General features: G+C 54.7%; 29 protein-coding genes and 1 non-coding gene across 30 annotated transcripts in view; 17 read left to right on the top strand and 13 right to left on the bottom strand.

The window, feature by feature from the left end:
• The window catches only part of COL26b_004743 (uncharacterized protein), a gene marked incomplete at both ends in the record, with an annotated part of 2,014 nt that extends 412 nt beyond the window's left edge, over positions 1-1,602 (bottom strand). The window contains 7 exons of the mRNA XM_053177611.1: positions 54-158; positions 210-525; positions 577-804; positions 862-911; positions 959-1,030; positions 1,082-1,157; positions 1,213-1,602. Coding sequence (XP_053038504.1) covers positions 54-158; positions 210-525; positions 577-804; positions 862-911; positions 959-1,030; positions 1,082-1,157; positions 1,213-1,602 — 1,237 coding nt within the window. The remainder of the gene's footprint in view (positions 1-53; positions 159-209; positions 526-576; positions 805-861; positions 912-958; positions 1,031-1,081; positions 1,158-1,212) is intronic.
• A 3,076-nt stretch (positions 1,603-4,678) lies between these two features.
• On the bottom strand, positions 4,679-9,549 carry COL26b_004742 (uncharacterized protein; the record flags this gene model as incomplete). Its single annotated transcript, XM_053177610.1, has 2 exons — positions 4,679-9,023; positions 9,263-9,549. 2 exons carry the CDS (start codon positions 9,547-9,549, stop codon positions 4,679-4,681), a joined length of 4,632 nt encoding a protein of 1,543 aa, XP_053038503.1.
• Positions 9,550-10,157: 608 nt separating this feature from the next.
• COL26b_004741 (uncharacterized protein) lies at positions 10,158-11,207 on the top strand (the record flags this gene model as incomplete). The annotated part of the gene is made up of 1 exon (XM_053177609.1): positions 10,158-11,207. One exon carries the CDS (start codon positions 10,158-10,160, stop codon positions 11,205-11,207), a length of 1,050 nt encoding a protein of 349 aa, XP_053038502.1.
• A 478-nt stretch (positions 11,208-11,685) lies between these two features.
• COL26b_004740 (uncharacterized protein) lies at positions 11,686-13,167 on the bottom strand (the record flags this gene model as incomplete). Its single annotated transcript, XM_053177608.1, has 2 exons — positions 11,686-12,814; positions 12,875-13,167. 2 exons carry the CDS (start codon positions 13,165-13,167, stop codon positions 11,686-11,688), a joined length of 1,422 nt encoding a protein of 473 aa, XP_053038501.1.
• An 8,406-nt stretch (positions 13,168-21,573) lies between these two features.
• Positions 21,574-23,094, top strand: COL26b_004739 (uncharacterized protein; the record flags this gene model as incomplete). Its single annotated transcript, XM_053177607.1, has 6 exons — positions 21,574-21,739; positions 21,918-22,072; positions 22,132-22,169; positions 22,236-22,373; positions 22,434-22,853; positions 23,055-23,094. 6 exons carry the CDS (start codon positions 21,574-21,576, stop codon positions 23,092-23,094), a joined length of 957 nt encoding a protein of 318 aa, XP_053038500.1.
• A 559-nt stretch (positions 23,095-23,653) lies between these two features.
• Positions 23,654-25,230, top strand: CYP3 (Peptidyl-prolyl cis-trans isomerase H; the record flags this gene model as incomplete). Its single annotated transcript, XM_053177606.1, has 5 exons — positions 23,654-23,691; positions 24,030-24,055; positions 24,501-24,646; positions 24,736-24,873; positions 25,030-25,230. 5 exons carry the CDS (start codon positions 23,654-23,656, stop codon positions 25,228-25,230), a joined length of 549 nt encoding a protein of 182 aa, XP_053038499.1.
• Positions 25,231-26,812: 1,582 nt separating this feature from the next.
• Positions 26,813-28,099, bottom strand: COL26b_004737 (uncharacterized protein; the record flags this gene model as incomplete). Its single annotated transcript, XM_053177605.1, has 1 exon — positions 26,813-28,099. One exon carries the CDS (start codon positions 28,097-28,099, stop codon positions 26,813-26,815), a length of 1,287 nt encoding a protein of 428 aa, XP_053038498.1.
• Positions 28,100-32,752: 4,653 nt separating this feature from the next.
• COL26b_004736 (uncharacterized protein) lies at positions 32,753-35,652 on the bottom strand (the record flags this gene model as incomplete). Its single annotated transcript, XM_053177604.1, has 3 exons — positions 32,753-34,917; positions 34,967-35,170; positions 35,223-35,652. 3 exons carry the CDS (start codon positions 35,650-35,652, stop codon positions 32,753-32,755), a joined length of 2,799 nt encoding a protein of 932 aa, XP_053038497.1.
• A 2,580-nt stretch (positions 35,653-38,232) lies between these two features.
• COL26b_004735 (uncharacterized protein) lies at positions 38,233-41,112 on the bottom strand (the record flags this gene model as incomplete). Its single annotated transcript, XM_053177603.1, has 3 exons — positions 38,233-39,732; positions 39,945-40,784; positions 40,852-41,112. 3 exons carry the CDS (start codon positions 41,110-41,112, stop codon positions 38,233-38,235), a joined length of 2,601 nt encoding a protein of 866 aa, XP_053038496.1.
• A 661-nt stretch (positions 41,113-41,773) lies between these two features.
• Positions 41,774-42,527, top strand: COL26b_004734 (uncharacterized protein; the record flags this gene model as incomplete). Its single annotated transcript, XM_053177602.1, has 7 exons — positions 41,774-41,822; positions 41,896-41,918; positions 41,976-42,009; positions 42,076-42,110; positions 42,181-42,207; positions 42,269-42,338; positions 42,463-42,527. 7 exons carry the CDS (start codon positions 41,774-41,776, stop codon positions 42,525-42,527), a joined length of 303 nt encoding a protein of 100 aa, XP_053038495.1.
• A 13,057-nt stretch (positions 42,528-55,584) lies between these two features.
• On the top strand, positions 55,585-57,976 carry COL26b_004733 (uncharacterized protein; the record flags this gene model as incomplete). The annotated part of the gene is made up of 3 exons (XM_053177601.1): positions 55,585-55,758; positions 56,100-56,257; positions 56,314-57,976. The coding sequence occupies 3 exons, from the start codon at positions 55,585-55,587 to the stop codon at positions 57,974-57,976; spliced, it is 1,995 nt and encodes a 664-aa protein (XP_053038494.1).
• A 2,609-nt stretch (positions 57,977-60,585) lies between these two features.
• COL26b_004732 (uncharacterized protein) lies at positions 60,586-61,464 on the top strand (the record flags this gene model as incomplete). Its single annotated transcript, XM_053177600.1, has 1 exon — positions 60,586-61,464. The coding sequence occupies one exon, from the start codon at positions 60,586-60,588 to the stop codon at positions 61,462-61,464; it is 879 nt and encodes a 292-aa protein (XP_053038493.1).
• Positions 61,465-62,659: 1,195 nt separating this feature from the next.
• COL26b_004731 (uncharacterized protein) lies at positions 62,660-63,797 on the top strand (the record flags this gene model as incomplete). The annotated part of the gene is made up of 3 exons (XM_053177599.1): positions 62,660-62,948; positions 62,996-63,471; positions 63,501-63,797. 3 exons carry the CDS (start codon positions 62,660-62,662, stop codon positions 63,795-63,797), a joined length of 1,062 nt encoding a protein of 353 aa, XP_053038492.1.
• Positions 63,798-64,267: 470 nt separating this feature from the next.
• On the top strand, positions 64,268-65,919 carry COL26b_004730 (uncharacterized protein; the record flags this gene model as incomplete). The annotated part of the gene is made up of 3 exons (XM_053177598.1): positions 64,268-64,443; positions 64,552-64,629; positions 64,680-65,919. The coding sequence occupies 3 exons, from the start codon at positions 64,268-64,270 to the stop codon at positions 65,917-65,919; spliced, it is 1,494 nt and encodes a 497-aa protein (XP_053038491.1).
• Positions 65,920-66,557: 638 nt separating this feature from the next.
• Positions 66,558-68,849, bottom strand: COL26b_004729 (uncharacterized protein; the record flags this gene model as incomplete). The annotated part of the gene is made up of 6 exons (XM_053177597.1): positions 66,558-67,605; positions 67,661-68,060; positions 68,112-68,268; positions 68,322-68,492; positions 68,543-68,599; positions 68,697-68,849. 6 exons carry the CDS (start codon positions 68,847-68,849, stop codon positions 66,558-66,560), a joined length of 1,986 nt encoding a protein of 661 aa, XP_053038490.1.
• A 5,992-nt stretch (positions 68,850-74,841) lies between these two features.
• Positions 74,842-75,245, bottom strand: RPB10 (DNA-directed RNA polymerase II subunit L; the record flags this gene model as incomplete). The annotated part of the gene is made up of 4 exons (XM_053177596.1): positions 74,842-74,890; positions 74,948-75,034; positions 75,096-75,154; positions 75,210-75,245. 4 exons carry the CDS (start codon positions 75,243-75,245, stop codon positions 74,842-74,844), a joined length of 231 nt encoding a protein of 76 aa, XP_053038489.1.
• A 457-nt stretch (positions 75,246-75,702) lies between these two features.
• COL26b_004727 (uncharacterized protein) lies at positions 75,703-78,678 on the top strand (the record flags this gene model as incomplete). Its single annotated transcript, XM_053177595.1, has 3 exons — positions 75,703-76,022; positions 76,073-76,860; positions 76,919-78,678. 3 exons carry the CDS (start codon positions 75,703-75,705, stop codon positions 78,676-78,678), a joined length of 2,868 nt encoding a protein of 955 aa, XP_053038488.1.
• Positions 78,679-79,118: 440 nt separating this feature from the next.
• COL26b_004726 (uncharacterized protein) lies at positions 79,119-80,321 on the top strand (the record flags this gene model as incomplete). The annotated part of the gene is made up of 2 exons (XM_053177594.1): positions 79,119-79,318; positions 79,391-80,321. 2 exons carry the CDS (start codon positions 79,119-79,121, stop codon positions 80,319-80,321), a joined length of 1,131 nt encoding a protein of 376 aa, XP_053038487.1.
• Positions 80,322-80,570: 249 nt separating this feature from the next.
• On the bottom strand, positions 80,571-81,045 carry COL26b_004725 (uncharacterized protein; the record flags this gene model as incomplete). The annotated part of the gene is made up of 4 exons (XM_053177593.1): positions 80,571-80,643; positions 80,727-80,797; positions 80,866-80,937; positions 81,037-81,045. The coding sequence occupies 4 exons, from the start codon at positions 81,043-81,045 to the stop codon at positions 80,571-80,573; spliced, it is 225 nt and encodes a 74-aa protein (XP_053038486.1).
• A 1,071-nt stretch (positions 81,046-82,116) lies between these two features.
• On the top strand, positions 82,117-83,113 carry COL26b_004724 (uncharacterized protein; the record flags this gene model as incomplete). The annotated part of the gene is made up of 3 exons (XM_053177592.1): positions 82,117-82,225; positions 82,303-82,435; positions 82,570-83,113. 3 exons carry the CDS (start codon positions 82,117-82,119, stop codon positions 83,111-83,113), a joined length of 786 nt encoding a protein of 261 aa, XP_053038485.1.
• A 706-nt stretch (positions 83,114-83,819) lies between these two features.
• Positions 83,820-85,250, top strand: COL26b_004723 (uncharacterized protein; the record flags this gene model as incomplete). The annotated part of the gene is made up of 1 exon (XM_053177591.1): positions 83,820-85,250. One exon carries the CDS (start codon positions 83,820-83,822, stop codon positions 85,248-85,250), a length of 1,431 nt encoding a protein of 476 aa, XP_053038484.1.
• Positions 85,251-88,503: 3,253 nt separating this feature from the next.
• COL26b_004722 lies at positions 88,504-88,590 on the bottom strand. The gene has a single exon. It is a non-coding gene; the product is annotated as a tRNA-Glu (tRNA).
• Positions 88,591-90,853: 2,263 nt separating this feature from the next.
• Positions 90,854-91,567, bottom strand: COL26b_004721 (uncharacterized protein; the record flags this gene model as incomplete). Its single annotated transcript, XM_053177590.1, has 1 exon — positions 90,854-91,567. One exon carries the CDS (start codon positions 91,565-91,567, stop codon positions 90,854-90,856), a length of 714 nt encoding a protein of 237 aa, XP_053038483.1.
• Positions 91,568-92,926: 1,359 nt separating this feature from the next.
• Positions 92,927-94,564, top strand: COL26b_004720 (uncharacterized protein; the record flags this gene model as incomplete). The annotated part of the gene is made up of 1 exon (XM_053177589.1): positions 92,927-94,564. One exon carries the CDS (start codon positions 92,927-92,929, stop codon positions 94,562-94,564), a length of 1,638 nt encoding a protein of 545 aa, XP_053038482.1.
• A 1,620-nt stretch (positions 94,565-96,184) lies between these two features.
• COL26b_004719 (uncharacterized protein) lies at positions 96,185-96,961 on the bottom strand (the record flags this gene model as incomplete). The annotated part of the gene is made up of 2 exons (XM_053177588.1): positions 96,185-96,243; positions 96,325-96,961. The coding sequence occupies 2 exons, from the start codon at positions 96,959-96,961 to the stop codon at positions 96,185-96,187; spliced, it is 696 nt and encodes a 231-aa protein (XP_053038481.1).
• Positions 96,962-106,302: 9,341 nt separating this feature from the next.
• COL26b_004718 (uncharacterized protein) lies at positions 106,303-108,597 on the top strand (the record flags this gene model as incomplete). The annotated part of the gene is made up of 4 exons (XM_053177587.1): positions 106,303-106,955; positions 107,092-108,165; positions 108,223-108,403; positions 108,460-108,597. The coding sequence occupies 4 exons, from the start codon at positions 106,303-106,305 to the stop codon at positions 108,595-108,597; spliced, it is 2,046 nt and encodes a 681-aa protein (XP_053038480.1).
• Positions 108,598-109,779: 1,182 nt separating this feature from the next.
• On the bottom strand, positions 109,780-112,172 carry COL26b_004717 (uncharacterized protein; the record flags this gene model as incomplete). The annotated part of the gene is made up of 3 exons (XM_053177586.1): positions 109,780-110,698; positions 110,749-111,682; positions 111,740-112,172. The coding sequence occupies 3 exons, from the start codon at positions 112,170-112,172 to the stop codon at positions 109,780-109,782; spliced, it is 2,286 nt and encodes a 761-aa protein (XP_053038479.1).
• A 1,218-nt stretch (positions 112,173-113,390) lies between these two features.
• Positions 113,391-115,196, top strand: COL26b_004716 (uncharacterized protein; the record flags this gene model as incomplete). The annotated part of the gene is made up of 1 exon (XM_053177585.1): positions 113,391-115,196. The coding sequence occupies one exon, from the start codon at positions 113,391-113,393 to the stop codon at positions 115,194-115,196; it is 1,806 nt and encodes a 601-aa protein (XP_053038478.1).
• Positions 115,197-116,322: 1,126 nt separating this feature from the next.
• On the top strand, positions 116,323-117,426 carry COL26b_004715 (uncharacterized protein; the record flags this gene model as incomplete). The annotated part of the gene is made up of 1 exon (XM_053177584.1): positions 116,323-117,426. The coding sequence occupies one exon, from the start codon at positions 116,323-116,325 to the stop codon at positions 117,424-117,426; it is 1,104 nt and encodes a 367-aa protein (XP_053038477.1).
• A 15,062-nt stretch (positions 117,427-132,488) lies between these two features.
• Positions 132,489-133,642, top strand: COL26b_004714 (uncharacterized protein; the record flags this gene model as incomplete). Its single annotated transcript, XM_053177583.1, has 4 exons — positions 132,489-132,502; positions 132,582-132,672; positions 132,727-132,872; positions 133,042-133,642. The coding sequence occupies 4 exons, from the start codon at positions 132,489-132,491 to the stop codon at positions 133,640-133,642; spliced, it is 852 nt and encodes a 283-aa protein (XP_053038476.1).
• Between the last annotated feature and the right edge of the window lie 3,170 nt (positions 133,643-136,812).

Below are 136,812 nucleotides of genomic sequence, written 5' to 3'. Positions count from 1 at the left end.
TTGCGGAATTAGATTCCATACTCAAGAGTGATTGCTGGACCTAGAAGACTCACCAATGAAGTTTCCAGCGTTCCAAGTTGAAATGCGGGTGTCGGAGGGATGCATGTATGTAAGCTTTACCGGGGTATCCTCAAAGTTGAGGAAGCCCTTGGGGGTTCCTGTTGTAGATAGTCAGACAGGAACCCACACTTTCTAGTGCCAAAACTTACCGTCCCACTCGCCGATACGCCAGATAGTAGCATCATCTTCAGGGTCAACACAAGTGATTGTGTTCACAGCGGTGCCCTTGCCAGCAGTAATGGTCACAGATGAAGTGGCGACCTCGAGCTCGTCCTTGTAAACGGTCAAGGTGTAGGTGCCAGGAATGACCTTTGTGATAGACCAGGCGCCACCAGAATCGGCTGTGCCCCAGTATTGAGCGTTGGAGTTGCTAAGGCCAACGACGTACGTCTTGCCGCTCTTCATGTTGGCCAGGCCAACACCACTGGCATAACCACGGCCGGAAGCCGGGACCCAACCGTCCAGCTAAACAAACATCAGCTATTGATCATGGATCAGGCCTGATTTCGTACTCACACCGAGGTCATCGAACCAGGACCAGTCGGCCTTGCGGGCGAAGAGATTGCTATTGGGGGCCTCGCCGTTGGTGAAAGAGATAACGGAGGGTCCCTGGAGACCAGTGCGCATGGGGTCGGTGTGACCCATGTTATAGTAATAGATGTCGTACAGGTCCTCTCCAGTGGGATCGGCGCGGCGAACGAGGGATCGGAAGAAGGGACCGCCGGAGGCCTTCTCGTGGTTGCTCTAGGTTTCAGATGTTAGCGGTGACACATGAAGGCAAATCTGCACCGCAACACTTACTCTGATCATGAACAAACCGACATCGCTCTTCGTGCGGCCGACGTAATCGTCTTCAAACAGTCAGTATGTGCCAAGAAAGTCTCGAAACAAATCTTACAGTCGATGGTTCGGCCATAGTTGGAGCCTTGGTAGTGCTTGCTCTTGGTCAGACCCGCGCTGTTCACATTGACTTTGAAAAGTTAGCACAACCTGACCATCTCCATGTTTAGAAACTACGAACTGTCTTGGGCTTCGATGATGGTGCTATCGGCATCGTAGAAGTCGCTCTCGGTCGAGGCATGGCTGAAGATTCCGCCCTGTCATTTCCGTTAAATTCAGACTCCCGACGAACATTCTCGACCCGTCACAGACCTTGATTCTAACAATGTAACGCATGGCGGACACAGAGTCGTCCGCCTTGTTGGTGAAGAGGTAGACATTGTTGTTGCCGTAGCGGACAAAGATCCAATGCTTCAGAGTACCGTGGACGACGGAGACCTTAATCACGTTGGAGTAAGTGGTAATGCTGACCGTGCTGGTACCCAACCCAGACTCGACGTGAGAGTTCTTGCCGCCCCAGCCGTTGTACTCGACGCCCTTGTAGTTGAGCGAGGAGATGTCACCGCAGCACTTGGTGACCTTGATAACCAGGTCGGAGCCGGAGTCGATCACATATTCGCTGCCGTTGTCAGTCCAGCCCCAGGCCGCGAAGACGGCGGAGGGCAGGAAGAACAAGGAGAAGAACAGGGAGAGAAACAACATGGTTGTTGCTGTTGTTGTTGACAGAATTCCAGGTAATGAGTGAAGAAAGAACCACAGCTGCAGTGTGGTCCTACTGGTGTAAGGGAACGACAGAGGGCTACGAGAGCAACAGCAACGAAGGAGATCCCTCCCCTTCGAGAGAGAGCGGGAGCGCAGCGGTGTCCCATTATATTAGCTTCTCATATCCCTAGGAGGCCCTGTTCACCAACTCTTCAGCAAGTGCCCGCCTGTCCGCCCATCCGCTCCGCCCGCTCCCAAGACCATATCTTTTGCCGTACCGGCCGATAGCGTGCTTGGGAACCCCCCTTAGGCTTGATCACTTGATGAGACGTCTTTGGTGGAATAGATTGGGTGTTACACTGGAAGAGGATGTGGTGCGTGCTTAAGCTGCCCTGCCGGCCATGGGTTCTCGGAGGCAGTAGCCCTACCGGGCCTCAAGTCCGCGGTCCTTCACCCCACTTGTCATATCCGGTCTACACCCATCACCCCGGCTCCGAGATTCCAGAGTGCTTTTTCTGCCCATTTCACAATCACCCCCTTTGAATCCTCTAGGATCCTTTTTGTCATTCGAAAGAAGAATCGTGGAACAATAGCGTCCGTGAAGTGCCAGCGGGTTGGTGGAATTCGAAGAAGCTCTCCGCTCTCCCAACGCACCACCAACGTTTATTGTGCATTGTACTCGTCATCCCCCATCCTTGACTCGTTTAAGGTAGTATTCAAGCATATTGTTTATTGGAACTAGGCAGTTCATCGTTGTCCCGCAATCTTCTTACACTTCGTGGATGTTTCCACCGAGGTCTCGGTCTGACTGCCGACGAGTCCTTGGCCTGAGGGTTACACCCGCCCGAAGATCCAAGGCTTGATTTTGCTCCTCAGATGCTTCGTTGGCAAGCGGCCTCCAGCACATGCCGATCATTGTCCCTGAACCCTTCCGCCTGGCGGCACTCAACTAGGTCGGGGCTAATCCTCCGTTCAGTACCGAGTGCCTGCGTTCCGTCCCCACTCAGCCCACTGAATACAGCTCCGCTACCACGCGTCGAGCTACCGAGGAGATGGGCCACGATGCATGTTATTCACATCTCATTTGAGGACTCCAGCATTTACCTTCCACCTTTCAAGCCTAGCTATTTCCAATTTATAGAAGCTTACGCTATACTATAAAAATTCTACTTATACTTTAATAGATATTTACTATATATTATAATACTATTTATAATAACTAGGAAAACTTTAATCTAAGTTTATAAAAGTATTATTAATAACTTTAATAGTTTATAATTAATTTATTATATAAGATTATATAAAAAGAAGAATATAAGTTTATTCTTCTTCTATTTATTAACTATTTTTAATAAAATTAACTTATTATATCTAAACCTATAGTTATTAACTAAAATACTAATTATAAGAATAACTAATAACTAAATAGAAGTAAAGTATTACCCTATCTAAATAGTATATATATAGTTAAATATATATATATAAGTTTAAATAGTTTATTAATAATATTTTCTTTAATATTATAGCTAAAGATAATTATAAAAATTACTATAAATATTTTATTTATATCCTATAAGTTATTATATATCTCTTATATCTATAAAATAATAAACTAAATATAAATTATACTTATTTATAATTTTAGTAGATATATTAATAAATAAGAACTTAATAAAAACTTAATAATAAAGAACTTAAAGAGGATATTAATAAGCTAGAGGAAATTTTATAATGTAAAGATTATATAAACGAAATAAGTATAGTAATAGCTATAGTCCTTCTTAACTATTAAAAATAGGAAGGGAGAAGTAAAGAAGGAAAAGGGGTAGCTATAAAAATAGCCTATATACTAGTAGAGTTTCTAAAAAGTATACTTTAATATACTATATCACTTTATAGTGAAACTGCAAGAGGACTCCAGCATTTCTAGCTGGGACACTCGCTAGTTGCGCCTGTCTCGACATGGCATTCCAAACTACGCTATGCGACGAGCGGGCCTTTTTGAAGTTTGAGGTCCACTAAGCACTCTTTTCCGGTGACTGAGTTTGAAATTCGGCTCTTGTCGTCTTCTTTCGGAAGAGTTCATATAACCGTTGCCTCCCAAGTCAATAGACCGACCCACTGAACAGACTCGGCATTCTCAGGGACCACCTCACCCTTCGAGTCATGCGGATTTTTCCATCATATGGAGATTAGTACCACTCATCAGCCCGATAGTCCGAAGCCATCATTACAGCGACATCATGGCGAATGGCGATGAGAACGGCGAATCAATTGAAGTTCCAGGGGAACCACTACAACACAATCTCAAGAAACACCGTCTAGGACCGCTCTTATCTTTGCAATGGGTCCCATGCAGTGCCGGGATCAACAGACGGCCGTAGCCCCAGGCCCGATCTTCCCGGAGTCCACTCCGACCCCGCCCGCCGATCCCCGGGCGCCCTCCGGAACATCGTTCGAAGTCTTCGGGTCCCGTATCTCCTATTCTTCCCTGTGTCACGTCTTCAGTCTCACACTAAAGAGCTGACAGGGCTGAGCATCCGTCTAAGCCCGACTACCCAGAGAAATTGTTTCTGATTGACACATTGACCGACAAAGCCAAGACATGTCATCAGTCAACGATACGACAGACTGCAACGCCCGAGTACTTAGTCAAGACTTGGCGTCTGCAATATGACACATAGACCATCTCTATATCGACGTCTTGTTCGCCTGTCGCATCTTCTGTGTTGTTCTAAATACCGTGGAACCAAGATTGATGCATTCGTTCGTCCACTACACCTTCTACTTGCGCTCGTGACCATCTGATATCCTACGTGGCAGCCGTCCGGAAATGTATTCGGGCAAAAACCGTGGGGTAGGGCAACGCGTAGCTTTCAGGTGCAGGCGGCACTTGCAGCCCGTTACACAGAACAAGGGCAGTCAGAAGACAACATCGGAGTAGCACGACTTGAACGGTGAGATGCCGGCCAATTTCCCAAGGATGCCAACCAACTTTAAAGAAATCGTAGACACGATTAAGTGTCATTCGTGAATTCATGAAATTTGTACATTGTACACAGAAGATACAACTCATCTATCCATCAATCGGACATCTGTACTCCCTCGCGTGGCTATCAATTCTGCGGGTCTCTCCCTCAACCTCCGGCCGGGCCTGATACGCATCCAGGCAGGTTTGGTGGTAGATGTGCCTGCAAGCCAGCACAACGAGCGGCCCGAGGGGCTGCTCTTTGGGCCTTCCGATCGCATCTTTCTGCGCATCCACACCCTCCTCTGCCGCGGCAGCTTCAACGCCCGCTGGTGCAGAAACACCCGCTGCGGCTTTCCCCTTTCCCTTCGAACTGTATGCAGCCTGAGATGCCTCACCGGCGGCAGGGGCTGCTTTGCCCTTACCGCGCTCGTCAGCGGCGGTCTTTCTTTCGGCCTTGTGTTGCTCGTCGCGGGCCTGCTTTTCTTCCCAGGCCTCAAAAACATTACCAGAGACACCTGGGCCCCATATACGACGGCCGCACGCCTCACACGTGGAACCCCTGGGTCGCCAACCGCGTTGTCGGAGGTCGACGGCTTGCTTGACGTTCACGAACAAGCTTCGTTCCAACAGACGGTTTGAAAGTCGCAAGATGGACTCTTCATAGGCGTACGCGGAAAAGATGGATGCCAGCACCGAGCGCAGATCTGCGAGATTGGGGGACGATGCAGCGGCTCGTGTCAGAAAGGCACGCAGAATTCGAAGAAATGACAGGTTGTTCCCTGCGTTGGAAAGGAGTCGGCCACCAGCCTGGGCTCCTGCGGGACTTGAAGTCGTCGTCAGGAGAGCCGTGAAAGTATGCTGCACCAAAGATCGAAGCAGTGTCAAGAGCTTCTCTTTGTCTAAGCTGTCCATAGCGCTTGCCTTCTCCGAAACGCCGTTCTGGGTGGTTTTCGACGACTCGATGGTGGACGAGATTGATCGCGTGGTCTGCACTGCCGCATCGATGAGACTGAGCCAAAGCTCCTCATCTGGAGAGAGAACTTCTGACGTGTTTTTTGACTTTCGTTGTTGGACGCCGTTCGCCTTCTTCGATGACTTGGTCTGGCCCTGGCAAAGCCAAATGCCCACGTGAACATATTTTTGCAACGCTCGCAAAGTCTCCTCGGCTCCTGATTGCAAGTCATTTGAACTCTCCTGTTGAGCGCCAGACAAGATACCTTGCAAGGCCGATTCAAGGGTACCGAGATGCTTCACAAGCCTGTCCATGGCATCCTTGACTTGGCCTTCTCGAGCCATGAGTACGACCGCAGCGTCAATCACGCCGGTCTCCTCCATGGCAGGCAGCAAGACATCCAACCTGAGGTTGACGGATTGAACCAGGCCGATGTAATCCGACACATGTGCGGAATCATACTTGCACATGAGCTGGACGTAGCGCTCGATGAGGACTCGGTCTGGATTCAATGGGGTCTCGACGTCTCGCTTTTCGGGCTCGAGCAACGTCCGCAGGTAAAAGAACTGCAGCTCGGGTGCGTCTTCGGCAGAATCCAGGATGTGTTGGTGAACGTCCACAGACTGAGCTGCCAAGACTCTCGCCGCTTCGACGGGGTTAATTCCGAGGAGTTCCCTGGCGTTGTTCTTGACTGCTTCGAGGACTTCTTGCACCTGTCGGCGATTCAGACCACTGTGTGGCCGAAGACAGTCCCCGAGGCATTCAAAGACGGCATCCCGGTCAGCGGGGTCTTCGAAGTACGTCTGGACAAGCTTGTCATACTGTTTGTCAACCTTGTATTGCCTCTTCAATATCCGATAGAAGCCCGCTTTCTTGAACATGGGAATCAGCGTGGTAACATCGGGAGGCTGGTAGATCGAGAGCAGGTATTCGGCACTTAGTTGGGCGTCTTCGGCTAGGTCAGCTCCAGGGTAATTGCAAAGCCCGGTCAAGACCTTCGTAAGCGTCGAGCCCGGGAAGAGCAAGTATTGAGGAAATTTGGGAAGGTTGCGAGCGATGAACATATCGAGGTAAATGGTGTCCTCCGATGCGAAGTCTGCTGGGTTCATAATCTCCAACAAGATAGAGACAATGTACTGACGATCGACCGTGAGCCCGAATATCTGCTCTTCAGGGACGTCGCCCCTAATGCCGCCGTTAACTTGCTTCTCAGGAGAGTCGTTCAAGAATGAATCTTCAAAGGCTTCGTTTATAGCACTAAGGAAGCTTGGGGCATCGAACTTCAGGATCAACCTGAGGTATGGGAACGACGGCTCAGTGTGCTGATCTGGCCGTGTGAGAAACCGCCGAGTGCTGCCCTTGGGCCACGTGACGCTATTTCCTGAGAATAGAAACCAGTAAATCTCAGCCTTGGCTTTGGAGGCAACGGCGGTGTCCATGGCCTCCCCGGTGGGGTATACTCTGCCCGTCAACGTGTATGAGAGGTAGGGGAACATCTTCAAGGCGTTAACGCCGTAAATCTCGTCATCCATGTTCCCTGAAGACATGTAGTCGCCGTTGCTCATAAGTGGCACAAGCAAGGTTAGTAGGTCGATCAATGGTGTAATGTAATCGTTCAAGGCCTGGTTCCAGACATAAATCAAGGCGTCGTAAAGACTGTGCTGCTTGCACAGAAGAGTAATCTGGTCCAAATCTAGGGTCATTGTGTCCATGTGGACAATCATCTCCTCAAGGCGACTCTCCCAACCCTTGGTGACGTAGTGGTTAACTGTGGCCTTGACAATGGTTGGCGGCACAACCGCGATGTTCTTTCCCAGAATGTAAGGCTCCATGGTCTCGAGAAAAATGCCTTCCACGCCGGCGTCTTCATACCATTCGCACATTTCATCGAAGAGGAAGTCGACGTCGCCGACGCTGTGGCAGGCCGTGAAACAAGTCTCAGCCAACTCTCGAAGGTGGGCGTCGTCCGCTGCAGCTCGGTCTTTTTGCCGCTGGGTGAAGGCATATTTGAGAGAAGCTCGCATGATCTCCATGAGCTTGTCTCGCACCATCGAGTGGCGCAACTCGGTATCTTCGGGTAGGCCAATTGTGAGTTTATCGGCGTCACCTGTGTAGTATGATGTTCCAAGCTGAATAGCACCAACGTAATCACCATTTTCCATCAGAGCAATAATGCGATCAGCCCAGTTCGAAAGCGATCCAATTGAAACATCGTTGAAACCGAGCAGGAAAATTTTGCCCTTGTAGGTTTTGAAGCTCATGTAGAAAGCGTCGGCCACAACACCATGCATCGATGTGTCGTCCTCGTCGAGCTGCTCGACCAATGTATGTAACTGTTTAGAGAACAGGTCGGAGTGGTAAATGAACTTATTGATGAGATCAAAACCCTCGGTCATTCGCATACTGCGATCCTCAACGACGATTAGGCGCTGAGTAATGGTCAAAACTGTGAGAACAGAACGGCTTAGCCACTGGACCGCAACAATGGCTTCTTCACACTTCCACCGACTCCGGGCCTTGAACTTGAGCGTGGGCGGCTTGTCCTTGTTCTCTGCTGGTATCTCGTCTACGTCCAGAACGGTCAGGACGTTTGACCAGCAGTACACCAATTTGACTTTGGAGATGTCGCTGCCTGTAACGGGATCTGGAACCTTAAGCCTCACCGCAGGAAACCACGCAAGGCAGCCGGTCATCGCACTGTGATGGGCGACATCTTTTGGTCTGGCCGATTTGTGTTGTGTCTGGGCGACGGGTGTGGTAGAAACGATAACCAACAGATATGGTGTAAGCATTGCCGTCAGGCCGAGGGTATCCGTGGCGCGTTCGGTATTACCCAAAGGACATGGACTAAATGCCAGTACAGTACTGGGCTTGAGAGGCTTTCCGGCAGGAGGCGCCGCGTTCGGGTACCGTCCGAGTATCCTCGTTGTCTTTACAGTTCGGCCGAGAGAGCCAGTGCCTCTAGTTGCCAGATGGGAGAAGGCCATGCCACGATCATCCGCTGACACAAGCGCAGTGTGCCTGGTCCCCAGAAATCCAAGATGGGTGACCGCGACACCAGGGAGATGGCCATCCATGGTCCGGTTCTCTAGTTGCGACTGGTCTAGGTGCGGAATGGACAGGAACGGCCTGGACGCTCGGTTCGTCTCCCACGTAAAGATGCTTCCATTCGCATGGCCCCCAGCAATGGTGGTGTGATCTGCCGACACAGCGATTGCCGTGATGGCGCCCGACTCGACGGCCTTGGTCCCGGGCCCTATGATGGTCTTCAAGACCTGGTTGTAATCAAACATTAGTATTATTCCCTTGTTCGTCCCCAACACAATCGAGGCGGAGACGGCGATGCAGGTCGGAGCGCCGAAGTTGCGCTTGCCGGCCTCGGAGAAGGCCTGGCCGTTAAGTTTCTTCAATCTCGTCCATCGAACAACTTCCCACGGCGGCGAGGGGGTATCGGTATCTTCGCGGTCGAGCAGTCCTGAGCTCAGGGAAGCGGAACGGCTATGGCCGGCGAGAAAAGCAGGTGAGGAGGATCGCGAGCTACTGATGAAGCTGGCGGAGGAGATACGGGATTGGAATCGACGATCGAAAGGACGGAATGACGGGGTTGGACTGCTGAGGCCTGGTCGAGAAGCAACGGATGGGAGGACACTGCTGCTTGGAGAGGAGATCACGGAGCCCTGAGGTTTGTGGTTAGCTAGTGCAGCCTGAAGCTGATAGGGCTACTTGCCTGAACAGACGGGGAATCGTCGGGCAGAGACATCAGGGAATCGATGGGACTTCCCACGCGCTTCGGCGCCGCATCCACGGATCCCTCCTCAGACGCATCGTCAGCTTGGTCTCGTAATATTTGCCGATACCGATTTGATATAATGCCGTTCTCAATTGCTGGAGAGGCATCGGAGGCCTCTCTTTCTTCATCGTCCAGAAGGCCGACGATGCCGTCCTCCTCCCCCTCGGCCTTTACCATCCCTCCATCGCTGGGAGCTTGTACGTCCGCGGAGGACCGGTCGTCTGGATCTGCCATTGTGTCTCCAGGTCCATCATCTCTCTCCGTCGGTGGTGGGGTCATCAATGGCGGTTCATCAAGCACATGTCTTCGGTCGGGCCAGAGTTCGGTTTGGGTTCAGAAGCTAGGCCAGTGCTCTCAGCAGGGAGGGAGAGCGAGAGGGCCTGACTCGATCGGAAACAGCAGCTGGAGGATGATAGAAGCTGGCCAAATGAGGCGAGGACCCTTTCGAAACGTGATTCTGCTTTTCAAGCTCCTATCAGACGAGGAGAAGCTGACTTGTCAATGGATGATCAGTTGCACTTGGTAGGAGCGCATTACGCAGTTGGACGCGCACAGCCCACACATCAAGTTCCGGGTTCCAGGTTCCAGCCACCCAGAGCTCTACGACGGACCGCGGTTTCTCCGGCGGGCCCGACAGCGCCTAGCAACGTCGCAGTGACCTCTGATCGTCACGGCGCAAGCCCGGTGGAGCTTTCCTTTAGCACTTACATCACCTTACAGCGCTGGTCACACTCTTTAATGCGACCAATCTCCACACGCGTCGCGAGTTGTCAGATCAACATATCCCGAATTCAAACTGAACACCACCGCTCCACCACCCGGCTAACATCGCAGCATTCACTATGTCTTCCATTGGGCCCCAGCTGCCACCTCATCTCACCAAGAGGAAGCGCAACCCAGACGACGTCAGCGCCGACTCACCGCCAACAAAGCAGACTCGAAACACCGACGAGATCGATCTCGACGACAGTTCCGATGACGATGGTTTTGGACCTAGTGTGCCTGGCGCATCAGTCAAGGAACCTGCGCCGACCGTTAATCCTGCCGTTGGTCCAACAATGCCTCCTTCCAGCACAACAAATACAAATGAGATAACTCTCGACGGCTCTGATTCAGAAGACGGCTACGGCCCATCCGCTCCTCGCGCGGCATCACCGAATGCTTCCAAGTCCAAGCCTTCAATAGGTCCTACTCTGCCTCCGAAACAGCCTATAGGACCCACGCTCCCCCCAGCGGCTCACCAGGGCGGGAACGACGACTCTTCGTCAGATTCGGAGGATGACTACGGTCCTGCTCTTCCCTCGTCAACAACCTCCGCTCAACGAGCACAAGCTGCCGCAGTAGCAGCAGCCGCGGCGGCAGCCTCGGGCCCTGCCGCACCTCAGCGCGATGACTGGATGCTCGCACCACCGACACAATCTGGTTACCAAGAGCGCGACCCGACCAAGCTCAAGAATCGCAAATTCGCCAGCGGCAAATCGTCATCGGCTGCGGGCGGCAGCGGTGGGGGTATCAGCAGCATCTGGACAGAGACACCAGAACAGAAGCGTAAGCGACTCGAAGATGCTGTGCTAGGTCGTGGAGGGGAAGTCGGCGGAGCAGAGCAGCAGAAACCGCGTCGTACTAGAGAAGAAGAGGAACGGGATAGGCGCATCAGCGAGAACATCGCAGCAACCCGGGGGAAGAGTATGTATGATGAGCATCAGACAGACAAGAAGAGTGGCGCAAAGGTTGGAAAGGACGGCGAAGAGGAGGATGACCCTAGCAAGAGGGCATTTGATAGAGAAAAGGATATGGCATTGGGCGGCAAGATCGGTACAGCTCAGCGCAGGGAGTTGCTCAACCGTGCCAAAGATTTTGGTGGCCGATTCCAAAAGGGGTCATATCTTTGACGAACGTAAAGGGCCGCATAGGCGGCAGCAGGTGGGGATAATCAAGTTAAACCAACCACAGATTTTCACATCAGAAGCACAAAGCCAACAAAAGGATTTTTTTGTGAACATTGTCAATTGTCATTATTCCATGTCGAGTGATGCCTATGTCGCCGCAACTCCGCCGCTCTCCTCAGAATTCAGAGGATACAAACCAAGCCAAATCAGTCCGCCCTGACTGTAATGCAACTCCCTTCTGCCACATGTTGCGGCAGCCAAACCTTCTTTCCCCTTTTACTCCTTGGGGCTATTCCTCGGAACACACGTTATATGTAAAGGTGGGTATGAAAAGCGGTGTCGTGAGCGTGTATAGATGCGGTCACATCGCAGTCTATGTTGAGATCTGCAAATTGGTCTCGGGGGTATGATGTACAAGAGTAGCACAACGGAAAAAGATCAAAGTCGCTTTTTTCGGGCGACTTTTGTCGCTCATGAGTAATCACCGCGCCTCCGTAGTCGTGGCGGTGGCATTTTGAGTACCAGCTTCGAGCTGAGACGGGGTAACGTTCGCACCAGACGCGGTGGGAGAGCTGCCCTGCTGCTGATCCCCTCGTCTGAGAGGATTGCGGAATACGGGCATGCGGAAGCTGGAGAGCAGACCGCGGGATTCTTGGTTCTCTGCCACAGGAGGTGACTGAGGGGGGTTAGGACTGGGATTCGTCGCAGTCTGCTGGCGAGCACGTCGACGGCGGTTGGCGCGGTCATTGTTCTGTCGATTGCCTCTGTTGCGACCACCAAATCCTAGGCGCGAGCCGCTGAGGTTATACCAGGCAGCAGGAGGAGCATTGGGCATGTTCGTGCGAGATGCGGTGCGAGCCATGTCGCCGTTAGCGTTGACGTCACCCTCGGGAGCAGGACGAGGCTTCGGGGTGTAGTAATCGGCCTTGCAAAGAGGGCAGCAGGCACGGCGGCTTGTGAGCCAGGGGTCGACGCAGACAGCGTGGAACGCATGACCGCAAGTAAGACCACGGATGTCGTCATCGTCCTCCAAGGTGTCGATGCAAATGGCACAAGTATCACCGCTCGTGGCCATCAGTTCAGGAGGCAGAGCAGCGTTGATGTGCTCATCATCCTCCTCGTCATCCTCACTATGGACACGCTGGAGGAGAGTAGCAGAAGTCGGAGACTGCACAGGGGCACCAGTAGCGTCAGCAGTCGCGGTCGAGTTATCGCCTTCTTTTTTGGTCGCATCCTCAGATTGCTTCTCGGACATGGTTGCCTTGTTACCGGTACTGGTAGCAGGGCGTTCTTCAGTCGAATCCCTCTCCTTTGAAGGCAACTCGGGAACAATGCCATCGACGGAACGCAAACTATTTGCGCGACTCGGCGGGGCGGAGACGCCGCCGGCCGTAGGGAGACCCTCTCTGGCACGTTCGGAAACCCATGCCTTGTACTTCATCATGGGGAACTTGTCGTTCACCTCATCCATCGTCATTAACTTCTTCTCACGGCGGCGACGGTGCGGGCGAGGCATGTTCTCCAGGTTGATGGGCTCTCCGTCCTCGTTCAGACGCATAGCGCGGTTGCGAGCGTTGTAGCGGAAGCAGTACTTGACACCAACGATGATCCTGAAGCAGATGTTAGATACTGATGACCCCGGTAGGAAGCCAAAGTGGCAGAGGGCTCACCAGAGGTTAGTGAATACGACGCCGAAACCGAGAGCCACGAAGAAGAGTAGAGGCGAGCTCGTGGAGCCACCACCACCTCCCCCTCCGTTTCCTCCATTGCCGCCAGCGGGGGTTGTTGACTGAGGGTCACTTGATGTAGTCGGGGTGATGGAAGAGGGATCGAGTGAAGTCGTCGAGGGTGCGGCAGAGGAGGCTGCAGATGACGGGAGGGTAGAAGTCGGAGTGTCCGACGAAACTGCCTGCCGCACTACAAAGCGCGAGACCTCGACGAGGACTTGATTGATGACTGCCATGATGACGGATAAAATTGATCGGTTCGAAATCGAGAGGCGGAGTCGTCAAGAAGAGCGATCGCACACCAGCGGATGGTGATGTCGGAAAATAATCACGGTCGGAGGAAAGACGAGGGCATCGATTAATTGATTGATTGACTGTTGCGGGAAGGCAAGAGCCTAGAGGTGAAACGCGGAATCCGAAAACAGCGTCTCGTGACGGAAATGGTCGACCTGAACCCTCGATCGCATGCGGCCTGCAATCAACGCAAGTCACAGTGAAAAAAAGGGAAAAACCCTCGGGCAGAGGGTATGGCAGTGATTCGATATCCCAATCCACTCAAGCCGTGTTGCACAGCGGTCGCGGTGAGCAGAGGGAAATTGAAACGAGAGAAAACTCACGACTCAAAGTCGGATGGGGGAGGTTGAGAGTTGACAGAGGCAGGCAGGAAGAGTGCGGAGGGTGGGAAAGTGCAGGTGGAGTGGGATAAGTATGGAACGGTACTGTGGGACGCTCACTCTCTGACGGACAGGACAGTAACACAGCCCCCCGGTCGGGTCGACGTAGGAAAAATAAAAGTGGAAATGCGAGGCGGCGGGCGGGTAAAGAGCGTCGTGAGTGTGAGGGAGGAGCGACGCCGACGGGCAAGGGGAGTGAGTGCGAGGAGCAGGAAGGACCCCCCGGACACCCGGACACCCAGACACCACACACACGCTCTCTCACACACACCTTCACTGAGGGGGACACCCCCCGGTACACCACCTAGACCGGAAAGAGCAAGCCAACACACTGCGGGCTCTTTTTGGTTCCTTCTTGTGTTTTTCCCCGGGGCTGGCTTCCGTTTGCCTTCTCGGCCAAGCGGGAGGAATGCTGCGAGGGAATTGCATTCAGTTGTTGTCTTCGCACTATCGTAACAGATACTTAAATTCCTGACTGAGTCGAGGATGAGAAGGAAGAAGATGACGGGGAAGAGCGAAGAGGAGACTGGGCATTGCCTGCACTGGACTTGGTGCTGCAAGGAGGTGGAGGGGGAGCTGGGAAGGCAGGAGTGGAGACCTGGGGCCTCTTTCCCGCAAAATGCAGGCCGGGCGAGCGAGGTTGCGGGCGACCCGTGTTAGCTGCACTGTGCTACTGCGATCCCTCAGACAATTGAACAATTAACATTTCAATTTGCGCACCAGTGCACCACCACTACACTATGTACCACCATTGCTTGCACCTCCCATCTCACCTCTCGCACCTTGTTGCCGCGCACCCTGCCACAGCTGAGAGCCTGAATGTGAGAGAGCTGAGGCCAGAGGAGGGTGCCATGAACACCGTACGGTATCACTGCCTCGAGAGAGAGTACGTCGCAAGTCCCCTCCTCCCCTTCCCTTCCGCTGGGACCTGCAATTTGCAATTTGCAATTTGCGAATCACAATGCCGTGGTCTGGATGATTTGACAGCCTTATTGATTTGATTAGCTGACCTCTCCAGCGTGAGTACAGACGCTGAGCGACCAACAATTCTCTCAAACCCCAAGCGACCTGACATGGGCTCAACTCCAGAGTCCGGGCGCCAGTCAGGCAAGTCAAGCACTTGGACCCAAGCCCCCGTCAATCACTTCGTTTCCAGTCCACGGGATAGCCGAACTAGTCTTGTTTGGGAAAGATAACGGCACGCTAGGCACATTATGAGTGGTGGGACGGGCTCTCGAGCAGGCCACCATCCCCCTTCAAGCTTAGCATCAAGACTGCTAAAGTGTTCACGTTGTCGATTGGGTAGCTTGCTTCCAAGTTCCAGCAGGCATCGGGCCCTTGGCTGGGGAACCAAGAAAGAGAGGCGGGGGAACCACACAACAGGACTCAGAACGCAGTGGAGGGCCTTGCAGCCGCTGAGAGCAGGGGTTCACCATCGAGCTGACTGCTATTTCTACCGATACTACGCCTTAGCGGCAGCCAACACCTGTTCGCTGGAAAGGAAGGCTGGCCTGGTCTTCTCACCATGCTGCTTTTTGCATGGCCATCTCACATCTCAACGTCTTCTGAATGGCATCACAACTGCATCCTTTTTCCACTTGCCTTCTCCTTAAACCTCTAGCAAGGGCACTCTAGCTCTTCAACCGTTCTCGGGCTGACCGTTTTCCCTTTGTCGTCATATTCCCGCTTCAGAGGCTGATACCGCCAGGAATCAAGGGGTTTCCATGTTACGACCCCTATCCCAGAGGAGATATCACCAGGGGCCAACTTGATACAAAGTCTCCCAAGCAAGGTACGCTCGTCGCCCGGAGCGCCTGAGATTCCAAAAGAGACGTTCGCCCGCACGATTTACATCCCGGCCGAGAGGTCTTTCCATGCCGATATAATGGGCCGCATATGGTATCCGTGCCATCGCGCGCCGCCCAGTCTACGGCCGAGCATTCACATTCCATATTTCCGTCTTGCAATCTCAATCAGTGGCCAAGTATCGAATTCCCAGAGATTGCGGTAAACAGATTTGTGTGTTCACTCGAACAAAGGCCTTTGTTCTTCGCCCTTGCCGTCCGCCTTCGCCCCCGAACTAAGCACGGCAGTCAGCCACTCAAACTTGGTCCTTACCGTCACCGCCCACCGCCAACCGCCCCGGCGCCCCAGTCCGACACTTTGGTGATCCCCAAACCCCAAAGAACGAGGTAAAGGGTGGGGTTGCGGCGGCTGATGGAAGAGGCCGCGACACCATGCAGTAGCATCCAGTCCGAGAAGCGAAGAAGCAACTTCAACACCCGCGTTCGCCAGAAAGAAAAACGGCTGGAGTCTAGTGCGTCGAACGAGAATCTGAACGGTTCGGTGTTTCATCATTCGCGACTTGCCCGCCCAAAATCACCGCGTGTACGCCGCGCTGATTGCTTTCCGAAGATCATGCCGCATGGAACCGCTTTCTAGGGAGTATCACGATAGGCAGGGCCTGGAATCAAAATGGCACGTTGGCGACTTGCTCTCATCCTCCGCCGCCATCAACGAAACCCCTGCTGGCTGGCACAGGCTTCTCTGCGTAGGGAGGAAGCTTACAAACACGGCCTGTATTAATCAGACTGATTTTCTTTCTTTCTTTTTTTTTGCTTCTTCCAGCCGTGGCAGTTTGTTTTGACTCTACCTCCCGGTCTTCACAAGCAAAAGCAATTCTTCAGCTCGGTGTCTCTGGATTATTTCCGTGTCGGACAAGCTCCGCAAGAACACTGCCGTCGAGTCAAACACTGTCAGGAAACCCGTCAGACTCAGAAGCCTCGGATGGCGAATGGCCAGAACATGCTTCCCGGCGGAGGACGGTGAGCCATCTCAAGAAAACCATGTCGGTTCGATTACTTCGTCGGCAGCGCTTCGGCGAGCCGACACTAGGCTCTCCCGGCCCGGCCAGGCCAACACGGTAATTCGAGGCCCTTGTCGCTGTCTTCACCCAACCCAGGATGGCGGCTCGTCTTCCCGCATGAACGGGAGAAGAGTACCTACATCACGCACGTATCCGCGCAATACGAAAAGGAGAAAAACGCACCCCGCCTCGCACGGAATACGACGTCCTGAATTGCGCCTCGTTGGGAGGCAGGCATCTGAACACCTCAGACACGTTCGATATGGAACCTGCATCTCAGTGTTGCGATCTAACGCACGATCAGTCAGCTCAAATCTTACAAGAGCAATTAATAGCTCTTGACTTCTGCCCATGACGAACAACGCGCGTGTCGTATACCGCTGCAGCCAGTGGGAAGTTCAGATGGTCCTGACCGGAACGCTTAGACCGACGGGCAACTGATTTCACCCCAAGTTTTCCAATGTTTCAGCATCACAGACAAAGACGACGCTTTTCGCCACGATGTAATCTTCAGCGGTGTGCTCTGCATCGCACTTGATTCAGGCACCGTCAATGCATCCTCCTTTGTACGTGTCGCCTCAACTCCTCGCGCCCGACCGTCGGCACTCCCAAAAGGCGCATCTGCAACTTCCGTCTGGCGCCTCTTCGTTGACTTATCAGTGCCACTCACCTAGTCGAGGAATCGAGTGTTCTCTTGAAAGTCAGTGTCCCTTAGGCCCGACCAAAGGTGTCAGACGTAAGAAAAGCATAATAGCGCAACGCTGGCAATGCAGCACATGCGTGTCTCGAACGTCTTATCAGATGTCAAACGGCGAGTTCTTTCACCTCACTGGCGAGTCCCTTCAAGACACTGTTGTCCGTCTCAAGCCTTCTACCCCCTGTGAGGAGCCCAGACGCCTTCTTAGTAAAGCTTGGCCGACGCCAGGACCACTGCAGTCTCTGGGGGCGCCCAGCTAATGCGATTGAAAACCAAAAAACGCTCCTTGCTTTACCAATTTTCACCGGTCGAGAGAAGATAGCTTGCAGAGAACGCTGCGCTGGCTTCCATAGCTCAAAGACGCGGTTCGTTCCATCGTCTGGAAGGGTTCCAGACGTGCAACAAGCTACTGTAAGAAGACGTAGGAACCGGTGTCACTTGTAAGATACGTGTAAAGGAAGCAAGGCCGATTGATCCGTCGCTAACAGCCCGACAGTATGAGAATTTAGTCTTTTCACGGTGCGTCTGGGGATTTGATGGCCAGCGCCCAGGGAGGCTGATTCGACAGATGACGCTGACCGAAGGTGAGTGCCGCAAACTCCGGACACACACCACCAATCCCCCGTCGATGACGGCGACGAGAACGGCTTGGCTCCCGTTAATTCGGCCATAGTTAGTATGGCCTTGCCCCCTATTCTCGGGACTATGGCTATTGTCCAGACCTGCGCCTCCGTGTCAATCATCATCACAACCGGCACTTGTTTGTTCTTCTCGCCCGTACGCCTTGAGAGTTCGGCGCGTCGGCTGGGGTGGTGGTCGATTTGGCAAACTACTCGTCATGCAAAATCCTCATGTGCTGGCAGGCGACCCACCTACGTTGAAGCAGCAAGCTCGAAATGCTAGAGAAAAAAAGGAATGTTGCGAAGGCTGGATGATTATTAAGAAGGACCCTGTAACAGCCAGGATCATGCCATCATCATCCTCACCGCAGCATGCGTTCTTTCGGGTGCTGGGGGACCCTGAACGGCCTTAAACAAACCAGCCGACCTTCTTATCGTCGTTGGAGGGGATCGTCGCCAGATCTCAGTGGCTGGCGCCGAACAAACACCACGAGTCTCCCAGCGGGAATGCCGGGAACTCGTGGTCAGCTATCGCAACATGCCGACACCCGCAAGCTTAATCTTTTGCACACCATCTGACCATTCCCGTGCGCTGCGGGTAAAAAGAGACAAAACCCGTTTTCTGCCCACAGGTCCCTGAGGATGAAATGATACGACCCAAGCTTCGATCCCGAAGAAAGTGATGTCAGGCCACGAGTCGTTTGGAGGCTTCCGAGCTTCTCCTTCGTCGCGGGTTCATCGGGGGAATGCAGATTCCATCATATGCGGTGTTGGTTGTCTCTCGCGGGGCACGACTGGCGCGAGGGGCTATGCAGGCCATTTGTGATAATATTCACGGACGACCTACATGTCCCGATGTCGAATTGCAAATCATGCCTCCAAAATCGCAAATCATAGATCTTGGCTACTCCCACTGCCGAACACCGGCGTCCAATAGACTTCGCCGTGTCTTGCCCTTCTCGCCGCCGGCACTCTGTCTTGACGCAACCGTGATCACTTCGCAAAACGGATACAACTGGCGCGCGCGAGAGCGAGAGCGCGCAGGCGACCTGTCAACCCGGCCATGCGTGGGTTATGTGGGGGAACCGCGTTCGAAACATAACAGCACCCCCGGTCGTGTGAGGGCGACGGGGTCTCACGATGCCATTATTACGGGTTGTTTTGCTGCTCTTGCAGTCTGCAGCAAGAAAGAACTGGACTGGTTCAAGACTTGCCATGAGCCAATTGGTCGTCGGCAGGAATGGATGAGATCATTTTCGATGGAACCCCCAATTCCTTTGTGCACACTGCGGGCCCCCCTCGTCCCCTCCGCACACCCTGGCTGGTGCTGTCGATCTTCGACGCCGCGCCATCCGGGGAGCGGGCTGGACTTGCTGGAATCAAGCTTCCCAGCGCAAGCCCCTGCGATAACGGCGGCGGCGGGCAACACGGCAAAGGGCGAGGATGGTCTACGCCCGGACGGTCAGATTTTGGAACTCCGCGCCGCCCGACGGAGACGGTTCAGTTTCGTTGTCAGAATGGGACACTTGCTGCTGTCAACTCAGGAACTTTGATGCGAGAAATAGGGTCAAGAATTCTTTCCGGTCCTTCCAGATTGCACGACATGGCGCAGTTCTTTTTGTCCACATCTCTGGTCGTGTGCGACGACGGAGACGATGGTTGGTACGGAGGTGTGGAGCGATGAGGAGGTCCTCTTGGCCCCGTTCCCAGCCTCTCTTGGCCGAGGGCTGGGCGGGCCAGTCATTCAATCAACCCGAAGTCCGGTTACGCGTCCGAATCCTGGGCCTCCGCTTCCGTGCCTGTCTCCTTCCTTTGCGTTCCTTTCCCCACCGGCCAGTGGTTAAACAAGCCGCGGGAGGGTTGTGCTTCTGGGCGTCCGGAGAGAAGTGCGGCAGCAAAGATACTTCATGGGCGGCTACGACGAAAGGAAGAGGGGCGGAAAAAGGCCATGCTACGCGTGGGGCGACTGGCACGCGAGACTGCGTATTACTTTCTTCCTATGTGGCATCCTTGCCAATAACGTGTCTGAGAAGAGCGGGAAGACCTCGCAGGGCTCATTTACGGAAAGTCTTCATGGTCCGCAGGGAGGGAGGCCCCTGGGATAAGAAGTTCGTTCGCGAGAACCTCTCAGCCTGTGTCGTGCAATTTAAAATCTGCCCAGACAGACTTTGGGTTTGTCTCGAAAGACACGAGCTACAGACATGCACGTCTAGCTCGTGTGGCTGATCTATTGTTTCAACTGCGACACCAAGCTTTTTTCAGGTGAAGAAGCTTATGTACAACGGCGGCCCTCCCTTGGGTTCAAAGTCATGGGGGACCCTCCGACATCAGAGAAGATGGTTTTTTTACTCGGGTTATCAGGGGGTCAGTGCTGTTCAATTACTCGAGTCCGGAAGGGCCAAGCATTCCTGTCAAGTGTCATAGTTATTGAGGTGGCCTGCGCGGACGCGGCCGGCTCCGGAACGGAGGGTGTCCCGTGCTAGGGAGGCCCGACGGAAGAGGACCCTTCCGCGAGCTGCGCCGGATGGGGCCCCGTCGATCCTTAGTCTCTTCTGTATTGTTGGATTTCAGATATATTCGGTGATCATGCCTCCTGAAGTTGGCAACGACACCCTCGCCGCGGGGGTCTCTGGACGTCTCGATCGTAATTTCGAGTGGTCGCAAGCTACTGGGGTTGAACTCAGACGAGCTCTTTGCGACTTATACGGCCCATTCAGGAGTATAAGGGGGTCAAGCATGATGCGACATAGGCTGTCTTGTGCGCAATGGATTGACTGTGTATAGACAGACTGCGGCATGCAGTTCTAGTCAGGTTGCGGAGCGGCAACTGGAGACGAGAGCCGGCTTCGCTTCGACTGATACTACTCCGCGATCCAGAACTTGGGGAGTTGAGAATTCGTTCTCCAAATGCCATGTTCCAGCAACGAAACCGGAATGACAGTTATCAACCAGTCTTAGACCTACTTCGTTGTTTGCTAATTAAACGCCGAAACTGTATGTACTTTGAAATGTCAACCCGCGGCTACCCAGGCACACACGAAGTTGTGTACAATTATCATGGTGGATTCGTGTCTAGTCACCGGGCTCGCGCGGACATTCGACAACCACGGCGAAAACGTATGTCGAGTTTATACAAGCATTACAAGCATTCAAAGGGCCATAATCAAACTCACTACCCAGCTAGATGGTGCTTGTCCTATCCCCAAATGGCCGCCGTGTTTGAGAACGGATACCAGCCTCAAGCCAACAAAACTGCCAAAAAGACATACAACACCAGGCATTCGCCGGTCGTCACCGACCCGACTACTACTCCGGCTCTCATCGGCTTGTCTCTGGGAGAGCGGACGGGATCCCGAATTTTCCGATGGATATGGTCGTATGTGGTGGTTCCGCAGTAGGAGACAGATCATGAAGCCATCATGGACAAGACGTGTTTTTGAGGTCGCGGATACCGCCAGACATTGCTGCGCCGCACGCCTGTTATCAATCTTGGCGGATGCTCCCCTATGAGCAGGGGTTGCTCTACAGACTGATGGTTGGTAGCAGAAATAATGCGGAACCGGTCCCCAGCAGAGACGAGAGGGGCCTTCCAGTGATTGTTGGAACCAACATAGGAGAACCAACAGCCCAGAAGTCCAAAATGGGATAATTTGCCGCGCAGCTTGTTTGCTTTGGCGCCAACCGCGAGGCTGCACATTTCTGCCCGCAGACCGAGACTCATTTGAACCCAACAGTTGCCTGCGCTGCATCATAACATTGTTGTTCTCGCTCTCATCGCTCGAAAGATGTCGGATGATAACGCCACGGTCCACAGCTCCTCTTCAATGGACGTCGATCCGCCCGGCGCCGGCCCCAAGGACGGTCGGCCGCCGTCAACCCGGAGCGTCACCGACTCCATTCTCGAATACCGGCGGGAAAATGGACGAACGTACCATAGATACAAGGAAGGGAGTATGTGCTCCAAATTGTTTCTGCCTGCGAAAAATCGTGAGACCTGGCTAACAGACCCAGAATACTGGGCGCCCAACGACGAGGTAGAGCTAGACAGACTTGGTGCGCCTATCCATATGCAAAACACAGGCCACGACCTTGTGATTCTGGGCTAATGTGGCTATTGCGGCAAATATAGATTTGGTTCACAACCTCTACATGCTGACGTTCGACGATCGTCTCGCAACAGCTCCGCCCAGCGCGCCGGGATCGACCGTGAGGCGGGTCCTCGACGTTGGCACTGGCACCGGCATTTGGGCCATCGATTTCGGAGAAGAGCATCCAGAAGCTGATGTAAGTGGGGCCTAGAGTCCCCGGTTGCTCTTCCGGGAACTCTACTGACATGCTGATAGGTTGTTGGCATCGATCTATCTGCCTCCCAACCTGAGTAGTAAGATGCTCAGGCAAATCCAAACCTGTGGCATGGTGTATGTGATGATACTGATGGTTCTCATAGCGTTCCTCCCAATGTCAGGTTTGAGATCGATGACATTGAGGAGCCGTGGACTTTCTCGCAGCCCTTTGACTATATCCACAGCCGGATGATGATGGGCAGTATCCGCGACTGGCGGACATACCTCCAAAGATGTTTCGAGTTAGTTATATCTAAATTCTGAATCTCGGTCCCATCAGTTACTAATCGCTGAACTATTAGTAACCTCAGCCCAGGAGGCTATCTTGAGCTCAACGATGTCGATTTCTTCCCCATCTCAGACGATGGAAGCCTCACGGAGGAGCACAGTCTGTGGAAGGCTTTCGTGCTGTGCCATGAAGCGCTCGCAGCTCTCGGGTCTCCTTTTCAGGAGTTCAGCCGGTTCGGGAGCCTTATGACCGAGATTGGTTTTCAAGATATCCGCGTCCAGTGTTTCAAATGGCCTACGAACGCATGGCCTCTTGACCCTAAGCTCCGAGAGCTTGGGCTCTGGAACTATGAGAACCTGGCTCCGAATCTCGACGGTCTCCTGATGGCCCCGTTGACGCGAGGGCTGCAGTGGAAAAAGGCGGAGGTTCATGTACTTGCGATGCATGCTCGTAAAGATCTTGCGAATCGAGACATCCACGCTTACTTTAACATGTAAGACCCCCCCCTCCCCCCCTTGCGCCCCTATTAATCCCGTAAATGTGCAGTTTCTCCCCCTTCAAGACTTTGTTCCTGACTTTTACAGCTTGTCTATCTATGGACAGAAACCTACAGGGACCCCGACCACACAGTTCCAAAACTTCTCGTTCAATGATGCATGATTCGGAATGGTTGGCTCGGCTGACTACTTTGAAGTTTGATTTACGCAGTGTTCTGGGATTTCTACGAGATTTAGTTCGCAATAATCGATATTATCTTTGCTTTTCGTTGTCACATGTCCACACTCATGTCTGCTCATTCCCATTTTCGAATACGCGTGCAATTCATGGAGACGATCTCTGAAACCCTCGGTTTCTAGTTGAGGCATTTCTGAAGGAATTTCAAAAGATAAAAAGGTTGACCCATTTGGGCAGGTCATATTGTGCACTCACCGCACCTCCGCCCGGACATGCAAACGGCTGTGCCCCGGCGGAAGAGGTACCCACTCTTTACCAGCCGTTCCGACAACTCGGCTCCAGTCCCCTCCAAGGTCCCCCTCACAACTCTGTTCCCACTTCTCACCAGCCAACGAATCGTTTGTCCAACCAACTCAAATTCAGGCGAGTTCTCGACCGCCTTCCCACCAGTTCCGAACACAGCCCCATTCCCGGGTGCGCGGAAAACGACCAGACGACCAGGACCACGGAGGAAGCAGCAGCAGCAGAAGACGCGCCATTTGATTTCTTTGGCTCAAACCACCCGCAGGCACACTCACACTCACACACGCACGTATCGCGCGACCGACTCTACTAGCCATGCCTCCCACAAAGCTCCCGGAATCCGGCAACCCGCTGTAAGTTGTTCAACCGCCGTCTCTCTTTCTTTTGATGTTACACCCCGCAAGATTTTGGGTTGCAACTACCTTTGGCTGTATTGAGCTCCGCCGCACACCCGCCTTATCTCACTCTTGCTCTCACACTCACCACCACTTCCACAACCGGGGACTGCTCGTCCAGCGCAAGCATGGGCTGCAGGTATCGCGGTGGCTGAGCTCCACGCGTCCAACGTAGCCCAACCTCCAAAGGAGGGGAAGCGAAAAAGAAGGGTCTTGAGTTTACCCCGACCTTGCCCATTATTGTCGCGCGCCCACGCCTCGGCAGCACCCAAGAGACTAACACATCGCGTCAACAGGGTGTTTTTTGATATCACGCTTGGCGGTATGTGAAGGCCTTTCCTCATTGGGGACCACCAGCTCGGCGGTGCGGGGACGCGAAGGAGGGGAAACGGGCTCGGCGCCGGACGGACTGGTGAAGCCGTCGGCCAGACACTATGTCTTGGAAGTCGTGAAGTCATGAAGCCATTCGAACATCTCGGGCACGTGGGCAACCCGCCGAGACGGACGGCCTGGGCTCGAAGGTTCTGTGCTGCATGCACTACCCGCTGCCACCGATCAGGCGGTTCGACAGGGGAGGGTTCCTTCTTATCTTGACTGCTGTCATCGCCGACGAGATCGTGGCGTTGACATTCTCAGCCCCGGCTTGGCTCTTTTTGACTTTCCAGTCTCCGGCGCCCGCTCCTCTTTTCTTCCCTCCCGACCCCGGTCATCCCGAGCCCGCGGGCCCACGTTTCCCGGCGGTGTTCGCTGACGTTTGTGCTGCGTAGGTGAGCCTCTGGGCCGCATCACGTTCGAGCTCTTCAACGATGTTGTGCCAAAGACGGCTGAGAACTTCCGCCAGTTCTGCACCGGCGAGTCAAAGAACGCCCAAGGCCGGCCGCAGGGCTACAAGGGCTCCAAGTTCCACCGTATAGTCAGTTACTCCCCGCAGTCGTGCATGTCGAAACAGAAGCGCGATGAAGTTTGGGAATACAGAGGTGCTAACGGATTCATGACGTGTAGATCCAGGGATTCATGTGCCAGGGCGGCGATTTCCTGAACGGCGACGGGACGGGGAGCACATGCATCTACGGCACGACCAAGTTCGCCGACGAGAACTTCAACCTGAAGCACGACCAACCCGGTCTGCTTTCCATGGCGGTAAGTTCCCCCCTCCGGTCTTCCGTGGCGTGATTTTCTCATGTTTTTCTTCTGTACCCAACTTTTCCTAATTTGCGACCCGTCTATTCTGGCTCAGCCCGGGGGGTCCGCGGCGACGGCTTCTCGCGACCAAGTTTCACTAACACCGAAATCCAGAACGCCGGCCCCAACACCAACGGCTCCCAGTTCTTCATCACCACGGTCCCGACGCCCTTCCTCGACAACAAGCACGTCGTCTTCGGCAAGGTCGTCGACGGCATGGATGTCGTCAAGATGATGGAAGCCACCAAGACGGGCTACCGCGGCAAGGACCAGCCCAACCAGGATGTGGTCATCGCCCAGTGCGGCGAGATGTAAGCCTTGCAGAGAATGAACGGATCTTGCAGGAGTCGAGACGAGCTGAGGGCTTTCAGGGACGCCTCGGAGGAGGAAGCAATCGACTGGAGTCACATGTTTCCCAGGGATATGCCCAATCCCATCATCCCGGTTTAGTGGGAGCACAAGGCTGGTTTCAGATGTATTGGAGCTTTTCTAGACCTCCCACCATGTATTATTCCTGGACTGGAATTACCAAAAGAGCCGCGGTAGTCGTCTGATGACAGAACATGATAGTCACTTTCGCGCCGTTGCCGACGTGATGGTTCTCTCCGTCCTGAAGCTGAGAAGCTAGACAGGCCTAGGTAGCATCCAACTTTCCACGGAGCAAAAACACGCTCCCAGGTACAACTTTTTGTCTTCGTCGTCATGGAGGCAAGCAATAACGGCTCGCGGATTCGTCCAAGTCCTTGATGTTACGTGGAATAATATTGCTCTGCGAGCTCTAGCCATGGCCATCAGCCGACCATCCAAGCAAACAAGTCCCCGTGAGAGAGTATTGTCATCCAAACCTTGGCCCATTTCGCATTGATGTCAGCTTTGAGTCATCCCATCTCCATGGATCCAACTCCTGGGTTCATTCAGGTGTGAGCTTAGAAAGCACCCAGTCAGCTTGGAGCATGTCAAAGAGGCCAAGGTCAAGCTCACTTCAACTTCCTGGACACTCACATTACTGCACCCCGCTGAGGCACAGGTGCGCGAGGATTGATTCACGGTACGTCATCACTGATATGTTAGTCACGGTAACCTTGACGTGTCACGAGGCAACAAAGAAGTGATTGTACTTGATTCCATTTGACTACCTACTGGAGCATCTAGCCCAGTGTACTAGCTTCCATCCATGAGTCCCCCGTTCATCCGAAGCCATCCTCCAAGTTTCATCCCACGTCCCTTAAGTGTCGCGTCGAGCCACACAACCTGGAAGGGGGACACCCAAATCTGGAAAGGATCTAGAAAACAAGAAAAGATGAGGCCTCGTGGGAGACCCATATGGCCAGAAACATGATAGAATCCTTGAAGAGAGACCTGAAAAGTAAAGAAAAAAAAGGAAAGAGAGAGGTGGTATCATCCGAAAAGGTCAATCCCCCTTTGAACGCCCCAGCACATGCCAGTACCATTTGTATGCCCCTCCAGTTGTGATGAAAAAACCTGAACCCTTTTCCGTCCCCACCCCATTCCGCCTGGGGTGTATCCTGTAAAATTCAAATGCCCTTCATACTCCGTTGACCTCATGACTGCTGTCCAATTCCGTAACCGTGAATCCGGAGAGGGGGGTTGAAAGAGAAACAATGCCCTGTATCCTTTGTATGTACTGTTTGGCCGAAGAAAAATGAAAGAATGCCCAAAAGTGGTATTGCGGCAAGGGTGTTCATGGAATGCGTGGGGTCATAAGCGTCAATGAGTCGTAATGACGAGAAAGGAAAGAAAAGAAACCGGTCGAACCAGGACCGCAATGTGAGAAGAGAAACATTCAAGCAGGGAAGTTGTTGCTGTGAGTGAAGTCTGTTGGTGAGACTGCTGAAAGGATAATGTGGCCCTTCCTCAAGCAAGTAACCTCCGTGGCTTAGATGCGAGGGTTGAAGTTCCAGGAGTCCTTGCCGCGGACGTGGCGACCCTTCAGGAAGGGAGTAGGGCTGACCGAAGCGGGAGCAGCGCCGTCGACGAACTTGGCAGGGTTGGCAGGGTTCTGCGAAGGAGTCGGGGTCGCCTGAGGAGCGATGGTGACGGTGAGCATCGAGTACAGAGTCACAGGAGCGGCCGTGACGGTGACGGTGCGGACCTTGTCGCCAGTGGGCGTGGGAGTGGTCGGGGCAGAGGAAGAGACAACCTTCTCAGAGCCGTTACCGGGAATGGTCGAGTTGCTGGGGGTATCGTCGCCCTTGACGTCAACCTGGAACTGGTTCTGGATCTGGTCCTTGACGGCGATGGCGTTGTAGTTGGGCTTCTCAGGGAAGTTGAAGGCGGCCAGCGCGTTAGCTTGCTGCTTGTTGGAGGTAGAGGCAGAGGCAGCGTTGGCGCTCTTGACGAGGGCCTCTCCCTGGACCTTGATGGTGGAGCAGCTGGAGTAGATCTCAGCGGTCGTGACATCATCAGAGGTGACGGCACGCTTGTCGCCCTTGAAGCCGGAGGGGAAGTCGGCGAACTGGCCATTCTTGGAGTTGGCGACGGCAGAGGCCTTCAGAGTAGGCCAGGACCAGACCCAGTAGAGAGTGTACTCGGAGTTCTGGGCAACATCCTCAGGGAGCTGGACAGCCGACTGGCACCAGATATCGGCTCCCATGGGCTGGGCAGCTGCGTGGGGGAACTTCGACTGGCGGTCGGTGGAGATGGACTCGCCGTTGACCTGGTAGCACTGGCCATCGTCGTAGTTGCGGGTAGCCAAGAGCTTGCCACGGGCATCACCACCCTTGCCATCAGCAGTCCACTGGCGATGAACGTCGAAGAGGGTGTCGTTGGCTCGGGGGTTAGTGGTGCCATAGACGAAGACAGTACCGCGGTTCAGAGGCTTGTTGGGGGGGTTCTCAGGCTTGGTGACGTGACCGTTCTCCTGGTAGCGGAGGGAAACATAGTCGCCGGGAGCAGCGGTCAGGTGAGGGAACTGAGCGTTCTGGGTGCCCTGAAGGTTCTGCTTGCAAAGGTTGAAGCCCTCGTTGGGGATGCGGTTGGTGAAGGCCTCGTCGTTGAAGGAGGCATCACGACCGTGCCAGCCGTTGGAAAAGCCAGCAGGGCCGACAAGAGTGCCATTGGCAGCGACGCGGTTGAGCTGCTCAACCCAGGTGTGGGAGCTGGCAAGCTGAGGCGCGCCCAGCAGGCAGGCAACGACGAAAGCAAGAGTGTTACTGCGCGCCATTGTGAAATTCGTGATGTGGGTGTGAGTGGTGTGAGAAGGAAAGTGAGGGGATAAGGGTATTTGTGTTGATGCTGAGAATCAAAAGATGATTCTTGTGATGGGCCTGATTCTGGAAATGTGAATCAGGGAAGTGTTTTGTGAAGATCACAAAAAAGTGAGTGATGGGCTGGAAAAAATAAATATTAGGGCTGGTTGTTGTGAACAACGGGGAGGTAGGTGAACAAACCAAGAGAGGCAGGGTCTAGCGCGGGAAAGAGCGTCTGCTGGTCGAGTCTTCCAGAAGAATCGAAGTTGGGTTGGCTGGTTGTTTTTTTTTCCTGCAGGTTTTTGAAAAGAAGATAAAACTTTTTCCAGAAGTTGTAAGGAAGAGGTCTAGGCCAGAAATACTGAGTTGAGGTGGCCGAGACTGAGAAGTGAACAGAGCAAGTCTGAATGGAAGGTTGTGTGAGAGAAGGGTTGTGTGAGTGGTGGCCGAGGCGTAAATTTGTTGTTGTGATTAAGACGTCCGGCGCAGTCAGATACCAGCTGAGTCAAGAACTGAAGAGGGCTGCGAAAACAGGAAATGGGCGGCCGGCTTTGTGTACTACATGCGGTCGAGGCCAGCAGTCGATTCTATCTCTTTCTTTCGGTCGAAGTGGGGCGGCGGTAGAGGTGAATTCGAGCGTCGAGGTCAGGTGAGAGGTGAGAGGTGAGGCGAGCGAACAGTCGAGTTGATCCGAGGAAGGAACAATGGAGGGTTAAAGGCAGGAGGCCTGGCTTCCTCAAGCGCGTACGACAAAGAAGCGACGGAGATTAAGGTAGGGCGGTCTCGATAACAGGCCTCAAGGGAAAAGGGAAACAATGCGATTGTTTCTGCCTTGTTCGTCCCGAATTAGCGAGGCGAGGCGGTGGCCAGCACAAGAAGAAAGAGGCGTTGATGGCGGGTGGGTGAGGAGGTGAGGTCAAGACCGTTTTGGGATGCGAGGCCCAGGTTGGGTTTAATATCACGAGCGTGTCACCACACCAGGCACCAGACACCTCACGACGAGCTGCCGCCTTACCCATGCCATCCCTACCGTCACTCATCTGCCTAGACTCATGGTTTTTTCTGCACTCTACATCTCTCGGCCGCTGCAGGGTGGGCGAGCGAGCCATGATCGACGGAGAAGGGACCCGAACGACAGGCAAAGACCCATGCGGCGCATCTTGGAAGTCGCGATCCAAAACGACAGCAATGGAGGCACGCGGGCGGGATGGCACTCGGACAGGGGGATTCTGGCCAAAGAGCGTGCAAAAGCACTCGAATGCCGGGGGGCCGGCCATAGGGTCGGACGGGTCTCGTTATGGGACGAAGAGCCAGGGAAAAGAGGGCGTGTTTCTGATGGGGAGTGCTGGGCGCCAGTCGACGTCGTTGCGAACAAGAGCCCCGGGTTGGTGTTTGACAGGGAAGGGTTGAGGTTGAAGTGCGAGTCTTGGCACCGATACTTTGCGAGTGCAGCTGCAGCAGCAACAACGTTGACTGACGGGAGATGGCCTGCGCTACACGCTTGTGTGGGTAGAGTACGTACTGATGTGGGTGGGTGGGTGGGTCGGGGTACCTGGCACTAGGCCCAAGTGGGGACGTTGGCTCGTAAGTACCGTTCTGCGCTGCTCTCCCGCCGCAAGGTACCGGTTCTCGTGGAGTTGCAGCGATCTTGACTCTTGGGTAGCCGCCACGCTTGCCTTGGAAACCAGGGGTCGCCAGCGAACGCCGAAACATGTAGCCTCCCCGCACAAATCGTATGGCTGCGGTACCTCGGTCGCGATGCTTCACAGCAAAATCTGGAACAAGGGGCTCGCGCTGCTCTGAGGATCGATGCACCTCATCCAGTCAACCAGGTCCATGCGGCCCCTGCCCGAATTAAGCGAGCTCCAGACGCAAGGGTCCGCAACCACCTCGACTGGCAGGCGCTGCCTGCACCTTGCGGCGCCTGCCAAAATTGGCATCCCAAGAAATGAAAGTCTGGACTCCTCAGTCAGTCAGTCACTCACTCAAGCCGTCGGGTTGAGATGCATCGCTGCAGGCCGCTCTTTCCCTGGGCAGCCACTCGACGCCATTCCCGCCCGCTTCTTCACCATTTTTCTTCTTCCCCTCGCTACCTGTTCTCAGTAACGTACCTTAAGGTACCGTAATGGGTCCCCGAGCTCTTGACCCAGCCACCGCTTCTTTCCATCTTTACCGCGCAGCCAGAGATCATGGGTCTGCCCGTGTGCTCGATTGGCTGCCGTTGGCGCACACTGCCGCCGGAAGTGACGGCGAGGTCTAAAACGGAATTTGAAAAAGAAAGGACCGAAATCTCTCTGCCAAGACCCGAACCCACAGGCTGTTTTTTCGTCGTCTCTTGTCCGGGCGACCAGAGTACAGCGTCTCGTGCCGGCACTCCCAATGGCAATTGCCAAATGCCTTGTTTGAAGCCAAGAATCCCAGTCTTTCTTGCCGCGGATGGAGTCGCGGATATACAAGAATTCAACCCACCTCGGAGCTTCGACCAACTCCAAATTCCCACCCATCATCCGTCACCATCCATGACCCGACCAACTCGACGGACGCTAGCGTCGCCGCATCCCAGCAACATCATCCTAGCAACATCTTGCTCACTCGATAACCTTACGTCTCCTATCTTGCGCGATTCTTCGCACCTTGGTCGTGTCAGATGGACCGAGTACGGCCACCAACGATATCTGCTGTCAGTCGACTTCATATACTCTCTTGGTACATGCTGCAGAAAGCTTGGGCCTGGATCTGTAAGCTAACGTCAGACGGCGTCTAGAAGCAGAACCCAAAGACGAGAAGCAGGAGGGGAAAAAGACTTCAAGTTGACGCGAAACACGGGCCCACGACCCCTACCTTAGCACCCAAACACCAAGCCAACGATACCCAGTCTTGTCTTGTCTGGAGATTGTCACCTTCGCCTCCGTGCTCAATGCTCTAGAACCCAAATCTTTCGCCCGCCCATCCTCAAACCCCCAGTCTGCGATCCCTGGCGAGCGTCCATGATCTTCCTCCCCAACCCTCAAGGGCAGGAAAGTGCTCGTCTACCCTCGCTCTCGTGGGCCCCCGGTGGTGGTCGTGGTGGGAATTTTGCAAATCCTCCCACACGTCTCATCGTCTGTGCGCATCCCCCGTTCACTGCAACCACTTGGGCGTTGGGGCTATTCTTCGCCGGCTCCACAGCCACTAAAGCCCGCCCGCCGCCCGCTCCCCGGCGCGCCATCTCCGGATCACGGCTCCTTTCAAAATCGTGGCTGTGAGGCCTAGTCTTGACAGCGCTTGTCGTTGCCGCCGCAATCTCACCTCATGCCATCCATTGGACATCACAATCTCTTGGGAAAAGAAACATCGTCAACGGACCGTTGCGCGATATCTCTGGAGACATACCGAAAGACTCACTGGCCAATATGGCCCCTATTTTGCCACCACCGTTCTCGCGATATCACACACCTCGGTCGCCAGTGTTCAGACATGCAGCGTTTCATCTCGCCTGCCGTCCATGTTGTTCAGACCACACACTCAACACACTGCACACGCACTCGCACTCAGTCCAATGCCCCCTGTGTGTCCGTCCCAACCCCCAAGTCAGAAAGAAAAACCCTGCGAACATCTTTTCTGGTTCCCACTGATCATCTTTTCGCTTCCAAAGCACGTCGACTCCTCCTCCCCGCCCCGCCCACTTCTCGAGATGGTCCTTTCGCCTGCTGCTGCAGTATCCACGCGTGCACACTCCGCATATTTCGTGCTTCGAGTGAAACATTTCCAACTCCACGAATCTCCGTCCCACCGTCCAACCGTCAGAGCGATTGATCCTCCCAGGAGATCATTATCCACCGTCCCGCGACTAAACGCCCCGGCGGCCCCCGGGCGGCAGCGCGTGAGCATTACGACTGTGGTCTCCAATTAGCGACAGCAAAGTAACGTGAGCGAAACGGAGGAACCACAGCTACGCAAAACGCAAAACATCAGGTCTTGGCAGCCCATCGAGGATCGTCTGATCTTTAAGCTTCCATCACCTCAAACGCTGATGAGGACAAGAAAAGAGACAGACAGAGAGAGAGAGATGACCCCACAGAGATTGTAATCCAATCCCCCCCGACTGACTGACGAGACGACGGACCAGGGAACGTCCCTTTGGCTGAACCACGTTCTCTGCGTTTCATCTCATCACCTGCAGAAGCTCTCTGAACCACTCGCTCGTCCGGACAATAGGCATGACAGGAGAAACAAGACATTTGTCGGGCCAATGCAACTGCGAGGTAGAAACCGAGTCAATTCTTTTTTTTGTTACCCGCTTGTTTTTGCGTGGTGGTGGTGTGTGTGTGTGTGGTGCGCAGCAAACACATGCCATAACTCTCTCTCTCTCTCTCTGCCTGCTTCTCTCCCACCTACATTATGGTATCAAAGGGTTCTTCTTTTCTATACGTCAAAACACATTTCCGTCCCTTCCCAAGATACCTTTCTTGAGCGTTTCACACATGAGTCGGCCGTCAATCATCCCACCCCCATCAACCTTCCCAACCCCCTTTTCTTTGCTCTCATCCTTTGCGCCTCAGATAGCCTGCCGCGCAGTCCACACGCGCATGTTTCCCGAGGTGATGTTACATCCTTCGTCTGCCGCCGTCGGCCGACCATGAGATGTTTCAGTCCCAACTCCGATGTCCGTGACTACCCTCGTCCATGACGGCTGCCGGCGCTCGGTGATGCACCAGCTTCTGAATGGCGGTCGCGGGGAAGTTCTCCCGGCTCTCCATGTCCAGGCTGTTGGAGCGTGCCCTCTTCCTGCTGCCGGTGAGGGACTTGAGCGGGCTGATCGAGTCCAGGGAGGGCAGCCCATCCGCAGGTGACCATCCGGACCTGCCGTCCGTGCCGGCCACGGCAGCGACTGCCGAGACGGCCTGGGCCCACGGCTGCTGGTTCCAAGCCTGGTGTTGGTGGTGGTGGTGGTGGTCTTTGCTGCTATCTCCTGCCCACAGGTTGGAGTTGGCCGCCGTGGCGCGTTGGTTCTCGTTCTGCCACTGCTGCGTCTTTGCGTCCGATGCTGCCTCGCTCCATCCGTTCCACTGGGGCAGGCTGTGGAAGGAGGGCGCGGTGTCCCACTCGGAGATCCCCTCGCAGTCCGCGTCATCGTACACGCCGACGCCCACGCCATTTGAAACCTGGATGCCCGCCGTCGCTGACAGGAACGGGTCGGCCGGGGTCGGCGCCATGTCGGTGATCAAGGTGCTCTGGCTGTCCATGGACGTCGTGCAAGTCCCGGCCAGGAAGTCGAGTTGATGGTGCGACCCGCCAGCCAGCTCGTGGCTGCCGTCGTAGCTGCTTGCGTAAGACGAGTGGATGGATGCCGTCGGGGGAGGTGTGGCCAGTCCGTGTGAGAAGCTGTCCATGAGGCCGAGGGTGCCGGTTGATGCGAGGCTCGGCAGCTGGCCAGGCATGGTGACGGACTCCCAGGCAGAGCTCATATTGTCGTTCATGACGGCGGCGAGGTGGTGGGAGTAGGGGGGTGTGGGGGCCATGAGCATGTCGCGGCTCGGAGCGGCGGCGGGGTTGACGCAGACGTTCTGTTGATGGGCTTGCGAGACTGGGTCGAGCGCCGTCAGGAAGCGCCAGGTCGTGCCGGGGGGGTTGAAGACCCGCTTGGGTCGGCCTCCTCCTCCGCGACGAGAGGAGCCAGTGTGCTCGTCGCCTTCCTCGTCCGCCGGGCGCTTACCCTTCTGCGCAGCCGGCTTCTCGAAGATGGGGTTCCACTTGTCGTCGAAGGCGTGGATGGTGCGGAACTTCCAGAGGATGATGCCGCGGCGAGTCCAGACACGACGGTCGGCGTTGTTGTCCGGTGGAGCAGACCAGAGCTCTTGGAACATGCCGACCTGCTGGATCAGCTCTGCCGTGGTGCGCTCTGCCTCGAGGGCGGCCTCTTCGGCGGCCTTGACCCTCTCGTCGTCATCCTCAATCTTGGTCTTGTTCTCGACCGGCTCGAGGTATCCCGCGCAGGTGCTGAGGATGCTCGCCCACTCGGCTGCGGGGAACGGGACTCGCACATCTTGTCTGGGGCGGGAGCGGCAGTCGCAGTCGAACTTGTTGTCTTGGCATCCGGGCCTGTGTGTGTACTGCACACCGACCTCGCTCGTCTGCTCGACTACGCAGGGCTCGTTCTCGCCACGGCGGAGTTCCTCCGGTCGCGCGAGCTTGGTGACGCACTTCCACCTGTGGTTTTGGAGCGCAGGCTGGGAGATGCTAAGCTCGACGAAGCCGTTGAGCTCGGAGCCAGCGGGAAAGTTGCTGCGGGGATGGATCTCGAGAGTCACATTCATCTCCAGGATGTCAAGCCATTTGTTGTCGGCGATGGCGTACTCGAGCGACTTGTGCAGAGGGGTGAACTTGGCTTCCCATTCCTGAGACAGCTCTGTCACCGCGGCAGATTCCTTTTGCGCAAGCTCGCGGTTGTACTCGTGCAGAAGAACGCTGCCGTTGAGGCCGCGAGAAAGGCCGTCTTCCTTGTGCAGGTTCTTCTCCAAGTGGGGGTAGTACTCGTGGTCGAGGAGTTTGCCGTTCTGGTCGTAGGCGTCGCCGTTTTCCTCGATCCTCACGCCGGACGAGGCAACGAAGATCCAGGCCGTCTTGGGGCGCATGACAACAAGAGAGTCCATGGCCAGAATCTGGGCAAAGTACTCGTAGTTGGGTCGGACGTCCGGGAGACGGCTCTCGGAAAGGGCAATCAGGACTGGGTTGTCTTTGAAGGAGGCCATTTCCAGGTTGTCCTTAAGACGGGCCTCGCTCTTGTCGGGATCCTTGACGAAAAAAAAGTGATCTACATGATGTGAGTTCGTGGTCGACTTGGCCCAGTAAAATTGACTTACAGCATCTGTGCTTCTCAAACATTTTCTTTACAACTTGAATGTGGCTGGATACTTGCTTTCGTTTTCTCTCCTCAGCCTTCTGCCCGGGCTGCAAGCTGCAACAGTAGGCAATCCAGAGGTACTCGCTGATGAGCATGTTGCGTCCAAATTGCTTTCCTTGCATGCTATACTTCTTCCTTCCCATGTGGGGAATGATAAGCAGTGCTGGAAGCCTGGGTTAGAGATACGTTGGGTTCTTCAGTGGAAGGAGACTTACAGTCAAGGAACGCATCCTCCAGTACACGAGGCCAAATTTGCTTTTCATTGGGGTCTTTCTGGTCCTGCTTGTCCCGGTAAGGGCGAAACTCGGGAGCATAGTAGATGGGGTTGATGTCATGTCGTCCTCGTCTCGCAGCTAGGTGCAGAGCATCTGGCCTCCGAAGGCTACCACTGCTCCGGTAGCTTGCCCCAGCTTGCGAAGGCACGACAGGAGGAGTAGGGATGTTGGTAAGCCCCGGAGAGAAGAGGCCCAAAGGGCTGTTGCGGCACGACGAGGCCAGACTCCCCAGGTGAGATCCAGTCTGGGCGTTGCCCGTTGACTCCCTCAGTGGCTGCCTGCCGGTTGGTGTGCATCGTCTGCTATCGTAGCTGTAGACAGGCGAAGGGGAGTAACGCTGAGATGGGAGCACGGGGCGCGGATGCTCCATATTGAATCTCGTTACGCTTCTTCTTGCAGCGTAACGTTCGTTACTGGGTATGTCGATGACGGATTCCGGCGATGTGGTAAGGTTCGTTTCCGTTCTTTCTCAGTATCGTCCCCCACTGGAGTCTGGGGAACGGTTTGCGTTGGCGAGGTCGACTGAAATGTAAACGGATTCCTTGAGAAGAACGGAACCCCTGAGAGAAAGAATGGAGGATGGGAGGCAAGAAAGAAAAGGAATGACTCTTCAGGAATTTCGCGGGGCTGGACAGGGTTTTGTTTGTGTTAAGAGAAGGGCAGGGACATGTGCAAGCTCGTTTTTTTGTGTCTTCGTCCAATTTCGCCCCGGGGCAAGATTCCTCGGGAAGCTATACAAAATACGGAAAAGAGTGGAATGAAGCGGAATGATGGGAAAGTGAGAGTGAGTATGGTGTTTTGCCGATAGGCGAAACGAAAGGAGTGTGAGGGTTTGAATTCCGCAGCTCCCAGCTGGTTGTTGTGATGGTTCCCGTGCTCTTGCTTTGTATGACCAGAGCCAAGGGTGAGCAGGCGTGGAAGAACGCTGGTCGACAGAAGAGACAGATTGGTGGTGCTTGAAAGGAATGGCACTGGCATGGGATGTACGTCAATATAAGTTCCTGAAGTCAGGTACACCCGCTCGAGGTCTGACAGAGGGGAGGCGAGGGAACGGGTGAGATCGTTGAAGGCCAGTACCAAAACACACCAGCAGCTTGCCGAAAGAGCAGAAGGCCTGAGAGAGAGATTGTCACCGTTTGGTCGAACACGCCGGGGTCCAGATCGATGTCAACACACCCCTCATCTTAGCCCTCTGCTTCATCGTCCTCCTCTTCCATTCCCCAAGCATGCCACGTCTGGGGCCTTGGGCCCAGCCCTGTTCCCTTCAGGGCAGAAAATAGAGCTTGTGGTCCACGGTCTCCCCACATGAATTGCCAGTGCTCTCGGAGGGGGAGAGGAGATCCCACTTTTCCCGTACTTGAGAGGCCTGGATCAGCTGATAGAAGGGAGGTACCTGGTGGGGGAAACAGAGAGAAGTATGCACAGAACGACAGCGAACAGGTGAGGCGTTGGGGCGCAGAGGGTAAGCTATCCGCCAGTATGGTCGGAACGAGGCTCCGGAGGGGAGCTGGACAGGATGCGAGGGGAAGGATAGAGGGCGGGGCTCATTTTGGTAAGAGGATGGAGCACAGGCAGGGCTGGAGACATGCCTGGTCGAGGAGAGAGAGAGCGAGGAGAGAAAGAATTCAATCGGGCAAGTTAGGGAGAAGGGTGCGAATAGCGTGGTGGTAGACTCGATTCAACACCGTCAGAACCTGACTGACATGACTTGACAGCTTCATCGAGGTCGGTGGGAAAAGGCCGTTGGTTCCCTTCGCCCTGGGACGGACCCAAAAGTGTGTGTGCATGTACGTACGTCGACTTCGACAAGGGTAACCCCACATGGAAAATCGTGAAGCTAGTTGAGCTGGAGGGGTGGCCGAATCGAGGCAATGGCATGCAAGGGGGTTGGTCGAGGAACGTTTGCTCATGGGAACAGATCAACTTGGGTCTTGAAGTGCGATTTGGTAGATCTGCACGTACCACCCACCTACCACCATATGCACCAGTACGACTTGCCGGCCACATCTGTCTATCAGCCGTTGCCATTTTGAATTAGAGAGAAGCTCATCCATAGAGGAAAGGCAAGACCACACGCATGGCTGGAGAGAGCGTGTGGCTGTTTCGTGGTGACCACCCAGAACTCCCCGGAGCCTTGCGCGGGATCAGAGAGCAACGGAGAGAGGGCTGGAAAATCAGCACGTGGAGGTAAAAACAGACAGAAATAAACGGCATAGCGCACCGGGCTCTGGCATGCTGCCATGATTGGAAAGAGACAAAGCTCAAGAAAGGGGAGAGACGCATTCCTGCCAGCGGGGCAAAGGAGGCGAGGGTGGCCAGAGGTCGATGATGAGGAACCTAAAGCTTTGGATAGCGTTTTGTTTTATTTTGCCCCTTCATCATACTCGCCAGTGTTGATGATCTTGATCATGACCGTGATGGGGGATGGCAATGAACCTCGCACTTGAAGCTATTGCCAGTGCTGTTTGGGTGCACGGAGGCAGCTAGGAGCATATTGAACAGTAAGCCGCCCTCTGCAACCCCACCGTTGGCCGTCTCCTTGGTTCCCGTCTCTGCATGATATGGGGAAAGCCAATAGCGGGACGGATTATTTCTTGCAGGAGGGAGGTAAAATTGGTCAGAAGGGAACAAGGGCGAAAAGGGCAGGGCGGGGTGCGATCGGGCAGATCAAGTCTCGGAACTAGGGATGACCAAGACAGACGTGCGTACCGAATCACAAATCTGGGTAGACACTGGACTTAAAGAAAATGTATGACCTTCCAAGGGGCAAAAGCAAAACCTAAGAATTTGAGTTCAATGTTACTCGGGTTCACTGCGTGGGAAAACTTGGAATAACACAACACATGATACCATCGATGAGGAGCAGACTGGCGCGAAGCGTTGGGTGCCGTAACAGAGGCGCAGATGGACTCTCTTTTAGATTTATTTAGTTCTCGAATCATTTCTCTTTTCACATATCCATCTCGTCGGCATTTTCGCCGATGTTGACCTTCTTCCTGCCCTGGCCCATGAGCTGCGAAAGGGCGACCTTGCTGACCTGGCCACCGATCTTGCGCTGCATCTTGGCAATCTCCTCCTCGGCATCGACTGCCTCCGCCTCGGCGTAGTCGAGAACAAGCTTGCGGCCCAGCAAATGGGTGTCTCGCAAAGCGTTGAGCGCGTTTTCCGCCTCCCGAGGGGTGACAAACTCCGCAAAAGCAAAACCTCTGGTTGAGTTGCCGAACTTCTTGGGCAGGCGTACAGCTCTGAGCTGGCCGTAAGTGCTGAACAGCGTGCGAATGTCCTTTTTGGTTGCCTCGAAGGGCAAGTTTTTGATGACGATCTTGGTACGCTGGCCCGCCGCCTTGCGAGCCTTGTCTTCCCGGCGGCGCTCTTCCGCCGCATCCTGGCCCTTGTGGGAGGCCTTGACGGCGAGGGTGTGACCGTCGAGGACAAACCCATCCATTAACTTGAGAGCCGTTGAAGCCTGTTCCTTTGTCTTGAAGACAACAAAGCCGAATCCCATACTGAGCACCTGCCCTGGCTTCTTGGGGTCCATCTTTGTCTTCACCCTAGCGGACACAAAACCGTCCAACGGTTTAAACGTCTCGGCCAGCTTCTCCGTCGTGGTGGAAAAGTTCAGGTTTCTGACAAACAGCGACGTTGTCTGAATGTCTGCCTCGCCCTGCTCACCACGCTCCAGAAGCTCAGTAACGCTGAGCTTCTGCACGCCTACGGGCCGATCTTCCTTGCCCTGCATAATGTTTACTGAGGCATCATTCTTGAAAAGGTCCTTAGGCCCCTTCTCCAAGAACAGGACGGTGTCCTTGATCCGCCTGTAAGCGAGCTTGGCAAACGCTGCTTTAGCGTGTGCGGCCTGGGCGAACTCGACGATGGCAATGGTACCACTGGGTGGCATCAGCACTCTCAGGACAGTGCCGTGCTCCTCAAACATGGTCCTCAGCTCCTCCATCGTCGTCCCGAAGGGGAAATTCTTGACCAGAATGGTCGTGTCGCCCCGCTTTTGTGACTTGAAGGCATCGAGATCTACGCCATTCGATGCAAAGTATGCCTTAGTTTCCTGGATGATCGACGTCTCGGCGATGGCCTGCTTGACACCGGCGTCCGCCGACGTGGGATCCAGCAGTTCTGATTTAGACACACCCAGGCGGCTGGCGACCGAGGCGTTGACAGCGTCCTGGTTCATGTACAGTGAATTCCAGTTGAAGGAGCTAGACGCAGCCTCCGCCTTCTTTCGGATCAGGTTTTGCTGTTTCAAGGGCAGCTTGGAGATTGCAAACTCGTCCAGCCCTGTGTTGCGCTTTTCCGCAGCGGGCAAGATGTGTAGAAGTCGCCCTTGAAAAGTCTGACCATCCGAGGACTGGAATGCGGTGACAGCAGAGTCGGCATTCGTGAACTGGACCATGGCATAGCCCTTGCTTGCGCCAGTAGCAGTCACCGGCAGATGTACCTGTCCAGAAGATTAGCAATCAAGTCTTGTCATGAAATGTCCATGAAAAGCCGAGAGAGTAAATCATTTTTCAGAAAGTCAATGCATCTACTAAAATACTGATCCAAGGTTCGCATCAAACATCATTCGATGTCAGCTGTCCCTATCTGGATTCATCACATGATTGTCGGGCACAGTGGCGGTTCCAAATGTAAAAAAGTATTGCTGCTTACCTCTTGAAGCTCTCCGAATTGCTCGAAGTGCGCCCGCAGGTCCTCTTCGTTGACACTGTAGGCTAGGTTACGCGCAAAAAGTCTGGAGGTTCGCTTGATGGTGGCAAGGGTGTCGTCCTCGTCTTCCGCAGCCTTCTTCTCAGAGGGGGCCGGGGCGTCGCCGGCTCCAGCTGGACTTTCTGTCTCGGCTTTCTCGGAGGGCTCCACAGGTTCCTCGTGGTTGACCGCGGATGCGCTTCCGACTGTCTCTTGATTGTCTCGTTGAGCTGAGGGCTGGGGTACCGGCTGGGGTACCTCGTCGTCATCCACGAGGTCCAACAGACGGTTCGTCCTCGAACGGAGCCAATCATCGTCTGTAGTTGCCGCGTTGTTATTGACACCAGCAGCGGGGACAGCACCCTCCTCCTGAGTCGCGTCTGGCTCAGGGTCGGCGACAGAGGCAGCGTCCGGCATGGGCTCGTCCTTTTCAGGCAAAGGCTCCGCGGGGCGCTGGTCTCCCTTCTGTGCCTCCCTCATCTGCCGTTTCTCAGGCCGAGCCGGGATGGCCTCATATTCATCGTCACTCTCGCCATCTTCAAGCAACTTCTTCTGCTCTTTAACAGCAGCAGGGGCCATCATATCCGCCATCTCATCGGCAGCAGACTTCTTCCCAGGCTGAAAGACTGACAAGTACTCGCGCAGCTTGGGATTGGATTCATCCACCTCCTCGCGCTTGCGCTTCTTCTTCGAGCCATCATCCTGCTCGGCGCTGGGTGGTAGAGGGGCTGCTGAATCTGACATCTTCGCCACAAATGACGGCCCGCTCACCCCCCTCGTCTTCTGAAGGGCGGGATCTGCAATCTGAAATGGCAAAGACGTAAGCATATAGGGGTCATAGTGTGTTTACCTGGAGGTTTCTCCAACGTACCGGCCTTGCAAGTTCAACATTGATTCTCGACATGCGGACGTAAGACTTGTTGAAGTACTTGACCGCCTTGGCAGCAACGTCCGGAGTCTTGTATCCAACATAGCCGATCCTCCTCTGTGGGATGACTCTGACATCGGTCACTTCGCGACCACCAGCCGAGAAGTGCTTTCGAAACTCGGCATCGGTGATCTTGGGTGGCAGCCCTCTGACGAAGATGCGGGAGGTCTCCAATGCAGGAGTGGCAGCGTCGATGCTAGCCATGGTGTAAAAGAAAAGGGTATCTCAGAAACAAAGAACACGTTGATAAGAAAGAGGAAGAGATATTATGAGCGTAGACTGCTCTGGGATGTTGCTGCTATAAACCCAAGGCCATGCTGTCGAGAGTGTGAAGAAGAGTGTAGAAGGATTTGTTGACATCCAAGATGCGAACGGGACTTGTCTCGAAGTTTTTTTTTTTCGTCCCCAGTTGCTCTTATCGCTATCGACATGTGACCTGCCCCGCAGTGCCCACATAGACCGTGGCTGTCAACCGTTTAGCGCATGACTGAGGTGCCGGGAAGGACGCATGGCCCGTGCCCATGGCAACCCGACTCGACCAAATGGGACCCTTCCCGTCGCGGGCAGTTTGTCAGGTTGGCCAAAACACGCGACGATACTTGCTTTTGACAACATTCAACGAACCCAATTCTCCGTATCAAGCCCGTCAGTGTAAGCGAGATCTCTGCTACTGCTTCAGGCAACTGCTGGCAGCTTCGCGAAGTCGACTTCTGATCTAGTGAGTACCTTGCCGACTGCATGGCGCAGCAATCGACGACGAACGAGAAAAGGGGCCCAGGCCCAACTACGCACGATGGACATTCCGTATCGATGCTGACAGCAGCATCGCAACCTTAGGAACCTCCTCAATCTCTCCGACTTCGAAATGGCCGACGCTAAGAGCACCTCGCCCGCTCCCCGGGAAAAGTTGGAAGGTGAGTCTGCCGATCCGGAGCGGTCTACGATGTTGGCTATGGGCCCGGCGAGGCTGACATATGAGGAATCTAGCTCAGGTCAAGAGCGCTGATATGGTGAGGCTCACATACCGTTCAAGCGCCTCCGTACAGCACTGACGCGGATCATCCTAGACCGAGGACATGCAGCAAGAGTGCATCGAAGTCGGTACGTAACGTCATCTCCGGAAGCCCCTCCTGGATCCCCGCTGCGGTACTGACCACCCCTCTATAGCCCAGGAGGCCATGGCCAAGTTCACCATTGAGAAGGTGCGCATCGTTAACTGGAGACGTTCAACCAGACAACTCTTTCAAGGCCTTGCATTGACACAAATCGCAGGATATTGCCCAGCACATCAAGCGCACTGTAAGTTCACATCGCCTTGCCATCGCGCGTCCTGCCTAAGCTCACCTGGGAATACTTATAGTTCGACGAGCGCAAGGGTCCTACATGGCACTGTATTGTCGGCCGCAACTTCGGTAGCTTTGTGACGCACGGTACGTTTACTTGCACAAGCAAGGCTCGGAGAAGGAACCTCAGCCACCCTATTGGGCAGATCGAGACTTCCAGCATGACGGAAGATATTCTGATGGCATATGCTGACCTTTCACTCGAATGCAGAGACTAAGCACTTCATCTACTTCTACCTCGGTCACTGCGCCATCCTCCTTTTCAAGACTCAATGAACGAAGCGAGACGAGCCGAGAACCAACTGTTTAAATACGAACCCCCTGAGACGATGCGTTGCAAATATAGTGTACAGGATAGGGGCCAACTTTCTCCGACTACCGGCTTGATATGGGTTAATGGGACATGATATTTGTGCGAAGGCGCATATGTGGGTTGCTTGGCTGTCGAGAGAGACTCAAAAAAGGGAGTTGAAATGCCGTCAGTCGAGCATCTCAACATCGCCATCTTTTCGGGAGGGCAAGGAAGCCCGTTTATCCACCGTCACAATACAGATGTTTATTGCGTATGCCCTGTCCTGATCAGCCAGTGAAAACACATTGACCTGCACTTTGCATGGATGCGAACCCGTCCAGTTGAGAAGCGGAGGGACGGGCTGTCGTCACAACCCTTTCGGAACAGGTGGAAGCGATAATGGACAACAAGAAGTTGATGCTCAATGCGGACTCAGAGACCAAGGTGGGCGCGGGCTTGCGAGCTTCGGTGTGCATAGCAAGCGGAAAGTTAACGGTTAACAGGACTTGAATAGAGAACTTCTTATGAAAACCATCACGACGAGTTTCGACGGGTTGTCAGAAGCGCACAGCCAACCAAAGCCATCCGTCGTTAACGCCCATCGCAAACACAAGCCAATCGCGCCCACTCTCCTCGGCATCTCTATAGGCCATTAGGTATTGTCCATGGCGAGGAAGGGCATCGCGGCCAAGTCATCGTTTCAGATGAGCTCTGCGTCGAATCGACTTAGCCACACCCATCATCCCTCTCACAGATCCGGCGCCGAAGCCGATACGACCGAGAGCAAAAAAAAGAAGGCATGTCCCTCCCACCCTCATTATTCAAACCGAAAGGGACCTGTCAACATCTGCTTTGCACCTGGGCAGGTAGGACCTGGATCGTCGAAAGAGGGTCATCCGCTGCGGGAACCCCAAACAGGTCCAAACCAACACAATTTAACCCTCACCAATAGCAGCACCAATGGTTCAGATTCCGATTTAATGCAGGCACGCGGGCGAGGTTGAGAGGGAGACAAAGAGAGAGATGGAGCAAAGCAGCCGAAACCGAGGCCTGTGCTCTGTGTGTGTGTGTTTTTTCGTCTCAAGTTTTGCTCGCATCCTCTCCGCCGTTTGATCATCCTTCCCTCACCCTTGAATCATGTAAAATGACGACCCGACACGTTGGAAACCCGGTTTTCCTCGGCCGACAGAACCGTCTTTGTACTATTAAGTAGTAAAGGAGCGATCAACTAGAGAGGGAGAAAGGAGGCACTGGTTGAGCCTGGACCATGAACCTATGGTGCCTGCTTCTGTGGCATATCGTCTTCACAGATGCATCATGATCCTACGAAACGCGTAACTGTCTACATTCTTTTTCTACTGCAGATGGACACTGACGCAGCGGTCTCGGGCCCGCGGAACATGGTCCGAAAGCTGTTGGTAGTTTGGAGCAGCGGGCGAAGCGCGGGAGGGCAGTTTGCGTCGCAGCAAAGGTAGAGCTGATCAATCATCATCATGCTCCACCCCGGGTTGAATTGAGGTCGCATTGGATGTGGCTTTGAGGAGAGAGAGAGAGGCTGTTGACTGTTATTCAGGCACCCAGCATCAGCTTCGTTGCTGTGAGGTAGTCGCAGGTACCTCTGAGCTAAGATACGTACTGGAGGACGGAGCACACGGGACAAGGGGGGGTCGGGTCGGCCGGGGTCTCCTCTGAAGAGTGGTCGATGATCTTGGCACTCGGGTGGCAGGTCTCGGAGGCCCGTCCATTTCCTCGGCGGCTTCACTCATCTGACGCCAGAAGCGGCTGGCTGGCTGGCTGGCTGGCTGGCTGGCTGGCTGGCTGGCTGGACCCCCATGTCCCAGGTATGTCCCTTCTTGTAGAGTCTGACTCTCAGCCTTCAACTACATGCTACACATTTCCTTCTGCATCCGCGTCCGGCGCCGAACTGTTTAAACTCTTGAGGCCTGGTCAAGACTTCAAGAGGGATGCGCTATGAAGCCAAGATGGCGCTGTGCTCACGCACCAAATGCCCATAACCACGCTAATAATGCGACTACCAAGACGCTCCCGAGGAAAGAAGCAACCACGGAAGGGCTGCTGCTGCTCTACAATTCAGCCAGCGAGCGACCGCATGGCTGTCTGCTGCCGGATCGACATGACGGGGGCGGATGGGATGGGCAGCCAGCCGGCGAAATGCGACGGGAGTGGTTCGTCGAAAACGTGGTGGAGAGCGGCGGGCGGGATGTTTCTCCAAAATGATCTGCGACGCGTCGACGATGGGACTCGTTTCTCTACAATGGTCCTCGGGGCCACTTTGGATGTCAAGGAGTTGTTTCTTCTTTTCTTTCCAGGAGTCGGCGAGTTTAATGACCTCCAGGTGCGATTGTCGCAGACATTGACGGGTGACGGCCGAGGAGAGTCTTTTTCCCGTCTCTCATTCGCGCCAAGGATGTTGCGAGGTCGGGGGTTGCTCTCGACGACCTTTCGGATATTCTCTTCTTGCGGGCACGTTAGCATCCTCATCGATAGGCCATTCCATAAAGCGTTAACACTGATGTGGTCTGAGGGTGGTGGTGGTGATGGTCGTATTTAGTGTAGTAGACGTTCTGCCCGTCTCTCGCCGTTGTGCCCCTCTCCACAAAACTCAAATGGGCCAGGCCGTACACTACTCGCGAGGTACCCTCGTGGTGAGCTGGAAGGGGCAGGGCCAATGGTGCCTCCGGAGCATTCAATCCACCGCTTTATTTCTCCCATGTCTTTTTGTGCGGATACAGAAACATCTGATGGACTGTCAATCTGTTGACAACCTCGCTGCGGACGTTTTGATGTGCACCACTGGGCGGGGGAAGGGGCACCGAGCAACGTGGTGCGTTCCGTGAGGGTTCAGGGACAGTCAATTCAGGGTCCGGTGCAGGGGATGATCTGGAAGATCAGGGCCCGAATCGAGCACCCGGAACGGAGGGACATCAAGCGAAAAGGATCAAGTGCGAATGAATCCCATCTCGCACCCCTCACCACCACCACCATCACCACGTTGCTTGCGTTGCGTATTACCCGACAGTAGGCGGGCATGCTTGCTGCTTGCCGAATTGCGTTGAATCCCTCGAGTCCTTCATCAGAAAAGAGACCGTTCTCATTGGGTTCACAGGATGTGGTGGTGGTGTACGGAGCGGAAGCAGCCCGGCTGGCTTTCACGAGTCGGTTGATCCGCCTCTCTTCCCATCAAAAAGGTTCGATGCGCACGGGACAGTTGCCGGTCTTGCTTATCCGAACTCTGGGCCCCCGTCCTCATCTTGTCTCTGCCCTCGAGGAAGGCACTCAAGGTTTCTTCTCTGCGTCTTGGGTGCTGCCCTCCAACACCTTACGCTAGTTCCTGTATGTAGCCGTCGTGCCGTCCAGGTCGTCCGCCATCTTCGGATGGAGTAACCCGTTCCAGCGGTTTGTCCTACCGGTCTGTCTTGCAATGTCTCACACATTCTGGCTCCGACCGGCTTGACTCCAGATCTTCCAGCTTGGAAAACGAAGTTGATTCCCTGGGACGGACAAGAGCCGGCTCGAAGCAGGGAGTAACGGCAGATCAGCGTTACTTGAGAGCATCATTCTTTTCTTCCTCGATTCTGCCGCTCTGCGCAAGATAATTCCCTCTTCTTCCTGCGAGCCGAGGGGCAGCCGTCAATCGGAGGTTGGGGGTGGTGTCCTGCAACGCACGAGTCTATTGACCGTGCTACGGCATCTAGGCCCCAAGTCGGCAACGAGGCGGGGGAACGAGGCATGTATTTCGCGTGTACCTACACCCATTCGGTCGGGCCTGCATCCTCCATCTTGAGGCGGGAATGTACTCTGGTTTTCTCCCAGGCCAGTTTACAGGCTGCCAGAACGCAGCTAGAATTACAAGTCTCGCCCAAGTCCGGAGAGGAGAAGGAGGAGACGGGTACTGGGGTCGGGAGAACGGATGTACTGTGGTGCAGGGCGAAGGCTGCCTGACTTGCATCGAATCCACAGGTTTGGGAAGGAGGGGGCTTGACGGAGAAAATACCGATGCATATCTGCCCAGCACTGGCTTGGAGCTCACTAGGAGGGCATAAGACGAAGAGATTCAACGCTGAAGCATGCGGTCGACCCGTGGCGCGTGAGTGAGACATTGCTCGATGTCAAAAGGGGTCCAAGTCATTGCCATCGCCTTTCAAGCAACCACGCAACCTCGCGGCGCCTCAGCTGGGGCCGACCGCATGCATCGGATGGAATACCAGTTAGACCTCGTTGAAGATTTGATCCTTCAGTGCAGGGTACTATGCACCCAGCCAAAGGTCGGAGGCAGAAACCATCGATATGTTTCTTTGGCTGGGGGGTCGGGGGTCGGTGGTATCTCGGGCCCCCAGTAAGCTGATGGCATGCAGCGAGCGGCTTTGTCAACCAAGTGTGACTGGGAGGGCTTGATGTGATTGTTCTGTGATATCTCGAAAGACGGCGCTTGACCCCACGCTGTTGCCGGCAAGCGTGGCTTGAGCAACGTCTGATCGTGGGCTCGTCGCGGGGGAGACACATTGGCCCTCATCAGAGCATATCCCGCACTCGCGCGTGTGGTCGGATCAGATTGACAGACGCTGGCTCAACGATTCCCTGTCGTGCCGTTGACGGAGGGTTTCTGCTCTTGCTCCATCATCCGCCAGCCAGCAAGGGATCCGCAGGATATATTTGGGTGCAGAAGATCCCGACCCCTGCAATAGGCAAGATCAGAGAGAGCGAGAGAGGCTCAGAGAACCCAGCCAGCATCCGCCAACCGCCTGGGCGCGTTTCTGTTTTCCCGTTACAGGACATGGACAGGCGTGGCAACGGCCATCAATCGCCATGGCTCAAGCTTGGGCGACAGCATCAAACGTGCAATTGACGGCAGATATATTAAAACGTCTGAGGGACAGAGTGCTGCCGGCAAATATCATAAATTGGATGTTTATGCTGGCTTCCTGGACGCTGCCCTTTTGGGCTGTTCCATTGACGTCTGAACTTTGACTACGTCCAATGCTTATTGCAGTGGGGCTCAGCAGGCCTGTCGTTGTTGTCTTCTTATTAATGGCCCGAGCCGTGGGAGGATAGCATGAGTACAACGACGTGCACAACTGAGTGTGGCATTCGTGGTCCCAGACCAGGGCAGCTTTAAGGTGCTCAAAGTAAGGTTATCTGTACCTGTTGCTGGCAGACGTCTCGCGTGATGGAAACCCCGTATTAAGGTTCCTTGCCGAGACAGCGCCGTGAAGAAAGGATCCGACGATGCTCACGGGGTTTTTCTCTCTCTTTCGCAGCCCCCGAGAGACCTTTCGGCGTCGACCCGACTTGACTGCCTTCAAAGGCTGAATCATCCCGCCGTGAAATAGGGTTGCGTCGGTTGTGGCGAATGAAGGTGAGTCTCGACAAAAGGGACGGGTCAGACCCCATCCCGGGCAGCCAGGGAGGACAGGTCCGGCGGGTGATTGGAGGGCGGGGAGGCCAGGGGCGGGACCGCCAGGGAAGGCTGATTGAGGCTGGCTGGCTGGCTGAAATGGGGGCAGTCTCCCACGGCATTGCAGTGAAGACGGCAGCAAAAGTAGAGACATCTGGCGACGGTCGGGCAACTGGAATGAATCTGGGCGATCGAGAGTCGTTGGTTGCTTCTTGCCTGGGCGCGGAGGATCGTCGATGCGTCCGTCGTTCTGTATCTGGATCGTGCAGGAGAGGCGAACTGTGTGCTAACGCATAGTCCGGCTGAAGCCATGCCGTCCGTGCTGGTAAATGCCCTGGGCTTTGGGTTTTGGGGGTTTGCAGTTCGCAGCTTGCAGTTCGTCGGCAGCCTCCAATAGCCTCATCGACTGCATCGTCTCAAACACCACTCGCTTGGTTCTTCCGGGACGTTATTCAAGCAGGCAAGCGCGGCTGGTGGAAGAAAGTTTGGTCAACAAGAGACTGCAGATGACGGCATGAGGCCAGTAAAGTGGTGAATTCCTTCTTTGGTGGCGCCGAGACAATGTGAGGTACCTGACATGAACTTGGTCGTGGCACCGGTGACGGATGGATGGTGTACCGCCACAACAGCCTCTTGAAATGCACCTCAGGTCTGCTCACAGGCTACCCTGTCACACCGGTAACGAGGCAGTGGTGGGAATATTGGCCAGTATTTTGAGTTGGTCTTCCTGGACTGTTTACTCTTACCTCGTCGAGCCATTACCCCAGAGGCCCATTATGCCAACTGTCACCTGCTACCTCTTGCCAGCGAGGACTCCATCTCGTGACAGGAGCAGGTGGGGAGGCCACTACTGACGGTTTAACTGAGAAAGACGTTATTCCTTGGATGAAAGCAGGAAGATGCCGTTGCTCAATTCGGCCCAAGTCTCAAACAGGAACAGAACAGAAACAGGGTCCCCGCTCGTGTCTCTACCGTCAGTCACTAGGGAAAACAGCAAAAGAACGACCACAAGACACAAGGAAGAAGAAAAAAACAAGGCCGCGATAGAAAAGTGTTTCAGTGGCATTTGGGACGAGGACATGCACCTCCCCAAGGCCAATGCACTCGCCGAACGGCTTTGGGTGTGTTTGGCAGGCGATCCAGACGTGCAGCACCTTCCGCCGGGGCCGAATCTCCAGCTGCCATCAGCCGTCATCCTGGCAGAGACGAGTTTGGGTCGGACAAGGCAACCCAGCTCATCTCAATTCACTTCTGCATGTGGCAGTGTGCAGCCAACTCGTGTGCGTGTGCCTGTCACCGGGATTGCTGCCAGACGTCGTCAACCAAGATCGATCGGCAGCCTCTAGGCTACGGCAGCCCCCAGTCATCATGGACGGGCTCGCCTTGCGCCGTGCTTTATACCGAAGCTGGACTGGATAGACGCACCAACGGGCCAAGGTGATTGGGTGTGCTGCCTCGTCATCTGGACAAGGCTCGGTCGCTGAGAGGTTGCCCATCATCCGCGACCAAGCTCTCAGTCAGGACCGGCACGCAACTTGGGTCTGAGGCATCCAATCCCAGCCATGATAATGTCCCGTGTGACGTCCGCGGATGGGCGCAGGCTGGCCATACGGGCGATTCTGACCAGGAGCGCCTGGGCATCGACACATTGCTCTGTATCGGCTGTGTTGGCCGAACTCAGTGTTCATTGAGTGGTTTGATGGGGAAACAAGACGGGTGGTTCACTGCGCACGCCGTAAGAGCAGAGCGCAGAAAGTGAGAGGACGAACCAGCGGACCCCTAATTCAGGCATCACCCATCATCGCGCACCATGCTCCTAAGCCCCGAGGAAGCTATTACGGAGACGAGAACGGGTCTTTCTTTCAATTTGGCAGCACGGGGACCCGAATGGCTTATTAGTCGCAGCTCTTCCGAACCCCGGCTCCCTACCTCCGGTACGCAGCAGCAACGCGGCAAGGCAAGGTGCTTGGACTCCAGACAGGTTCTCAACTCTTGATTTCAAAACCGTCCGAGGAGGGAGGGGGCAGCAACGTGGGAAAAGAAGAAAGGTCTTCGCGACCGAGTACGTCAAGAGTTGATTGTCTGCTGCGTGTATACGGATCCATTCCGTGCTGCACAGAAGAAATGGACGGGCGGCAGGTACCCCTCGCGGGGCAGCTCAGTTGTTGGGTCTTGCTGCATCGATTTGGAGTTTTCTTTTTCGTCATTCCGGGGAAACACACCGTCGGCTCATGGAGTCTTTGAGGCGTTGTCAAGCCAAGAGCTCACTGGACCAAGGGTTTGCCAGCCGACGAGTGTGGCTGCCACTCAAGTGAGTGCCTGCTAAGGTACCTTAGTAAGTACAGTAGGTACGTACCTGCGCTGGATCCACATATGCAATTGCAGTCTCCATCGAGAGGTACTGCAGCGGTACATGACCTCGTGGCTGCAACCAAAGCGGTCCTCCCGTGCCCCCGGCACATCATCGCCGTTACCTTACCTTCTCTGTAGCCTGTACGGATAGGCGAGAGGGAGATACTTGGGTGCTTGGGCACTGAGAGCGGGAAGCCCAGCAGCGGCAGCGGCAGCGGCGCCGGTACCAGCAATAGCGAAGCGAACTGCGACGGTGACAGCGACTACGGCAAAAGTATCCTCGACCACCTCGTCAGGGAGAACTCATGCGGTCGACAATTCAACCGCCATTGGTGCCTCGAGTATTCCCGGGAGCGAATAGCAGATGGCAGCCGCGAGAGCGAGAGAGAGCATTGCTCTATCGACCGCCTCATTAATATTGTCTTGTGTCGAAGGCCACCGAACTTCACCCCATGCGATTTGCATTTCTCCCAGTCAGCCATCTTGTCTCCTTTTTTTCTAATTGGTTTCTTTTGGGCATCTCAAGCGAAAATTCGTACTGACCCCTAACACAGCTTCAGACCGCTCTTGCCTCCCTTTGCAGACCGCCCGAATTCTCATCTCACCGAAATTTGCGTGGCTCTAGTACTAGTCACCCATCTCGACCTCTTCATCACGAATGAGCGCATGCTGCACCTTGCCAATCGCTGTCGTCAGTGACTCAGGATCCAGGAACAACACAGCATGCAACCGCCGCTCGACGCAGAAGCTCCGAGGCCATGTGTGCATACATGCGAATACATCTACACGCTCAACAATGTACTCCCGCAGCGGGGAATCAAGTGACAGAGCAAGCGAGGCTAGACCCAACGGACCCTCATGAGGTCCGCTCTCCTGCAGCCGTCGCTGCGGAAGCCAGAGAAGAGGGAACTTGGAAACCCCAGTTACATACCGCAGTACCTACAACCGCCCTTTCGTCACTCCAGTTTCCGTTTAACAAGAGACGACCTCGACGACGTAGCTTAGTTGCTTCCGTGTGCTGCCCCCTCACATCACCTCACCTTGCCTCACTTTGACTTTGTCTTTACCTTTAAGGTACGGACGGACGGACGACGGATGCCACGCCTCGCTTTCCGCCCCTGCGCCGAGCAAGAGCCGGGACCATCTACAAGAGACAAACCTCGATCCCGTTCGGTCCCTCGAGGTCGTGCTTCCGTCCCGCCCGCCGTAGGCCCTATTGAACCGTACAGTTCTGCCAGCCGCACTAACAGCGGCGACCAAACACAGATGACTCTCAGCATTTCCCGACAATCAGTCGAACGAATGCGTTCTGCGTGGCATGGATATGGCGTGGGTGGTGTCGTGGCGAGCGGCCTTGGGTAGGTACACCAGAACCGGGTACAGCACATACTGACGCAGACGTACCCTCCGCAAAATGGGGCTCGTCAGGCACGCATCGGAGCACCAGTGACAACATGCGGCGTGTAGCACGACGCAGTACTGCGTACCATCTGCCAAGTCAACGTTACGCGCGACAAAATCCCATCAGTCGCCGGCCACCGACCGAAGAGTCAACCCAGGCCAAGGGGCACAGCGCAGGGCCACATGAGGTCAGCAACAGCACCATGGTCAGCCTGTCACGCCCTGCTAGGCTCTGCCAACAGCAGCATGGGCAAAGCGAAAGTGAAGGGGTAGAAAACACTTCTAGAAGGACCTGTCATCGCCGTCCACGATTTACCCCTGACTCGACCCAAGAGTGCTGCTGTTCGTTTCAATCTGCGCCATTGCCAGAAAATGCCCCAAGGTACGCCGGCCAACTGCCCTATCGGTGACCAGTTTGGCGGGATAGTTCCCCCGGTATCAAAAGTCAGCAATCATTGCCAATCATCAAACCAGCGACATTTGCCTCTGTTCGAGGCCCAGCAGGGTGGGCACTAGCCGCTCCTAGTCCAGTGCACCCACTATGCAACTTGGAACCTTCGCCGCGGGTATCCGTCTGGTAGGGGCCAGCGGTATTTTGCAGTCAAGGTACGTCCTGGGTACTCAGCCCACTCGGGAGGAGGGCAGCACTGCACTGCAGCACCAGGCCAAGACAGGAGACGGCCGTCTCTCACCTGAGGATAGCGCTGCACAGTAGCATGCAAGTGGATCGCCGTCGTCCCTACGAATACAATCGTGGGACTGTCAAGAGTGCGAGGACTCTGCCGCAGCAGACAGCCAACGGTCGGGGAGCGAGGCCAAAAATGGGCCGTTGATACTCCAATCAATGCGTTCTCACTACGCACGCCGAGTGGTCTCTACCATTTCATCTTATGTGCACCGCGTGCCTACGGAAGCACGTATATCCGCGGATTACCAGATGACGAGGTGGTCTATGTATGCTCAAGCATATGCTGTGCGCATGCTGCAGAATGGCAAAGGCCGGCGAGAGAAAGCGAGGGATTGGAGGGAGGTTTGTAACGATGTTACAGTTGAGACGGCGAGAGCCACGTTCGGGTGGCAGATCCGCTAGCTACGGTCGACCTGGGACTGGGCTGAGCCGGACAAAGCGGTTCTGCCCTTGACTGCTCCAGTTCAGTTCCCATTAAGGTTCGCGGCCGTGTGTCAAGTTTGGACGGATAGCCCGTCGTTCAAACATTTTGAGGCAAAGAAGCAACAATAAAAAGACCCGAATGGCGCTGTAGAAGCGCTTCACGTTGCTGTATGGCTGGCCTGCCGTTCTCAAGGGAAGATGCCCATCTTACCCAAGCCGGCGGACGGTTGCACCGTGTTTCTGTCCCTCCCCACAGGACCAGAAACATCGGCCAAAGATATTGGAACGATGGCAGCGGTCCATGGAAACAGCGAGACAAAGACAAATAGCGCAGCGGTTTTGGTTTGCCACGTCCCTTCCTGTCTGGTGTGCCGTTTTCGTTAACCGCTGTATCTTTCGAGCGACTGCTCGTCCCGACCTGAATTTTTTTTTACTTCCCTTTTGGAATCTCGTCACAAATGAGCGGGCGTAGTGAGGGAGCGCGAGGAAATCGGAGGTCAATAACGACAGGGGATCAAGGAACTTTTCCATATGGTGGGAACAGGACCAGGCAGCGGGACGACAGATCCAATCAATCCCAGCCTCTCAGGGACCTGTCTGGAGTTCAAGGGAAAGGAGGAAGGTGAGGCCCAAAATACATACAAATTCAAATACCACCTACCCTGCGCAAGCCAGTCTGGTTAGTTTGTGTGTATTTTGTTTTCCCGTAAATGCGATGCAGCAGGTTTGATGTGTCTCCGGTGTCTCTCCCGCTCAAGACCGGGAGCAATTACATTGCCCGGAAAGGCATGTTTTACAGTTTCTTCTTCATCTATTACGGTTTTATTTTCACATCTTCAATATCGTCCTGTCAAGTGTGGACCCTTAGGAGGACATGGAGGTCGGGGAGACGGGCAGAAATAAAGAGACGCAATGAATACGGTAAATGAATGGGCATGGGACGAGGTTCGCGGGATTCGACGGCCGCTGTCGGATGGCTTTGCCCAGTTGCCGCGGCGGACGTTTTGATGCATGCCATTAGCCACTCTCGCCCGCGGACTGCCCACTTGGTCCGTTGTGTCATTGCGGCGGTGGTGTTGTTGCTGTTATTGTTGCCAGGGCCAGTCTTTCTCCATCTGTCTCTGTCTTTTCTCTCTCTGATCTTGCGGTCACGGCTCCATGATCCATCACCATCTCCATCTCCATATCCAGGGCCGACTTGCCTTGGGGGGGGGGGGCCATGATGTGTTCTGCCCATGTGGCACCATGAGTGCGTGACTGGCTCTGAGTGATCCAACTCACCACCTCGTCATGGCCCATCAGTCATCACCCTCAGCGGCACCCAAACCAAACCGTGCCGTCTTGTAGTACAATGACAGCCCAGCCAAGCCCAGCCCAGCCCACGCGCTCTATCCCGAATTTTGCCTCACGTTCCCCCGTCTAGGCTGGTCGGAAGTTATTATTGTCTGCAAAGCCAGAATACCATGCCCTTGCCTTCCTTGCCTTACCTTACCTCAGGTGCACTGCGGATTGCTTTACTTGGGCTGGCTGGGGAGCATTCGCAGCAGAAAGGTACCTGAGGGAGGTATCGCCCATAGGCTGCCCCCCTTGTCGTAGGTATCCCCGATCCCCCTGTCGTTCTGCCAAAAAGGTAGGAGGTACCTGAGGTACAAGCCGCCGGTGACCAGCAGAGCGACCAGACCCCCCGACCGCGACCGGCTGCTCAGCCAGTCACAGACGCTGGTTGCCCATGAGATCGCACGCAGAGTGGGTCTATTCTTCCTCATTCTGCCCCCCCATCCCCCCCTCCCTCCTTCACTCTCCTGGGAACTCAGCCGATGAACTCAGCAAAGTACCTGCCAAGTACCACTTGTTGCCCAGGCGCCGCAACCCTGTCTTGCATCGGGGGCAGTACATGATGCATACTTGGTCTGCCAGTAAATCGATTTCCCTCCAGCAGCCTTTAGCGGTCGATCCAGCGGGCTGCAGGTCATGTTCTCCGGAGTGTCCAAGTACCTGATGTGGTACCCGCACTAATTAGTGCCGGTGGGTGCCCTGTTGCGTCTGGAGGCGGCCGTGGTGGATGGCCCTGCTGCGGTCCGGCGTGCGCTGGACTGCTGGGCTCTCAGTGTCAGTCAGGTCCCTCACACCTCACCCCCAAGTTGGCCCTGTCTCTCTTGTCGCTCTCTTCCTGGCTCGTATGGATACCTTTTGGCTGGGGCGGAACCTGGGCGGGCAACTTGACTGGGCTGCTTGGCTGGGCTGACTCCCATCCCGTAATACCGTACCTACCTACCACCACGGCCACGGCCAAAGCGTATGTGCTCTCTCTCCTCCTGTTCCTGATCTCGACTTCCTCTCTCACCTTCACCTCCTCACCACCACTCTTCCCTCCGGGGCAAACCTCTACTGTGTTATTCTACTGCTTTGCAACATTGGTTTCTGGGTTTTTGTTCAGACGAGAAGTGATTCACCGGCACAACCGGCCTTCACTTCCCAACTGCAGCCCAGTCTACTGGCTATGGAAAAGTGACGTCCTGGCCTGCCTTACTTACCCGCCCCAGAGTCCACCTGCGAGAATAATATACGCAACAACCCGGGAGTTTCCAGCAACGAACCACCGCCGACTCACTCCCACGACGCAAAATTCCCTTCTCCGAGCCTCCAATTCGACCTTACACACGTCTGCCTTCTCATTGCTCCCTTGGAATCCCGAGCCAGAGCATGCGAGGTGCAACCCGCCTTCAACCGAACCGATTCGCGTGACCTCTTGAGATCCACGATGCCTTCGATCAGGGTTCCGGATACCGGCCTCATTCTTGAGAGCTCGGCCGCCTCGGGCAACCCCGTGCCCCCTCAAGCCTTCACCATCAACCTCTCCGACAATGTCCTCGAGGACTTGATCAAGTGCGTACAGAGTGGTGAAGACCTACAACTATCCTTGGGGAGCAGCCCAGTAAGTAATCACCACTGCTTTGCCTTGCATTCCGAGAACCCCGGCTACAATCCTATTGTCTCGCCGGGGAACAACCACCATCTGGGCCAGCCTGCATGCATGACAAACGCTGCGTCGCTACCAGTCGACGTCAACCGCGGCGAGCCTCAGCATTGTTCCCAAGCGCAACCCACCCTTCGAAGGGAGTTTATCTTCATGTATGCTGACGGGACCTTCCTGCAAAGACACTGCTCTACGGCTCAAGCGCACATACCCTCTCTCCGACTTCCGATTCCTTTCCTTCCGACCTCTTCCTCACGAAACCCTTCGATTCGACGAAACGAGCCACACGACTTCCGCAGCCAACGTCATTATGGAAGAAGCTCCCCGGCTCCGAGGCACCCAAGAAGGCCGAGCGAGCCAAGGCCAAGCCTGCCCCTTCCACCTCGTCGTCAGGCATGGACTCGGATACAGAGAACCTGCAGAACTCCATCAAAGCGGCCAATGCATCGAAGAAGACGTATGTGGACGGTGAATGGGTCAAGCTGGCCGTGGCACAACTAACAGGGCAAATAGGTCGCAGGTTATGGACAAGCCACTGCCGACGAAGAAGGCTGCGGGAACCAAAGCCAAGTCGAAACTGCTGTCGAGCATGGCCTCGTACGGCAATGGAGGCGGAAAGTCTTCGCCGTCATCGCCGGCGCTGGTAGCCGTCAGCTCCCCGTCAACGAACGCCGTCTTCTCATCTTCACAGCAAGTCGTCGAGAAGTTCAAGGAGCAGCGATCCATGATCGTCCACGAACTTGCTGTGCAAGACCGGTCGGAAGACTACCTGGAAGACCTATGGAGTGGCAAGGAGGAAGAGTTCAAGCCAGCTCTGGAGAAGGTTGCCCAGTTCGAGAAGGACGCGCAGAAGTGGGCTTTGAGAAAAAACTACTGGAAAGAGTTGGACGTGTGGAAGTACGATTATGATACCCAAGATACCCGACAGAAAGCGATCGACAACGCGATCCGTCAGTTCGATAAGATGCGACTGGCAACGACGGAACCCGAGTGGCAGAAGCTCCTGCCCAGGGAGGAGCGAGGCAAGGGCAAGATTCTCAGCAAGCTGCAAGCGAACATCGCGAAAGCCTCTGCCGCTCCACCACCGAAGATTCAGGTGCAGGAGCCTGCCGACGACAACGAAGACGTTCTCAAGGAAACAACCAAGAAGGGCGGCGAAACCATGTCAAGATCTTCATCAAACCCCTTACCGCCGAAGCCAAAGAAGGCTGCCCCCGACCCGCCCCCGGCGAAGAAGTGGAAGTCGCAAAGCAAGGCCGCTACCGCAGCCAAGGCTGCCGCAGAAAAGAAGAAGGAGAAGGCGCCTGCCCCCGGCAAAAAAGTTCTTTCCGCTGAGTTCATCACGAACTCGGATTCGGACTCAGAATCGTCAGAGGACAAGCCAATGGCGAGCATTGCGGCAGCCAAACCCAGACCAGCACCCGCGGCAGCCGCCCCCGTCCCTGCACCCAAGAAGAAGCCGGATACCTCTCTGCCACCGAAGCCCAAGATTGCCGCGCCAAAGCCTAGGCCGAAGCCGGTTGAGAAGCCCGAGAGGCCTGAGAAGCCCATCGAGCGACCGGTAGAGAAGTCAATTGAGCGACCGAAGGAGAGGTCAGTTGAGCGGGAGGCAATCAAGACGGTCAAGTCGCAGCCGCCTAAGCGACACCGAGAGGAGGAAGCAGACGACAGCAGCTCAAGTTCTGGCGCGCCCCTTGCGAAACGGGCGAAGCAGCCTGAGGCGGCGCCCATCAAGGCACCCGTCAACCTCAAGCAGCGTCCCGCGGATGTCTCGCATGCCTCACCCCGCAATTCATCCGGTGTGTCATTCAAGAGCAAGAACACATCGCCAGTCAAGTCTTCGCCTCTGGCTTCGTCACCGCCTACGAATGCTTCAGACTTCGAACAGTCAGCACCCAAGAAGCGCAAGGCCATGGAATCTTCCGACTCCTCCATCGACAGCGCCCGGGCCAAGACCGCCCCCAAGCGCCAACGCGGACTTAGCCCCGACCTGGTCAGCAAGGCCCAGCGTTTCAAGCTGTTCTATGAAAAGTATGAGGCTCTGCACTGGGAAATTGCCGACATGTCACACCCGCCTGAGGACAAGATGGCGGACCTGCTCGACATGCGCGAACGACTGAAGGTCATGAAGACGGAGATCTACAGGGAGTGCCCGCCTCCCATCGCGGTCGCCTAGAAGGCGCCTGAGAACGGACAGCCCAGACAGCTCAAGAGGAACGTGTTGACGAGATCAGCGAAGAGGGATGAGGCGAAAAGGCAAACTTGATTTGCGGCGGCTTTTTTGATTGATTTTCTTTTTTCCCCTCAAGCGTTAATTCACGGGGATATCTCGCCAGATCCTGGATAGGACGGCCACATGAGACCAGCATCAGCAACAGCGAATGATTCTTTCTTTCCCTTTCTCTTTTCATATTATTTGGACTGGATGGCATTTGCATCAAAGGTCAGGCGGCATTGGCGACCATTGGCGACCAGCATATAGGATTGCATGGACAAAAAAACCGAGCTGGAACACCGTGGATACGGGCCAGTATTTTGACATCGTCTCTTGGTTTCCGGGGGAGGTTTACTCTTTTTTCCCTCCCCTTTCTTCATTTTCTTTGATACCACGAGGTAGCCACCCACACAAAAATCAAAAATCGAAAATGATATCCTCATGATGAACACGTCCTTTGTTCCCCCATGTGCCAGCCAGCCCATGTTGTGCAACGGCGTCTAGCTGATCTTTGCCGCTTTTTTATGCAAATTGTCAACGTCATTCCCGCTCTGCAGCGATGCAAACAGCCGTGCGCTGCAGCGTCCTTTGGCCATATCCACAGCTGCAGCTTGCATTTCATATGCAGATGGGATGCATATCCCAGGAAGTAATGAATCCAAACAACAGTAGAGAAGGGGAAGCATCCATCCCCATCCCCTCCGTCCTTCCTTGTGCTTGTTGTTGTTGTTATCGATGCTGCAGTTTGTGACGTCGATCATTTCGCTTTTCCCCACATAAGGTTCGCGAAAAATCAAGGTCCCCAAAATTTCTGTTACTGCGAATTACTGGGTCTCTGCTGGTTTCCCTTTCTTTCTCTGCACTACGGATACGTACAGAACGGAAAGGGGGCGCCGCGGGATGGGATGGGAATCCACCAGAGCTCCCCGCAATATTTACGGGAGGGATTTCGTGTTTTGGCTCATTAAAGTTGATTTCAACGGCAATAAGACGGGGCGCCCTCTGTCTGTCTCTCTGTTTCGTGACGGGCCCCTATTTTTCATCGCTCGTATTTTGTGTCGGGCGGTCGATTCGCCTCGAAGGATTGGTGTTTTTTTGGTATTCCATCTGCCTAGCTTGTCTTACCTGTAAACTAGGTCGTTCGGGGTTGACCGTTGAAGACATGAGCTGCGTGTGCTGTGTGTTTCCTGCTTCCTTCTTACCCCTTTCGGCACCCCGCAAGTTCGTGTTCAGCAGGCTAGATTGCTTTTTGTCCTTTCCCCGTCTTAGAGCCATGGAGAGAGACACATACACACATCACACGAGGCTCTCGTACAAGCTGACGGAAGGATTGTGTGTAAGCCGAGGTGGCACGACGCATAAGAATAGGGCGGCGGTGCGTGCGCTGCGCCGCTGAAAGCTTCTGGTCCAAGCCGCGCCGCCCCCGCCGCCGAACATGATGAATTTCGGTGGCAACATGTTGGAATGTACCGACTCCGTACTCTCTCTGTAGTCATTCACATCCGAGGTTTCCTTTCCCCCAAACTTAATTGTCGTGGAGGAGGAAATAGATGGGCTCTGTCGGGGGGTGTTCCCTTCGTTTTCTTCCAGAACATGCGCGACGCAATGCTGGATGTTGGATGTTGGCAAACGAAGGGAGGGGTGGTACGGGAACACCGTAATAACGAGCGGGGGGGGGTATTGGGAAGCAGGAGGGGCCGCCCGCCCGTCCACCCGCCCGCGCCCGCGGCTCGCGCGTCCCTTAGCTTGGCCTTCTTTTTCCCCGCTGCCGCCGCGCCTTCCGGGCCGCCGTAGTGTGGTTGTCGTTTTTTAAGCTTTGGGCCAACCCCCGGGATGATGGCGCGCGGTTGAGCCCGGATTGCCACTTGGGTCAGTGTCACCCTGCCCGCCCTTTGGGTGGCGCGGATACCCGCGGACGGGGGCCGTTGGTAGATGCTTTCGTCAAGAGTCACATTATTCCTTGGAAGATTCCTGGAGATGGCATTTGAGAGATTGGGGTTCGGGATTGGGGTTCGGGTTTGCAAGTTCTCTTGTTGGTCTCTTGTTGGAAGAGGTTGCTACCTCCTCTGTTGGAAGCCAGCAAGCGATGGGTGCGTTTGGTGTAAAGTGGGACAAACTTGGGGCTTGTTTACTCTCAGAGTTGATCTGGCAAAAGAGCTTTTGGACTCTGTGGAATAAATATGCTTGTGTCCGGATGGAAATGCATGTCTTGTGCCGGCGCATCGGTTTTGTGCGGCTTTCTTTGTATGCAGGCATATGTCTATGCAGCTTTGTGGGAGATGGTGCTTGGGGATGGCATCGCATGGCAGGCTTCTGCCACAATATTCACCACAAAGGTTGAAAGAGCTTCACCGCGATGGCAAGACAGCTAGCTGCCACAGCCGACCCCAGATATATACCTCCCTCGCTGGCGCAATGCCACCGAAGTCCCAACCAGAATCCAGAAGCCGTGACACTGATCGTCCAAGGCAACATCGTCGCCGTCTTCGAAACCGCTTCAAGTCTTCTCCCCATCAGCCAGCGCAATGTCACGAGAACGCTTCATCCCCCATCACAGCCGACCAGTCTACATGGACGAGTACGGTCGCATGACACAGGACGCATTCCACTTCGACGCCCTCCAGTCCTCGCTGCCTGTGCCGCTGCCCCGGAATGGCTTCGTCTACGCCTTTGCGGCACCCACCGTCTCCAACGCCAACAATGGACGCTCGCCTCCAGTATCCCCGAGGTCGAGCGAGGAAGCCAGACGTTCTCGGCGAGGCCAGCAGGGCAACGACAGCCCTGAGCGGGATCGCAAGGACAGGAGCAGCCGCGAGGGCAGTCGTCGCAGCGCCAAGAGCGAGAAGAGCACCGCCAGCAAGGACTTGGTCAAGGCTGCGTCCACTCACGACAATGCAGCGCGCGAGGAGTGGCTGTTGGGGGCCAGGTTCTCACTGGAGCATCTTCACGATCAACTCAGTGCGGCTCACTGGATGTACAAGAAGGCACATGACGACTTCGACAACAAGATCACTCCCGACGTGAGAGAATTCGTGCAGAAGGGCACACTGGGGGATATGTGGGCCGACATGCTGCGGACGAACGCGCGAAAGGAGGAGGATGAGAGAAAGGCCGCAGGCAAGCGAGAGAAGGCGCCCAGCTTTAGAAGCGTGAGAGCACAGGTCAAGCATGGCTTGACGAGTCTAACGAACGCCACTTGCTACGAGATTCCACCCACGGCCACCTCACATGATCAGGATACAGTCATCAAGAGTCACATCAACGGCGTCATCTACGCTGTCGAGGAAGCTTTGGAGTTCGCTAGAGATGCCGACGAGGATCATGAGGCCTGCAGCAAGGCTATCGAGAAGTTCATCTGGGCACGCAATCTCACCAAATCCAATGCACACCTATGGAGAGACCTCGACCTACCTATCGTAGCTGGCCCAGGTGAGCCCACCGACGAGTAGCCAACCACAACTGACACCAGAAGCAACGGCGGATGGCGGCGCGGGTGACGACAACAAGGAGCATGCCCAAGAGGAGGATACCAGCAACGAGCAGGCCAGCAACAAGGGTGCGCAGTGGCAGCAGACGAATAGTGCGACTGATGCACCCCCGAAATGGTGATGTGGTCGTTGATGTTGACGGATGAAGCTAGATGAAAATACATTTGGATTGTTAGTAGTATCCTTGGAACTTGAGCGATGGAGAGAGCAGAAAGCAGCTTACCTGGAAAAGAAAAAAAGTGAAGCACCGTCCTCAACAGAATGATCGGAATTGAATTGTCAAGTCCCCCGCCCAGCCGAAGCCAGTCGGGATCCCAGACGCTGCGTATCGCACTCAAGTGCTGTGCACAATCTTCGCAATGACTCTCCCAAAGGGTCACCGAGTCCAGAACCCCGTCTTCCCCCGAAGGGTATACACGAGGACGGCTGCGGGCCCTGCTTTTCTGATGCCAATTGCAAGCGTGAAGTCACGCCAGACCCTCGCGGGCAGACCCGTCATCCCACACAGGGCAGGAGACATTGGGTGGTAGTGAAGATGTTACTCCGAATTTCTCATATGCCATTCTGAAAAGACGAGCTTCTCGAGAGATCGTGCTTGCGCACAAACTCTCTGTTCGTAGCATAGAAACGCAGCGTTGAAGAGGACGGTGCTTGAAGAGAGGAAAAGAGGAAAGAGGTTGGAAGCGCCGCAGAAATTGCAGCCTTTTTTATACTGTGACGTGGGGTCGGTTGATCTGTGACTCCACTGCAGCCTTGCATGTGAGGCCAACCAATCAACAACAACGGCAGGAACAAACCTTGCGAGGGAAAGACCCTTGGGGACGTGGGTCCCTACCTGCCAGATCAGTGATCTGAACCCCACGTTTGATGGGCCAGGCGCATCCGATAACGATAAGGGTCCCTGTCGGCGTTAACGTTGGTTGGTCTCAGTGTGTCGGGTGCTTTTGGCGATGGGGTCCCTTGGGTACCTTAGCGGAAAGTCCAGACCGCCAGCGAATTTTTCCAGTGGCTGAACCCCCTTTCCCATAAACTTTCGGAAGCACCTTGCGCCTCTTCTTTGTTCGGCAACCACTTCTTCTTCATTATTAGAGTCCCTTGGTGTTTTAGAAAACATAAAATAGAGAGCCCCTAATAGAACCTTGATTCGACCGCCAAGATGTCACTCGAGCCCAAGGATTTCCCTCAAATGTGGCAGAAGCCATCAAGTGAAGACTTACTCACCACCTTGAAGCAGCTGGAACTCAGCCCCCCGATATGGAGTCACAAGCGCAAGCGATCGGAGATCGTTCACGAGCAGGAAGCCACGGCCTACTTTCGGCGTGAGGTATCAATGTACCTCTCCTCCATCATCAAGAGCGGACTTGCATGGATCGAGGATGACGATGAGAAGGAGGCGATTTGGACGGAAGCCAGCAAAAGGATGACGGAGCGTTGTGGACGAACAGGTACGTGAGGGAGACCACATGCTGGATAAATCTCTGACAAGAAGTAGCAATGGGCGAGATTACCAGGCGGTGGCCCTTCAGAGAGGATGCTCGCACTCCAACGTTTGAACTCATTATTCGGGAACCGCCCCTGACTGGCGACTCACTCGGCCTCAAGACCTGGGGCTCGTCCTATGTGCTTGCTCAGTACCTACCTAGTCTTGGACCTACGTCTCTGTTCCGTCTTTTTGATGAGTCACTTGGCCAGCCTCGCCCGCCCGTGTTGGAGCTGGGATCCGGTACTGGGCTTCTCGGTCTGGCGGCAGCTGCCTTATGGAAGGTCCACGTTATCTTGAGCGACTTGCCCGATATCATGGAAAACCTGCGGTTCAATGTCGAAGCCAACCGTGCAACTGTAGAGAAGCTCGGTGGGTCGCTCGATGCGGGGGCTCTTACGTGGGGAGGCTCAGGAGAGGACGAAGTTGACCAAGATCTCTTTGAGAAGAAGAATCAGTTCAAGGTCGGCGATCACCAGGCGTTTTTGGTTAGAACAATGGCTGACAGATATCACAGGTCGTCCTTGCCGCTGATCCGCTCTACGACGACATCCATCCAGGCCTCTTGGCCGGTGCTTTTTCAGATCAACTTTCCCTGGAAGAGGATGCTCGCGCAGTCGTCATGGTCCCGCTGAGAGACGAGACAACCAAGAGACTTTTGCAGAACTTCAGAGACGCGATGAAAAACCAAACACGGCCGCTTGCCTGCATCGAGGAAGGAACTCTTGACGGGCAGGACGACTGGGGCGAAGCCGACGAGGGCTCTCCGGTAAACTGTTGGTGGGGTGTTTTTGCGCGTCAGTCACTGGCGTAGGCGGCAAGCATTTGTTGAAGCGAGCGATGCATTTAATTGTTTGCATACCACACATTAGAAACATAGACATAAAGAGGCCGGGGGTACTAAGAAGTAGACCTAGATCTAGACTACACGATAGACAGAAACTTTCCAGCAATAGATAAGGAGTCGGATGAAATAGATGCAATTACCAGTCTAGTTTCCTTCCCTTTCCCAACACGCTGTCAGCTGAGCGGTCTGGCTTCCCCAGCTTTGCTGACTCCAACTGAATCACAGCACAAACTGCAGGAACGATATCGTGGTCCTTTCCTTCGTGGGATATCTCCACCTCCACCACCTTCACTTATCACGAACTTCGGCGTTCTTTTCAACAATCTTACTCTCCCTCACGTTCACAAACAAAATTCAATCAGTCTTCCAGTTAATCACCACACTCTTTACCACCACATCCTTCATATTCTCAAAACCAACAAACACAAGCTTCAACCATGGTAGGCCAGATCACATACACTGAGGAGCAGATTCTCTTCATTCTGCGCTTGTCTCTTGAAAACGAGAAGCGCAACGAGATTTTGAGACAGTACCACCAGCGCTTCAACAAGCCTCTCACTGCTTCACAGCTTCGATATGTGAAGGGCAAGTACGGCCATGACCCCGAGTTCGGGTAAGTGCTTCTCTCCAAGGGACAACAAGCGGGTGATGCGCCTTTTGTGTGCGCGTGTCAATGAGCCTATTGTCTAGTTTGGTGAAATATTTTACTAACGACAAACAGCACGGCGTTGATCAATGGAGCTCTTCCCACAAATGGGGGTGCCAGAAAGACAGCACCTCCTTCGCCGCCGCCAAAGCAGTATGTCATCAATCACAAGGGGCCAGTATCATTATCTGACTGAGTCACAGGAAAACCCGAATAGTGATTAAGAGGCCCAACAACTCCATCAACCAAGGTTCTTCAAACACGCATTCACCCTGCCCAACTCTGCCAGGGCCAATTCAACACCGCGGTCCTCAGCACATTACCACTGGCCATGCTCCTCTTCACTGCCAAGACCGCGCCTTCACCGGATATCCCCAGCAAACGATACGAACCCAATCTTCACTTCGGTACGAAGCATATCCTCAGCCCACAGGTATCACGAACAATGCCGTATCCAGCCATCAGCCACCACCCCAGCCGGACCCAGCCTGGGCGCCAATCTGGGATCCTGACCACCCTTACGGCTATCAACCCGTCCTGGAGCACTACAAGACTCAGTACAACCTCAATGGCTCAAGCAAGCCGGCCACCAAGCGCAAGCGCGAAGACTCTGATGACTTTGGGGAGCAGGCGAATGGAGCATCTCTCCAAGAAGAATATGCCGTCGACGCCAAGCGTGTGAAGATGGAGTCACCGGCCATGAATCTCCAGTACGCATACCCCGACTACGATCCGGCCGTCGCCCACAACTCCTCCTGGTACCAGACCCAGGTATCTGAGACCACGCAAATGAACGAGAACATCGCTCAAGCTGTGTCGCCTCTCACCGGCTTACTCAACCAAATTGATACCGAGTTTCTGGCTCAAGGCAACTCTCCCCTCGCAATGTCTACGGCGCCTAGCTTTTCAACATTGCCAATGTGTCATCCATACACCGGAGCGATGACCACAGCCCCGATCTCCGCCTCATACCTCCAGACTCCCCAAATGGGCTACTTTGACCCCTACCCAGACGCGACTTGGTGCCCCGGCATGGACACAAATGGGACCTTACTGGCATCGTCTCCAAACTCTTTGCCCTCGCTGTCCAATCAGAATTCTGGAGTTTCAAGCAACGAGACAACGTCCTCGTGGACGACCCCATACCTCGACAACATGAACGAGGACGGCTGGCACAACACCTCCAGCCCTTTGGAGAACTCCCTTCTCAGCACACCAATGTTTCATCCGGCCTTAAATCAGGCCTTGACTCCGTACATGGACCCGGCTCTCCTCGATGACGACCAGAGTGGCGCAGAGACGGGCCAGACGCAATGTTCTGATCATGCCGTCAAGCAGGAAGAAGACACGATGCGTTCCGACGAAGACGGCACCTTCGACTGGGAGGACATGTTCGATTTTGGAAGCAGCACGAACGACGAAAGTGGACAATCTCAGGATTGATTTCTGGGACAGAGCAGGAGGTAATTTGGATCAAATATCACCTACACTGGGAGATTGGTGCGACGCGACACGCACGTTGCGCGAAAGTCGAAAATTATCTTTAGGACAGTAGTCGAAGCAGGATCAGTCGACTTATGCGAATGGATTGAATCCCTACTCATTTGAAGATCGCCGCAGAGGACGGCAAAGGATGTAGATGAGATAGGGGTTAGGTAGTCATTGCGACATAAACTATATAATTTCTCTTTTGGACAAAGGCACGATATCCATCCTGACGCACGATGAAACGAATGATGATGGCCCTCAGGCTTGCCTCCTTACTGCTCTCACGCAGCACAAAAATCAGGTGCGATTTTATAGCCCCCCAAAACATTGTCCAAGCTCCGGCGCCGAAATTCATCTACGAGAGGGTATCTAAGTGCAGCAGAAACGAACAGACGGGGCCGCTTTCCTCCCAAAAAAAAAAACATGATACCTTCTCCAAGCTTAAACAGTTGTTTGCGTTCAATGAGTGCCCTCCGCTTTCCGCCCTATATGGTGTGTTTGTAGAGACTGGCAGTGTTTTTCATGGTAATCATAAGTGGAAGCCCAACGTGAAATGCCAACAGAATGTGTCCTCAGATGCGTGATACAAATGCTCAAATGGCAATGCTGACTGTTTTCCTCGAGTCTCCCTCTTCTGTGGGGAAACTGAACACCAGTTTGTAGAGGTCGCGTAGAAAGACGTATTGGGCAGCACGGCCGGCCATGTAGTTGACACTCCTTGCCATGTCGTTTGCCGCGATACGCTTTCCTCGAATCGGAAGCAGCGAAGATCCGCGGAACGATGCATCCGCCTGTACGAGGTTCTTGTAGTTCTGCAGCAACGTAGCATGAGCCGGGAGGGAACCGAAAGAACCCGTGGGCATCTGCTTCACGAAGGCCTGCAAGGCGGCCTTCTCGGATTTGTTGTCGAGCGCTGGATCTCGGGCGTAGCCAACGTTCATAGCCGCCTTGATAACGAGAGCCTTGATTCTACTGGTGTTGCTGTCGTCGCCTGCAGTAGTTGTCGTGGCCGTGCTTGATGTCTTGTTGCTGCTTTGTGAGTAGCTTGACAGCTGGGAAGCGCTGCTCGACCAACGGCCTCCACGGCCACTGTCGGAGGTGGTACCGAGGACCAAGATGTTGGGAACTCGTGGCGATTGACTCTCTGGAGAGATTGGGGTGTCTTCGAATTCCGTGACCGGAGTCTCGGGCACTGGAGGAGGCTTCCTCGTGCGCTCCTCCACAACGCTCTTGTGGCTTTCTCGCTTCGAGTAGGAAGAACGGTTGGATGCTCTGCTATCTCGGCCTGACGGCTGTTCAAAGTTTTGTTGGTGGCCGAAGAAATTTGTCTGACTTGGCCTCGGGGTGTTGCGATCTGGACGGACTTGAGTCCATCCATCTCTGAAGAGATCGCACAATTCCCAACAAGCCTGTACTGCTGACCCGAGGAGTTCCTCGTCGGGGGCCCTTCCATCTCGCCTGTTCTGTCTCAAGCTGAAAAGCATCTCGGCTAGTGACCAGCAGGCTTTCAGTAAAGAGTCAGTCTCCTCGGCCAACTCGCTTCGTTGCTTCATCAGCCGATGACAAAGTGTGATATAGAAATCCAGCGTTCGTTCCCGAAACTGTTCTGGCAAATTTCGTATATCCTGAGCGCTGTACAGACTGAAAGAGAGTTAGCATGCATTCATGCATGATACCGTTACGCGCTCGTACTCACTGGTTATTGAGCTCGAAGCTAACCCGGAGAATTGAATCGGCAACTTCATCCTTCTTCTGTCGGACATCGAAGAGTGACTGACAGAAGTCACGGCAAAGGTCGAGATTCTCTCGTACGTTGTGACCATACAAGTCCTCGTCCTGGTTGTCATAGAGCCTTTGGCAAAGCTTCCAACAGGCCATCCACGCCTTCTCGTGTGCGTCCGGGGTTCCTGAGCTGTTGAAGACCCTCATCCGGTGGATAGAGCTCAGATTTGCCAAGGTGTTGCATAGCGTCCAGCACTCGTGAAGTGCAGTTCGTAGTGCCGTGATCTCTTCGGCCTCATATGGCAGACCGGGGGTGGCGTAGTATTCATCGTAAGTTTCGGCGTCGGTTTCTTCTCCCCTCCTTTCATCGATTTCTGATCCATGTTAGTTAGAACCATGAGCGGGCGGCAGAAGCAAATGCGTACTCTCGAGGCTGCTAGTGCTGCTTGAGCGGAGCCTGGATGACTCGCTCAGCATATCTTGTAGATCCTGTGCTCGTGGCGTGGCACTGTCGATGCTGTAGCGTACAGGCCTGACATCCGTGGAGAGTGGAGGAGGAGTAGGCAGTCCGGGAGATCTCGACTTTGTGAATATGGTCAGCCACCTGTCTCTCCTGAAGTCAGTTGGTAGCGCACCTTGGATGCATGTTCTGTAACAGGCGGAAGGCTCATTGTATCAGTCTTCGGCGACGTTCTGACATCAGCCTTCGCAGACTTTGCAGACCTCGGTGATGACGACTTCGCGTCAGACTTTGGCGATGACTGCTCGCTAGCCTGGTCTGGCTTGACAGTAGGGTCATTTGAAACCTGTTCAAAATTAGTCACTGGTCATCTAATATGACCCAGTTGCGACTTACCCAGCTGTGGAAGCTTTCGGGCGCATGGATGACTGAAACAGCCTCTTCGCTGCCAGTCTGTCGAACGTGATCGGGGATATTCGTGGTGAGCATCACGAGCTGGCATAATTTACTATTATTACTATACACCATTTCCGCGGTTCAATCTGCATACCTGGGGGTGAGGCAAAGGATTGGCAATTGTTGGTCGAGCCTGAGCTTCTTCTGCTTCTTCATCTTCGATTTCCGTCGTCTCTGTGCCAGTCGAGGTGACAGGTGAAGGCCCAACAATATCGCTTGGGCTCATGAGATGCATGCCGCTCGACATTCTTTGGATTGAGTTCGGTCGGAGGGAATTAGTGTTGGACTGTTCTGAAGCAGCTGACGACCTGGCGAAGTGTGAGTGCTTGCTTTGCGAAATTGGACATCTACGTAGCTTACATGCTGGAGAATGGCGATTGGAATGATCCGTTGTCTGGAGAAGGAACAGACATCTCGTTGTGATGCGAGTAGGCCGACATTTGACTTCCAATAGACGATCGCAGGGGCGCTTCGAGTGCCATGATCAGTCTGAAGTCCCTTTCTACAAAGACGACGTCCTAGTCCTTCACGACCTCAATGGTTGGATTTCAGGCGAACTGCGACGGCGGATGGTAGTCGAAAGAATGCCTCGGGAGCTCGACGCAGCACAGTTGTAGGTTGACTAGGCCGTCTCCAGGGCCGTGCTGGCTGTTGGCCTCGATCCTTGAGGCCGTCGAGGCGAAGGATCAAGCTGTGCTGGATGCTCGGGTCTCGTTGACGACGGCCTGGGGATCACCAAGCTTCGAGACGAATAGCGGCTGGCTCGAAAACGAGAGAGCTCGAGAGAGCGAGGGTGGGGAGGGCGGTTTAAGAGGAGCTGTGCCTACTGCTACCTCAATTCTGGGTTGAGGAATGGTAGGGTAGGGAACTGGGGGCCCTGGTTGTTCTTGTCTGTACCTCGCTCACGCGAAGTATCGACAGGGTCAGGCGGGTTTGGCAGCGTCGTGGCGGGTCTTTTGCGCTTGCTGGTCGAACGGCTAGGGGGGACGGGAGACCCAAGCAGCAAGCAGTATTACCCGTGGTTCTAGGTTCTGAAGACCGAAGGATAAAATTATGGGGCGGAAGCGTTGGAACGACCTGCGGGCAACGCGACTACCGCTTCGGAGGGGGATGGAAGAAAGTGAGAGGACGAGGAAGCACTGAATCAGGCTGAGCTGCGCGTGTCTGCGATTATGCTGCAATGCGGGGCGGTTGAGAAGACCTGCGGCTAAGATTCGACGAAACGGATGACAAGCACGGCTCCACCGAATGCCTAGTCGTCCAGTCGGTCTCGCGCAGCCGGGAGAGAAGACTGAAGACGGGCAGACAGCCAGCAGGACAGACGACAGCCGATGTGGATGTCAAGCCTGTGCCGCAGAGGGTCTTAAGACTCAGGGCGGGTAGAGCTTGGTAGCACAGGTCGGATGTGATGGGACGGCAGCAAAGCGTGGAGTTGTTGTCAACCAAGAGACAGAAGTGAGTGCTCTATGTTCCGTGACCTGAGTCGATGGTAAGGTACCCGGGACGGTGCAAGACAAAGATGACGGACGAGTTGCAAGCTAGATGAGACAGATGTCAGAGTTCTCTGGTGTTGTCTGAATGGCTGGTCGAATTTCGGCCCGCCCTATGGACAGGCACCCAACCTCACATGGAAAGAAGGGACCGAGAGCAATCGGCTTTGGCTGTGCTGGCCGAATCATAGATGAGCAACTCGGCAGGACAAACGGAAAGAGGGTGTTGTTGGCATGGCCGTCAGTCTGTCAGGTTCGAGGACCACAGCGTGGGAACAGAAAAAAAAAAGAGGACGGGAGGCGTTGGGACCCGGGCATGATCCAATCCGTGGGCTGCGTGGGACTGGACTTGTTCGGCCTCTTCGTTCTCTGACCCAAGAAAGGCTCTAGAGGGGCAGTTGGTAGGGCAGGCACTTGCAGGCATCTTGGGAGGCAGAAGGAGCCAGTGAGATGTGCAGCTGCGCGTGTTTCCCCAAGGACATGGCAGACACCTCCTGACGGGTTCGACCAGTCAGACGTGAGCACAGCGTTGTGTCGGTGGATGAGAAGAGCATCGTCGAGCTGTGGGCTGCATGAAGCAGACAGGCGTCGGCGCTTAGCAGAGGTGGGCGTCGCATCCTCCAGCGAACCACGACCTGCCCTGGCCCTGCGGCAGCCCCACATGGCCCCCGGAGGTGGAGGGCATCTTAGTGCTCGGAGTGGAGGGGAAGGGAGCTTGGGAAGGGAAGGGAAGGCAAGCCTTGAAGGTAAGAAGAACATGAACGTTGAACTAGTTTCAGTGCGCTGGTGTAAATGGCTGCTTTCCTCCGGGTAACAACGTGGCTCAAGCATTGGTGTTGTTGTTGGCGGTACCGAACGAGGTGCCCGCCGTCATTCATCACAGTGAGCAGTCTCAATTCCAACGGGTAGGTCGTGTGTAAGACAGCCAGCCACGCCGCATCTGTCCTCCTTTCAATGTCTTGCCTGGCTGTCCACAGTCTGCGTCAACGAGACGAGATGAGGTCGCAGATTCGAGTTCTTAGGCCGAGCCGGTGTGTTGGGCCCGACGGTATCGACCGTGTCTGCATGGCTGAGTTGGGACTTTTGCGCCCTTTTCGATTGCTTGCAGCGTGCCTGCTCCTTCTTGTGCATCAAGGGTGGATGGGCGGATATCTCGCAACAACCTTCTTCTCGTGGTCTCCTAGCCACCATTCAGACATTCAAACACTGTCATGGGCCAATCCGCCGATGCCGTGTCATGGAAGACGCGAGCACTCAGTCACGCTTCCTCCAAGTGCGTCTGTGTTGCGTTTGGGGGCGGTGACACGCGTGCGTGTTCGTGTGAACGGCTCTGCCCGTCCGTCATGTCTTCAGCCTGTCTCGGCCGCCCTTTGCCGCCCTGGTGAGATGGTGAGACCGATGGGAGGCTTCGCTTTGCTGGGCGCGGGGACAATTGTTGGAACCTGCACACTTTCACATACCTTCGTACACCTGCACTAGCTCCAACACACCTTTCTTATTTGCTGACTCCAAACTGACGGAACCGAAAGTGGCCTCGACCGCGATACTCGACAGGGGGTGTGCTGGTGGTGGCCCGAGTCGGTCGGTCAACAAACAACCAGTGGCTGGGGCGGGCATTCTGTTCCCATTGTCCGAACCAACGTGCTACTGCTATTGCTTTGCTTGGTGATAGTCTGTCTGCCTAATCAGGTCTGGAGGCGTTAGGCCTAGCGTTATCCGAACTCTTGGTAAGATGTCAGCTCAGGTAAACTCGGAATGGATCATGGTCGTGAGGTTGGACCTACGTATGTATGTATCTTGTCGTCTGTGACGCTTGCCTATCAGCCTACATTTCCATTCTTCATCCTGGGTATACTCACTACCCAAGCCGATTTGCGAGTACCTTGTCTTTTCCTGGTCGCTCCAAATCAAATCTCCGCTTCTTCTATTCATGGTAACAGCAATTCCGACGATTTGGGCCAGCGGCGGTTTTTCTCGCTGTCGGAACGTCTTGAAAATAATGTGGACCCGCTCTCCCACTGATCGACCTCCCGCCTAAGGTACCTCAGGTACTGACACGCCAACTCTGACAGGGCACACTGGCCTCCTGTTTGCGCTGGGGAACAAGCCCGGACCCAGTAACGGCTTCGATCCCTACTGGCACGGCAGGTACGTATTTCCCATTTACCTCCCGTTGCAACTGTTGGTTCTACGACTGAGAGTTTGCCCTTGCTTCTCTTCTCGTCACTTGACGCTCTCCCTCAATGGCTGTTGTCGTGCCACATTTCTTTTTCACCTCCAACCGCATTTGTCCCTCATGCGTGATCGCAACGATAGTCGACTATGGCAACTGACCGACATTCCAAATGCCGGCGAGTTCAGGGCCCGGGGAACCTCCGGGACGGACGTGGGAAAGGGTCAAGAGCCACCAAGGCAATGGACAGCTCCAACACGGCGTCCTCTTGTTCCCTCCCGGAGTCTCCTCGGGATCATGCGGCGGCACAAAGAAACCTATTGTTAGCAAACTTGACCCCGGTCCCAGAACCCGGAAATGCGGAACCATGAGGCGGACCAGCTTGGTTCCAGTTCATCTCGAAATACCCGCGGCCCTGGCCAACCTCCCCGGCAAGGTGTCGATGTCCCGCAGCCACAGTCATCACCTGATAAAACCTCGCTTCCCAAGCTGTCCCGAAACTCGGGTCCATGTTTCCTGCCGCATGCTGTTGGCCCTGAGCTCGCCGTGGCATTCGTGGTCATTCTCGTCATCCTTGATGAGTTCCTTCCCAGCTGTTCACCTAGTGCGGTGATAACTGTCGGTGCCTCCCACTGATCACAGCGCTAGCAAATATTCTGGTAAACAAGCGGAGGTGACCCCGGCGATGTGGCGGGGTGCCAGCTCCAGGACCCAGGAATCTGTATCCGGGCACCATTTGCTGATCGCCGATGGAGGCGGGAGGGGTGATGGGGTTGTACTTCACACCATTCAAAACCCTCGTCTGCGATGCCTGGAAGGATGAGCTACGATGCTCTATATCGCCGGGCTGCCGCGTTTCCTGATTCTCTGATATCGCAGAAGATTATCAAAGGCCTCGCGGAGTATGCATGCTACTTCTCCGGCCTTCCAACACCACACAGACTGCTCCCAACTCGGACGCCGACATATGGATCATGGTTGACTGGGGTCGGCGCTGGTATCCCTGGCGCCACGACCGCATCACGCATGCAGGCCAACGCGCATAGGCGCCAACAATTCTGTTCTATGAATTGTTACGGCTCAGTCTTCCCATTTCGGGCAACGCCTCCATTCTGTGCGACCGATAGGAAGCTGAGCTTCTCTGCTTTCTGGGTCTAGCGAGGCACTCGCAGCAGCCATTGCGCGCCAGTTGGATCCTCTATCGCGGTTACGACGGAGGCGTCTTGCGTGAAAGTATCAACTTCATGGGTGGAGCTGTGGGATTTGATCCTAAGTTTGTCTTCTAACCGTTGTTTGTTTACGCACAATGCATCCATCAGGCGGACTTATCTCCATACTCTGCACTCCGTGCGTCAATCCAAGACGTGTAGTACTTCCCTGCGTCCCACCGACAAATCACTACCTCCCATGAAATGAAGACCAGGCCCCAAGGCCGCGGATGTTATCCGGTTCTGGAAAGTGTGTTGGTGCTCTGGGTGCTCTTAGCGGCAAAATCGCCGCGTCATTTCCAGTTCCTCGGGTTCTTCAATCGGCCACCGGACTCATCCTACGACTTGCGCCGCAACTTTGCTGCTATTGCTAGCCGACCCATGCGGTTGATGATATACGATGATTTGCATGGTTGAGGAAGACGATGAGCCTCGGCGGAGCAATCAATGCATCCACATCGACTAGCACACCTTTCGGGCAGCAATTGGCAAGCCTCTTGGACTGTTGGACTACGAAGACGCATTGTCTCATCCATCTTACGGGGCTCTGACCAGCCACTGAGGAACGACGTTTTGGCCCCCAATACCCAGACTGCCGAGTGATTGAGGCTCTTCTGACCGAGACAAGATGCAAAATTCAGCAATCACGCCCTCATGATTCGAGCACATACAGTGGCGCACTGGTGGTCAGCGACAGGTAACCAGTCGGGGAAGCGATGGTGTTACGTTGAAAATTCTGGACAGTTCTTTCTACCTTGACCGCCAGATCGAAGACTTCCTCCGATCCCAGTTGAAGCACCAACATTCGACTAACGCGCTGCAGCCAAGTTGGGCGTGGGCTTGCGACATCCTGTGGAATGCCTGTCCGATAATCCGCTTGGTATACCCACCTAGATTGTTCAACCAGAGTCCCCGATGCCACAGTTGTTGGAACAAAAGCCCAAGTAAAACAGCAGACATGGCTAGACGAAAGACTGTTTAAGCAGGTCCCGACATATGTTCTTTTCACATGAGAAGTACACCAAGCGGCAGAATGATGTTGAAATCGTAACATCCTCAACGCAGAGTTTCCCAATCTCCGCTCACAGCCCAAAATGCAAGCCTAGTTCGGATTCATTCCGTCTCTCTTGGTTGCGAGGGGACGTGCGTTTGCCTGATCACCAAGGCAAGAAACCTCATCGCGGGTGGGAATACCAGGGATTCAACGTTGCTCTGTAACTCGATCGGCTTGATAGGCACAGTGGGTGCCGATTCTTCGTCGTGCACGGGTTGTAAACCGTTGTTTATTTCAGGCACTCTGGTTCCCTAACGCCTTGCAATGCTTTTGAATATCCCAAACTCCTAATATACCGTCACTCCGTCTTGAATCTACGGGTTCAAGGACATCTTCTTCTCGTTACGTCCGTCGGGAGTGTACCTGAAGTTACGCGTAAGAAGTCTGGAACAACGCCGCCTAAGATACGGAGAAACATACTTGAGAAGCTTCTCGATAAGGTCAACGTGAGTCATGACCATACGACGGCAGCAGTAGCGCTTGAGGCCAAGCTGGTCCATGGCGTCGCTGTGTCAAATGTCAATGATGCGCTCGAACATGCCTGATGAGGCCAGCCGCTCCAACTCACCCATCCGTAATGCCATCGTCAATGAGCTTGAGGTAGCGCTCCCAAAGGTCGCCAGTGACCTGCGTGATTCGTCAGAAACCGCATCTTGCGCGGAAGGGCGTCGCATCGACTAACCTTGCCACAGGAGAAGCAACGAACGGGAATGATCATCTTCGCGGTGTTTTCGGGGTATCAAGATGTCCGTTAATCGGAAGACTGAGCGTGGAGCAGCGGTCGTCTTGGACGTAGAAAATTCGGTCGCGCAGTCGATCGCAATGGAGTCGCCGTCGCCGAAGAAACTGTGAAAGAGGTGCTACCGGGCGCGCTGCCTGCGGCGTGCTGAACAAAAATTTAGCGGTCCGTTAGTTTATCCGCTTATCTTATCAGCAATAGATCCACTGTGGGGATATCCACCAATTGCATGGCCCGGCGACGCAGCGGGACCAAAAAATTCCTGGGAAGCAACTCGAACTTTTTTTCTGGAAGGGTCGTGTGCGAGCGGAACAGAGCAGGAAATCCAAGCCAAATCGTCGAAGGTCGGCTGCAAAGTCATTTTCCCCTCTTTACCGCCCCGAATCCAACAGCAGCCACTCTTTCTGTTTTCTGTCGACCTTTGCACAAAAGAAAAATGGCACCCTCTACCCCGAGAAGTCGGGACGCCGACACGAAGAAGCGCAAGAGAGACCTAAGCGACAAGGACGGCCAGACGAAGCGCCTACGGCACAAGGGAAGCAAGCCTACGAACAACGGTGATACCGAATCTGGGGATCTTCGCGACAACGCCTTGAACGTTCTGTCGCAGCTCAAGAAGAACCTTACGGACGACCAAATCGAGACCGAGCTCTCCAACCTGGGCAATTCAGATCCCCAGGCGACTGGATGGCAGGTTTCCGCGCCAATGGGTGGCCGCATGGCCGATATCGACCCCATTTTCGTCGAGAAGGAGAAGTGAGAGCACCCGCGCCTTGTGTTGGTTGACTTGTCTGACGTGCGACTAGGTACTTGATCGTTACTTACAACACCTCTCTCCAAATCTACTCGGTTGCCGAATCCCTCCTTATCCGAAGAATTGCTCTCCCAGTGGTCCAGAATACGTATGGAGACAAGTCCAATGCGCCGAACATCGTGGCCACATGCCTCTCTCATACCAAGCCAGACTTTGTCTGGGTGGCCTGCTCCGACGGCAGAGTCTGGCGCGTCAACTGGAAGAAGGGAACCCAAGTCGACCGGGAGTTTCGCACAAAGTCGCAAACTGCGCTTGACATGTCAGTCGCAGCAATCCAGGGAGAGAAGAGCAGCATCGAAGTCATCTACGTGTCGGAGTCAACGGTGCAGTTGAAGGGCGAGATTGTGGCGTACTCTGGGCCCGACTTTACCCAGCCGACATGTGAGATTCTCTTCACGACGAAGCAGGCAGAACAGACTATCCACCTGCTACGCTCAAGCACTGATGGCAAGACGGTTATTGGTGCCACGAGAGACAATCTTATCATCGGAACAGTCACACCCAATGTCACCAAGACGGACCTCGGCTTGGACTGCGAGTTCTTTGCCTTCAACACCACCGATATCGTTTGCTCCCTCGACTTCAAGATTACCAACCGAGATGACGGCATTGTTGTCGACCTGATTGCCGGATGTGCTCGAGGTGCCATCTACTACTACAACGACATCCTCAGGAAGCTCCAAAACCTGAATGCGCCCAAGTCGAAGAGGGACAGCCTGCAAGGCCGCAAGTACCATTGGCACAGGAGAGCAGTGCATAGCGTCAAGTGGTCCAAGGATGGTAAGTGGTGATAAGACTCGATTCACTTTGAAGCTTTGACTGACACTGTGGGTTCCAGGCAATTACATGCTCTCTGGCGGCTCTGAGAACGTCCTTGTTATTTGGCAGATGGACACTGGCAAGCTGAACCACTTCCCCCATCTTTCAGGAAGCATCGAAAACGTGGTTGTGTCGCCCGCGGGATCCTCCTACGCCCTGCACCTTGATGACAACTCCCTCATGGTTGTCTCGACTGCCGATATGGTTCCGAAAACTTACATCTCCGGCATCCAATCGGCGGCTCGTTTCACTTCAACACCCAAAGACTTGCTTGTCAAGCGCGTCTGGTCAGCCGACCGTGAGGTGCGCCACCATGTGCCCGCCGCTCTCAACCCGGCAGAGCCGTCAAGACTGTACGTCTGCACAGGTGCCGGTCAACAGGCCATGCTGGCTGGTGACCTACAGTCTGCGCCCTTGCTGCAGTCATTCGACATGGAATCTTTCAGAAGCGTCGCGAAGCAGGCCCTCGCGAGAACCCAGCCTACGGATGTCAACATCACGTCCAAGGGAAACCCAATTTCGGAACCCCGCATAACCCACGTCGCTTTCTCTCAGGATGGTGGCTGGCTGGCCACGGTTGACGACTGGCAACCCCCTAAGCGCGATCTGGAGAAGATGGCTCCTGAAGCTCGCGAGGAGTTTATCAGGGCGAGACGCGAGGTGTATCTCAAATTCTGGGCCGTCGGCGAAGATGACCAGCCTTTCGCTTTGTCCTCCAGGATCAACAACCCCCACATCACCAGCCGACCTGAGACTGTCCTGGATCTGGCTGCGGACCACACCTCGAATCGCTTTGCCACCCTGGGCGACGACGGCATGGCGAGGATATGGCATTCCAAGGTCAGACAGCAGGATGGCGTCGAATCTAAAGGCACATCCGGCGAAGTTTTGCAGTCCTGGTCATGTGCTGTTGCCGTAGCTTTGGGCAGCAGCGTGGGATCTGACGCTCTGGCAATCACTGGCGAAAACGCTGGTGAGCGCAGCGGCAGCCTCTGTTTCTCCGAGGATGGGTCTACCCTCTTCATCGCCTTTGGTAATTCAAATGACGGAACCGTCTACGTCGTTGACACGAAATCTGGTGAAATCAGGCTCACATTGGAAAACATGTGGAAGGGACATATCCGCCGCCTGCAAGTTCTCTCTCCTTACATCATCACTCTTTCCGACGACGTGAGAGTGTACGATGTGGTTGCCGACGAGTTGCAGTATGGCATCCAGCTGCCTCGCGGGCGCAATGCCAACATGACTAGAGAGTTCAGCCACTTGGCCATTGACCGCAAGTCAAGAACATTCGCCGTCATTGTTCCCGGCGGCCAAGTCTCGCAACTTGCTGTCATGAAGCCGGAAGAGCCAGAATTGCTCTGCGTCAAGCGCATCCCCCACAGAATCACGAGCTTGGTCTCCACAGGAAGCTCCTCTGGCTTTGTCGCAGTTGACGATTCGGCCCAGGTCTGGACCATCGCTGAGGCTTCCGACACTGCCGCAGTGGCCATTTCAAGACCACTCGAGGACATGCAGTTGGATGGTGAGCCTGTTGCGGAAGATGCCATCGAAGACGAGGAAATGGAAGAAGACGAGCAGATGGCCGTTGATTACGAGGTAAACGGAGCTGGGGAAGAGATGGAATTGGACGATGACGACGCGCAGCCCGCCACTATCAACAGGCAGCGTCTGGCGGAGTTGTTCGACGCGGCGCCAGCATTTGCCATGCCGTCTGTCGAGGATATGTTCTACAAGGTCACAGGGATGCTAGCGACGAAACCTCTGGCATCATCATAGACTTAAAAGTTGTCAAAATTTGTTTAATATACCCAATAATAGACTGGTTACAGGAACAATGTCGACTGTGCCGTTGGAGTTGTTGACTTTGGTCTGGGACTAACACGTCATCCAATCAGGCCTAGTCTGGCCCGAAGACAGCCGTACAATTAGTACCCCGCGGCTCCGATGCGGGGCAGACCCCGACGCTCAGAGCCCCGCTGCCGCAGCACGCCATCCCGTCACGTCATTGGGAATTCAATAGCCATCGGCTTACTTGACATAGGTACACGGTCGTACTTCCTTCCTTCCGATATCTGCATCTATCATACGCTCCTTACGCCTTTGCGTGCAGCACGTGCGGAGAACTCTGCTGCTATAAACGGCCCCTTGTGCATGTTGACGAGAATCTCACCACAACTTCTGTGTCTCACTTCTTCGGACTTTGTCTCATCGACACAATGTCTTTCACATCCATTCCAGTCCTCGACTTGTCGTTGTCTCGGGATCCCAAAACGAAGCCTCAATTTCTTGCAGACCTCCGCCATGCGCTGATGGAAATCGGCTTCCTGTATCTCAAAAATGCAGGTATCCCTGATGAGCTGTTCCAGAGGGTGATCAAGGAGGGAAAGGCCTTTTTCGACATTCCCACGGAAGAAAAGTACGGCATACTTCATCTATATGGCTCACGCACGTTGAGCGCGACGCATCGGACGAACTAACATCTCACCAGACTCAAAATTGAGATGAAGAACGCCAAGTCCTTCCTGGGATACTCCCAACTCTCAGCCGAGATCACAGCTGGCAAGATAGACCACCGCGAACAAATCGACCTCTCGACGGAGCATCCAGTGCCAAGTGCCAAAGATCCTCTCTATTACAACCTCCTCGCACCGAACCAGTGGCCCTCAGAACAGGCCCTGCCCGGCTTCCGGGACACCTTCACAGACTACATGGACCGCATGGGCAAGATCTCCATGGCCTTCACCTCCCTCATCGCCGAGGCCATCGGCCTCCCGCCCGACGCCTTTAACAAATACTTCGACGCAGACCAGCAGCACAAGCTCAAGATCGTCAAGTACCCGGACGTCAGCGAGCTGGGCATCGACGCGGCGTCGGGCGTGCAGGGCCAGGGCGTCGGCCCGCACAAGGACAGCATGCTGACGAGCTACCTCCTCCAAGCGAGCCACCACCGCGGGCTGCAGGCGCAGAACGTCAAGGGGGAGTGGATCGACGCGCCGCCCATCGACGGGACGCTCGTGGTCGCCATCGGGCAGGGGATGGAGGCGTTGACGCAGGGCGTCTGCGTGTCGACGACGCACCGCGTGCTGAGCCCCGGGCCGGGCGAGGGCGCGCGGTTCTCGATTCCCTTCTTCCAGGGTGTCAGGGGCGACGCGGAGTTTGAGGATCTGGAGAGCGTCGGGGTGGGGAGCGTGCCGGAGGAGGTCAAGGAGCAGAGGCGCCAGGTGATTGAGAAGAACGGGGGCCGGCTTGACGATGTTGAGTTTACGTTTCGCAAGGGCGGCGTGGCGAAGACGCTTGGGGAGGCGACGTTGAGGAACCGGGTGAAGAGTCATCCGGATGTTGGGGAGAGGTGGTATCCTGATATTCTTGCCGCTATTCGGGAAGAGCAGAGGGCAGCGGTTGCGGTGCCGGCGCAGTGAGGCTGGGTTCTAGATGTCAGTCATAGACGTTACAACTGATCGCATGAAGCATCGCCAGGTCTTGTTATATCGTGGACTCGTATTTGTCTTTTTCCGATATAAAGAGAGCAGAATTCCAATATTACGCCTTCGCTGAATGCCCTGCCTCACCAGACTACGCCTCGCTACTCAGCCCCACCCCGCGCCAATCTCCCAGACATCAACACCCTACCACCAACGCCTAACACACACCATATGGCTTTTATGCGCCTATGCGGCGACAAAGGAGGGGAAGCAGTCGGCAAGACCCTTGCTGTGCTTGTTCTCGGCGTGCTCGGTAAGACTAGAGGACACAATTCGTCAGCACATGCGCGCAAAAACCTGCGGCAACGTGTCGCCCGCTGAGTATCGGGACAGGAGACATACGCGGGAGCCTTGGTGGTCTTGAGGAAGGTGGCCTTGCAGATCTGGCACTGGATGTCCTTGGCGGCAGCGTTCTGTCATTGTTCGTGTGAGCGCATGTTGACTAGCGAAAGAAACATATTCAGGGGAAACGCAAACTTACCACCTTGAGCTGAGAGCCCTTGGGCTTCGCATCCTTCTGGGCGCGATCGCGCTTCTGCTGAGCCTTCGCTCCCTACAGTCCGGAATGTCAGCAAAAGCCTGCCCCTCAATTTGTTTCCACCAAGACCCTGATCAGCGGTGGGGGCCAGAGAGGTGATTGTATGGAACGTACGTTGCCCATCTTGACTGCTTGGTGATTGACGAAAGTCGGATAAGTGGTGAGTCGTTGTCTTCCGGAGAGCTGGTAGCGCGAGTCGGTAGCGGTAATGTGAAAGATCGTTGGTTTCGGGAGGAGAAAGGACGAGAGTTGCTGAAGCGGGCGCAGACGGCACACTTTTTTTTCTCCCTCGGACGACCCCGTAGCGCTTCTGCATGGATCGGCAGCCTAGACTCAGCGAAGAAAATGCACGGACCCCCAGACTCGGTGACCAACGGGCTGCCTCCACTGAGGGGCAGAGCTTGACCGCCTGGAAACACTTCACTGTTGGGCTCCGGTGAGAGGAACGTCTTGCGTTGGGAGACCTATCAGAAAACGTATCTTGAAGTGTTCGGCTCCGATAGAATGGCCCGGCCCGGGTCTCTTCAGAAACCGTTTCATCCAATCTTCTTCCAGCTGTACATCCCCCTGGTGCTTCCCGCCCACTTCTGTCTCTGTCGTTTCTATCGACGTGTCCTGAACTTCTGATCAGCTGCCATGTTTTTTGGCAAGGGACTTTGTGTGTGAATAGCTTCGATTACAGAGCAGACCGTGTCTACTATGTGTGTGTAGTACTGATGCTTACATAAGGGGCAAGAGGCTTTCACGTGCTGATGGGTTTCCCGTTTCATTTCAGCGACCCACAGTGTTTCTGAGCACTGTCAGGAGCAGGGGAAAGCTTCTGGGCACCTTCAGTTTCACATGGTCGCTGCATCGGTTGGCTTCGTCTTCCTCCTACACCGCTGAGCGCTGAACTACGTACTTGTCGCGGGTACTCGAGCCCTTACGCGATATAACGACGCGCAACATACCAACCCGGGGCGGATGATTAAATTCCAAGATTGCCTGCAACCCGTGGACGCGTATAATCTCCTTCGAATCGCGTTTTCCTGCAAACTTCACGAACACGGCGACCTGCAGAGAAAGGGACTTGATCAACTTACCTCATCCTTTCAGATAACGGCTGGCATATCAAGTTGAAGCTTCTTCCTAATTGGGAAACCGCATCCACCAGCTACGTCAACCCCGATCGCCGGTTCCTGAGCTATGCCGACTATGTCAAGCTCCAAGCTCGTGTCGGCTGATAAGGTGACGAACAAGGAGTTCGCAGAGCTCCTCGCTAACTATGAACCTCTGATTGACTCCATTTCAGCCTCGAAAGGCGGTACGTCGGCCCTTGATCGCGGCCTCCCCCGCATTCATAACAGTCTTTCCCACGGTATCCCTAACTGCCGCATATAGCCAAGTCTGGTCAGAAGACCCTGCAAGAGCTGGATCAGTTCCGTTTCGTCGAGGCCCCGGCCCTCTTTTCGCAGGAAGCCCCTAAACGATCCATGAACCACGATGATGTCAAGGTTCTCGTTGACTGGAAGCTGTAAGTGCATGCTTCTTTAATTGCCCCTAACGTCCCATAGCGAGGCTACAAGTGTAACGATGTCAACACGAGGTGACGACATAGTTGTATTACGTTCGTCATGGAATGAATGTCCGTCTGACACACCCAAATAGTCGCCACGGCAAGTTTCGCCCGACTCTGATGAAGCTCGTCTCGTCAAATGACTCTTCCGCGGCGGAGAAGACCGTGAAAGAGGGAGTGGAGGCCTATCAAGGCGTGTCAGACCTGTCGGCATCACTCAACATCTTGACCAGACTCAAAGGAATCGGTCCTGCGACTGCTTCGCTTCTTCTGGCGGTGCACTACCCGGAGCAGGTCCTTTTCTTCTCAGATGAGGCGTACTACTGGTTATGCAACAAAGGCCAGAAAGCGTCGCTTAAGTACAACATGAAGGAGTATGAGTCTCTCAATGCTGAGGCACGGAAGCTGATGAAAAGGCTGGACGTCTCAGCAATGGATATTGAGAAGGTGGCATATGTTTTACTCAAACAAGAGGGAACCGCCTCTGTGGCAAAGACTTCCTCGAGCCCCAAGGTCACCAAGGATGAGCCAAAGGGTACAACGAAGGCAGCGTCTTCGAAGAGAAAGAATAGCACCGACGAGATCGTAGAAGACAAGGGTCTAGTCAGACGGTCGAAACGCGGGAAGGCGACATGATAAGCTTCTCAGAAATGGCGATCACTGGCGGAATATGTGTCCCGTTTTTGCATCACGGCACATAATAGCCACAGTCGGGGCGGCTACACCCAATACGGAACCGTGGAGCCCGTGGATCTACCGGGCCAGCTCCGCGGTGCATGCATATCCAGCTGGAGGGTATCACGGGTACATCATGCGTCCCGAGGCCACGAATGCACGGATCTTGGGCGGAGAGTCCGCCTTGCAAGTTGGATCTCATTCGTCTTCTCTGACCGATGATTTTCCCATTGGGTTTATAAAAAGAGCAGGGTCGAACGACGATTGAAGCGGCTCGGCGGCCCGGCCACAGCGCAGTCAGCAAAGCACAATTTCCAGCTCAGGCGCCCGATTTTTTTCCGGCACGCGTGATCTGCAAGACCCCGGATCCCAGACGGCGGGCGCCGAGACCACTGTTACTCCAGTGCATATCCAATCCATTCACACGACCACCAGCACACCGACGATACGGAGGTCTTCCGCCACGTCGTGTGCAACTCCCTCCTCGTCCCACACGATGGACGATGAATTATTCGAAGGGCAGGCCCAATTTGGGGCCGCTGGCGACATGCCGCCTCCACAACCACCAGATTTCTCATCAATGCCCTACTCCTCCAACCTCTTTTCACAATACATTTCGCCGTTTGACACACCTAGCTTACTCTGGTCGCAATCATTTCCTCCAGCAATGGACAACCGCCTGGGAGGCTTCATGCGAGCAGATGAGATATTCTCAGAGAACGGTGGGCCAATTCCACTCCCGCCGAGGTTCGCCCAGATCAAGCGGAGCCTCATCGCGGGCAAGGAGACGGCGATAGTGGATTCTTGGAATCGGCTGCTGGTTGCCCTCCGGGCCGAGATTGCGTTGATAGGAGTAACAAAGTCTGACATCATCCCCACCATCAACTTTTCGGAGCTCAAGGACCATGCCCGCGTCTCCGAATTTGCCGCAAAGCTCCGACGCCGAGGTGGCGCCGTGATTCGCAACGTGATTCCGCCGGACCAAGCTCAAGACTGGCGGGAGGAGACAGAGACGTACCTCGCCGATAATCCGGAGACCAGAGGGTGGCCGACGCGTGACCCCCATCTGTTTGGAATCTACTGGTCGCCTGCTCAGATCAAGGGTCGAGCTCATCCAAATGTCCTTGCAGCCCAGCGGTTTTTGATGGGCCTTTGGCGCTCGAGGAACCCCAACGCCTCGGTGGCAGTGGACTTGCCCGTGGCCTACGCAGACCGTTTGCGAATTCGTGCGCCAGGCGACGAGTTCTGGCATTTGAACGCCCACGTTGACGGCGGCAGTGTTGAACGATGGGAGAGTGACGGGTATGGAAACGCCGGCACATATCAACGCATATGGGATGGAAAGTGGGAGGACTACGACCCCTGGGAATGCAGCACCCGGCTCAAGGTCACATCGGATCTTTACAATGGCGCGGGCTCATGCAGCATGTTCCGCATGTTCCAGGGCTGGCTTTCCATGTCAGACATCAATCCCGCTGACGGCACCCTTCTGCTATGCCCGATGCTTCAGCTCGCAACTGCCTACTTCCTTCTACGGCCTTTCTTTTCTCCACTGAACCCGTCCCCTGAGGCTGCGAACTTTCTCGCCCGCGAGAATTGGTCTCTCGACTTTATGCAGACAAGCATCATCCAGGGTGCCGTCCCGTCGTATACGCAAGAGCTGAACGCCTCCCTCCATCCTCACCTGCAGTTCGACAAGTCCCTCGTTCGCATCCCCCCTGTTCGGCCTGGAGACTACGTCGTGTGGCACCCGGATATGGTTTATGGCGTCGACAGGGTGCCGCCATCGGCTCTGCCTGCAACGATCATGTATATTCCCGCCTGCCCACTTACACAAACGAACGCTCTGTACCTCGCCCGCCAGAGAAAGGCGTTTCTCCTTGGCCAACCTAGTCCGGATTTTGGGGGCGGACGCGGAGAGATTTCTCACCTGGGTCGACCTGGTGTTCAGGAGGTCAGCGATGCGGGCGGCGAAGATGGGCTTAGGGCCATGGGCTTGCTGCCTTGGGAAGATCGAGAGGGGAGGAGCCCAACAGTGAAAGCTCTGGTCGGGATGGCGAACGCTATTTTGTTCCCGGATCAGTATGACATGGTTTGATAGGAATCATGATGGCCCTTTTGAGGTTTACCGGCGTTGGAGAAGAGAAAGGAAAACAAGTTGATACCTCTGTGTTCTTCGGTATTCATCGCGGCTTTCTGGATAACGGTTGGGCAAGTTCAAACAGCAAACGGCGAAGGGCAAGACTGAAAAGGCTGTTTAAGCCACTAATTGAGTAATAAATGTCTCTGCTAGTTCCTGACGCTTGTGGCCTTCAATGAGCCTGTTGAGAAAACGAGGCTCTGTTACCAGAGTGCTTACACTCCTCTTCGGTGAGATCCTGCCCAATGATCCTAAACGATGCTGTTACACAGGGCAGTGCAGCAACCCCACCTGCGCATCTGGCAGCTGCGTGTCTGGAATATCCCCAAATGCTCTGCAGAAAACATGCGGGTGACCACTGCCTTGCCACTCATTTAGCTCCCAACTTCCTTGGACGTAGCAGCCGAGGACTAATAGGCATGCAGCCTTGCCTTTTACGTCCGAGGAAGGCTCCACGCACAAGCTTATATATGAAGCCAGCCTCTTCAGAAGAGTAGCGCAATGCCTTCTTGCAGCCTTACCCTGCACCAATTCCGGCCATGTCATCCTCTTCGGCTCGATTCTACTTGACGCTTGCATTCCGATCATCTGGAGGCTCGTCGTGAGGGTATTTGACGGCTTCCGGGGGCGCTGGCGACCAATTCTACGAGCCGTTGGTCTCGGCATCGTCGCATTCATCGGCGAAGACAAGCCGGAGCCCCCAAAGGTTCTCATGAGCCAGTCTAGGGCTGTTGCTGTATCTCGATGCGCTATACATATACTACCGACGGCCGTCTCCCTTTTTCTGATTTCCTTCAACCTACAAGGATACTTCATCGGTTCAGAGCTGCAGGGAAATAAAGATCAGGACGATGTCAAATCTGGCGTTTTACAGCTTGCTGCCAAGATTCAGGTACCTGCCTTCGTCTCAAGAGACTCAGTCCATAGTTCTGACCTCACGGATCCTCAGGAACTTCTCATCGTATCAAGTCTTGGGACTATCATCTTCCATGTTCTACGTGAGGAGTTGATTTTTGGCGATGGTTTGCCACTTGGGCTCGTTGTTTCGGGTTGGCAATTCACACAGCTAAGGTAGGCAGGATGACGTCCAAGGCTAATCGCCTGGTGCCTCTCTGACCCTTATTGTCTGGTTATTTCTGGTCAGCCGATTTCTGGGGAGCGATATTTTGCCCTAGCTCTGAACCTCGAACCTACATCAAGCGTCTTGCTCTCCTGGCACTCATTGGGATTTCCGGCCTGATTGCTGTCATGGCGGGCCCAGCTGCTGCGGTCCTCATGCTACCTGCTCAACGGGACTTTGACATAGGCGGTGGTGTTTACTGGGTCAATGGCGGTGACGCAGAACTCTGGCCGAAAGTTCTTGACGCAGAGTACTACTCGAGTTGGAACTGCTCGTCCTTGCAAAACCAGCTCGAACAGCACCAATGCCCGGCTGCTGGATTCTCGACTCTTCACAGCCATTATCTCGCCAATACCGCGCGCCCCAGGACACATGTTGACTATCAAATCACGACTGGGCTTATCAGCAAAAGCATTTACGTCCAACCATCCGCAGCTTACATGTCTGACACATGGGCGTTTACGGCTCACGGCCCATCAGCCCGTGTTCACGATCTCATGCGGTTCCTGCACCTGAGGTCTCTTGACTTCCTAGATCGCCGCCAGGCGCGAACTCCTCTCGGTCTGACGAATCTTAAATTCTCTTCGAAGCAGAGATACACTCTCGAGACCCAGATACCCGCAGCTAGAACTGTGTGTGTATCGAATGGTGTGGTCGATTATGGAGTCCCTGGCAAGCTTACGTTACCGTTCTTGGATCTATCAGTTTCCGATCGCGCCAGGAGGCCTGACAATGACAGCGGTCTATGGAAACATCCAAGCATGGACGATGGTTACCATTATCTTGACGTGTTCCAAGACGTGCGGGAACATATATCCAAGAGGGGCATGATGGAAGCCAACGCTACCTTGGTAAACGAAACCAGCATCTTTCATCTACGCAAACGTATCGTTGCTGTTCCTATCGATATATGGAACGGTGAAGCAGCGAGCTCCCTCGGACTGGTCATATTTGTAAAAGCAGAGGGCGTGAACTTTCTAGCTGGAACAACCAACCTCCTTACCTGCTCCATCGACACACGCTGGGTAAAGGCCAAAACGTTTATCGAGATGTCGCCGTCGAGTGGCGTAATCGAGCACGACTTCAGTAACGGGAGAGTCTATAGCAACATCGAAGTTGAGCTAGATACAAGACTGAATAGGCCTTTGTGGCGTGTACCACTAAAGGCCCCTTCGGCCAACTCAACTCGGGAAGGTATAATCCGCCTGAAGCCTAGCTGGTACCAGTCGCTCCATCCACCAGTTTACGATACTCCCAACGGACTTGCTGGAAACATTTCAGAAGGTCGATACAGGACCACCCTAGAGAGAATTCTGGACTTAAGCTTTCACAACGATGTGATGGATCCGGTCTCCATTCAGGAGAGGATCGTCACAACCATCGTGGAAGCCCTATCGAGATGCGGCAGTATTCCTAACAGCGATTCAAGCAGGTTTCTGGAACCTTTGCAAAGGTGGCGTGTCGGAGATACTCTCAGCCCTCCGGATGAAACCGCTGCGAGAGCTCTAGTGAAGAGAGGTAAGCCTGCAGAGAATTTTCTTCTTCCCAAATCTGTGGCAGGTTCGAACGAGCTCGGCTCAGCACGAATGATTGTAGAGGCTCACTACGGAGGGTATGCCATGATGACGTCTGGCTGGTTTGGGTACTTTTGCATTTTCATTCTCATGGCCCATGCGGTTATGGCGATAACCCATCTGCTAGTCTGTATTTACTCGCGACGGACGGGACACGCCTGGAGCAGCATTCTCGAATTCATCGCCTTGTCGTACAAATCGAACCCCCCGCCGGAGCACATTCTCAGCAATACTTGCGCTGGTGTCACATCCTTCAAGACAATTGGGTCAATGGCATGGGTGGAAGAGACACAAGAGACCGTAGGGCTGAGGAAAGTTAGCGGCGAGGGTCTTTCTCTGAAAATCACAGACCGTCATGAGAGGAGGCCTGATGGACTCAGGCCGACCAAAGGCAAGAGGTATAACGAGTGACTAGTCAATACCTACCTGCCTTCACTTGGAGGAGGGACTTCGGACGATGGCAAAAGATCGCCAACAGGACGCTTGACGCAATGAATCCAAAAAACAAAACCAAATGTTCCGAAACCGAGAATCGAACTCGGGGCTATGCCTAACCTCTCAAGAGAATGAGAGGGCATCATGTTGGCCACTACACCATATCGGAGGGTGATGGAAAAGTTGGCGACAGAAACTCCTAAGGACCTGATGCTGTCGGCCCCACTCCGCGCTAGCGGGGAGTTTGTGTAACCCTTCCAGGGAAACCCCAAGCGTCGACGACCTCCGCCGGTCGTACGTGGACCGGATTTTCGGTGCAAACGAGTCATGGACCAGTTCACATCCCATGTCAGACCGTCTTTCCACAAATCCCGTTGCCTGCCGGGACGTTATCCGTGCCATTCTCGCAAACGCATCCGAGCCGTCGGTTCTCACACCAACATCCGGATATTTCGAGAGGTGGGACTTGCCCACCACCCTCCGGCAAATGGACACCCGCCGCCCCCGGGGCTCTTGGGGAGAGACCAGAAGCAGAAACCGGTGCCGGTGGGTTGTATATTGGTGGGGACGAGTGACGTAGATCGATCTTTCTGCAGTTCATCGGAGAAAGGTGGTGATGTTCTCCCAGGATTCAGCTCAAGCGAGGGCGAATGTAGATGGTACTTCCGGCTTTGGGAGGGTGTTGTATACGATACATTCGTCTCTCAACTTGGTAAAGGGGATGTTCGTTTCTTGGCTAGGCCTCGCTTCGTTCCTTGTCTGAACTGTTGTTAATCTCGTCTCCCATCGATAGTCAGCGGGACGCTCCGAGTTTGGACGATAACGCTGGAGACTTTGCAACGTGCATACATCAGCTGCTTCATGCTCTCATGAGTGTGTCGTGGCTTGAGTCGTGAAAGTTACACGGCACCGTTAGCCGCCCCATCGTGCGTTCGTCAGACTCGTCAGAGTTGGCAAGATTATGACGCAAGTCAGATATCATATCGGAGCCCGCGTGGGCTGCACGGAGGTGATCAACGTTATATGGGGAATGCCTTCCGGTGCGGTTTATTGTTCCTGTGCCCCATCCAATACACGTTGTGTCTAGAACCCGCCCCGGGCCTTGGCAGGAAGCTGGGACTGAATCATGTTCCGTGCTTCGGCGGCATCTTCAGTCCCCCGACTGCGGACTGTTTTCCCATATCCAACCTCCGGGGCTCCGCTCCAAGACTTCTCTCCAAGACCTCCTAAAAAGCTCCGGACGTGGGACCAGGTTGCGTGTGTCTCCAGGACCCTGGTTGGAGCACGTACGATGTGCTATTTCCAGGGGTCCCGAATCCGAGGGGATCTGCTTTGGGGACATGATCCGGATCTAACCTCGAATCTTCACCGTTTGGGTAGCGTTTGCAGTCGACATCTCGCATATAACGGTGGACGATGTCGTGATAGAACGAGCACCTGCGGCACCGCCCAGCAACCAACCCTCACTGAGTCGAGACTCTCCAACTTCCTTGGCCAGCACCCAGACTAGCGTGGAGAGCTTCTACGTCATCCAATGTCGGTAGGGCAGAATGAGTTGCCAGCTTATCATAGTTTCTGTGCTGCAAATGTGATGAAACTCCGACGAGCGGCACGGGTTGCCCTCTTGTTCCGATGGGGAAAGGCGTCGAAGGTTAAGTTGGTGTAACGTCAAACCTGAGATGACGTTCATGAGCTGTCTGGTGGAGGAGTTACTTTCGGAGATGAGGCGAGGTTACACAAGCCAGATAGCCGATGGGCGTCTGTTGAAGGGCGTTGGAAGTGTATCTCTGGTTCTGGTTGAACTACCCCGGATTGATGATGTGGGGTTCGAACAATGCCGGTATCGTCAGAGTGGGGGGCAGAAGTTCTAATTGCGAGGGCGGTTGGCGCTTTCATGATGATTCATCTGATTCTTGGGGCGACTCTCATTTGTTGGTATAGAGAATAACCAGATTTATCCATTCCGCGATTTGAATGAGTCTAAGAGCTACTGGAAATACAGCGTGGGATTACTGATGAACTGTATTAGGCCAGGCTGTATATAATTAGATGATTATGAGTCCGGTTGAACGGAAAGAAATAGCCTACCAAAGGCTTTTGTGACTTGAGCGTGCGTCCCGGCCGCAAATAGTGCCAAGTAATCGGCGTACAGCCCATGCGTATTTTCAGAGAGCCAATGAATTTCATTGTGAGAGTTGTAAGAGCAGTGGGTCACGCCGGTGAAAACTTAGGAGAGGTACACAGATACTATCATGCCCACCGCATTTACACGAAGATTTTGCTCTCTCATCCTAAGTATCTTGATAACCACTGATCCGACCAGATCATCATCGTCGGACAAACGTACTCCCGAACGTAGATTTACCTACACATCGTTTCCCCAAATCCGGCCACAATTTTCGACCGAGACGCTCCGCATTGAGGGGCAATGCCTAGTCCTTCTCAGTGCCGGTCTCAAGCAATCGCTTGAGACGCACATACTTGTGGCAAGAACTTTTATTGATGTTGTTCTCATCGATGCTCGTGTTCAGTCTGTTGACCTTTGACGCCCAGTCTTTCGTTTTATCACGCTGGAGCCACTGCTTGGGATCTTCACACCTTTCAAGCTCTTCCCAGACGATGCCTACAAAAATGTCCTCGATATCGAGATGAACATAGTCGTTATCCTCATTGTCCCCACAAACGCTGAAGTCCCATTCTTTCCAGATAAGCCGGTCGGCGAAGTCCATCAACAGGTCAAAAACCAAAGATGGCGCATTTGCCCTGGAGCCAGAGCGCCAAAGATCGAGAGCATGCCTCACAAAGGGATCGACTGCCTTCCCTATATGTTCAATATGAAATGTGCGGTTCTGGGGGTCGTATGCATCCTCTGTGGCTTTGGCTACAGCCCTGGACGCTTTCTTGCGAATCTCGTCTGCTTGCCGTTTGGTTCGCTCGCTCTCCGCCTTCAAGGCCTTGCTGGCGTAGGCCTGGAGATGTGCTTCAACGGCCTGCCCGCAGAGGGGATCAGAGAGCATTTCCTGGAAACATGACTTGAGGTCGGATGGCGCGATACGTGACAGGATGCCCTCCGTCGAATGCGGGTCCGGGTGATGACGTTTTGGGGATGTCTCTGCAAAGTCGAAAGTGTCGATAGGTCTCTTCATTGGTATCATTGGTCTCTTGGAGACGCCTATGGGTCTTCTGGTGCCGGCCGTTGTGAGTGAGGAGGATGTTGAAGGAATCTAGATGATTTTGGTGATAAACTGTAGCCGACATTCCGTGCAAAGGTGTCTCGAAGGCAACTTCAACAATTATTTGGCGAATGTCACGACTCAGACGCGCCGAGACGCGACGTGGTAGGTACTTCACTTAAGACGTGGGGTAATATTGGACCCTCTGCAATCAATTTGAAGATTGCTTTTCTTGTTTAAGGCCAGTCCCCATGCCAACGAGCCAACTGCATGCAAAGGCAGGTTGACAGCGTACCAGACTGCTGTGGCTACATGACATTGAGCACCAAGCACGAGCAGCCCCCGAACAACTTCCATCTGAAGTTTGAATAACCAAGACTTGATGCGCCAAAGTGCACACTGTCGACAGCGCACGCGACCAATCAGAGTGACCCCGGCAGGCCGGTGACAGCGGCGCGGAACAGAAGGGTCGGGGAACACGACAGGCCAATGCAGGGGCCGTGGTGGTCCGAGCTTGGGTTTGGCGAGGGGGTTACCTGACCTGGAGATTTGATACGTGGATAGAATTAGGGACCAAGACAGCTAAAATGCCCCCCCATGAAGGCTGCCCATGGAAGTGAGTGGTGACCTGGACCTGAGCTGACATGGGACCGCACTAACAAGGGCCCGTCACCGAGGCCAGCAGCCCAGCCAGCCAGCCCGATGCCTTCCATGCCTTCTTTGCCTTCCTTGCCCGGGCTGGCCTTACCCGACCCTGCCAACCTGCCTTACCTTACCATGACCTAGCACCTGGCAACTTCGTCGGGCTGCGCTGCCCTTAAGCACCACCTCATTCAGCACCAACGATCATACTCAGCACCCAGTGGTCCACCCCCTTCAGACACCTCCTTGCAAATCTCCAGCTGTGGAAGTGGGCAATGAATGGACCCGCGACCTAAGCAACCTCCCTTAGACGAACCAGACCTGAAGCTGAAGGCGGGAACACTGGGAAGCGAGCAGCAGCAGCAGCAGCCGCAGCCAAAGGTGGGCTCTTTGCGGCTGGGCTCCAGTCCTCCAGCATTCTGCAGCCAAAAACCACAACCAGAAGCACTCGACCCCCGAGTCATCTCAACTGCAACAACGACAGGTAAACAATTCCTTCACGACTCACGTGCGTCCACCGCTCGACTCTGCATCACCGATCCCGATCAATTGTCCCTGACGACGAGCCGAGCCTACTCCCTCGCTCTCCCTCTGCTGCTACCACCTCTCCTTCTTTGATCCCGCAATCGCTCGCCATCGACAATCCACATCCTCGTGAGAGGGGGGCAATGACCATTTCCCCGCCGAACCATGGCTGATTCGGCCAGGTCATCGGACAAGATTCCCCGGTCCCCCTCCAAGGCGAAGGTCGTCCGCTCGCAAAAGATCTCCGGCCCGGCACAGACTCCTCCGCCGGGCGTCATCGGTGGCCTGCCTGACGACCTCGAGGAGCTGAGCGACCGTGACGTCGAGCACCACCGCCGCCTACCCTCCGTTCCGGGTGGCACCCTCCCCCGTTCCCACACCCCAGGCCATCTCTCCTCCAAGAGCCAAGATCGCCGTCGCAAGCCCTCCGAGCTCTCCATCCGCCAACGCTCCCAATCCGCCTCGCAAGCACCCTCTCAAGTCCCCCCGACACGCACAACTCCCACGAGCGCGAACCCCCCTAAACCCCCGCCGACCTCATATCGACCAACCGGCGCAGATGCTCCCAACTCCAGCAACACCAACGACGGCTCCGAGTCTGCCGGCGGCCCCGGCTCAGACCGTGACGGCCGCCGTCCTGTCGCCATGCGCTCTACATCCGCCATAGCCGGAAAGGCTTCAATACCCTCCTCCTCAACAACGACACGTCAGCTATCAACCGCCGCGGCCGCCGCACGAGTCGCCGCGAGGGGGGCACATGTCCCCTTTCCACCTCTCCAGGACCCCAATACAGCGCCAGATGTGCCTCCAGCTCCATCCTCGGGCATGTACTGGTCTCGCGCACCCGTATCGGGTGCTCCTCACACCTCCCTCCGCGCCCATACCACAACGCTTGTCGGATCCAACATCTTTGTCTTCGGCGGCTGCGATTCCAGAGCCTGCTTCAACGAGCTATACGTCTTTGACGCCGATGCATTCTACTGGTCTGTCCCCCACGTCACTGGCGAGATACCCGTTCCTCTACGCGCCATGACTTGTACCGCCGTTGGCAAGAAGCTGGTAATCTTTGGCGGCGGCGATGGGCCCGCGTACTACAATGATATCTACGTTCTCGACACCACAAATTTCAGATGGCATCGGCCCAAGATTATTGGCGAACGTGTCCCCTCCAAGCGCCGCGCCCACACCGCCTGTCTGTACAAGACCGGTATCTATATCTTTGGCGGCGGTGATGGTGTTCGCGCCCTCAACGACGTCTGGCGCCTAGACGTCAGCGATATGAACAAGATGTCGTGGAAGCTCGTTTCCCCCCCTGAGCGGGCCCCGCCTCCTGGGGTCCGAGAAACCCGCCCAAAGCCCCGCGGCTATCACACAGCCAACATGGTGGGCAGCAAGCTCATCATCTTTGGCGGTTCCGACGGCGGCGAGTGCTTCAACGACGTGTGGGTCTACGACGTCGATGCCCACATCTGGAAGGCCGTCACCATCCCCGTCACCTTCCGCCGCCTATCGCACACGGCCACCCTGGTTGGCTCCTATCTGTTCGTCATCGGAGGCCACGATGGCAACGAGTACTCCAACGACGTCTTACTCCTCAACCTCGTGACCATGACCTGGGACCGCCGCCGCGTCTATGGTCTGCCGCCCAGCGGCCGCGGGTACCATGGGACAGTCCTCTATGATAGCCGCTTGTTCATCATTGGTGGCTTCGACGGGAGCGAGGTGTTCTCGGACGTATGGATGTTGGAGCTGGCCGTGCATGCATATTATTCCCAAATCAGCCATTTCACCATCGAGGTTTGAGGTCATTCCCTCCCCGCGCGCGCGTCTAATTATTGCTGCTATCTATACTAGCTAGTTGTTCTCTTTGTCTCAACTAAACGTGCGTGCGTGTGTGTGGTGTTTCGTATCCTGTTCTACTCTGTATCGTTACAAACCCTCCGAGCTACTACAGTATTTATTTTTGATGACGGAACGGCTTCATAAAACCCCGGTGGGCGGCAGGCAGGCATGCATTTTTCTTTATCTCTGGGTTGCAATACTGTAAACCAATACAAAAACATTCTAAAAACTCCGCCTAGAAGTGATGTTGTAATTTGCGACAAAAAAGACGTGACAATGCCGTCTAATTTGGCCCGCTGGGCAGATCAAACGTGACTTGCACATCATATCATCATATCTCTCGGAAACGAGTCAGTCTACATTGAGGTTCAATGGCAGGTACGTCATCTGAGAAGCGTGCCACCGGGCCGGTTCACTTCCTCCAACTCGAAGGGGTTATCCGGTGAGGAGGAAGACGGAGATGTAGTACAGTACTCCAGGTGACATGGGTCCATCGTGAGTTGCACCGAGATAGTGGAGTGTTGTCTGTCACCATGAGGTGTTGGTAGTTGGCACTGCAGGATATCAGGGCAACCCAGCAATCTCTCTCTCGCCTTTCGTATTGCAAAGTATACGCACATGAAGAGAGAAATACAATGTCTACCAAACTTTTTCCCTTCTTCGTTTTCTATTTCGGTATCACCGAATATGTTTCAGGCGAACAACATGAGAAAAAAAGGCTGAACTTCCCAGGAGATTGTTAACTGTCTCGTCGCGGGAGGATATTGACCTAGGGGGGAGGTGAGCGGGGAAGATGTCTGCAGCAGCTATCTATCCGTAGGCCGGAGGAGGGGAGGGGTTGGTTGGGGTTTGAAGTGAGCGCGACTCAGAGACTGGATGATCGACGGCGGGGGGGTGGTGCGCCTGGCTTCCCGTTGTCACCAAATTGGGGTTCCTATCTACGACGGGGAACTCGAGAGTTGGAGAATGCTCTCCAAAAGGATACCTGATTACACAGTACAGCGATCTACCATACTGCATGTTCTATTCACGGCTCACGGAAACGAGGTACAGCGTGCGAGGGGCTCGCCAAGTTCGATTCGTTACCACCCCAGCTCTCGCGGCAGCTCAAGCATCAACCACGCACCCGCGTATCAAGAGAAGACAACAGAGGCAGGATAGCAGAATAGATAAAATTAAAACAGGGATTGCATTACAGAGCTCCTTTTCTGACCGTTTTTTGGAATCGTCAGTTTGTAGTAACCCCGGACCGTCTAAGTCGACTATCTCTTCTAATCTGAAATCGGCTTCACTCATGACGGGGTATTGCATCATGGTGAGGTTCACAGCCTGCGCAGTCGCCCGCCCTTTCCGTTAACGCCAGCAATGCAACGCAAGCCTCCAGTTCAGCTCTCTGCTCCTCTGACTTTCCAGGAGAGGAGACGTTTTCGTCTACAGCTCGTGAAGAGCTGCTTTAACGCGGTGACAACAAATAAGGGAATAAAAACAAAATTCAAAGGCTCGCCATCGTACAAGATGAATGTCGGTTAAGGGTAGATGCGTAGGTTGGCCATATCGTAACGGTGCTGATATCTGAGGCGTTTACTTCTGCTCCGCAGCCTTGCGGGCAGCGATACGACGCTCCTCGGCAGCGACCATGTCTGTTTGCGACATACGTTAGCATGGGTTTCGACGTGGGGGAGATAGCTTGGTGTTGAAGGGTATGACGTAGGTGAACTTACCCTTCCACAGGTCCTGACCCTCGTACTCCTCCTTGTGGATCTTCTTCTCGATCAGGTGCTTGTGCTCCGGGTCCTCGGGGTCGATGATCATGACCGTCTCCCAGCGGCCGGAGCCGGTCTTGACGTCGTTCATCTCAAAGGCGGCGGTGACGACGAGCATCACGAGGGCCAGAGCCTGGGCGTAGACACGAGCCTGGACGAGCTTCTGAGCGCCGGTCAGGTACTTGTTACGGTTGACGAGGGCGAGGGCGACACCCATGGAGGCGAGCCACGAGGTGAAGACGATGGAGTATCTGTTCTCGCGGCCCCACGCGGTGAACTTCTGCATCGACGTCTCGTTGGCTCTGGCCTCGGCGACGGCCCGCGCCGTCGCGTCCTGGTAACCGAACATGGGGTCCTTCTCGTGGCCGAAGCGGATGGATGCGCGGTCGGCGTTGACAATGGCTCCAAAGGTCGCCGACGACGTGACAAGGAAGGAACGGAAGGGAAGGGTCAACGAGCGGAAGGACTGGTAGCGCCTCGAGGCGATCATGACACCCGCGAGACCGACACCCAGACCGAGGGAACCGCCAATGAGGCCGCCCTTGACGACGACCTTGTAGTGGGCTTCCTCCTCTTCCTTGCTGAGGACCTTCATGATTGCGTTTGGTAATGTGCGTTGGTTGGAAGACTGATATGCGCAGAAATGCTGATCGTTAGGTGGTTGCAAAAGTTGCGCGCAAGTGGTTCTAGTTGTGCGCGACTGAGGGTTTTGGTGTCGTCGGGATTTGGATTGTTGGTCGTGGGGAAGATGATGTCGTACGATAGCGCCGGTGACGGATCGATGACAGATCGGGGATTAGCTGGGAATATAGCTCTTGGTTGGTCGCGTGTTTGTGTGCTTAGTTGGTTTCTCGGTATCGCAGGTACAGGTACTGCTTCTCTTTTCCAGTGGATGTTGTGACTGAGGCGGATGAGGGAAACGAGGCTGAAGTCGACACCCAATGGTCCTTATATCTGGCATTCAATGGTGGAAGGCAAAAAAAATTGCTGGTGACACGCCGAACGGCGATTGAAATCCACGCCGCGGGGACGAAAAACCTCGCACAGGACCCAGAATCGTGCCATGAGGTTGAGCTCCGGCATGATGTAATGGGCCCTAGCTGCCCGGTCTTTGCCGCACGGCCGTCGTTGAGTTCAGCGCCCTACGGCGCAGTACGGGTAGAACTGTAGCGGTCCTGCAGCCGCCTTCAGTGGACTCTGCGAAAGGCGAACTTTCCCAGCAGACACCGAGAAATTTCCGTCGTCTGAGTAAGCAGCCAACAGATGCTTCTGATTGGCCTAGACACCAGAAACCCACTGCCTCGAAAGACACAAGGCGCCCGGCCTCCAATTCCCATCAGGCTGGCAGTCTGGCCACTATGGCGGCGCTTCCTATTTTCGCCGTTTGCTGCAGCTGAAGAGCGTTATGTAATTCAAATGCCGAAAGCCAAACCATGCCGCGGGGAGTCCGTAACGTCACTAACCTCTGGGCCGGGGACCATTCTGCTCGCTGACTTTTGTCCTTTGAGGCTGTGGATTACAATGACTTTCTTCGGCTTGCTGGCGCTGGTCCTGGTCCTGTGACCACTGAAGCCATTCGTGAATCATCATTGTTGGCTAAGGTGAAGCCGCAGCACTTGCTGAGTAAACCAGCCCGTCTGATCGGGCGAGGCCGAGAGCATGCGCCTGGTCTTCGGCGGTATTCGCCGACTTCTAGCCGCCTCCATCACTCTTCTAGAAGCCTGTTCGTCAGGTGCGATCAGTCAGGATGCAAATGGGCTGATGTTCAGCCTGGGCTTTCTGACATTCTGTGCTTTTGACACCACTCTGCAGGTTGGTGCAATTGCTTGGTGTACCCCAGATGTCATCCAGGAACGTGGTGCTGACATGTGTCGGTAATCTGTAGTTTTTGTTTCCCCCCCCCCCTTGAAGGTTAATAACATTGGTTCTTTGTCTCACAATTGCTGGCCAAACCGCCGGGTTCGGCCATGTTTGGCGGAAATTGCAAAAGTTGAAATCTCTCAGGTAGATATCCATAGGAAGGGATTGAATGCGACTCTGTCGGACCGAGAGCCCGATTTCAGTCGTTGAAATTGACGGATAATGCAAATATTGTATCCCACCTACTCGTATTTCCGTTATAATGGAACTGCAGCTGTGGTCTGTCTTTCCGAGGGTGTCAATGTCGGCGCTTGGAGATGCCAAAGTATTCAGGACCAAGACCGTATTTCGCAACGTCAACCAGATGGTGACCATTTGGGCGTCAAAAAAACACAACAAGAAGCTCTAAACATTGTTCTTGGCGGTCGCTAAGTCAGAATGCAAGAGCGGTGAACGAAACTCGTCCCATCGCCGTCCAGTGCAACTTCAAACTGCCCGAGCCCAAACTCTCCAGCGTGGCATCGTGTGTGCACAGTTGGGGTCGGTGCGGAAATAGGAGGTGACTTTACCTTAGGTTAACCCTCGACGAGTTTCGAAAGTCCTTGCGTTTCAGACCATCTAGATACTCAGGGTCCTAGTCATGCAGTCCACGTCCATAATCCCACAGCACTTCCACACTTCCGATTCAGGGTCCTCGCCCTCATGCGGTGCATCCATCCGCAATCTGCACCCCGTGGTGCTCACCGCTGGTTGGATGAAGCCTTCTGGCTCTCTCCGAGGTACGCATGGCATGGCGTGGCAGAGCATGCTGCCGTGTCCGACGAGTCTACTTTTGGTAGCAGCGAGAACGCCCACGCGCAAGGTCCAGGTCCCCTACGAATGTGATTAGTGTATTCGTAGGCCCGTCGCACGGAGTATTGTTGATGAGGTGAGGGGCAGTCCAATCTGGGTGCGCCGCCTCATTCTTCAGCCCGAACCGTCTTCTAGAAACCTTCCACAATCCTTGCTAGGGTCAGGGTCCTCTGTGCGCCTCCGCCCTGCCACGTTCGCCCACAGCAAGCCCGAAGAAGAATACGGACCCTTCACACCGACTGGTAGCCTTTGCCCGTGCAGTCAACAATGTCCCGGCATTTCATCTTGACGCATCTAGAAGGCTTTCCGAGAAGGCTGTTTCTGTTTCTTGCAACTAAATTGCGGCTTCATCGGTAGCTCTGTTTTGTGCGCCACCTCTGGAACTCGCCGATACCTTAAGTCTTGCCTCTTCAGCCTCGAGCGTTGCTCTATTCGTTCAATCATCCGAACCGTTGGCCCTCCAGACTAGACTTCCTCTTGTTTGATTCATGCCTCATGCACCGTGGGAGTCGTGCGCACAGGCTGCTGCTTGCTTGTCTTGAATTACTGGGCGCAGTGTCCTTTCTACCCAATACGCCGCGTTCCGGAGCTCCATCTTGGGTGAACCTGGACCAAGCCTCATTAGATCGGCTGGCGCCGAGTCATTCGACCGGAGCGCGTCCGGCGTTGAAGACATTACGTATCTGTCTCTCTGCTCTGGTTCTAGTGCTGTGGAAGGGAGCCAGTCGCACAAATCCCGAGGGCCAAGGACCCATTTCACCCTGCACATCAAATGTTTGAACAGCTGAGGATGATCAACGAAGAAAGTTGAAACCGAGGTAGCATCCAGCTGCCCGCAGACGAATTATCGAAGCGAGTCCGTTCCTCCTGTGAAGTCATACTCAGGGATCGGTGTTTGGTCGGGCAATGCATCTCGTCTGCACCGAAGTCGCAAGTCAAGTCTTTACTTCCCAGGGTATCCTAACAATATCAGATGCCTGCTTGGAGGGTATTCGGACGTGTGCATGGCCGAGAAGTCAGAGGGCCAAATGGCTCTGCAGCATCGAGACACAAAGTCTGCATGCATACAATAATTCCCTGCCAAGAAGAGACTGATCATCTCGTACGGCGAGACCCTTAGTATCCACACGTGGATTGGTGAAGAGTGATGAGCGGCGTGCCATGCAGTATCGAGATTGCGGCATTTCAAGCCAAACCCCGCTGCGGCGCCTGGCTCTCAATGTCTTGAAGGATGGCCGAACGGTGAGCAAACGCTGACGTTGCCGTTGCCGTCTCCGCGATCTCGGCCGGGAAGTTGATAAGATGTAACACGAACGTTGGGGGCTCCGTGCCTGCGGGGTGCTGCGTGGATGGTGGTGTCAGTGTCAGTGGCTCGTCAGCCACGCGTGCGTGGGCGTCAGTCAAGGTGTGCGTCGTAACGGTCGACTGGGTCGGGGAGACGATTAAGGGAAACCGATATCGATGATAGAAATGATCGCCTCAAAGGCATGATCCAACATTTGCATCCAGGCGTGGCCATCACATGCAGGATGCAGTCAGTTGTGGAGTTCGACGTTGCAAGTCTGAACTGGACAGAGGTCCGGTGGAGGGGTTTGAGATCGAAGCTCAAACCAAGATCGCATAGAGATCCGGTGTCTTGCGGGCACGACGTTGAAAGCCCTTGTTGCAACTCACTTGAGGACAATAAGCGAGAGAGTCCCCTGGAGATCTACAGCTCTTTTGAGCCCCCACCATGCACCATGATTCTTGGTGAGCTAGGACTCGTGGAAGAATCATGGCAGAAGGCGTGTGCCATAACCGACGGCGTTGAGCATCATTGGATCAAGAACAGTGACCGTTAGTTACGCCCAGACGATGCGCATGCATGCCAACATGGTAACCGATCCAAAGCTTGTTGGACGAGGAAATGATGTGCCGAAAAACGAGGGTCGTTTGCAGCGGTGCAGCAGCTATCCACGTCCCGTCAAGGGTCGGCAGACTTCTGTTTGTAATTGCTCGCTTTGCGCGGCTGAGGAGCAAAGACAGCATCTCTCGCGGACTGCTCCATAATCCATAACCCATGGCTTTCTGGGCCTCTAGTTTTGAAAGAACGATGAAAATGCCTCGGACTCTCCAAACAACCCACGCTCTGTAGCTGATGGGCCGGAGGAGTATGCGTATCCGTCTACCACCTCAACATGTTGTCGATCATAGGTAGTGTCTACCACGGTAGGTAATGCGTCCGTCTCCGGGAGAAATGTCCCACACCGCTTTTCAAGCATACGCACCGTGGCACCTCAGCGACGAAACATTTCCACGCTGTAGATGCTGCATGCCCTGGAGGCCAATGCACGCTGCTGCTACTGCTGCTTCTCCTCCTCCTCGTTGCTCCAGCTCTGGTTCCGCTCCTGCTCTTTGGCTCTGAGACATGGCAGAACCGTCGGCGAAATTGGGATTCGGGCCTGCAGCGCTTAGTGTTGACTTGGTAGGCGGCGTGCCAAGTTGCCAGTTTCTGCCAGCCAGCAGCGCCAGGGGCCATGTCGTCCCTGAGGAGCAAAGTGTCAAGTGCCTCGCGCAGCCCACCCATGCGACGGTGAATTCATCCGGAGCGGGAGCGAACTCTGGGAAAGGCAGCAGGGTGTGCACGGCGAGCGTTAGGCTCGTTTTAGTTGTAGCGGCTAGCAGGGATGGAGCAGCCAGGCAGAGGCCTGGCGTCCCGAAGTTGGGCTTGGCTGCGCTTTGGGGTGCCATTATCGAAGCTGTCATTCGTCGTGCCCGGCGTGGACCGCCATGGGAGGGTGGGGGGTTGTCCTTCTGCTCCGCTTCTGCAGGTCTTCGATGCACCGTGTTCCCAGCGTTCCATTGCCTCCACCGTATCCGTGAGGAATGACGGTAGCTGGTAAGGCGAGGCAGGGTGCTCGACATTGCCAACCCACAGCGCGCTCCCGCCTGTACCAGGACCCTAAGCCCAGCCTTCGACCGACAGACCGCCTTCCTCACTGTAGTGGTGAAGTATGAGATCGCGTTTCTGCCAATATTTTTTTTTATTTTTTTAACCCTCTGTGACATGCTTGCCGACGTCTTGGGGGATTTTGGTGGGTGCAATATCTTGAACTTGTCTCCGAAGTGCGTATATCAGCATCTGTCGTTGTCTGAGTAGTAGACTTCGGTTTTGCCGGAGGCTTCGAGCCCCCCATCTCGTATACAATAGAAGCCTCGGTCGTCTTGCGCCTGTTCCTCGGTGACATTCTCTTCTGTGTGCCTTGGCCAAAAAGTTGTTGCAGTCGTTCTAGACGGTCAATCACCGAAGACGGATAGCGGCTGCTGTATGCACGAGAGACAGTCATGGAGCATGGGGTGGCTAAACAACAGGCCTCCCCCCGACACTAAACGTCTGGTTATGAGTCAAGCATGGCAGCGTAAATGCGGTTGTGCGGCAGCCTTGTCCATTCACGTCGTAGAATATTCATCCGTCGGTACCGTAAGATCCACCAACGCAGTAAAAAGAATGGGCAATTTCGTAGCTCTTGACGTTGATTTCCTTTGGTGACCGCCACGACCTTTACTGCCAGCCGGAGCTCTCGTACAAAGTTTTGTGGAAATCGCCTGCCATGAAACTTGGGCTTGGCATGAGCTCGCTGCGCAGTACGCATGGTACTAGAGAGAGTGCTTTCCAAGATACCCTTTATCGTGGGGTCATGGCCGATCGGACGATTGACGCCAGCAATTGGCTTGCGCGTGGTGACGTCTCAGCTGGTAAGGCAGGACGACGATCGTTTGCAAGACAGCGCCCACCAGCCTCCCTCCCTCCCTCCCCCCCTCCCAGCCCAGCTTGGAGCGGTTCAGGCACAGCGGATATCTCAGACAACAGCGGCACAGGCGCCGAGCCAGCCTCTTCGAATTGCCTTGCTGCTTTTCGCATAGCCCAGCGTACCGGGTTACTCGAAGGGGCGGGTTCGCATGGCCATGATGGGCAACGTGGATCGGGCCTGTGCGCGAAATGTTGGTCTTGAACTTGAGAGGTGATGAAATCAGGAATGGTCCCGCTGTCCCAGGTACTATGGTACGTATCCATCCGCATAGAATTGTGTCGTAGGCGGTGGGCGAGGGATGGCAAAGCCTGGAGCTGCCTTGCAAATCGACGGGTTCCAGTAAACACAAGGACCTTGACCTTGTCTCTGGCCAGGGAAGGTCTCCAAGATACTGGGTCAATCACGTAACGGGCTGGATCCCGCTCCGTCCCCTGTGCTTGAGAGCTGGTTGAACATGGGAATTTGGCCTCAGAGCCCCTCCTTAGCCGTCTGCTGGTAATTTTCTCGGAGTTGAAGAGTTGTGACGGAAAGTAGCAGGTGGTGGTTGAGATTGCATTGGACGGTGATGCGTGTAAGTGGTTGCGGTGGATGGACGGTGACAAAGGATGTGTAGGCACACCCTCGCTTACGCGCCATCTCGAAAGAGGGCCCAGGGGACCTTTTTTTTGGGGGCCGTCTGGGATGGTGCCGGTACTTGGGAACGGGTGCCGCTGGCGGCTGGATATGTGGCGAGAAGCAGATCCAGGAACGGGTTCGATGCGGTGTACGGATACCTAGCGCGGTGCAGCGGCAGAGGGCGATGATGCTGATGGTGGTGAGGTGGTTGAGGTTATGGAGTGTCGACTCTTTCTTGCAAGTTGCAGCATGGAGGTGGATGGATTGATGGGTGCTGGGAAAAGAGGCATATCCGCCGCGCGGTGAGGACGGCAGTGGTCGCAGGCAGGTCCACGTCTCGATTAATGAGCATGCGCAGTGTAGTGCTTAGAGACCAATGGGTGGTCCGTCAGAATTGCTTCTTTTCCGGCCGTGGGAGAAAAAAGGTCCCTTTCCCTTTGGATGCCCTGGCGCCCCTGGTAGAGCCGCCAGCGAGTTCGAGTCGTTGCTTCTTTCTCGTCTGTTGTTCCTCCGCTGGTGGGGCGTGCCATGCTTGTTGTCGACTGAGATACCCTGTCACGCCTGTTCTGCTTGCCTTACCTTACCTTCTCGCGTGTTATCATTCGTCGAGGTTGGGCTCTTTGTACTGGGGGACTTGAGGACGCGTTTGCCTGCCAACTCTTTCCTTCCTTCCTGCTGGCTTCCCGCGCCTCTTTCCTGATGTTGACGCCTCCGTCGTTCATGCGGAGCCGAAGCAGAGCAGGAGCTGTAGCTGGAACTGGAGCAACACGGGCGGGCAGGGGCAATGGAGAGGTGCTCCATGGTAGTGTACTTGCTACTTCACTTTTTCGGATGTCGCAGCTACCTCCTACCCACGCAGCACTGTCACTCCTGCCTCGTCCGAGTACGTAGTGTGTCTGGTCCGTCTCTCTCTCTCTCTCTCTCTCTCTCTCTCTCTCTCTCCCTTTTTCTTTTTCCCTCCCAACTACCTGCCACACCTGTCTCGATGTAGGCTAGGTGGCTAGGTGGCTAGGTATTGAAGGCAAAAGAGGGAATGGACGGCAGCCAGAACAGACACCAAACGCCGTGAACCTTACTCTGCCACTCTAGTCCCTAGTCGCCCACCGTTTGCTGTTGTCGAGTCACACTATGGTCCGTCGAAGAGTCACTGACCGTTAAGGTGTGTGTCTGTGTGGCGGCGGCGGCTGCCATTCGTCCGCATCTTGTTCCCGTCGTCGTCGTCGTCCTCCAGTTGGTTGTTTGGTTGCCTGCCTTGCATTGGCTTTCTTTGGCCGTGCCCCGATGTAAGCCAAAAGGGAGCCTTCACTTTTACCTGGAGAGCAATGGAAACCTAAGGCCCAGCCGGCTCAACCAGGTTCACTACGATGCCCCTTCCCGCATCACCATCGCCTGCCTTCCGAGTCTAAACCACCGTAGTGCCCGTATGGCTTGCTAGACATTACATACAAACAGTCCTCCTGCTCCGTACAGAGTACATGTCACTCCCCTGCTGCCCTTCTCCTCTCCTTCGTAGTGTCCCCTCCGTCCAACGCCCCCAAACGTCGGCCGAGCTTTGCCTTACGGATACCCTCCGCGCGTGGTCCTCACCTCCTTCATCTTGGACCGATCTATGGAACCTTGAGCCCGGACTGGCTACACAGGTGCAGGTACCTCGACACTGGGTCAACCTGGATCTGATCTTGAGTCGAGTCAACACTCGCATGCGCATCTCCAGCTCCCCCATACTGCAAGCCTTCTTATTCTTAACCCCTTCCCCATCCCGTCGCCCCTAGCCTTCTCGCATTCCACTCCTACCTACCCCGAGGTTTGCTTTTTCCAAATCATATATACTTGGATTGGCCCCCTCGTAGCTTTGAAAGACTGCACATACATCTTTGTTGTTATTACGATCATTCTACCCCACGTACGAGCAGCATATCTTCGTTACCGCCTTGCAACGAACCGGTTATAAGACGACCACTTATAATCACAACAAACAGCGTCGTCGTCCACGCAACCTCAGACATCATCCTCTCCTTGGACCGCTGCGACCTGATCGAATAGCATCTCACACTATCGATGGGCCCTTTCGTCTTCCTCAACAAGACACAATCAAAGAATCGGACCTACCGTCGAGTCGCAGCACCTTTGCAAAGGAACAATTCCGCTGTCACCAACACTGCCGCCGCCGGTCGGATTTAGTTCCTCGAACACCGGACGCTAAGAACCGTAGGGCTTTGCGTGCCTCCATTACGTGTTGCCCCTTGGTTAAGAAATCGCCTCTGCCGGCCTTCGATCCGAATCTACTGGTCATTACCAATACCGAGCCGTCTCTCTTCCGTCGTCTCCGTCGTCGTCGTTCCCGTTGTCGCCCCCATCGGCCCCCCAGCCCACCTTTATTTGCCTCCCCGGTCACCCACGGTGAATTGCCAGCAGCCCAGTGCTTCTGGTACGCATACTATTTTATTGGCCCAAACTCTCCAGCAGCCGACCAGGTACACAACGGCCATATACCTTTTGTCGAGTCCTCCTCACAAAACGCAGTTGACCTTTTGCGACTGCAGCGACAACAAAAAGATCGAGAGAGTAACAAAAAAAAAAAAGCTACTCGGCAACGCAAGAACCAGGAACACCAGCTCCTCACACACGGAATACACCCCTCCCCCTCTGCATCACACTCACTACTAGTCGAGACCGGACTCGATCTCCTTTTTCGGGGCGCATCCGCCGGCTGCAGCAGGTGGCCCGATTTAATAACTACCCACAAAAAGGGTCGAGAAACGTTCTGGGTGCCACGGTCCCCTGCCTAACCCAATACAACGGCTACTTCCCAGCTGACATGAGGAGCGCCTTTCGCTGGTTAAACCCAACAAGTACCGAGGACCCGTCCAACCGGTCCACCGCCGCCGCCCACAACAGACAAGACAGGCGCACGCCCATTACAAGTGACTGCGCCAGCGCCGATAATATTAGTTATCGTGCGTCGGCGTCCTCATCTGCTTCTGACAACGCCTTCGCTTCTCCTTCACCAGGCTCCTCCAACTCAACCTCTCTTACCCCCAACTCGCCTTCCCCTCAACCCCTCACACCCACCGACTCTTTTGACGTGCCTGATTCCCGTCCAAGCGTGTGGTCGTCCAAGCCAATCACCATCGCCACGCCCACTCGCGATCTCTCACGCTCCCCCTCAGCTGTCCCCGCCAAATCCAGCTTCGAAAGAAATCCCTTCCAGCTGCCCGACGAACTCCTCAACTTTCCTCCCATCCCGACCAAGAGCATCGATATGACCACTGGCCCCGCCATGGATTCGGCCATGGGTCGGAGTCGTCAGGACTCCTTTGTCAGTGCTGGCCCCAAGCCCATTTCTATGGCCAACCCCAATCGCGATCATGTCAACCGCCAAAGACGTGAGAGTCTCGGTCTTGCTGGCAGCCTGATGGGCGGCAATTCCAGCTGGGCCCCCATGTCATTCGGTAGCTTCATTCGCGACGAGTAAGTTTGATCCTGTCTACCCCTCAAGAGACGCGCCTCCTCGGCGTCGCCAAAACCACAAATTTCGTGAGACTCGCGCAATACAGTATCCCCTCACCTCCTCCAGAACAATAGATCGCTGATTTTGTTGCGCTAGTATTGCCATGGCCGGCACCTCGCCCTTTGCTCACCAGGCATCGCCATCTTTCCACTCCGGCTCGTACTTGCCTAAGCTGGAGGCCAGCTTCATGAAGGACTTCACCTGCTGCGGCCTTAACCTACCCAACCTGCACGATCTTCTCCAGCATTATGAGGAGTCGCATACTCAGCCGAGCCCGAATACTGCGCGCAATGCGCCCTTCTCGGTCATGTCTACACAACCGTCTTCCAGAGCAAGCAGTGTAAGACCGCAGACTCAGCAACAAAATACGGCTTCCTTGTCTCAACTCGGCCAACAGAGCCGTCCGGGTTCGAACCTGGGTGGCGGCATCGGAGGCATCGGCATGCAATTAGGCCAGCAAAACATGTCGGGCCAGCAGAGCCAAATGTCACATTTGGATGAGATGGAGACCGTCGGCGACATGGAGATGGATGACGCGCTTGGGCACATGGAAATGGACGACAGCCAGACCCAGCAGCGAACAATGTCCCAAACTCGCACAATGTTCGGTCAACAGCAAAGACCGCAGCTGCATGTCAACGCCTCGGGCCTCACTCAGGGATTGCGGACATCTCAGCCAGCGACGCCTGCAGCCGCGAGCTTTGGCCTGCAGCACAACCCCACCGTTTCCTCCGTAAACACGCCTACGCTCACCACGCAGCAAACGCCTCAGCAGCAACGGTCGAACAACGGTTTTCTCCAGAACTCTCAGATGCAGTCTATGGATGACATGGACGAGGATCTGCCCGGCATGCCAATGGGCGGCAACATGGAGCTGAATGGATCAAACTTTGGGGATTTGAACCTTGGCAACTCCAGCACGAACCCCGAGTTCTGCATCAATGATCCTGCCAAGCACCTCTATAGTCCTGGCGGCGCACTTAGCAACCAGCAACGGGCTATTCAGCAGCACCTTATTGGAATGGGTTTCGATCCAAGCCAGCCCAACAGCCCTGCCAACAAGGCCCTTATCCAGAAGTTTGGCGCAATGATGGTTCCCGAGGAGCACAAGCCATTCAAATGTCCCGTCATCGGCTGCGAAAAGGCGTACAAGAACCAGAATGGCCTCAAGTAAGTTTGCAATGACTCTATTGGTGTGGAACTTGTGCCTGACCATGACTCAAACAGGTACCACAAAACTCACGGCCACCAAACGCAACAATTGCACGAAAACGGCGACGGAACCTTCTCTATCGTCAACCCCGAAACCAGCGCACCCTACCCTGGCACTTTGGGCATGGAGAAGGAGAAGCCGTTTTCCTGCGATGTGTGTGGCAAGCGCTACAAGAACCTGAACGGTCTCAAATACGTTAGTTGTGCCCTATTATCGCACTGGCAAGACGCCGAGGCTGACCCGAAGCACAGCACAAAGGACATTCCGCACCGTGCAACCCCGACTTCAAGTTCCTGGCTGCGGGGCTCCAGAACCTCACTAGCCTACCGGGTCTCATGGAGAATTCCATGTCAAACCTTCCTGGGATCGGCGAGGACCAGATGATGTAGGCGCACAGCGGCAACGTCGTTTGGCGGGATTTCCCCGATCGATTCATCCCCCACGTGGTACTGAACTTTGCCACGGTCAAGGGGATCTATTGAATCCTCAGCAACATCCCGGCTTGGGGCCTGGAAGCGTCCAACCAGAAACCCGATCCCACGGAGTCGGTTTGCAGCATATCGTGCGGCGTTTGATTGCTTTCGCGGACATCTTATTTTCGGTCGATTATCAGCTCGACCAAGTCTGCTCTTATCCGTTTTATACCCTCATAGACTTACTAGTGACGTTTTGCGACCGACCACGATACACCCCCCTCTAGAATTAATACGAGCCTCGGAGACGGCTGGGGACAGACAGCTGCGGGCAATGGAAGGACACCAGTGTTGCTCGACTTCCCAGCGCTTCAGTCTTCTTTGTCAATAGTTGACAACCTCATGTCGGGGTGTCTTTTCGACCTTTTCCCACTGTTGTGGTTGCTACTGGTAACCCCCAATTTCCCGGAAGCACAGGATGTTGTCCAGGAATACGAACGAAGGAAAGAAGGAAAAGCAAAAGGGAAGAAAAGAATTGCATGAAGTGCAGAACGAACATACGTGGCCTGACGGGTCTTTACGAGTTTGGACTATGACGAGGAGAAAAAAGGGCTGGATGGTTGTTTTTACAAAGAATTTGGGTCATTAAGCGGCCTGGCCTCCTTTTCTGGGATGGCGATCTCCCCTCGACAGCGTTTGTAGCTAGGGCAAGGATAGTTGGTTGATGAATGTGATTATGCGGGCGTTGTACGACGGGTACTGGTTGGGAAAAGTTGAAGTTGTATGTTGCGAAGGTTTTTTTTATCAAAAAAATAGACTGAATGGATTGAGCTCTCGCAAAAGAGAACAAGTATCGTATCTTGTGCTGACATCGATATATGGGATATCTCGTCTACAGGTCCTCAACTCCAGCGCGTATCCCTCCTGTAAAGCAGCTTGCATAAAGAATGAACAAGGCAAGCAAACCCAACACCAGCATATGCGATAAACAACTACCCATGCGCCCCATTGGTGATCCCACGTGAACCGCTCCGTCGTCAATTGCAAGCCGTCGAACCGCAGCACAGGCAGTGCCTAGCTAGACGCATGTTCTCATATTTCCTGATGAGAACCACCCCACGTTGGTGTAAATCCATCGACTTGGCTTCATGGCATAACTCATGTCATCTCCATCCCGTCTTCGTCATCGGCCTCGCTGTCAAGAAGCTGCGTGTGGTTGCTACTGATGCTCTCCTTTCGGCTTACAATAGAGCATCCATCGCCGAAGCGGGTGCCAGCCAAACCACCAACGTACTCAAGCTCATCGCCACCAACAACACGCCCCTCCATGTCTATCTCCTGTGATAGCTCGACCAGTGCAGCACGCGGCAAGCGAAGGAAACCCTGAGTCCGAACTATCCGGCCCCAGTGTAGGAGGCAGAATTGTGCCGCACGTTTCCGCAGCCAATCCTCGTTGGCAAGTCCAGCACAGTGCCAGATGATGCAGGCATGGTCGACATCCAGCTCCTTCGACAGCCGGCTCACACAGAGTAACCGCAAATGTGGTATTCCGTAAATGTTAGACATGACGAGTAGCCCGGCCACATCAGACAATTCGGTGGTGGCGCCACTTTCATTTACCGATGTACCGTGAATGCTGTCTGTGTAGAGATAGTAGAGGAATGCTTTCACAACAGTGTAGGGCTCTGGAATATGCATTCTCTTCGTGTGAAACTCAGCCATTTGAGAGTTATAGAGGCGGGCAAAGTGTGGCCAGCGAGCCTGAAGAATAAGCTTGTGAACGTGAATAGGCTGTGAGGTGGGTGCATCAGGGGCGAGCCAGTTCTGATCTGCTGAAGCGTTGACATTTCGGCTTATCATATCGTCGTCCTCATAATCGCCCTCTGACGCGGTGATACTAAAGTCGGTCCCGCTGCCTGTCTCTGGAGGCTGGTCAAAAAGTTTGGCTAGGTCGGCACCAAGGCCTTTGGACGGCTGGTCTATGACTCTCGTAGTTGGCCGGGATTCTGTGCGCGGCTCGGAAGAGATATTACTTCCAAGGAAGCCGTACCGACGAAGATCCATCTCCATAATATCACTAGTCACAGTCAGTATGGTATCCGGCTCATGAGGAGCGGTGCAGCTCACCTTAGGTATTCCTCGAAACCGTTAGGGCCAAGGTCGGCTGCGGCAGGATCGGTGGGACATCCGAGGAGCCACGCCTTCGTGCCATCCTCATTCATCGTGCAATAATGCCAGCGGTACCCGTTTTTGAAAATTTCACGACCTTCGGCAAGCTTTTGCCACCTTAGTGTTGGGAGATCTAAGGCCGACAGTGAGCAATCCTTAGATGTGATGATTGTCGATGGCGTGACGAAATCAAGTAGTGCACCTGACGAGTAGACATGAAAGTGAATCCCAGAACCCTGAGAGGGTATGTTGGGGCCGGACACAAACTTTAAAGACGAGATCGTTCCAGGTGCCATCGGGGCGAACGTCTTGAGTTGAAAAGATGGTGGGTTGACCTGTTGGGTGCGAGAGTTGGCGGCATAACCAGAGGCTCCGACGGCTGGGGGAGGATGGGATAGTGTGTATGGCTGTCTCGGGGAGCCGACTGTTCGACTTGTGCCTGTTTGTCGGTCGAAGATGCCGACATGAGGAGAAGATTCGAAGGCTGGACTGCCTTTCAGATCTAACCACCACAAATCTCCAATCTTGTCCATGTCCTCGGAGAGGCCGCCGAAGACCCAGACTCGGTCGCCCCAGATGTAAGCGGAATGGTCGAAGCGCCCCACGAACCGCCATGAACGAGACCATGTGAAGGTCTTCAAGTCGAGATAGCATATATCATCGAGCACGTAATTGTCATGGCCAGTTATGCCGCCGACTATGAACAACTTGTCTTCGTGGAGAACAGCGGCATGCCTAGCTCGTCCTTTTGGAACGGGGCCCGTCACCTGCGGTTGTGTCCAATGTGCCGTCTTCAAGTCGAACATTATCAGGTCTGAAAGATACGTCCTATGCTCGTTCTCGCCGCCAAAGACAAGCAATTTGTCGCCTTGGTACAAGGTAGCCGTGTGGCCTGCAGTTGATCGTTAGGCGATGACGAGGCAGCGGGATGAAAGCTGCAATTACTTACCCATACGCACACCGGGGATATCGCCGTAATTGTCTACCAGGCTCCATTGATGGCTGATCAAATCCAGCTTGAGAACATGGTTGTACACCTCATCGGTGTATTGGTCAAAGCCTCCAAAAGCGTATATCTGATTGTTGCCGCAGTAGGTGACGGAGGCATTGACGAGACAAGCAGGGCGCTGGCCTAGGGTCCTCGTGATTCGAGGTCGGTATCCATCTAGCGTTCCTCTGTTTTTAATAGGGGAGTTGGGCATGATGTAGGTATTGTTGCTTGATGCCGCGGAACCTGGAGTCTGGTCCATCGGCGACGGCGTCGGCTGCTGCGATGGCGTCGAAGAAGAGGACGACGCTGGTAGAGCCTGGTTCGTCGGGACGCCAAAAAGAGACTGTGAAGGGGGCACTGGAGTTCCTGGTTGAGGCTGCGGCTGAGCCATGGTGAGCGGACAGGGTAGAGTTCTCGAGTGCTATAAAATCATCCCAATCGTGGCCGAGGTCGCAACGAGGATTCGCCGGCCTTGAAGTCTGCGGATACGGAGGTGGAGGGCCGACAGCGAGGAAGAGGAGTCTCGGAGGAGGTTGACACCACAGTGGGTAGTGCAGTGTCGCCTGGTGTCGTGTCGTGTCGTGTTTTGTCGTCGTCTCTGCTCGAGGTTGCGGAGTCGCAGAGACGAGACAAGAGCAGATGCGGATGGGGGACTCGGATGGAGGGTGCAGGCGCGAGTGCAATCTCGATAGAGATAGTGGACAGGCGATAACGAGATGGCGCTGCCGTCGCACGCTGCGATGGTGGAGGTCAAATGTTCCTGCATTGACAATCCGAGGCCTCTCTTAATTTTGGGCAACCACGGGCCACACTCAATGTCCCGCCGCTCAGTGCAGTGGTCCACGTTTGCACCAATGCCGCACCCTGCACACTTGCGCAGGCGCTGCACCTCTGTCGTGGCAACTGCTAGGGAAGGGGCCCCTCCCCTAATTGGGTAGCCCGGTTGACGGCAGCAGCCGGCCCTCAAAAATTTGCTGCTCGTGACTGACTGCCCGTCCACCGCTGGTGCAGTCTGTCATTGGTGGCGTCAGAGGCTCCACTCTGTCAGTCGTGGTCGGACCCCAAGCCGCTTCCGCTTCCACATCCACATCCACCACCGTCCTCTAGGTGAACATGGCCCGAGCGTCGTTGCCCGGCCGCAACAATGGTGGGGCACAAAGTAAATAAAAGAGGTCGAGAGCTCCTGACCAGCTTGAAGACATCTCTTCTCTGTACCAAACCTCATCACTTCGCAAACCTCCTCAAACCTCCTCAATCGCTCTCGATCCAAGCTCTTGAGCTTGGTGATTCTCCCCATCAAACCTCTGTTTCCAAGAACAATCAAGTCCGCTAGATCTCATCGCTGTCATCGGCCATTTGATCGCCCCATCGACTTCGAGCACTTCTTGCGACTGCACCACTTCGACTTTTCGAACAATTAAAACAACGACAAAATACTAACAAACAACACAAATCCAGGAACCTTTAGCTAGAGTCTCTTGGAGCTCGTTCGACATTCGGAGCTCTCACACTCATCCCTCTTCCTTCGACGGACTTCGTTGCCCTCGTTGGAGACTTACACATCGTCGCTACGATATCCCACACACCACACACGCATACAGTATCCAACATGGCCACTGCATCAGTATCGACTCCTATCAAGTCCCACAAGGGACTCTTCTCTTCCCGTACCGCTGGCGGACGCATGCCCTTGACCCCCTCTCCCCGTCAGCACTCCACCACCTCCATCTCAGCAAACCTGAACTCTTCCCCGTTCACCCCTGAGAAGCAGTCGAGCAATGACACCTACCGGGCAACTGGCAAGTCCACCTACAGTGGCAACCTCACCGCACACCTCGCAAGATCCACCACCAACAAGTCGTCTCACCGCGACTCCCCCAAGTCCAACATTGCCAGAGGCGTCTCCACCCCCCGCAAAGCCCTTGAGCTTGGCGTCTCTGACTTCACGTTGACCGGCACCGGAATCAAGACTCCTTCCAGCTCCAAGGCCAAGAAGGGCTCTCTGAGGCAAAAGACCGCCAAGACCACCGTCAACTACGGTGCCGACAGATTTATTCCCAACCGCGGCGCCAGCTCTGCCATCGCCAACGCCGGAAGCAGCAAGCTCGACAGGCCTGACAAGAAGTCCAAGTCGAGCGCCAACGAGGCCTCCAATGTCCTTTCATCCGCTACGGATGACGCCATCGCCGCCTTGGAAGGTCTGAACATCGACGAGGAAGAGCCTGCCACTTACTCCCGCCCTTCTCCCAACACCGTCGCCTACCAAGACTCCCTCGCCAACGCTTGTGGTGTCAGCCTCAACACTCGCATTCTTCAGTTCAAGCCCGCGCCCCCTGAATCTTCGAAGCCCATCGACCTTCGCCAACAGTACAATCGCCCTCTCAAGCCTGCAACTGCAACCTCTGCTCAGTTCCGTCGTCGTGTCGCTACAGCCCCTGAGCGTGTTCTCGACGCCCCCGGACTTATCGATGACTACTACCTCAACCTGCTCGACTGGAGCTCCGGCAACCAGGTCGCCATCGGTCTTGAGCGCAATGTCTACGTTTGGTCTGCCGACGAGGGAAGCGTTAGCTGTCTTCTTGAGACCAGCGCTGACACTTACGTTAGCAGCGTCAAGTGGTCTGGCGATGGCGCATACGTTGGCGTCGGCCTCGGCACTGGTGAGGTCCAGATCTGGGACGTTGCTGAGGGTCAGAAGGTCCGCAGCATGTTTGGCCATGACACGCGCGTTGGCGTCATGGGCTGGAACAAGCACCTTCTCTCTACTGGCGCCCGCAGTGGCCTCGTCTTCAACCACGATGTCCGTATTGCGGAGCACAAGGTTGCGGAGCTCGTCTCGCACACCTCTGAAGTCTGTGGTCTCGAGTGGCGTTCCGATGGTGCTCAGCTCGCCACCGGCGGCAACGACAACCTCGTGTCCATCTGGGATGCCCGTTCTCTGTCGGTCCCCAAGTTCACCAAGACCAACCACAAGGCCGCCGTCAAGGCTCTCGCCTGGTGCCCGTGGAACATGAACCTTCTGGCCACTGGTGGTGGTTCGTACGATCGCCACATCCACTTCTGGAACTCCACCTCCGGCGCTCGCGTCAACAGCATCGACACTGGCTCCCAGGTCACCAGCCTCCGCTGGAGCCCTCACTACCGTGAGATTGTCAGCTCCAGTGGTTTCCCTGACAACTCTCTCAGCATCTGGAGCTACCCCACTTTGGTTCGCAACGTTGAGATCCCTGCGCATGAGAGTAGGGTCTTGCACAGCTGCCTCAGCCCCGACGGTCAGATGCTTGCTACCGCAGCTGCCGACGAGAGCTTGAAGTTCTGGAAGGTGTTCGAGAAGAAGGCCGGAGCTGGCGCTGGCGTGGGAAGCAGCGGCTCCTCTGCCAAGGCAGACATGGTCAAGCAGATGACCATCCGGTGAACGTCTCATTGACCAAGCCTGGCGAATGTCGGTACAACGACGTCAACAAATGTAGGTATATCTCCCTCTGGCATTTGTCGGTCATGGGTTCCTAGCGGGTTGGGGTTCATCTTCAGCGAGGAGTTTGGGATTTTTTGCATCCGACTCTACGTGGCACGAAAGAGCTTCTCCACGATGGGAAATGAAATTGCTTGGTCATGAATTGCGGCACACGATACCACCACTGATAGCTGTTTCGGCTTTGGAGAACGGGGATTTGTAATTTTTTGTTTGGGGAATGGAATTGTACGGTTTACAGCTACGTGCTTCACGTATTCGAGATTGCAGCATCGGTCAAGTAACAAGATGCCTCTCGCAATAAATACTATAAAATCCAAAAAAAAAAAAAAAAAAAAAACACTCGGGGTTTTTTTCAATATGCATCATTGAAAGTGTCGTGAAGGCTTCAATTTTTGGGTCGTGGTACCTCGCAGTGAAAATACCTTAGAAGGCAGGGGCTCAAGTGGAGGGTCCCTCCTTCTCCCCCGCGTTCCCGATAATCCATGCAGATGCCATCTTATCGCGTTATCCAATTCACCCAAGATAATCGGTTTAGTGGGGCTCGGGTGATCCTCAGCCTTTCCGCTGCCGCTGCCGCCTAACGTGCTGAGGCTGACTAATATCAATCGCCTGTTCTCTCAATGTCGAAAGGAAATCTACCGAACAAAGGCAACCTAGACCCATACACAACCACCGCCGAAAACAGGGCCCCAACAAGACGTCCTGCCACGACCCGAGCCTCACATTTCCGACGAGAGCGTATCGCACAAAAACAAATACCAGGCTTGCAGTTTCCTTTCCCTGCGTGCGCGTGCCATTCTGGGCAGTGAGAGTGGTGGACCAGGCAAGCGATCCTCCATCGGCAAATCAACCAAAACCTGGAATCTAGGAAGCACACCCAGCCAGTTTGGTGCTTATCAATTGCGACATCGACTCAACCGAGAAATAAGAATCGAGAAGGAACTCCGATCCGGTACCCGTGACACCGCAGTCATCCATCAGTTCGCTATAGCATCAGCAACCTTCACCGAGACACCACCGGACGTTCCTCCGCTAGCCGAGTGATAACCCGCCCACCAACGCCAACATGTCCAACAACGCCGTTGGCAACGTCTATGAGCAGATTATCAATGAGGTAATCAACTCATCGCGCGTCGATTTCGAGGAGGGCGGTGTAGACGAGAACGTGTTGGAGGAACTTAAGAAGGGCTGGCAGGAGAAGTTATCGCAACTCGAGGTCGCAAGCTTCCCATGGGATCCCAAACCAGATGCTGCACCCCCCGCTGCTCCCGCACCCGCACCTGCCGCACCCCCACCGCAAGCCGCCCAGTACTCGCAGGCCCAGCTGAGTCCTCAGCTGCCTCTGCAAGGCGTTCCGCTTCCTGGTCCTGCCCCCGGAAACCCTGCTATTAAGGAGGAACCATACATCAAGCCCGAGCCTGGCGTCCAGAATGTTGCCTTGAACCCGTCTCAACAGGAAGGTAGCAACCAGGCTGCCTTCCGCGCTGCCCAGCACATCAGAGGTCAGTTCGGCGAGAAGGGTGCCGGCTCAATCAACGCGATTCAGTCCTCTGCTACAAACAGACCCGCCGGCCAGCCTCCCATGCCGCAAATGCCCGGCCAGCCTGCCCAGCAACATTATCGCCCACCCCAGCCGCAGGGCCAACAACAGCGGCCTGCAAGCAACGGTCAGCCTGGCGTGAACCCCTCGCAGACTGATGGCGCCGATGATGACTTCGACTTCGAGGGCGTCCTGATGCAGCGCAACGCTGACGGCACTCAGCGTGAGCTCGGCCGCGTCGACATTGATCGCATGATCCATGCGCGAATTGCTGCCAACGCAAAGAGCATGGAGGGTGGCGGTCTTATGCTGCCTCTCCAAGAGGCTACGAAACACAAGGCCGCGGCCACCTCGCGCTCCAAGGGCAAGGAACATGGCGTTGCCCCCTACGATGGCTATGACGATGATGAGCTCGACGAAGATGCAATCAACTCGGATCTCGACGACCCTGATGAGGATAAGGATGATGACGAAGTCGACGACGAGGGTCTGGGCCACATCATGCTCTGCATGTACGACAAGGTCCAGCGCGTCAAGAACAAGTGGAAGTGTATCCTCAAGGACGGTGTCCTTACGGTGAACGGCAAGGAGTACGTTTTCCACAAGGCTACCGGCGAGTACGAGTGGTAAAGCGGCCCTTCCGCACACACCCGAGATACACACCTAGGCAAACCGACTAGCTTCCTCGGGTATGTCGAACCTCGAGCTGGAAATTGCGATTCTATAGACTGGCACGAAGCCAAAATGGCTCGCCCGCCAGAGCCTCGTCGCTATACTTCTGGTCTCTTTTTGCGACAGTTGCCCATATCAATTTCATCATCTATGCGGTTCTCGCTTCGTCACAGCGCAGGCACGGGAAACGAGAAATGTGGAAAAGACTGCACCTCGCGATCAGCACCTTCGACTTGGCCACAGCCTCTTCCTTCGCTCTTAAAATTTTTGCGTTATGAAGTACGAAGTGGTCAAGGGTGCGTAGTCACGAGCGGCGAGAAGGCGAGAGTATGATTAAAAGTTTTCTTAACCGGGGAAAGGGACGACGAGCAACGCAGTCTGGCAGTTTGGTCCGTCCATTTAGGGAGAGGTGCAAGGGACACAGAGTTTTCTTTTCCTTCTTCGTTCGCGTTAGGGAGGCTTTTCTATGGAATGCGGGCCTCCTTTTTACGACAACACAACAACCAAAAAAAGTGTACAACAGCACCCATGGGTTTTCTCTAGAATAGAACTGCTGCCACAACATTCCTCGCGTGCCTCGGGGTGAGACCGGTCCGTCTTTAGCAGGCTGCTAAGCTGTTCAAGCTTTTGCTTGAATGTGACATTTCAGAAAGGGAGCTCGCGAGTCCCCACCGACGTTTTCCAAAAGCTAGCGATTCTTTTCTTTTCTGGCACATATGATTCCATCACTCTGTTAAGGTTTAAGACAAGAGACAGGTCTAGCCAGCGACACATCCCATCCCGCGGAGGTAGCCCTCTCTCTCTCTCTCTCTCTTGCTGATGGTGGTGGTGTGTTGAAGCGAACAAACGCCCGTCGGGCCTTCTCTCCAATCCCCCCCGCCCTTCCATTGAAGCCGAGACATGCCTCACGCTCTCGCTTCAACCCGTCACCGCTTCTTCGAAGGTGAGTCTTGTGGAACGCGAGATGCTGTTCTTCTGAATCATCATGGGAAGAAAGAGGCCGGGGAGGGCCCGCGCGGGCGGCCCCCCAAGTGCCGTCGTGGTGGGCGCTATCTGAACGTGAGTTTGAAACATGTGGCATCGCTAAGAGCTTTTCGGGTGCCGGCTCGAGTTTGTTTGCTTGCTTTTTCTTCTGTCCTGGTTGTCTTTGCTATCAGGGTGCGCTTCGGTCCTCTGAAATCTCCGTGTCCGTCTTGGTGATGGGGCCAAGAGGAGACGGGGGAGTATGGATAGATGATGCCAGCAGATGTGGAAACGTGATGATGTTTAGTCTTGGAACTATCGCGGGCAGCTGCTCGGAGGTCAAATACCGGCCGTGTATCTGGATCAAAAATAAGCAGGCTGCAGATGCCACGATCCAGTATCAGACAACACCCAATGTCCTACTAGCTCGTAGGGGCACGTCGATCCCCGGTCACTTACAGAATTCAGTCGCTCACAATCCTTTTGATCAAGGAATGGAACACCGAGTGGGATATATCCCTGGTATAGTTGAGGCTCGGGAGGCCCTGGTATCTTGAGCCTGGTGAGGGATGGCTGCTGCCTCGGGGAGTTGGGCCTTTCACAAAAAGCTGCGCGGTATCTCACACGACGGTGATAGCAATGTCGAAACCAGCATACGCTGCGGCCCTCAAGCGTTGTCTTCCTTTCCGTGGTCTTGCCTGAATATCTGACTGCCGTCAGAAGTGTCTTCTCATGGGAAGCTTTCTGGCTAGTCGTGCGTCTCGAACGAGGTGCGAGGAACGGCGTACTGTCGCGACCCGATGACGATGCACAATATACATCTACTGCTGCTAATATACAGGCCATACGGCATGTCCTTGTGCTGTCCTGACCGTGTGTGAACTCCGTAGTCGGTGTAGATGATAACAACGATTATCAAGGAAAAATGGCACGTCGTTCCGCACCGCCTCGTTCTAGTCCATCAGTCGACGCCTGCTTGGAGCGACTACGTGAGTCCGTACCTAGATCACGGTCCTGCTGTTTTCTATAGTTGTTCAAGTTGGATGAGACAGAGTCGATAAGAAGATGGGCTTCACCTTCCTTGAACGTCACGAATACAAGCTACAACACAGGCTGAATCGAACCTATTCCGTCACCAGTGTATGTACGAAGCAAGTGACAATATGACCAAGACAATTTGCAGCACTGTCCTTCAATACTAAAGGCATTTTGACCGATGATTGACACGCTTGAGCATCCTGATGTGTGAAAGCTCAGATTTCCACTCCGCTTTAGACACCGCGTGATGTATGCCGCTTTTATACCAAACCGAGAATTAGCTAGCATGGACAACTTTCAATGGCACACTCAAAGAAACGTTCCACTGCTGCTCGCATTAGTCTGATTCATTCCAGCCGTCACCGAGGCACGTCGTCTTCCTCCCATGATGCTTAGGTCTCTTTTCGAGGCACCGCCCTCTTCGCAGCCGCCAAGAAATGCCACGATGTCACGAAACGGACATTTGATCCCGCGGAAAACGGTTTTACGATTGCGTGAATTGCACAAGCGATAGCTCCGCGGAGCAGCAAGCCCCCCTTCTCACCCCGTGGCAAAAACCAGAACTGCCAGCAAGCCACGAAAGGCATTTTGGCGAGGGTCCCGCACCGGAACGGAACGTCGATCACCACAGCCTGATCATCGAATTTTCCCATCGCCTCTCACACACCTCTAAACTCGATGGCGACGCCCACGAAACCTCGCTTGGTAACCTCTTTTCATCCCCATCAACCGAGCGAGAGACTCCCCCTCCCAAGAAACTAGCCGGTGGGCAGCCAGATTGCGGGCAGAAAGATTCGCGCGTTGCCGTCGTCGTTACCGAAGCAAAGCCGGGAGAGACTACCACAAACGAACCGACGACAAACCAGAGAGCCTCTTTCCTTCCCCGCTTGCTTCGAAGAAGCAGGCGAGCCGTACATATGTGTCGTGGCCAGAGTCGAAAGGCACGCGTCTATTTCGGCCTCATTCCGAATGCGGTGGGGAACGCAACCAAGTACCGACGTTGCATCCTGCATTACGGGCTACACACACAGGCCGTAAGGAAACTGCTACTTTGCAATGTTAAAAAGAGTCAAGAAACAGCGGCTGTCCCCCGATGAAGTTCGGTTGTGACCACCGAGCAATTACCGGGGGGCCAATGTAAAGTCGAGGAGGTTGGGATGTTGAAATGGCGAACCGCGAGCCTTCTTGCTCCAGTCTCGAAGGGGCTGGTTCTGCACATACGTACATAATCTGATGGACAAGCATTGTCGTCGAGCGGTGCCCACTTGATCTCCAGACCCAACCGCGTGCTTTATTCCGCGTGCTCAAAGATCCTCGTCGCTGTGATGACAACCCGCAGCAGGTATTTGTGCAGAAGGACAGCGACATAGTTGCACCGGGGCCGCTGTTCCGCGAGGACAGGGTTTCATTCAAATTGTATGGCTGTTTGAAGAGCGCTTCATCAAGGGCTTGACCATGGCTGAATGCGCGAAACCCCGTCCCAACCCCATCTCACCTTTCTTTGGAGGAGAGCATGATGGCCCACCGACTTCAAATTCCGCACCCCATGCTCGTGTCCGATTGCTCAACGGTATCCGTACAAGCACGTATCGATCGATGGACAGGCTGGAATCGACCCAAGTGGACAATGCCATGGCTATCGTTTCATCGAGCGCGCGTCGCGCACAACTTTGTCTCCAGCCTCTGAGCCATGTATCGTGCAAAAAGCACACCGACACTGGTACGGCCCGTTGAGGGGCCTTGATGCGCGTGCAGCGCAGAGGAACCACTGCAGGACAGGGAAGGTCTCGACGGGAAACTCGCAGACGAGAGCCCTGTCCCACATGCTTGCCCAGTGATGGGCGAGACGCCTGGTCCCGGATCATGGATCACACCGACATGTTCTTCCTGCAACTCTGCCACTCTCTCCAACAAGTGGCAACCCCGGCGTGGTTTAGGCGCTAAAACCCGCCGCCCCGACTTTGCGTGACGAGGCCGGTTCTGTTTTAAACACACACGGCGGCGGCGGCGGCGGCAAATCGCCCTCACGAGGGGCCGGCGTGGACCATGGGCGGCCGACCGCCCGTTGGCAATCTGATGTGTCAGCGCCTACGACCAACATCACCGTTTGTATTGTCCTCATAATAACCCTGTTCCCGTGGTCTTCAGCATCGACCGATACAGTTTGGCCCAAGGTTCCGAAGCCGAGTCAAAAGTCCTAGGGAGATTGAGCGGGTTAAGCGAAGAGGCACAGCAAACGGACGAGCCAATTGGGCTTGGCAACACGTTCTCGCGGCTGCCTGTCAATGTTGGAGTTGCGCCAGAGTGCGAACTTGGACCCGGGAGTTTGGAACCGCTATTGCAGGATTCCGTCCAGGATCCTGTGCCTTGTTTCCCAGCTTCGGTCGGAGATTTTGCTCTTCACTGTTCGTTGCGCCGGCTGTAAGCTGCTTGAATTGGAAACAGTGTAATTAATGTAATCAACTGTGGGTTTGGGTGATGGAACTTCACCCGGTCGTAAGACGGATGACCATGCTGTGCCGCATTCCTTCTGTTGTTGACCACCCTTTTCCCAAACCTATGTATGATCAACAACACTTGCAGATTGCAATCGTGTCTAAGGCCACTCGGTGTTTGGTACAAGGTGGATTTGCGCCATGTTTAGTGTCATCCAAGCCGGGGTCCTGGGTGGCTAGGACATCGCGAAAGAATTCGATAGTTCAGAGAACTTTGGCCTAGATTCTCGGTCTCACGTTGGGGTAACAACGAGATGGACGTTGGCTGCATTGCGATCGGCGGTCGAGGCTAACAAGAAGGCACCGCCGGCGTTGCTTTGCCGCACCTGAAGCAGAGCTGCCGGGCCTTGACTTGTTACTAAGTAAGTATGTACTCTGTATGTTGATAGAAGAACCGGGTGACTGGCAGAATGTGACATTCCCTCGGCAGGTTCCGGAAAAGTTTAGTTGGCAGGGAGTATTCCCAAAGTGCAAAGCAGTGAGATCCGTTCGAATTGCTTCTTTCCAACCTCTGGCTGCGACAATTGTTTTCCCTGGCCTATGTCCCTTTGCAGCCATGGGCTGAGGAAATAGTAATTGCCGAACGTTGTCGGAAGCATCACAGGGTTGGTCCATGTTCGCACGGCCAAGTGTCCTGCTTCCACGGGAGACTTCGACTGGGTTTTTCATTCGGCCCCAGCAATTGGCCAACCGCTACTCCAATGCGGTGCAACAAATGACCCATTCGTGCCTGCTCATTTCACAATGTCTTGAGAGCCAACCACAGGTGTAGAACGGCATGTAGCGAATTCGGCCAGACTGGCGGTATGGTTGCTTTCCAACGCGAAAGCCCCTGTGGCAGCCAGGGTTTTGCTAACACCCCGGAAAGGCTGTAAGCTGCGTGTCAAGCTGAAAGGCCTGGCCTCTCGGACGATGTAACCAACACCATTATTGTGTTGCATAGACAGCTATTTGGAACCCCTGGCTGGCAGAACGAGGTGTCCAGTTGTAGTCCTTGGACAGATAAGTCAGGAGGCGAGTGAGCCCGGCTCGAAAAGTGACTTTGTGAATCTAACAGCGCGTGACGATGACACTCAGCCGCGAGTCGCGACCGTGGGTTTCCAATGCTGGCTCGCTCGGTTTGCGGGGAAACCAAGATGACTCGAAAAAAACATCGACCGTCTGTGTGGCCGGCAAAGGTGCCCCCAGACCAGACCTAGGTAGCTACGGTACAAGCAAAAGTGCCTTGACACCGGTTATGTTCGATTAAAGTTTGGCGCCGTCTATGCCATCCAATATCTCTCGTAGTAGAGCTTTGTATCCGACCTGAGCGTAACTTGGCTGTCCCGTCGCTACGGTACGGTGTCGGTTCTGCAAGCCGCAATCACGGCGCAGCAGATGAGAAGGAGGTGTGATGATGTCTTATCCCGGGCAAGGGTCCATTTGTCGGTCGAGCTGGAACGCGGCAAGGGGATGGATGAGGTACGGATAGAAAGGAGGAGTCTAAAGGAGGTGCTTCGATGCGCGTCGTCCGCGGTGCCTCGGGTTCGTAAGCCTGTTGTAAGGCCCCCAAGCAAGGCCCACATCGTTCTGCTCATCTTCCTTTCCGCCCAGGTAGGTGACTCAGGTGACGGGCTAGTGGCGGTGTCCGGGGTGTCGTTGGCTGCTCCAAGTGCAAAGCCCGGTAGCGCCTGAACCAGATTGTCGGGTCCGTAGGCTCAGGGGTCAAGGGTCGACGAGAATCATCACCGCTGCCAGCTCATCTAACCCCGACGTCAGCCTCAAACACCACTACGGACCCTGGGTTGTATTTGTATGCACCGCCGACCAGAACGAGTAAAGGCGTGGAATAGTCGCCAGCAAAGGCCAATCATCCGGAGGTGCCCTAGACAGCCACCACCCACCCCTTCGGTCCAGCATGCTGGGAAGGATCGCGACTTCAATTTCAATCTTGGAAGCCGAGGGTCAACTTGGGACAAAGGAGGGGCCATCCTCATCGAACACTCTCCAGGTCCGAGGCTAGCTTAAACAAAGGATAAGGGGACGTCGAATGGCGTAGACCGTGATAAATGTACATTAACCGCTTAAGGACTTGCTCGCCCCCTCGTGGGAGCATTACCGCTCCCGCCGATCGACGCCAACTAGCTGGGACGCGTGACTTCCAGGCGTCGCCGGTCGTCGTCAACGGACGTGATTTTGCCATTTGATTTACTTGGTAGCGAAGCAATACCGCAATACAACAATTTGTGAGCATGATCTTCGTCTCGGCCATTGCAAACTCGGTGGCTTGCGCCACGCAGACAGACAGGACGCGAATGTCGCTGCGAACGAGGTGCCTGCCGTGCTGCAGAAACAAGCGGCTGCATGATGTGATGCAATGCACCGAGGCGTGCCAGGCTCTTGGGAACACAGCTCGGTGTCATTGAGCTCCGATCCATCTCCCCAACACTCTGTTTCTGGTGTCAAGGACCCGTGTCAAGGATCCGAGGGGGTACCAACGAACAGCGGTGCATGCGTTTCTGTGGATGGGTAACATCGACTGTCACAGCAAATGTCCGCGAAGGAACAAAACCTGGCAGGATCTCGTGGGCCCAGCGACGCCCCGATACGGAGGTTGACGGGTATGAGGAGAAGATCTCTCTCCGGCCTTGCAGCTTGCACGGGGAACACCCCCTTGGAGGCCTTGCTACGGCGGTTTCCGGAACTGTCTCAGTGGTCTTCCAGATTCGTACTGCAATGGAGCGACTGTGATGTAGGTCTCAGACCTCCCTAGGGAGGTTGATTATCATGTAATGAACTTGTCGGCGCGTTTTCCGCGTGATGTCGCAAGCTAAGTGGCTGGGCTCGATGCAATAGTCGTCAGTGTCCCTGGAAATCCGAATCGCACCTCGTGGGGCATTGGTGGGTGGGAATTCCGAGAACCTGGGTGCTCCGACGTCACCCCTGCAGAGCAGAAGAGGTACGTATTGCCCAAGGCGAGGTACCTCGTCCTCGCCTCGCGGTAGACGAGGCCGAGGTGTACGAGGTGTTGTTGAATGGGCTTGTCCGTTGGTTTGTGTTCGTAGGCGAACCTCGGTTTGTCCTGGAGGCTACTACCCAAGTCGGGCCGGGCATGTCGCGGTGTCGGGATTCATGTCGTGACAGAGGGATGCCGTTCGATATGACAATCAGTTCAGTCTAGACATGCCCATCAGCGATTGGCACGAGCATGAGACTCGCTTGGAACGTCATCTTGAGGGTGTGGTATACGGTTGGAGATTGTGGTGACTCTCCATCAGCACAGATAAGGATGCGAATGCCGGCTCTATTTGGTGAAACTCGGCGGCGCAGCCTATACGCAGCGGAAGTAATGACTGGGATGTTGTCGTGGCCGAGGCAGAACGATACGTAAAAGTTGACAGTGCGATGGTTGGGTTTGGTTCGTCTTTGTCGCTGTTGTTTCTGCAAAGTGCCTCCACAAATGTTCGTCCCGAGACACTGGGTGATGGCGAAGTACTTTGCCAATTTCTGCACCAAGGAAGTCCCTTGGGCATGGGCCGTTTCTTGATCCTCGTCTCCCGCCAGCTTGCTTTTCTCGACGGAAAGCCTTCATGGCCTTCCGCGAGAGACAAGGCACAAGGATGACGGTGGTGAGCCAGTCAGGCTCGACAGGTCGAATGGGCCGAGGTGGCATCAGGGAAGCGACCGGGTCGGTGAGTCGGTACCGCGGGATGCAAGTTGACGGGATGTGCTTCGTTTGTTTCGTAGTCGACGTTGCACTCGATTGGCCAGGGCAAGCAAGCCACCAACCATCACAACACCACCGACTGGCATGATGCACGGCTTCTGCGGCGTCGCATCTGTTGGACGAGATCGGCAACTTAGCTCAGGACAGCACCTGTTGGGCTCTCGGGCGATTGTCCTGGAATGGCGCGCATCGATGAGCTATTTTGTCTGGTTGAATGAGGCGGCATTTCTGCTTCATCCGGCCGTCGCCTGCCGGAGGGGTGGTCGATCCAGACTCGACTCCCAGGGTGTCCCGCTGGTCTGGAGAAGCAGAGCGGCGTCCAGGTCCAGGTCCATGTCTAATGTAATGGCAAAGTTTGTATCCGCAACGCGCATGGAGGCGGCGGCGGCAGCATCTATCATTATTGGTGACGTGGATGCGGTGTGTTCGCGCTGCTGCACTGCACTGCACTGCACTGCACTGCAGCCTTGACATTGAGGGGCCAAGGAAAACCGGAGACAACGACGTGAGCTGGACCGTGGACTGGAGTGCGCAGCGATGTGCGGCGTGATGTGATGTTGTCTGAGAGGTGCATCGGTCAAGTGGTGGTTGATGGAAGGAGTAAGAGACATGTCTTTGCTGGAGAGCATTGCTGGCTGAACCAACCTACCCAACTACGGATACCTTAACTGCCCGACTGCTCTCTCATTCGCTACGGCAGACTGCCCGCCAACTGTGATAGGACGACTTAGGCAGAGACAGGAAGGGCAACCACTCCAAAATTAGAGTGAAATCATCTCAATCCGTAAGGCATTCTAGCGCGCGCCTGCAGAGGTGAACCTGGCAGAGACGACGGGTTGGTCCGGTTGGGTTGGCAGAGGCAAGACATCGAGCCTGACGGCAATCATCCAACCTAACACATGCAACTGCGGTCCGAAACTCTTCCCACTGCAAGTCGGAAGCTCCGTCTCTGCCTTCCTAGTAACCACGGCCAGGTCGCTGTTGAGTGAGTCGTAAGCGCGCCTGCCTCATCCCACTTCCCTTTCCCAATGCTTGGCATCAGTAACAAAAGTCTTGGGAAGCTACTCATGTGGAGGAGGGCAACCCAGGAATTCCATAAAGTTAACCTAGGTAGTGGTAGCCAGACGAGCCCGAGTCACTCGCAAGGGGAGGAGTCCAGCGGGATGGGCAAGTGAATAACACCTACGGAGACATACATAGTAAGGTAGCGTAAGGTCACCTAAGGTAGGTATCCGTAGTCTCTCTCGCCTTGCAGTCTACAGTCTGCAGTCTGCATTTGCTTCCCCTCCCCACCTATCCCATGTCATGCCGTGACACTCACTGGCTTCTCAAGGGAATCCAGGATGTTTCACCGAATCAGGGTCGAGAGAAGGGACGCACGATTGGTATGGAGGCGCGGGAAGAGTTGCAAGGGCCCCCCTAGTGGACGACCTAAGATGGCTTACAGGGAATCTTATGAAAGAACTTCTCGAGAAGGGGGAAGGAAAAGAAACCAGCCGGGGCAAAGAGGGCTTGCCGGGGCTCCTGGTCGTTTCTAGCCGCAGGTTCTGGGACCTTGACCTTGCCAGGGAGGACCAAGACAGTCTGAACGGGCACTAAAAACCGTCGTCCACAGCCAGGCGTCGGGTCCCGAGTGATTTTGAGTCCATCGTAAGGCTTGCTGGCTGCTACTACTTACCTTACGTTGGGAAAGGCGACAGAGGGGTCAGTCAATTGCTGACGCAAACACGGGTTCGATATACCATGGACATGGCAGGGCACAGCAGGGCAGACCAGAGCAGAGCAGAGAAGAGCAAATGATTGAAACCCCCAGCCAGGCCAGGTCTTCATTGCCTTCCTTGCCCTATGCAGCTGGTCTTGTCTGGTAAACTAGCCCAAGGAGGTGAGGTGACGGAACATGAAGAGTGGGAATCTGAAATCTGCAGGCGGATACCCTCCCCTGGCCCTCTCCACCAAGCTACCCTACTGGTAGACGTACAGTAGCGCGGAGTACTGTGTAGTGTGGTGGTCTGCATGGCTATGCAGTTGATCCCAACCGGGCTTCTGGAGGGGAGGCTGGAGTCTGGACGCAGGAAGGAAATGAGTGCACCAGACAAACAGAGACTGAGAGGCGGATGGCCCCGTATGACACACAAAGAGAAAGCCATGTGCGTCTTCGGTCTGCCTTGCCTCGCCTTGCCTTGACATCAACGGACTTTGAGAGACAGAGAGGGAAAAGACAGGATTCGAGGGTGCCGTGCACTAAGACGGTTCAGGCGTGACACGCCACACAGGGCCAAAAGGCTCGCACTCAGCGGGGGCCAAGCCATCACTACTGCGGAAGGTAAGGCAAGTTCTAGCAAGGTGCAGACAGACGCAGTGTACGGTACCTGCGTACCGACTGTACCTTCTACCGCCGCGGGATGGCTTAGGGCAGAGCTCCGAGGCAGGAGAAGGACATGTTCAGGAACTGTACTTTCCGTACCCAAGGTACTGCGTACGAAGTAGAAGAAGCAAAAGTAGGGTGGGTGGGATGGAGAGAGGGGACGACGAGAGGAGGGCTGGCGGATTGGACGGAACATGGCAGAATGCACACAACCTTCCAGTGCCAAATAAAAATCAACGCCCCGGGAGACGGGTTACCAGCAACCATCCATCCATCCGTCCATCCCCCTTTGCATGTTGCCGTCGTCATACCTTGACTCCTGGACTGGACTCCTCCAGTCTACAGGGCAGGGCAGGACATACACCCTTACCGCAGTCGAACGAACGAATTGAATTACACTACGCCCCTCCGATCCTGTTGGTGGATTCGGCCCCATGTCATGGCTCCCCCCTCCGTGAACGACTTTGCCCTCCTCGACCTCGTCCGTCCTAATCAATATTGTTGAAGTCTCCGTCCCGTTCCTTACCTATAACGACCCTATCTATCCATCTGCGTACTCGCGTTTCTCGACCAAGCAGAATTGTCGGCCGCTGTGTCATAGTCGTGACCTCTAGTCCGGGGTCAGGTGAAATTGCAAGCGAGGTTGAGATGACTAGCCCTTACCGCACACGTCTTGCGTATTTCCGGGCCTGGACGGGGCTGCCATGATGGTATTTTGGAGCAAAAGAAAAGAGAGACAAGGACTGGGGAGACAAGAGAGGAGGAGAGGCCATCGACTACCTTGGACCTTGCCTGTCTTGCACTACTACGGCTTGGAGGCATTGCATATTTACAAGCCTGGTCGTGTCCAAGCTCCATCCATCCATCATCAATCACATCGACACCCACAGGGCCACCAGGGGTGGGAGGCAGACTCGGGAGAGTCTTGTCCCCCCTCCCCTTCCCACCCAAGCCCCGGGGCGGTGACAGGACAGACATGATTGAAATGGCAACCGCAGCGAGCGATTGTGGACAGGGGACAGGGGAGAGAAAGAAAGGCATTGGAATCGAAGATGGACAATTTGAAAAGAAAAACATGCCCACTAATTGTACTTAACAGTGGGAAGTCCCCCGAACGATGAGACGCGGAGAGGAGGCGTCCGCAGTCTAGTTTTACCTCTCTCATTCTTTCTCCTCTCTTCTAGAACATCATACGACGACAGGCTAGACTGAGCAATCTGTCTTTAACATACTAAGGCAGTATACTTTTGCTGTCTTTGGCACCATCCACAATACCAACCAGACCACAACGACGAGACGACAGACAGAGACAGATACAATACAGAGACAGATAATACTACGCAGCACGCAGCACCAATCCTTTCCGCGTCTTGTCTTTGCACCAACACCACACAGGGGAGAGAGGGGCAAGCCCAGGCGCATACATACAACAATTGTGGACAGACGGGGACCTGCCGGGCGTGGTGCAGTGCAGCTGCGCTTGTTCTTCACTTGCATCGGCGTCTTTTGATTGCTTCCGCCGTCCAGGGTTCACCCCCCTCTTCCAACGTTGCAGGACAGCAGCAGCAGCAGCGAGCCCACACCTGTCTTTAAACTTAGCAGGTGGCCTGTCCTGGCTTGGTGGTGCAGCGCAGCAGCTCGCTCATAGACACAGACCGACTTCCAGGTTGGAGCTACTCTACTCTCCGTTCCTGGTACGGTACCTTTTCTCTGGTGTACCTCTCTTTACCTTGAGGTACCTTGCCTTAACGGATAGTTACCTGCCTTGCCTACCTACCCTACCTTACCTAGTACCCAGGTGGTAAACCTGGGCTCATCGTCAAAGACGGGGAGTGCCTGGCTTTGCAGTGGCTCTGTTCTTTCTGCCCGTGTTTTTAGTCGGCTACCAAGTCGAGTACCTCCAAGGACCCTGCTGCGTAAGTGTTTCTCTGGCCCGTCGCCCCTTGGTGTTACGCCGACGCCATCCATACTCGCTCGTCCTGCTGGATCTAACAACATCCCGTCAGTGCCTTACCTAGTACCTTAGTAGTGGTGCCGTCTGGTCGTGGTAGTGGTAGTAGTGGTGGTGCTGCTGTTGCTTTTATGCTGCCCTGGATTCCACTTACCGACCGACACCTCCCCTCCCCTCCCCGTCCCGTCACTTACAGACAGATCCTGTACAAGAACCTGGGGCCTGGACATTTTTCCCCTTCCTTTTAATACTGGGTGCATCCCATCCCGCCAGATCGCTGTTCCTCCCGCTCCCGCCCGTCGCCGAAACGAAACCCGACAGACAGACCAGACCCAACCAGACCTGCTTGCTGGCTTGACCTGCCCGACTGGGTATCTTCACAAATCACCGCACCGCACCGCACCGTAGCGTAGCTCACACACCTTGCATCTCCATACCTTACCTACATCACCACACCTTAACCTGCCCGCCTTACCTTACCTTACCTTACCTCGCATCACACACGCCTCATCACATCACCTTGCGTCGGCCTTGACCTTCAACTCGACCCTGACCTCGAACTCGACCTCGACCTTGACCGTGACCGTGACCGCGACCGGCCTCAACTTCGACCTCAAACACGGCCCCCGAATCTCAACCACCATTCAGCTTCTGCCCTTGGTTTCTGCCATTCTTTCTTTGCTTCTGCCGCACCACCCTCACCTCATCATCGCAAACTTGGGCCCGTTGAACGACCTTGTCTCGAGTCCAGCTCATCACAAACTTGACCCTACTCATAGGCTGGCTTATACACGATTTGTGCCAAGGCTTCTTGACATAGCCGTTTTTGAGAACTCGACCCCAACAATCAATCACTCAGACTCAGCCCAGCCCAGCCCGACCCGACCAACGGTTCTCGCCTCTTGCGACGCTGCCCATCGTTTCGCAACCTATCGCCTCGAGCCAACCTGCACACGACGAGGGCGAAAAAGGCCGATTACCGCAGCACCGGTCCCCGTCTGTACGACCTCCTCGACTTGTGCAATCCCAAACGAACCCCCGGTCTTCTCTTACTTCACCAGCATCTCGACCAACTAGTCTCTGTGCAAAGGTATGTCAACAACTACTTGCTCTCAACCTTCGTTGTCTTGCCTTGCATCCCATCCCAGCCCAACCCACCCGCCTCAATCGCTGTCTGTCCATCTCAAACCTCAAGACGAGCTTCCGTCTCACGGAGACAAACACACAAACGCATACATATGCAACCTGCACCAATTTCCCACTCTTCATCTCCTATGCCATGTTGGCGGCCATGATTGCGACCTCTCCCATGCAGGTACATGTACTCGCACGCTGGCCAGCCTTTAAGCACGCGGCCCTTTTCTCCCTGCCCTAGCATGCGAGTTACCACCACCTCGACCCCATGTCACCCACCCTCCCCATCATTCGAAAGCGGAACGAGACTTGATGTGTTTTTTTTTTTGTCTCTCCTCTTACTTTCTTTCTTTGGTCGCATCCTTCTCAGCCGACCTGTTGGCTGGGCCATGAGTTGTCGTGGTCCCGCGCCAGCAACCTTGTCAAAGAGGCCGCTGTAATGGCGAGAGCAGAGAGATCGTGTATACGCGCGCGTCCGTCCGCGCCTGCGCGTGTTGTCCGGCCATCAGTGCAAGTGCACTGCCAAATGCAAGAGTATGGCGTTGTCTTGCCCGTCCGGTTTTGTTCTGGTCATGCCAGCAACAGACAGACAGCAACTTGCTTTCCCCTGCCATAGTTGTGGTGGAATCCTTGCCTAATCGGGAGTGTTCTATCGTGTATTGTTGTCGAGGTGTGTCTGTGTGAGTGAGAGGGAGGGCGGTGTCAGTGTAAGGTACCATGGCTCTTGGAATACAAGAAGTCGAGTTACCCAGCTTCTTCTTCGCAGCAACCAATTCCGCTACATCGTTCCCAGAGCCATCGGCCCCTTTTCTTGCTGTTCGCTGTTACATCTGTCGTGGGTTATTGCCTCTCGCTCCCCCTCACTCTCGACACCCTCACTCGAGCCCGCCCTCGTTTGGGTCGCATTCCCCATAAAAAGCCTGCCCCTCGGTGGCCATTTTTCCCTGGATGAATGACATCCAGCCTGGCTCTGTGCGTGTGTGCGTGCTGCTCCCATCCCATTAACTTAGGTTGCTGCTGCAGCTGCCTTCGCCTTGCCGCGCTACCACCGTCATCTCGTTTCGTTTCCCTCTCAGACTCACTACTGCACCTACTTTAAATTGCTTTGCTGTCTCATTCCCACTTCTTCAGCCCAATTCCCCTTTCTCCATGTTTCAGAATCGCCAGTGTCACATCATACACCAGCCCTTCTCCAAGTCCTCGCAGCTCTAGCTTCAAACGACGCTAACCCAATAACTTGCGCAGAGTCTGGTCCAGTATTTGCTGCTCAACATCTGCTCTTAGACACCCTTCAGGCTGTACGGTCATACAACGCTACGCCATTCGTCACCGCCATCCGTCTGTCCAAAATCCACACGCATGGTAGCCATGTCTCAACAAAGGTATGTAGGTCCTCAATGGCAGGCCGCAGCATGCGTGCTTCGTACTGAGTACTAAGATGCTGACTCTGATGCGCAATAGTGGGACTTCAGAGGTGCCAGGCGACTATGCTGAAAATGGGCGCACTTATGGCGGGTATCGTAGTGGTAAATACCTACTTCCCGTGGATGACGTGCGTTTCCAATGATTCCTTTCCCTGAGGTCTTCAAGCTGACAAGATGAGCAGGAGGAACAAGACAGACTTGACATTTTCCACAACATGATCTCTATTGCAAGGAACAAGGCACTCTACAGCATTCCCGACCCACCAGCAGGCTCTCGCATTATCGATCTCGGAGCAGGCACTGGGTTTTGGGCGATCGAGGTTGCCGAGTAAGACACCCACTGCGTGATACACCTCCCACGCTCAAACGACTGAAATAGCTGACAAGGACCATCTCAGCAAGCTTCATTGGGCCCAAAAGGCCCCCGAGAGCATCATCGGACTCGATCTTTCCTTAATTCAACCCGGCAGGTATGTGTTTTGCGGTGCTCAACGTAGCCATGGCGTGGGCTCACCTTTCGCCATTAGCATCCCCCCGACTGTCAAGTTCGTGCGTGCCGACGTCGAAGATCCGTGGCAGTATCCTGAGCAATACTTTGACTTCGTCCACATGCAAATGATGCTCGGCTCCATGCGAGACTGGCAACAACTGTACAACAGAAGTTTCAGGCACCTGAAGCCTGGAGGCTTCATTGAGCAGGTGGAAATCGAATGGGTTTTCCGTTGTGACGATAATACTCTTTCGCCGAATTCACCTCTCCGCCAATGGGGCGTCGTGCTGTCTCAGGCGATGAGAAGGTTCGGTGCTCCCATCGACATCTTCGACACAAAGGCCGCCCTTGAATCCACGGGTTTCACAAACTTCAGCCAGCAGGTGATCAACCTGCCAATCAACCCATGGGTGCGCCCTGATGAACATGAGGAGGAACTCGGCCGCTGGTTCAATCTCGGGCTTACCCACGGCCTCCAAGCGATGACAATGGCACCATTCACCCGGTACGCGCCAGAACCCTGGACTGCCAATCAAGTAAACCAGTTCGTGGAAGTGCTTAAGCAGGAGCTCTGCCGACTCAGCGTCCACGCCTACTGCAGAATGTGAGTTTCCGCATGCAAATTGCCGTTGCGGTAACTGCAACGGCCAATCGTGTGTATGTATATTCAAGTACTGATTGTCCATCACAGGTACGTGTGGACGGCACAAAAGCCGATCCAATGATTTCAAGATGGAGGAAACCAGATTGCCGATGGCTCCAACCATCCCTCCTCGCAGATTGGGCCTCGCTGGTTACGTCGCGGCAGGCTCTCGTTAGCAGCTCTCTCCTGTTGTCACCCTCCCGTCAAAACCTATGTTGGCCCGCAATGGGACGAGCAAAAACTGCCACGTTTGATATCTTTCAAAGCGACGCCGCTCAATTGGACAACTATAGCGAACACTTTCCTGTGCACACCAAACGCATCGATCCGAGGCCTTGGTGCCCTTCCTGGTGTCTACAGGGCGTTACAGATAGGGGGCCGAAGATGGGCTCAGTCTAGGGACTTCAGTTCCCCGGGGGGCCTGCATTCATTCAATGGGGCTGGGCAAACGGACGAGGCCAGGCAGTGCCTACGCGCCGAATTCATCCTCTTCGAAGATGACAGAGCCAAATTACGTCGAGTCATTTTGTTCTACACTCTCATGTCGACGACGGCTGGCATCACACCTAACTCGCAAATTCAGAAAAAAGGCATCGGATGGCCTTCCGTGGTTGAACACTAGCCACTGCACGTCACCCAAACTGGACTCGGCGGATGCCCACTCGTCCGATGCAGACGGGCGTTTTCTTCTAAAGCGCGGAAGATGGTACTGAGTCGGCCGTGATTGTCGGCCGTTCCAGCTCAACCACATGACTTGATCTGAGCTTTCGCCAAGACGTCTCCTGCAGCACAGGGCCCCGCGAGCAGTCAACATCCGCCTTATTTCCCTCTCGTCGTTACTGGCTTCCTTACTTCACCAATATACCCTGAGCCATTGCAATTATCCCAACACATGCCACAACGAGAGCCACTGAAGCCTCGCCTTGCAGAGTTGCGGATGGAAGAAGGCTGACAGTTGCATTTTCCGCCTACGTTACTTTCCCTCTTTCATTTGTACACGGCCGATTCTGGGAACTTCCTCTGTATCTGGCAAAAGTTTTGGGGAATTCAAGCACTTTCTACCTACAGCTCGAAAAATCTTCGTATCTTGAATCATCTTCACATTGGGAGGATCTTTCCCCGAGGTATTAATTGTGTATCAACATGCATGTGTGTGGTGTGGACAGGCGCATCAATGAGCTTGCTGGTGGTTTCTTGGGGCAGCAAGCAAGCAGGCAGGAAAAAAATGGCATGTTTTTTCTCGGCATGAAAGCGTGATCTTGGCTACTCGTTTCGGGCCGCGCCTGGCTGGTCTTCACGGCCTCCGTTTGTTTTTCCTCCTCGTTCCCCGATGGAGTCGTGTAAATAGAGCCATATGAGCGACCCAAAGTCATGGCCGCATAAAGCAAGGCCGACCCTCTGGCCTAATGACGACCTTCGTCCATCATTGCATTTCCAGACCCGGTGACTCGAGCATTATCAAAACGAATGACACCATATCCAAGGCTCGTCAGGCTCGCGCCGGGCACGGAGGCATCTGCACGGCTGGATGGTGGGTAACATTGGAGCCATGTAGCCAGGCGCTCGTCTTCATATTGAGGCTTTGGAAAGCAAACTGGCGTTCTCGATCCGAACATCGGAGAGAAATATTGCCTAGAAACTCCCGTTTATCGTTTTCTTTTTCTTTTGTGTCTTTCTCATTGCCAACAACTCGTTCATCCATCTCCACCTCACCCTGCAGGAGCACATTACTCCCGCATGCTCACCCGCATCGCACTCGACCATCGCAAGCCCCATCGCCTGTTGGTTCTGTCCCCTTTGTGCTCTCTCTCAGGCCCCCATGCAACGTGGTGGTTTTAATTGCCATGCCATGCCATGCCATGGCACCCCGTTCTCCCCTGCCTGCTGTGTCGGGTAACGACCGCATGGCGTTCGCGTAGATCATCGATCAACATTTCCTAACACAATGGGCGATGAAGGCAGTACCATGTATCGCATTAGGGAGTACGCAACAACAGCAACAACAACCACAACCACCAACACTTTTGACGACGCCGTTGGTCCCTCCTGCATATGACAGAACAGGTCACGGGTGCGTTCTCATGCGCATCACGCCCCAGCCCAGACAAACAGCAACTCTTTCTCTCTCTGCTCACGTAGCCAACACACGTCTCCGACAAGCTGGTTCAACCGTCCCCCTGCCTCCTCCCATGCTCGAGTCCAGCACCGCTGTCGGCTCTCTCTCTCTCTCTCTCCATCTCCCATGCTGCGACTCCGGCCAACCGTGACAACGTTGCCATCGGCTGGGGGCCGGTTGCAAGGCTGACCGACAATTCCTTTTTTCCCTCTTTTCTTTCTCAACCTTGCATCCGCGGAAAACGACCTCCACCTCCGAGATGCGGTCCTGGGAGGGTGAGGGGCGGTCCAACTCGCCCAGCTCATTCGCGGAGCCAGACCTTGGTTTTTTTTTCGAATGGAACTCCTCCATCTCCACACCATACCCTCCATCACGCCCGCCTGCCCGCCGCCCGCTGCCAGCAGCATCTCGTCCCCCTCCCCTCCTTCCCCCCCTTGATGTCCCGTTGTACCAGTACTTTCCGACAATTTCCTACTAGCTGGGCCGAGTTCCAGGAACACGGAACCCGAGCTAACTGGACCGGCTGGGGTGGGAGGGGGGAGGTACAAAGAAAGAACCCGGATCGGTGTGCTCAAACCGCACCCACGTACATGCATATGCATCCATCCTAACCCCTCTCCTCTCCAAAACGGCCGCCCAACCTCGTCCCTTTCTGTCAAATTATCACATCAATATATGTGATTTGTGGTGTCTTTTCCATTGCGGGCAGGGCAAGGAGCGCAGCAGCAGCAGCAGCAGCAGCAGCAGCAGCAGCAGCACCGGCTGGCACTTTGAAGACGACGCATGTGTGCATTCCGGCCGTATCTCTCTGCCATTCATTATCTCGTATCCGTCCTCGGTCGACGGAGAACTCTTGCGGTTGTTGGACCACGATGCCGAATGATACGTGAGGTCCCCCGATGATCTGCGCCTGCCCACCCCGCCCTTCCAGAGCGGTTGAAAACGTGCGCTTGAGCCGATACGCCCGCGCAAGGTTGGCTGGTTTCCTACTTCCCGGGTCTCCAGTGCCGCCATCACCT

Source organism: Colletotrichum chrysophilum (assembly GCF_026319265.1).
Source record: "Colletotrichum chrysophilum strain AFK26 chromosome Unknown scaffold_29, whole genome shotgun sequence".
Classification (NCBI taxonomy): domain Eukaryota; kingdom Fungi; phylum Ascomycota; class Sordariomycetes; order Glomerellales; family Glomerellaceae; genus Colletotrichum; species Colletotrichum chrysophilum.
Note: the sequence above shows the minus strand (reverse complement) of the source record. Positions and strands in the feature narration are given on the sequence as shown.